Source organism: Cervus canadensis, chromosome 31 (assembly GCF_019320065.1).
Source record: "Cervus canadensis isolate Bull #8, Minnesota chromosome 31, ASM1932006v1, whole genome shotgun sequence".
Classification (NCBI taxonomy): domain Eukaryota; kingdom Metazoa; phylum Chordata; class Mammalia; order Artiodactyla; family Cervidae; genus Cervus; species Cervus canadensis.
In genome coordinates this window covers 40,078,372-40,201,182 of record NC_057416.1, presented here as the reverse complement: position 1 = coordinate 40,201,182, position 122,811 = coordinate 40,078,372, and the positions used below count along the sequence as shown (strand labels likewise).

At 43.8% G+C, this 122,811-nt stretch overlaps 2 long non-coding RNA genes across 2 annotated transcripts; both read left to right on the top strand.

The window, feature by feature from the left end:
• The first annotated feature begins 1,758 nt into the window (after positions 1-1,758).
• On the top strand, positions 1,759-87,316 carry LOC122432591. Its single transcript, XR_006266887.1, has 3 exons — positions 1,759-1,812; positions 81,888-86,885; positions 86,936-87,316. It is a non-coding gene; the product is annotated as an uncharacterized LOC122432591 (long non-coding RNA).
• LOC122432590 lies at positions 21,493-26,257 on the top strand. The gene is made up of 3 exons (XR_006266886.1): positions 21,493-24,615; positions 26,076-26,134; positions 26,215-26,257. It is a non-coding gene; the product is annotated as an uncharacterized LOC122432590 (long non-coding RNA).
• Positions 87,317-122,811: the final 35,495 nt, after the last annotated feature.

Genomic DNA, 122,811 nt, shown 5'->3' with positions numbered 1-122,811 from the left:
CCTGTTCCATCTGTGATTTTCTTACAGAGTTGTTTCTCTTGTGGGATTTGTGACTGTTTTTCTCCCTTGAGTGGGGTATCTTTATTATACCCTATATGCTCTGTGCCCTCTGGAGCGTCTCAACCTGTTTGATTCACAGCATGTACTTTGTCTTCCAAATAGAGTGGAATTCCTCCGCCAGTGGTGACCACCCCTGTCTCTGTCCTTGATCCCTTTCTGCCCTCTGTGTGTGTGCCCCGCTGTCACCTGGGGCGCTGACGGGGTGGAGGGGGAGTGTGTGCTCTCAGCTCACTGCCTTTAACGTGGACGTGACGCATTGTGCCTCACAGTGCCTGTTTTATTTACACTTTTGTGTGGAATCCACAAAGGGTGTTCTCTATCAGATATTTGAGACTTCTCTTGTTTAGTTATGTGCCATATGTACTTTAAATGCACATGAACACACTATAGAATCTAAGAAGTCTCAGTGGGACAGCTGAATTAATAGGTTTTTTATTTTTGGCTTTAGATTTGTTAGTCTTGGTCTGTGTATTGATGTGAGAATTGGACGGTAAAGAAAGGTGGATGGTAAAGAAGGATGAGCGCCGAAGAGTTGATGCTTTTTGAACTGTGGTGCTGGTGAATACTCTGGAGAGTCCCTTGGACTGCAAGGAGGTCAAATCAGTCAATCATAAAGGAAATCAATCCTGAATATTAATTGGAAGGACTGATGCTGAAGCTCCAATACTTTGGCCACCTGATGCGAAGAGCCCGCTTATTGGAAAAGACCCTGATGCTGGGAAAGATTGAAGGCGGGAGGAGAAGGGGACGACAGAGGATGAGATGGTTGGATGGCATCACTGACTCGATGGACATGAGTTTGACCAAGCTCCGGGAGATAGAGGACAGGGAAGCCTGGTATGCTGCTGTCTGTGGGGTCGAAAAGAGTCAGACAGGACTTGACCAGTGAACAACAAACACCCATTTCATAACGTCTTCCCCACCTTGAGTCACACGACTTAGAGAAGTGATAGTTGTATCTGTATCAGACATTTCATTCGGGGAAGGATACTGAAGTGGGTTTCCGTTTCCTTTACGGGATTTTCCTAGCCCAGAATGAAATCCACGTCTCCTGCATTGGCAGGTGGCTTCTTTACCACTGAGCCACCAGGGAAGCCCATATAGGGGGTTAGGTGAAGTAAAACATAAAAGATGAAAATAACACATGAGGGTAAAAACAGGTTTTTAAAATAAAAATTCTTTTTTCCCCCTTTGCAGAAGGCATATGTGTGCTTAGCGTTAGCAGTGGTTTGAGTTTCCCTGGTGGCTCAGCTGGTATAGAATCCGCCTGCAATGCAGGAGACCCTGGTTCCATTCCTTGGTTGGAAAGATCCCCTGGAGGAGGGAGTGGCCCCCCACTCCAGTATTCTTGCCTGGAGAATCCCATGGACAGAGGAACCTGGGGGCTACAGTCTCTGGGGTTGCAGAGTTACCTGAGTGACTAAGCGCAGCACAGCAGTGGCTTAAAGTTTTGATTTAAGTCGTGCTGTTGGTGAGAGATAGAGGCACAGATAGCTGCCGGTCTCCTCTTTGTAGATGCACTATGGAAACTGTGGCAGAAATTGCTACTTTGTTGGTACTGTGTATGATGATTTATACAGTGATAGTATTTCAAATTAAAAGTGCACAAATAGGAAAGATTAGTGTAAAAGTGTAAAATTTAATGGAATATTAAAAGAGTAAAGACATTTTAATGTAACTTTCTTTGTCTTTATTTTCAAGAATTCAGAAGGAACTTGCAGAAATTACATTGGACCCACCCCCCAACTGTAGGTAAGTACTTAATGGATTTTTATTTGTATCTTTTGCAGAAGGTGTAATCGAACTATTGCTCTGATGTCTCAACTATTGTTGTTGGGGCCTGATTAATTAGTGAAAACATGGTTCTGTTTTGGACTTAAGTGACTGTGAAGACAGTGGTTGTGGTGGTCTCCATGCAGAAATGGAATCTTCATGAATCTGTTTGTAATGGTAGATGGAGTTGCCAAAAAAAGAGTAATGCAATAACAGTAAGATAATGGAATTATAGGGTAACACATACAATGATCTTTTAGTGGAAGAGGTGTTGGAGTTTTAAATGATTTCTTTCATGATAGAGTAATACTGTGGCTAAAATATTTGCTGTTTGATAATTTATTTAGTTGTTATCTTGCTGAAAATTGATTTTTAGAAGTGCTGGAACATTAAACAGTGTTTCTTCATGGTTTACATTATTTCTTATAGTCCTAGGTTGTGGTGATTGGAGGCGGTGAGGTTAAGTTTGAAACACTCTCTCCATTATGACCACATACCCTCAATCTTCTGGTCGGAGTTTACTGATGGGAAGTTAAAGTGCTTGCTTGGAGTTGATTAATGATATACGTAGAGTAGAAGGAGGGAAGTTAGCTTCTGCTGTATCTTGGATCTGGTACAGTAGTCGGAAGATGGCTGTTTGACTCCTTGGAGATGTGTGTGTTTTGATGTCAGTTCAGTGTTGGAACCAAGCCACTGTGGAGTTTTGTAGTTTAAATGGCAGCGCTGTGCGTCAGAGGCGAGAGGACGGCTTCAGTATTGAGTACATTGTTGGTGTGACTTCTGATTCAGCTGAGCTTATTTTAATATGAAAGCAAAGATAACAGCTCTGGGTATTAATGGAAGTGAAAAACTTGTAGGTGGCTAAATGGCTAATTGACAGCCATTTTTGTGTAGGAAAGATTCTAATAAGACTTAATGTTTGTAGTGAATTTATTGTAGTTCTTTACACAGGAGTCACATATATAAACTTGTAGTAATAATGTTCAAAGAATGTTTCACTCAGCTAGAACAAATACTTCTCGGTTAGGAGAAGCTGTTGGGTAGTCAGGCGTTTTTGCCACACTTAGGCTGTGTTGCCTTAGAGCTGTTTCAGATGTCACATCTTTGTGTAAGCTTTGGTGGCCAATTCGTGTAAATGGATTGATTTGTGGAAAAACTTCAGTTTGAATTAAACTCTCTTGTTTCGTAGGGTAGTATTTGTTTTAATGTTTGAATCTTTTTTTTTTTTAAATAAACTGTGTTTACCACATATATTATTCCTGTTACCTTTCTTTACAAACAACTGAAATGGTACAATATGTGAACTTAGTTTATATACTTTGAAAACTTTGTTTAAACTTTGAAAACAGATTATTGGCAAAATAAACTAATTGCTTTGTTTTAATGAGCTTGTTTAGGGCTCATTTTTGATGAATGTAATCCCTGTATAATATGTGATGATTAGAGTTTGCAGTTTTGCTATCAGATATATTATTTCCTGGTACATTGCTCTAATTTAGTTTTGACTTATTACAGATAATAAATTAACTTAGATTAAACCAATATATTATAAATGTACATGGAAACTGAAAATTCTGAGGAAGAAAATTACATAATGTTTATTCCTTAAACTAAAATGGTTAAATCATAGTTCTGTTTAATGTAAAAAAGAAATGTTTTAACTATGGAAATTTGGGGTTTACTTTTTCATTGAGCCTTAGTTAAAGTGTACTGGTTGTGCAAGCAAAATATTTCTAATAGTTTTTTCATTTAAAAAATGTAGATGTCACATATAATTAGCTCCTCAGTTTCAAGAAAGAAACCTACTCAGTTGTATTTTTTCCCCCCAGTTTTATTGAGATACTGACATATAACATTGCAGAAAGATAGCCTCTTCGGTGGATTTGCTGGCATATGAAACTTCCAGTGTAATCCTTTTAACCATGTGAAGATTGGATAGCTCACATTGCTTCAGAACAAGGCCTACGGGTGCAGCTTCTTTGATCCCTAGATAGCTGATGGACTGATCAGGCAGGGACGAAGGTCGTGCCCACCTTCATGCTCCCCTGTTGCAGAGGGTCCTCTGTGCTGCGCTGGTGGAAGTGGGGGTTCCTGCCGCCCCCTGCGGGCCCTGCCCCTCACGTCGACACCCCCTGCGGGCTCTGCCCCTCACGTCGACGGCCATGTGGGCCCTGCCCCTCACGTCGATGCTCACCATGAGCCCTGCCCCTCCCGTCGACAGCCATGCGCTTGCTAAGGGGTTTACCGTAGTCCTTGGATTTTCTGTGGGTGTGTCGGGTTAGAGATGGGACCTCGGAACTTGAGTGCATCTCTTTTGCGATGCCCGCTAAGCAACTCTTGGGTTCATATTACAGGAACCAGCATGTGTTTGTCTTCTACTGTAGTATTGTTGAAGATCTCCCCTGCCCCCTCCAGGTTTTCAACAGACTTAAATCTTTTAAGAGTATGCGCAAAATATTTTGATGATCAGTTAAATTATTTCTTTGTATAGGTAATATCTGCCTATACAGTTTCTGGGTATCTTTTCACTTTTTTGGGTCATTGTTGTCTTTGAGGTAAAAGTGCAGTAATCTTTTTTTCTTTTTAGGCTGGATTAAGTTAATTCTTTTATAACATTAGAATTAATATTTAAAACCAAAACTTTATGATTTATCTAAGAAGAAAGTTTCTATTCACAGAATGGTAGGGTCTGTGGGATCATAGGCATAGGAAAGTGCACATGATCTGGGTGGAATTCAGTTATATACGTCGAGTATTCTCTGTGGATAGTAGAGGTGCTTTGCTGAGTCCCGGTGTGCGGTGAGAACGTAACTGGCCCGTGGCGTTTGAAGGGCTCTCTCCGAGGCCTCTGCAGGGGCCCGCGTGTCGGTCCCGCTCTGAGCTGGAGGTGCCGCTAGTGGCCGCAGCTGCTCACTGCCTCAGTGACCGGCACGCCAGCTTAGCTTCTAGACGACTATGCTGCGGCTTTGGGGACTCCGCAGAGCCGTCACAAATGCAGACTCAAAATCTGTAAATGTGCTGGTGTGCTCATTTCTATTTTCTCGATGTCAGTGGGAAACTGGCAGCTAGCTGGAAAAATTTCTGAATTAAGATACAAGTTTCTGTCATCCTGAGGATAACCTGTGTCTCTGTATTGCACAGAAGCTAGATTCAAATTCTGTTATGGTCTGATGCTGCCCAAATTTATATTAGCTTTATAAGCATGGAAATGACAGAGATCCTTGCTACTTTTTAAAAGTAGAGACTGTGGTAAAATGATTCGCTTGGATTTTGATTTTTGATTTACTATTTGAGCAAATGAAAGGAGAAAATACTTAAGAGGATGTAGTTCAGTTATATTAGCAGTTTTTACTTTTATTGCTATGTTTCAATTATCTACTCGTTGAACATAGACTCTGCTTTATTTTTTAATTGTAACAGCTTTATTGAGATGTAATTTGAAGTGTAAATTTCAGTGACTTTTAGTGTATTCACTGCTTTATATCTGTCACAATCAATTTTGCATTCAGATCACCCCAAAAGATACACCATACCTTTTAGCAATCCTTTCCCATTTCCTCCCAATTTCAGCACCATCCAGCCCTGGGCAACCATCGGTCTACTTTTGTCTCTATAGATTTGCCTTCAGGACATTTTGTACAAATGGAATCATACAATATGTAGTCTTTTGTGACTGGCTTCTTTCATGAAGCATAATGTTTGCAAGATTCATCCATGTTGTAGCATTCATCAGTACTTTATTTTTGTCTCTGAATAATATTCCATTGTGTGGCTATAGTACATCCTATTTATCTGTTCATCAGTTGATGGAAGTTTGGGTTGTTTCCACTTTGTGGTTATTGTGAATAATGCTGCCATGAACATTTGTGTACAAGGTTTTGTGTGGACATTTGTTTTCATTTCTCTTGGGTATAGATAGACCTAGGAGTAGAATTGCTGGGTCAAACACTAACTCTGTTTAACCTTTTGGGGAACTGCCGGACTGTATTCCAGAGTGGCTGCACCATTTTACCTTCCTGACATCAGTGTATCAGAGTTCCAGTTTCTCCACTGCCTTAGCAACTGTTATTGTCTGTTTTTTAATGATGGCCCTCCTTGTTGGTGTGAAGTACTGTGTCACTGTGGTCTGGATATTTCTTACCCTGTTGTATAACAATCTTGATGACTATCTTTTCATATGCTTATTGGACATTTTTCTATCTTGTTTAGAGAAATGTCTATTCAAATTCTTTGACAATTTTTAAGTTGTTTTGTCTTTTTTGTTGTTGAGTTGTAAGTACTATTTATTTATTTTGACTACAAGTCCCATATCAGATATATGGTTTGCAAATATTTTCTTTCATTCTGTGGATAGTGTTTTCACTTTCTTGATAGTTCCTTTTAAAGCATAAAAGTTTTAAATTTTGATGAAGTCCAGTTTATCTATTTTTTTTTGTTACTTTACACACTTGCTGTTATTTCTGCAAAACCATTGCCTATTCCAAGATTAAGAAGATTTTTGCCTACATTTTTCTAATAAGACTTTTTTAGTTTTAGCTTTTATATTTTGTTGTCTGATCCATTTAGTATATGGTGTGAGCTACAGGTCCAACTTCATGCTTTTCTTGTAGATACCCAGTTATCTCAGCACCACTGCTACAAAGACCCTTTTCCCCAGTGAATTATCTTCATATCCTGTTGAAAAATCAATAGATCATAAAAGTGAAGGTTTATTTCCGAACTCTCAGTATTATTCCATTGATCTATGTCTGTTGTTAGGCCAGTACCACAGTCTTGATTTTTGTTGTTGAGTCACTAAGTCGTGTGTGACTCATTGCAACCCCATAGACTATAGCCGGCCAGGCTCCTCTGTCCATGGGATTTCCCAGGCAGGGATACTGGAGTGGGCTGCCATTTCCATGCCCAGGGGGTCTTCCCAACCCAGAGATGGAACTCGTGTCTCCTGCATTGGCAGGAGATGCTTTACCACTGAGCTCCCTGGAGCTCTGTGGTAAGTTTTGAGTCAGAAACTTTGGTGTGTAAGTCCTGTAACTGATTCACTTTTCACTGTTCTAACTCATTAGTTAAGGCATCATTGGAATGGATGAGACTGGGACTGGGCGTACGCCTTACCACTGTTTCCTCCTCCTGTTGTTGAGAGCCACTGACCAGAGGAGGGTCTGTTTGCCAGACCCTAGTAACTGAGACAGTGTGTGGGGAAAAAGTGTGTGAGTTAATGCTTTCCAAACTGTATCATAGAACAGGAAGGCATTGAGATAGAAACTAGGGATTGTGTCTGTATAGGTGTGATTTCTACAGAGAGCCAACAATGTAAAAATCTGTTGTCGTTAATTATTTTCCTTTTATTGGTCATTATAATATTTCTGCAGCATTTTGTAGCTTTTAAGGGATTTTTATGTATGATGCAGTTTAGTCTTTTTCTGTGAGGCTCCTGGAATTAAGTAACTTGCTCAGGATTGCATGACTAGAAATGGTTGATTTGCATTTAAACCCAGGTTTTCTGATCATTCATCCTTTATTTTTCCAAATGTGTGAGTAGATAGAGAAATACGTTAAACATTACATTTGTGGCTAGGTACATGTGGTTTAGTTAAGGAGAAAAAAAAAGAAAAAATCAACATGCAAGGCAATCCAATATATTGTAGGTACTATGCTTGATTTAAATTTCTGAATTCCATGAAACAATAGTTAGTTGGAACACTCTGAAAAGTAATTATTTGAGTAGTGTGATTTCTGTGACACTTTTCTGTCGTGTGTGTGTTTGTATGGGTGTATATGTTCGTGTTATGTTGTTACTGGCACTGAGCCAGGTAAAGGATATTTTTTACATTTGGCAGTTTGCAGTTCTGTGTCTGCACTTTTAATGCCAAATTGATTTTCCCTGTTCCTCAGCCTGATTCTCCGTCATGTTCCCCTACACCTCAGTATTCACTGAAGGCTTCCTGTGTTAGATCTGTGGTAGGAAAAGTGTAGGTTGCAAGAAGGTAATCAGATGTAGTTCCTAATCCTGTAGATACGGTTAAAACCAACTGAGAGAGAAAACATAAAATGCTTTAGGACCAAGACCAGGGAAATGATGGTGCTGTTGGCAGAGACTGCCGGTATCTGTAGACTGCGGGTCTTAAAAGGGATCTGCTTCCCTCTTTACCCTGTGACCCTAAAGCCGATGGACTTGTGTATTCTTCAGCGTTAGTAATTAGCTGCATTTTTTTTCATTTATTTTTATTAGTTGGAGGCTAATTACAATATTGTTGTGGTTTTTGCCATACATTGACATGAATCAGCCATGGATTTACATGTGTTCCCCATCCTGATAATTAGCTGCATTTTGTAGAAACCTGACCTCTGGTTCTGTTTTATTTTCTTACTCTTTTTCTCCACCTTGTGTCTTCTCAACATTTTGTGCTTTTATACTGTGTAAGTTTTTTTCAAAGCCACCTCAGTCTTTGGAGCAAGGCAGATTATTAGTAAATAAACACTGGATAACTGAAAGGTGATGTGAACACCTTTTTGTTAGCAGAATGCTGGAGTGCCTCTTCTGAGGAGTCAGTCGTGTCCAACTCTTTGTGACCCCGTGGGCTGTAGGCCGCCAAGCTCCTCTGTCCGTGGGATTCTCCAGGCAGGAATACTGGAGTGGGTTACCATGCCCTCTTCCAGGGGATCTTCCCAACCCAGGGATCGAACCCAGGTCTCCCACATAGCAGGCGGATTCTTTACCATCTGAGCCACCAGGGAAGTCCAGGGAAGCAGAATGCTGGAGTGCCTCTTATGAGGAGTCATTAACATAGACAAAATTTAAGTATATGTTGAGGCCCTGTGATGCTCAGTTTTTCATATCCATGTCTCCTTTCTTCAGTAGAGATAATAGAAGCATATTTTTCATTCACTCGTTTGAGTTCTGGACTCCATGGCTGCAGTGTTGCGTGGTTTTGCATAGACTCTCCGAGGAAAGAAGTCTTTGCTGACATCTGGGTTGCTGGAAGTGCAACCCTGGAGCGTGTGCGGGGGCCTGGGCCGGGGGCCGAGGAGGCGTGGACGGCGCTGCAGCCCTGGGGAGCATGGTCGGCCCGGACCTTCCCCTGGCAGAGCTGTGTCGGGAGCCTCACGCCTGTTTGTATTCTTGCTTCTGTACCTTCTTTGACATTCGTGGTGTGCGCTTTCATTACCACGGACGGTGCACGTGTGCTTCTCTTTTTGCTTCACCTCAAAGCTGACTTTTCACCGGACACAGCCAACACCGCCGCGAGGGGCCCTTGCTGCAGACATCGTGGTCCAGGCGCAGTCGTTTGCTGCCAGCACCTTTACTTTAAAACTGAGCTTGGGAAGACGTCACTGTCTCAGTAAAACCCCGGAGAGATTCCTTCCTTCCTTACTCCAAGATGTTGTTTCTTAGCATCTGCCTTTAACCATAGATTTTTAAAGTATTTATTTCATAATAAGAGAAAATGTTGAGTGATAGAGTTTTGTGCCCATTATTTGTGACTTCTGATTTTCTTTTTATTTTTTTCTAATCTTTGCTGCTTTAAGAACAGTATAAGAATGTCTGAAAAAAACATGCATTAATTGATCACAAAGGGATTATACTTTATAACAGCAATAGAACATTTTATCACTTATTTTAGTTTGCCTGGTTTTATAACTAGTTATTCAGATTTATTACTTAAGTACTTTTGATAGAAAGTGTCATGTTACTGTCTAGCAGGTAATATTTTAGTTCACATAGCTGTTCTGTCTTTAAGATGTCCTGAAAGCTATTCTTTAGTGTGCCCAAAGCATTTTCTTTACAGTGATTATTACTGTTCATTGGCTTCAATATCTTTTATCAACTAAGCATTATTGCAAATAGCAAGTCAAGCAATATTTATTAGCATTTTTTATTTTAAGAGCAGTGTAAGTTTTGATTTTTTAAATTTAATGTTACCACCGTTAGCTTTCTGACTATGCTTTTTGTAAATGTTCATTTAGAACTGTTTACTTAGAATGTCTGTGTATTTAAGTTAGGGACTTAATAGGATCCTTTAAAGGTATAACGAATTCCATACTTGGGTGAAGTGAAGTGAAGTGAAAGTCGCTCAGTTGTATCCACCTCTTTGCGACCCCATGGACCATACAGTCCATGGAGTTCTCCAGGCCAGAATACTGGAGTGGGTAGCCTTTCCCTTCTCCAGGGGACCTTCCCAACCCAGGGATCAAACTGGGGTCTTCCTGCATTCCTGGCAGATTCTTTACCAACTGAGCCGTCAGGGAAGCCCTTATTTGGGTAGAAGCAGCATATTATTCTGGTGGCTCAGCCGTTAGAGCATCTGCCTGTAATGCAGGAGACGCAGGAAACATGGGTTTGATCCCTGGGTCAGGAAGAGCCCCGGAGGAGGAAATGGCAAACTCATTCCAGTATTTTCACCTGGAGAATACCACGGACAGCGAGCTTGCCAGCCTACAGTCCGTGAGGTCACAAAGAGTCAGACACGACTGAAGCAACCGAGCCCACATGTGCACCGACTCCCTTCTCCCTCTCTGCACGTGAAGAGGAGGCCTGGTAGTGATTCCGAACCTTCCGGGGGAGAAGTGGGCCCTGGTGCCCGGGCCAAGTCCCTGGCTTGCTTCCATCCTCGAGGGGTCCAGCCCCCTGCCTCCCTCAGCCCGCTGCTCTCAGGTCTCCCGATGGTATAACTCCTTAATCTGACCTGCCCAGTTGGGTGAGAGTTCTTTCTTTAATCTCTGTACTTCAGATCTTGGCACTCATCTGACGTTTGGTGGACCGCTCGGGCACGGATGCACTTGCTGTCCTGGGAAGCTGGCATCTCTGGATGCTGCCAGTGTTTGCGGCGGTGTGCCGAGGTCTGTCATTCAGCAGTGTTGTCCCATTTAATCTTCGTGACCCTCCAGGAGGGAGGCGCTGGTTGTGGATGGTGTTATAGGTGGGAAGACAGGCTCAGACAGGTGAGCCCGCTTGTTCAAGGCTGCAGAGCCGACGGCGCAGAACTGGGATTTCAGGCTTTGGAGCTTCTGCTGCGCTGCCTGCCTTTTGCGGAGTGGACACAGGAGAGCGGTCTAGAATGGCGCTTACCCGCAGGACTTCCTGGTAGGACGGAAGTGGTCTGCATCTGGCATCCAGCGCAGTAGCTGCTTAGCACTCGAAAGATAGCTAATCTGAGTAAATTAATTTATAATTTGACTAAAATTTAATTTAAAATTAAGGTGACCATATGTGACTAGGAGCTACTGTGTCCCATAGTACAGACTTAGAAAAATGAACATTTCTCAAGCTTAAATTTATGCTTTAATGTCAGGTGAGACTAAGCTAGCAGGTCATTTTGAGTTTTTAAAGGGTACTTACAGTATGCATTTGTCTTCCCCCACTCTTCCTACCAACCACCATTATTTTCTAAGAGCCAGCGACTGCTAACGTATTTTTTAGAGCATCACACAAAATGCCCTTAATTATGTAAAAGACCCATATAAATGTTAATATTATATAGTATGGTTAAAAGTGTTTTATTTCTTTTTAACAAAGTGAAAGTGACATTGAAAGCATTGTTTTTATGGACTCAGGATTTTGAGACAGGAAAGCGTGTGGTCTGGCCTCCCTCCAACCAGAGAGAAGCCCGCGCTGGGACAGGGACACGCAGTTTCATGACAAAGCCCAGGCCAGCATTCAGTGCTGAGAGTCGATGTGTCGCTGATTTCATCGACAGAATGGGTGTGTTTTATACACTTAGAAAATGTAGATACCGTTAATATAAACAAGGAAGGTTGGAAGTCTTCTCTGCGACCAGAAAGGACATTGGAAAGGAACTGGAGTTACCTTGTCTGGGGGAGTGAGGGGGCACCGTGGCTGTGTTTAACTGTTTTCAGAGCCAGAAAACGGAAGAGAGAGTCACCTTACTCCATGGGATGTCAGGGTGTAGAACTAGCACTGCCGTATTAAATTAGAAGGAAACCATTGCCTTCTTGATACAAAGTCTTCATCTTCGTCCAGAGCTGTCCAGAGAAATAATGGACAACTCGGGAGGTAGGTAGTGTGTGCCCCTTCTCTGGAGGAATTAAAAATGACTCTGTTTGCTTCTTTCAGAGGAGTGTTCAGGTCTCAGCTGCACGGTCGTGCTGGTGGACGTGTTTCCCGGCCGCTGGACTCGGCTTCGTCTTCTCCTCTGTGGGTTGCGAGTCAGTTTCTCTCTCTCTCCTTTGCCTTCTTGGAGCCTGTGGTTCATAATTTGTATAGTTTATTGGCCTAGCTGTTTTATTTAAAACAGATAGTTTATTTGTTGTAAGTTCTATATATGAATTAGTAAATGAGGCTTTTATTTGTCTATTTATAACTTTCAAATTTATAAGAAAAGGATGATACATGAAGAATATTTGTGTAGCAGACCTATTCCATTAATTACATGAATTAAATGGGAAATTAATAATTTCCTGTGTCATCTAAGGTGAAAATACAGCATTTAAGAACCGTGGAGTATGGATTATAGATAGTATTTGCAATAATGTATAAAATGTTTTAAGTAATAAATTCAGGGTAGCCTCCCCAAATATGCAAATATGGGTGTGGTGACTGTCTAAACAAGTGGTAGCTGTCTAATTGATTCTTTCTCCTTTTTCAAATTACATACAAGCCAGATGTGTCTAACTTTAAAGCAAGGAGAAATCGTTGAACAGTTCTTCCCGGTTTTGAGCTTGCCAGAGGTGTGTGTGGGTGGACTGGTCACTGACAGAGAAGTAAAGCTGTGTGTGGTTTCTGACGTCATCACTCTCCATTCTCAGACTCTTCTGTCACTCCCCTGTCTGCCATAGTTTTAGGAAGTAGGGGTTTGCCTGGAGACATGACCAAATTTCGTGTAGCTTTGTAATCAGTCAACTGGGGACTCCTGACAGTGGATTTTGGAGATGGTAAACTTAGGTTGAGCAGATTTTTACTCTTCTGTGTGGAAGGTAGTCAGAGATGGATGTTCAGTTGGACACATAGATGTAAATGCACCCAGTGACCTTCCGTTCCTCCGTGGTCAGACCCCATGAGCTGGGAGGTCCAGCTGGGGAGTTTTGACTAGTCTACAAAGCAGAGATTGAATCTGAGTCAGCATGCTTGCCTAGGTAGGAGAGCAGGCAGGCTCACATGGATGTTTGTGTGCTTGCAACATTCACTTCATAGGTGGGCGTAGTTAAGGACTGGCATATTGCTGCCCTGTGGTCTGCTGGAGGCTTGGGAAAGAGGGGGTCTCCTCACACCCTGATCCCTGCAGCTTCAGATAAGTGCTTATTGACATGCACATTGCCGTGTTGTTAAAGAGTAAGAGTTTGTCACAGGGATAAGAATAACCTTCATGTTTGATAAAGCACCCGGCCAGAGATTAACAGGCAAGCCTTTGAATAGGCCCAGAATGGTATCGGTGCCTAGAAACAGCAAAATAAAATTATGTTCTTGAATAAGAGTGTGTAAGGTGCTGTTGTATTCCAAAAATAGCTGTTATTAGGTTAAGTGAGTAATAGAATAAGCTGAGTAGGGTGTATTTTGAAATTAACAGTCGTTTGAGTGCCAAGTTGCTCAGTTGTCTCCAACTCTTTGCCGCCCGGTAGACTGCAGCCCGCCAGGCTCCTCTGTCCACGGGATTCTCCAGGCAAGCATCCTGGAGAGGGTTGCCATGCCTCCTCCAGGAATAGTCGTTTAACGCCAAACAGATGTTTTCTAAGAGCCCGTTGTGTGGTCAGCACCGTGCTGGGGCTGCAGTTCGTCCCAACAAGACGCAGGGGTGTGCAGCCCGTGCGGCGCTCGCGCGTTGCTGCGAAGGCAGCCAGGGACGTCGCTGCAGAAATCCAGGCCTGCTCGGGGAGGGGGCAGTGGGCAGATGAGCAGCGCGCGGGGCGGGATTCAGTGTGGGGCCTGCCTGTCCTCTGGGCTCGGAAGGCCTTTCTGAGGAGGTGACGTCTAAACCCAGGATGGGAGGGGACGCGGTGTGAGTTCCCGAGGTGAGCAGGCCCCTGGCCGCGGTGGTGTCGCAGAGGTGCCGCTCTGCCTTTGGGGGAGCGGGCGGGGGTCCCCGGGCGCTGAGGAGCCTGCCTGGGATGGGGGGGCCCAAGGTGCGAGTGCAAAGTGAGGCTGGCGAGTTGAGCCGGGTTGGTTCTCATGAGGCTCTGGGCTGGAGGCCGGCTGCTCGTCGCCGGGGAGGCAGGACGGCGTTCTGGACGGGCTGGACTGGGCCGCTTCTTGCAGGAGAAGTGGCGGACTTGGGGGGTGATGGCAGAGGCGGGGATGTGGGAGGCATCGGTTTGGGATTGAGTCTGTTGGGGAGAGGGAGGCGCCTGTTCCTGGGAGGACGGTGGAGGGAGTGGGCTCGGAGGCTTCTTCTGGCCTTGCTAACTGGGAGCGGCTTAGCACTTCCAGGTGGAGACAGGCGGCCAGACATGAGGTGGAGTCCGCGGAGAGCTGGAAATACCAGTTCAAAGTTGTCATCGTAAAGATATTTAAATCCACGGAAGTGGAGGCCTCTGTGTATGGCAAGGGTGTGGGGAAAGAAGGGGACCCAAGGCCAGGCCGTCTGGAACCACGGGTGTGGAGTCGGGAGCTGGCCCGCAGGGAGCCGGGTGCAGGGGGAGGTGTGTGAGGCTGGGGCAGGGGGGGCTCAGTTCCTGGTGGTCCTGGGGGCTTCCCAGTGGTCAGGATGCCACGTCCATTGCCAGGGGCACGGCTTTGGTCCTGGGTCCTGGAACTAGGATCCTACAGGTGACTCAGCCATAAGGAAAAAATTAAATTGATGATGAATGAAAATTTTAAGTGAATGAAAAGTGGAGTAACACTGGGCTTCCCTGATGGCTCAGAGGTAAAGAACCCTCCTGCCAGTGCGGGAGACACAGGAGACGCGGGTTCGACCGCTGGGTCGACAGGATCCCCTGCAGAAGAAAATGGTAACCCACTCCAGTATTTTTGCCTGGAAAATTCCATGGACAGAGGAGCCTGGTGGGCTGCAGTCCATGGGATCACAGAAGAGTCTGACAGGACTTAGTGACTAAATAGCAACAATGAAGATTGTAATTACTTTTCCCACCAGGAAAGTAATAAGGGAATAAAGACTATCAAGTTGCATTGAGATTTCCAGAGGAATTCTTTTATAATTTTCCAAGATGATTCGCATCACCTTTTCACGCAGACTCCATAATTGGGCTCAAGAAGGCATGCCTTTTCCCTTTGGGGGTGCAAGGTCCTGCCCATCTGAACGCTGGCCGGTCAGGCTCAGGGACCATTTAATTAGGAAGCCATTGCTGGCGGCCTGTGAGTTTGCATGTGGCTGGCTCCCATGCTCTGGGAGCGCAGAGGGAGCGTGGTCAGCACGCCCTGGCCCTCGCTTCCGTCGCCGAGAAAGAGCCGTCAGGGCTGCTGTCCGAGGGGATCGGCACGGGCGGCTCCTGGAGCGCGGGTGGCGGAGCCGGCCTCACGACCCTCCCTGTGGGTGTGCGCTGGCCTGGCCGGTGGCCGCCGCTGCCTGCGCCCGGGTGAGCAGGACAGCCGTTCCCGCCCCGGCGCCCGGGCGTGGCCTTTTTCCACGTCTTCTCCCTGGACCTCGGGGCCTCGCTCAGATGTCCCTTCGTTCCCTGCCTCTCCGCCCTCCGCACGCCCGCAGCACGCGCTGCGTGGGTCAGAGAGGCAGTGCTGCGCAGCCCTTTCTGCGGCTGGGACTGCCTGGGTTTATAGTCATCCTCTCGGTCCAGTTACGTGGCTTCCCTCCGTTCCCTTACCTGTAAAACGCCATGAGTCTGGGAGGATTGTGTGAGTTGTGTGTGTAAAGGACTCAAGAGTAGGACCCGGCTCATAGGGCTGAGTTGTTAGCTGTTGTGCAGTTATCATTATTTATAAGGGTTTTATGCATTTACTGTCCTCATTTGTTTTGAGGATGGTGAAGACATATGACATGTAATTCACTATCTTCTCAATATGATATACTGCGTGTAAGAGACACTCAATATTTTTTGCAGTAGTAAATTATTAAGGCAGAGAACTGAATGTTTTGTTTTTGTCTAAAATACTAGGCATACACATGGATGTCTTATGTGTGACCCTGAATGCTTGGTGGTCAGTATCTCTTCTGTACAGTGCAGTTAATAAACAGAATTGTAATGCATTTGTTAAATATGTATATATACACACAATTTTTATAATATGAACCTAAGCTTGGTTTTAAGCACTCATACAGGTTCCTGTGAGGAGAGGGGAAATCTTTTTTTAAGATAAAAATTTTTCAGTGTTTTCCAGTTTGTTTTTTCTCATGATAAGCTCAGCAGCCGTGTCTGTATGACTAAATTCAGTGTACATGGGCAGCTTGGCATTTTAATCACCTCATCTCCAAGGGCTCAGTGCACTGGGGATGTGGAATTCTTAACTTTCAGAGATTAGAATCTTAATTGTTGAAATAAGACTGACTCACTTGAAATAGAGAAAAATATCAAATGGTATACAAAGGAAGTGTGATGTTAATAAAATAGTAAGATAATTCATCTAGCAGTCTTGTTTGTTATTCACCAGAAGCCTTTTGAGCATCTCTTTCTCACTGGATTCAGAACCTCTGAATTTTAGCCCAAGATATGCCACTGAGAAGTTGAACAAGTTCTTATCTTTACTTGGTCTACTTACGCACAGGATGATAAAAAAAAAAGATCAAATATGATGATGTGTATGAGCGCTCTTAGAACACTGAAGCATTGTGCAAATATGAAGAGTTGTATAATGTTAAATTGTCAGAGGCAGACCATATGTATGGTGACAGTTAAAAGAAATACCAATGACTGTTGGGATAGTCAGGGTGAACCTTAGGGGTGGGTCTGATTGTCCCCAGAAAGCATCAGGGGAGAGACTGTTTTTAAAAGCCAGTACCCAGGTGGGAGGGGACATGGGTAATGGCTGATTCATGTTGATATTTGGTAGAAACCAACATAATACTGTAAAGCAATTATCTGTCAATTACAAATAAATAAATTTTAAAAAGCCAGCACCTGGGATTGGTGAAGTAGTTGGGAAGAGCACGTTGGGAAATTGTCCAGCTGTGTTTCATTGAACATGGAGTGAACTGCCTGACTGAATTCGTTGAGCAACTGGAATAACCTTTCACATTATCAATCTTCTAAAGTGGATTTTGCATTTTCCTCCTCTCCAAAACAGGATATAACGAGTTTAATATTTTCTTACTCGTTTAGGGCCTTCCTCTGCCGTGCAGGGATTGGTGAAGAGCTGGAGTTAGTGAGGTGTGTCTGGCTTCTACCTCATGCCTTCAGAGGATCTCTGGATACTATCTTTTACTAAATTGACATATGCACCCTTTTGGAGAGTGTAATCCAGTAGTTTAGTGTATTCATGGAGTTGGGCAGCCTCAGCCCTTAGACTACTCCCAGAGTGTTTCCATCACCCACAAGAAACCCGAGTCCCGAGAACCGACATTCCCAATCCTCCTGCCGCCAGGCCTGGCAACCACTGACTGACTTTGTCTGTGGCTTCTCTGCCTCGGACATTTCACCCACATGGGAGCCTACAAGGTGTGGCCTTTTGTGTCTGGCTTCTTTCACTGAAAACATTCAGATTTAGAATAAAAAAATGCTAGTCAAATTGATTGAGTGGAGTTGGAAGGAAATTTAAGAGAGCCCGTGAGAGGAGGAAGGTGAACCAGGAGGAAAAAGGACGAGACCAGAGGAAGTCCAGATTCTCTGAAGTGTCTGTGAGCTTGGCACTGGGCTGAGTTACTGGGCGGTAAAGCAGAGGCGGTTCTGAAAGGTGTGCTGACACTTCCTCCCTGGTTGGTGATAATTGGATTTTGAAGAAAGAAGTAATATCCTCTTAATGTGTAGAAGTGCTAAATGAACCCTTTGGAAAGGAGTTGGAAAATAGATTATGACTACAGTCACCCTTTGATTAGTATGATTTCAGCTTTTATTCCTCTTTTTTTTTTTATTTATTTTTATTAGTTGGAGGCTAATTACTTTACAATATTGTAGTGGTTTTTGTCATACATTGACATGAATCAGCCATGGTTTTACATGTATTCCCCATCCCGATCCCCGCTCCCACCTCCCTCTCTACCCGCTCCCTCTGGGTCTTCCCAGTGCACCAGGTCCGAGCACTTGTCCCATGCATCCAACCTGGGCTGGTAATCTGTTTCATCCTAGATAATATACATGTTTCGATGCTGTTCTCTCGAAAAATCCCACCCTCGTCTTATTCCTCTTCTAAAGTATAATTCCTGCTTCTTCCCAGTTACCATTTCTTGAGGTATATAGGGTTCTTGCCCCATGATGCCAGCCTTATCCTTGGTTTATATGTGTGTGTGTGTGTGTGTGTGTGTGTGTGTATAAATTAATGGTAGAGCAACCAGTTAAATTTTTCAAATATTGACTGGGAGAGTAGACATCTCAGTAATTTCCCTTTATACTTTATTGCTTAATATTTAAGGTTAGGATAATTGGCTAAACATCCATATTTTATTAATTGGTGAAAGTCGCTCAGTTGTGTCCAACTCTGCTACCCCATAGACTGTAACCCACCAGGCTCCTCTGTCCATGGAATTCTCCAGGCCAGAAGACTGGAGTGGGTAGCTGTTCCTTTCTCCAGGGGATCTTCCCAACTCAGGGGTCAGACCCGGATCTTCTGCACTGCAGGTAGATTCTTTACCAGCTGAGCCAGCAGGGAAGCCCAAGAATATGGAGTGCCCACTCCAGCCTATCCTGTCTCCAGGGAATCTTCCTGACCCAGGAATTGAACCGGGGTCCCCTGCATTGCAAGCAGATTCTTTACTGGCTGAGCCACCAGGGAAGCCCTTATTAATGGATAATTCCCATTTTTCATTTACTTCATTGACAGTCTTACCCCTCCCCATGTCAGTTAACTTAGTGATTCTTACAGGGTTTGACTGTTTGTCTTGTTTTAAAGTTGTGCAAATGCATTAGCCTTTATAACCAAAAAAAATCTTGTTAGGTAAATGGCTAACTTGGGTAATGCTTGAATATGGCAGTGTGTGTAGCTGCATAGCAATATTCTTATTTGACATCAGTACTCAGTTCTGATTGTGCCATGTTATCCTTAATAAACAGGCACGATCCAGTTACTTTGTTGAGGGAGGAAACCTGTCATTAAATAGTTTTGTTTCTTTGCTGCACAATAGCACTGTTTACGACGCCGTTAGAAATCTGCAAGGCTCACTGTGTCTGCAGTGAAAGATACGGACAAAGCCCGACAGGGTCTTTGGGCATTTCCACCTCTAAGCATTATACATCTGCTCCAGGGCCAAATTAAGCCTTCTGTATTGTTGAGCTGTGATTATTAAAGCTGACTGGATAGCCTTAGTATTTTCTCCGTTTGCCCACATTCACTTTTCATGTAACCTTTATTGATGGAGCATTACTTGGATATATTAAATGAAGATCAGTAATAGTGAAAATTTATTATATTGATTAGTCAAGTTGATGTTAACAGTTAAGATTTAATCTTGTTTAATTTTTGTTTGGCTGCCTCTAAAATAAGCTCTATCACTTCAATTTTAACCTCTGTGTCTAGCTGCCTGTTCAGCGTTCCATTTGAATATTTCTTAGATACCTCAAAAGAGGAACAGGTCCAAAACTGAACCCCTCTTTTCCAGTCCAAGTCCAGTTCACCCACAGTCTTCGTCTCAGTTAACAGCAGCTCACCATTCCAGTTAGCAGAAAACCCTAGAGTCATCCTAGATTTCTCTTCTCTCTCTGTCTACATTCGTCCTGTCCACACATTCTTTTAGCCCTGCCTTCAGAATGAACATACCTAGAGTCTAACCACTGCTCCCTTCCTCGTCGTCCGAGCCATCTCCGTCTCTTGCTTGAATCAATTGCCATGATTTCCCACCAGCTCTCCCCACTTCTCTCCTCCCACGCAGTCTGTTCTTGGTACGAGAGAGCAATCCTTTTAAGGTGGAAGTCAGACGCTCTCCTGCTGGGACTCCCATCACAGGGGCCTGTGAAATGGTGGGTGGTCAGGGCCCGCTCCTCTCCCTGACCTCACCGACTCTCGCCTCCTGTGGTCCTTTTGCAGGGGCTCTTTCCTGTCCTTCAGACGGGCCAGGCGTGCGCCCCCGGGGTCTCTGCGAGCCTCTGTCCTTGGCCTGGATGGCTCTTCTTTCAAAAGCTGCCTGACTGGCCCCCTGATCTTCGTTCTTTCTCAGCTGCCGCACGGAGCTGCTCTGACCACGGCCTCAGCTCGCCCAGCCTCCTTCACTCTGTCCGACACTGGCGTCTGTGGTGTGACTGTGATCCCTGCTCTCCCATCAGCGTGTTCGCGTCCTGAAGGCCCTGATGGTTTACGTGTTCAGGAAAGTGTATGTTGTTGGCAGCAGGACATTACTGGTACCCTAGGAGCCGCCCCTGTTTCCCCTTCCGTCACTCTGCTCCCCAAGTCTGATGGCCTTTAACATTGTTTTTAGTTCATTGGAGGTCGTCTCCCACGAATAAAGGTCAGCTGCCGATGAGAGGTTCCTGCGCAGAGCCTTGCCCCTCAGTGAGGCCGGAGTGACACTTGCTCCACCTTGCCTTTTCCGGTGTCTCCTGAGCAGTCCACAGAGCTGAGACGCCCTTTGCAGCACCAAGATTATGTTTAGAGTTTATGGAAGTGCGTTTGCAGTCCTCTTTGCTTATGAATGTAAATGTCATAGGGACAGCAGCCTTCGCCACTTTGCTAGATCTCTGTGATTTAGATGAAGATAATTTTGTTCTGTTGACAGTGTGGAGCACTTTGCAGGTGAACATCAAGGTTAATTGTCATATTGAAAAGTGAAGCAGTACATTCTACATCTTTCTGTTGAGAAAAATGGAATTGTTACCATTAAAGTGATTTTAGGTTAATAAGTTGGTTAATAAAAGCAATTAAAACCTGATTTTCTTACAACTTGCCATAAGTGCTTTGCTTGAAAATAGTTATCACTGAATGGATCTATAAAAATGATCAAATGACTGGTGAAATAAAAAAAAGAGAACTGCAAGGAAAACCTTTAATGGACAGTATTTTGATTTGGGCATTTGGTGAACAAAATTATTCTTCATGTGCTGCACAAGATCCAGTAATATGAACAAACAATTTAATATTATCATTTGTTGAGCACTTATTATGTATTGGTTCTCATGCCTTATTTTTTATGCTTCCAACAGTTTTATAACGGCAGATACTACAATTTCACTTTTCTAAATATGTTTTATTCAATTTCCAAGCCTCAGTTTTCTTATCAGACCTCAAATACTGGGCTCCTTACCCTACATCCTGTTTCCCCTCCCCCAGCTTCTACTTTTTATTTTGTATTTCCTCTGAATTTCCTCTAAAGAGCAGCATATACTCATTTTGAAGTTAATGGCTTTTTTTAAGGAAATAGTTTATTTAATGTTAATTTTAACATCCTTCTCTGGCTCAGCAAAAACATTATTCTGCTGTTCAGGCATAATTATTTTGGCAAGTTTATGGCATCTTTTCAAGCCTTGGTTAGGCTAATTGAACGTCTGAATACCTTTATGGTATTAAAATTTTTTCTGGTTCTCTATAACTGGGTTTCTTTTTCTTGGCCCTTAAGGCTTTCTTGGAGCTTCCCAGGTGACACTAGCAGCAAAAGAACCCACCTGCCAGTGCAGGAGACGTAAGAGAGTCGAGTTTGATCCCTGTGTCGGGAAGATCCCCTGCAGGAGGAGATGGCCCCCCCAGTCCAGGATCCTTGCCTGGAGAACCCCGTGGACAGAGGAGCCTGGCGGGCCGCGGTCCTGGGGTCACAGAGAGCCGGGCTGAAGCGACTCAGCGCAGCACAGCACGGCTTTCTTCCCGATAGTTCTCTTCAGAATACTTAAGTGTGATAAGATGCAGCAGATTTCCTTCCACCTAATGCCAGTTTAGAGAGTATTTGCGTTTTTATGAAAACTGTGTTGCTCCGGACTTTTCTTTAGACCCGTTTGTTCGTTTTCACTTGCTGGTTTAGACGCCGCTGTGTGTCTGGCGCAGCCCTGACTGCGTTTCCCTGCTCCGGCCAGGCTTTTTCTTTCAACTCGTGCAGTTTTCAATCTCGTTATTCTTGTGTTTATTAAGGGCGATTTCATAGAAAACATATACTCTCAGTTTTATATGGAAAACAAAGTATATTGTTACAGGGAAAAATGTTAAATATGCCTAAGTTTGATTTTTGATTATTTGGAGACATACTTAGGAGAAACTTAAGATGAGTATGCCTTATGCAGAAACTTTAACTAAGAAAGACTAAATGATCTTTAGTAATGGATTCTCACCATATGTTGACAGGTTCATATTTGCATATTTGTATAATCTATCCTGATTTCAGATACTCCTCCTTATTTTCTCTTTATTAAAGACATTTATAAATGAAAATACTCTTTGGGCCTACTTATTATGGTCTAGTAATGTGCTTAGCCAATATTTAAGGCACTGTGGGGATACTCACAAAGGAGGTTAAGATAGTGAAAGATACTGAGATCACAGTTCTATTTACATGAGAATCGAGGGTCCTAAATGAAAAAAAAAAAACCTACTGAGTATTTGCTGTCTGGTAAAAGAGGATATATAACTGGTAGTGATAAATAGTTTATACATTGTTCTGTTTTTAGCTTTGTGGAAATTTTATTTTCTCATATACGTTTTCCCTTTTAACAAGTCACATGACTGTGTAGTCTACTTTCTCAGAATTAGTGTTCATTAGCCTCCTTAATGAAGATTTTTACAGTCAGAGTGGAAGAGGGCCAACTTTTTATTGTTAGTGCACAGCATAATTAACCATACAAGGTTTGTTTATTATAGCCGAGAACTAGAACAATGCTTCAAAGAGGAAAACACACAGAAGATTAGTGAAGAACAGCAGCGTGTGAGGCTGGCCAATTGTAATAATACCTTTAGTGGGTAGTTGGTAAATTTGTAAGCACATGCTTACATTTTCCAGATAATAGGAACTAAAATGTCTGATTTTAATTGCCATTTCTGTTACACTGTTGCAAGGAAATAATGGAAATTTTGCTTGGAGAAATGATTGTATTGGAGAAGTGTTATGTATAGTTTGATTCTGAAAGCCTGAGCTCTTTACAAATGGGCAATGTTACAAAAGTAATGAAATTCGCTCTAAGGCACAGTTTTTTTTTGGGGGGAGCGGTTTCTGATTTTATTGAATTAGACCTAAAGAAAAATGATATATTCCAATAACTAAATAATAATAAATTTGCAATAGATAGTGTGCAGAGAATTTAGGGTTTTGTTCAGCCTACGTTTTCTGGGGAAGTCCTGATTTCAGATACTCCGCCTTATTTTCTCTTTATTAAATACATTTATAAATGAAAATACCCTTTGGGCCTACTTATTATGGTCTAGTAAATGTGCTTAGCCAATATCCCGACAAGGCACTGTGGGGATATATAGAAAGAAAGTTAAGATAGTGAAAGATACTGAGATCACAGTTCTATTTACAGGAGAATGGAGGGTCCTAAATGAAAAAAATAACAAAAAACCCTACAGAGTATTTACTGTCTGGTAACAGAGGAAATATAACTGGTAATGATAAATAGGTTGTACACTGTCCTAAAACAGGTACACGGGAAACCCTGAGTTCTCACATGTGAGTACGCAGAATACCGTGTTCTCCCTCATATAATGCGCATGTCCTCTGTCTCGGGGGTGTCTGCACCCTGTCGTGCTGTTGTGGAGACTGAGTTCCGGAGAGCTTACGTTGTGGAAGCGCACACGAAGCCAGAATTCAGATCCTAACTTTAAATCCCATTTTCTTTCCACTAAACCGGAATAAATGGCTAGATACCCTCAAGGGACAGAATTTCTTCAAACTTGAGTCGGTCGGCACGGTGTTGGATGTCATCAGTGAAATGCTCAGACTGAACTCATCAAAGAAGGAATCGGCTAGGCCTTACCTGGCTCCGGACAGTACCAATCCAGGTGAGGAAGGGACTCTTGATATTCATAATAATAGCATGAGGGATTAAAGTCGTCAGAGTAAGCAAGTAGTTCTGTTCAGAAATAACATATTGCATTAGAAAGGCACTTTATAGTTTTAAAGGACACTTCCATATCTGTTACTTGAGCACCTTAAATAAGCCTTTCATTAGATCTGCCAAATGATTGGTTTTGTTCCCTCTTGAACCTTTCTCAGGTAAAGAAGAACCATGCCTCTTTAAGTCCAGAAATTGTCTTTGCGAATTAACATACATGGATCTTGTTGGGCAGTTATGGATAAATGGATGGCTGAATGAATAAACAAAAGGACAGGACTCAAAAGGAGTAACAAGATGCTTCCAGTTGTTGAAAATAGACAATAAAATATATTTTGAGCATAGACTACCTGGTTATATAATCAGTTAAAAATGAGGCACTTCATGAAATCTTCTGAAACCATAGTGGCATACATCTTCCCCAAGAATTACATGAGAGGGCATGACAGCGTGCCTGGATCATTGCCTGGCGCTTAGGAGCATTCAGTCACTGCTGTTAAGTGAGGAGGTGACCACAGTGGAGACTTTCTAGTCTTACTCCTTTTTCCATTTTTCAAAAAGCCGCTTCCCAAAGAATACAAAAAAAAAAAAAGAATCTTTTAATTGCCGAAATATTATAAAACTAGACTAGTTTTACATGTTATTGTTCTGGTGCTGTGTTATCTTGTTCTTTATTGTCTGATGTTTAAATCAGAAAATAACCTGGTTATGTATTACTTATATCTATGAGTCTATCATCTTTTAGGCAGAGATGTTTGGGCCTGAAGAGGAAGAATTCTTCCAGGGTGTTGGAAAGGCATCTTCACGACAGTGAGTTGAACATAGAGGTTCCTTTGCAAAGGCACTTCCCGTCTCAGCTCTCTCCCAGAAATTAGCTTATAAAACAATTCTGCTGACATTTACTCCTTCTCCCTCCTCTCCCTGCTTTAGGAAGAGAAACAATAACTTGTGAAAAGTCACTAGTAAATTCAGTTTGGTTTTCCATTGTGCCCAAATAGCGACCCTAAAACTGTATGTTGTAAATGTCTCAGTGTTGGATTTAAAAGAATAGTATTGCTGTGCAAAATGTTTGATTAATGTAAAGCTTCAGAAGAGCCCATTGTGTGTGCCAGGCAAGTGTATTTTGTCTCCGGTTCCCAGTTCTTACAGATTTTGTTCTTATTTCTCTCTATTGCAGAAGCATAGATCATGTTGCCGTTGTGTGTGTGTGTGTGGTTAAATACATTTTCTTCCATTAGCAGAGCGATCATTGATTGACCTGATATGGCCTGGCCTCACACATTTCTGTAGATGATTCCATTAGGTGACGGCCTTAATGACAGGCATCTGATTCCATTTTTAGACATGGGAATACTCACCAGGCAATGTGGTCCAAATTGCCACACATCCTCACTGGCGTTCCTCTCACTTTTATAGAAAGGAAAGGAATTTCTGTGGAATTTCCTTGAGACTTCAGCTTAATTTTATACTATAATCCCTGACTGAAGGAAGGGTTAAGGGGGCCAGGTGAAATTTGACATTGTTCCTCAGAATCTGAATTCTGTCAGCTAAGTGGAATATTGAAAGTTTAGAACATTCAGCACAAAAACATCTGACCAGTTTGTATATGGAAATCTAAAAAAAAAAAAAAAGTGCCACATTAATGGCTAAGTTAGAAACGTTGAAGTTGTATGGCATCCGAACTATTGATGCTTTTAGAATTTTTAGTGCAAACATTGTCTCACATCACTGTGTCTTATTTAACTTTTGTAAATTCAAGTGTTCATCCTTAATCTCCCTTGAAGAAAAGAGAGCGTGCTTGGGGGAAGTGTTTAAGGAGACGAGGTGAGCGTGTGGGGCCTCTGCTGCCTCCTCGTCAGCGCACGTGTGTCCCTCGGTGAGAGACGAGAGACGCTCTTTCCTTCATCCGTTCGCAGCAGGACGAGCCGTGAGCCCAGCAGCACTCGAGGAACACGGGCTCTGCCGGCCCAATGGGAGGACGTCACTTTACCGGCTGGTGTAAGGAGGTGGTGGTTGTTTAGTTGCTCAGTTCTGTCTGACTCTCTGCGACCCCATGAACTGTATAGCCCACCAGGCTCCTCTGTCCATGGGATTTTCCAGGCAAGAATACTGGAGTGGGTTGCCATTTCTTTCTGGTTTAAGGAGGTACTCAGAGGTAATTTTTTGACTGTGCAATTTTTTCCTTTTATGATGACTTTAGAATCTAATTCTGGAGTAAGGTGTGATTTTGCTGTAATTTTATGTGCATTAAAGATTAACTCTACCAACAGAGCTGAAGCCAAATGGAGGCATTTGAGAACAAATGGTTTTGAAAAATCCTGGACATTCGGTGAGATACTCATAGAGAAATAAGTCTTTAATAAATCTGTTTTCATTAAAGACTGCTTAGTATATTTTTCCTGATGCTAGGAAAGATTGAAGACAGGAGGAGAAGGGGACGACAGAGGATGAGATGGTTGGATGGCATCATCAACTCAAGGGACCTGAGTTTGAGCAAGCTCCAGGAGTTGGTGATGGACAGGGAAGCCTGGCATGCTGCAGTTCCTGGGGTTGCAAAAAGTTGGACATGACTGAGCGACTGAACTGAACTGAGTAGGTTTTCCAACTCCTTAAAACTTTGACCAGAGAGAAAAAGTGGGAAGCAAGAGATTGATTCAGGATAGATATAGATAAATTAGCTACAATTAGGGATTGTAGTGACCTTAACAGTAAATGTCTACGTTAAGTAAAAATCAGACCATTTTAATTAAATCTGGCTTAAGTTAAAACGGCTTCTATAGTAACCTAAAGTTTTAAATATATGTATTCTTTTTTTAATGTAAAGTATTAATTTGTTTTCAGTTTCTAATTATTTTTTCACCAACATAACATTTCTAAACCATTTCAGACTTATGGTTCACATTTATACTTACATCTACAGCCTGTCATGTTAAATAAGTTGTAAATATATATATATTCTTGAAGGATTATTTAATAGCTGATAAGACACAAATGTCAGACCCTGCCAACACTGTCTTAATCTTCACAGTTCTGAGTGGGTCAAGAGACCCTGTTCAGGAGCTTGTATGTATTAACTTATTTCTCAGCAGCTCTGTTGAGAGTGAAGATAGTTGTTATTACAAGCTTGTAGATGAGAACCTGCAGTGTAATCACAGGTAGAAAGTCACACAGCTGTTAGGTACGTGATCGAGGGTCCCAGATTCAGACTGGCTCCATTTCCTGCACTCTTAACACGTCTTCTGTGCTGACTCTTGATTGTTATTTTTGTGTCATTTGTAAAGGTCTCAAATGCCCACTTCAGTGTGGACAGTGCCTACTTTAGGGGTCTAGACTAGGCCTTATTGCTGTTGTTCAGTCCCTCAGCCGTGTCTGACTCTTTGTGACCCCATGAGCTGCAGCACGCCAGGCCTCCCTGTCCTTCACCATCTCCTGGAGCTTGCTCAAACTCAGGACCATTGAGTCAGAGATGCCATCCAACCATCTCATCCTCTGTCGTCCCCATTCTCCTCTCGCCTTCAGTCTTTCCCAGCATCAGGGTCTTTTCCAATGAGTCAGCTCTTCACATCAGGTGGCCAAAGTATTGGGGTTTCAGCTTCAGCATCAGTCCTTCCAATGAACACCCAGGACTGATCTCCTTTAGGATGGACTGGTTGGATCTCCTTACAGTCCAAGGGACTCTCAAGAGTCTTCCCAACACCACAGTTCAAAAGCATCAATTCTAAGGTGCTCAGCTTTCTTCACAGTCCAACTCTCACATCCATACATGACCACTGGAAAAACCATAGCCTTGACTAGACGGACCTTTGTTGGCAAAGTAATGTCTCTGCTTTTTAATATGCTGTCTAGACTAGGTCTAGACTCAGTGAAAATTTTCCCATTTTGTATCAGAGGCTCTAATGAACATGAGGCTGGAGAGTGGTGACATCACCTCATTTCCACCTTATGTCAAACTAGCTTATCAGAACGCTGGCTAGGTCTGTATTGGAGCACCATTCCCTACTATCTTACCAGTCTTTCTAAATGCAGTTGTATGGTAAATATTTCTTCATCTGTGTCTCCCGTGACAGTCTGTTCAGGTGTTCGGCCGTCCTTTTGTAAGAATTCACACAGCAGATTCTTCAAGGATTTGGTTTCAAAGTAAAGTTCTCTTACAGACGGGCACATTTCCTTCTGTCAGCCACTGACAATTATTTAGCCTGTTGTACTTTCTATTGATATTTGCTTTGGCTGCAAGGGAGCTTGGAGTTATAGTTCATTTTAATTACAGTAATTTTATTAACCTAGGCTTTTGATGGGGTAAATTTCTCCTCTGGCTCACTGTCGCTGGAGGTTTTAAGCCGTCCTCTGTGTATCAGCTTCAGGGAGTTCATGAACCCCTTTGAAATGATAGGAAAAATTATTTGTGTGTTCAGCTGGGAACCTGGTGAGTTTCCTTGGCGTTTATCAAAATTTCAGTGACCTCCACCTGCTCCCCAAAGGTGAGGAACCATTGTTCTCTGAACTGGCTATTCATTTTATATTTTAATGGTCTCACAAACTCTCTTGTTATAATCTGCTTATAACTTTTTTGGCAATAGGTTGATTGTAAATCATACCTATACATTCAAATCATTATCCTGTTTCTCAATTTTGTCAGAAAATTCTCTGACAAGTAAGTTAATTTTATCAACCAGTTCTCTGTAATTTTAAAAGACACTCAGTCTTAGGAGCTTAAAGAATAGTTGATGTATTCATGCATATCATGTACCTACTACATTTATTTTCTTTTAAGGGAGCTTTTCCCTCTTAATTTATTGCCTTAAATGTTGTTGTTCAGTAGCCCAGTCATGTCCAACTCTTTGTGACCCCATGGACTGCAGCACACCAGGCCTCCCTGTCCCTTACCATCTTCTGAAGTTTGCCCGAGTTCGTGTCCATTGCATCAGTGATGACATCCAGCCATCTCATCCTCTGACACCCTCTTTTCCTTCTGCCCTCAGTCTTTCCCAGCATCAGGGACTTTTCCAGTGAGTCGGCTCTTCACATCAAATGACCAAAATACTGGAGCTTCAGCTTTAGCATCAGTCTTTCCAACAACTATTCAGGGTTAATTTCCCTTAAGACTGCCTGGTGTGATCTCCTTGCTTCAAGGGACTCTCGGGAGTCTTCTCCAGCCCCACGGTTTGAAGGCATCGGTTCTTTGGCATCCCACCTTCTTTACTGTCCAGCTCTCACCACTGTAGGTGACCACTGGGAAGACCAGAGCCGTAACTGTATGGATCTTTGTCGGCAGAGTTTTTTGCTTTTCAACACACTGTCTAGGTTTGTCATCACTTTCCTGCCAAGAAGCAGTCATCTTGTGATTCCATGGTTGCCGTCACCATCTGCAGTGATTCTGAGCCCAAGAAGAGGAGCTCTGCCACTGCTTCCACCTTTTCCCCCTTTATTTGCCATGAAGTGATGGAGCCGATGCCATGATCTTAGTTTTTTTTAACATTCAGTTTTAAGCCGGCTCTTTCACTCTCCTCCTTCACCCTCATCGAGAGGCTCTTTAGCTCCTCTTCACTTCCTGTCGTTAGAGTGGTGTCACCTGCACTTCTGAGGTGGGTGATGCTTCCCCTGCCTCTCTTGACTCCAGCTTGTCACTCACCCAGCCCGGCATTTCTCATGCTGTGCTCAGCGTACAGGTTAAACAGACAGGGTGGCAGCAGACAGCCCTGCCGCACTCCTTTACCATGCCCTTAAACAGCGAATAGTAAAGTATTTGTAAAACGATGAATTCATTTATATTTTGAATTAACATTTTAAGCAATTACATGTACAGCCAAAATCTATACATGTAAACAATATTCCTTCATCTTCTTCCTTTGTTTTGTGGGTAAACAGAAAAGATTCTAGCCATTCTAATCATTTTTCTGGACTGTTTCTATTTTAGGAGAAACAACTCCCAAAATACATAGGGTAGAGTTACCAGCCATTTTTAGCTAGACCTGTGCATTTATAGGTAAAAGTTATACCCATTGGAGGAAAATAAAGCCTGTGCTGCCAACCTCACTACTCAGATTAATTTCCACAGCTGTCGTCTTAAGTGTTTTTTATAGTTTTTCAAATGCAAATTATACTGACAGGTACTCTACAGAATTGTGCTATAATCCAAGGGGGCACATGTATTATGTTTTTGATTATAGAGGCTTTTTGGTCTAATTGAGTGTTCTTTTGCAACAAAATAAAAATACAGTTACTCAAGTTGGAAAAAGGGAGTAAAGCCATCTGCTTTTCACTAGGCGATGTCTTGGTTGTTTAAATCTATAAGTTGTATGTAAATACATATTTTTCTCTTGAAGAGTTGATGACTGACAAAAAAAAAATACTACTACCAAAGTGTCATTATAATAAAAGCGATTGTGTCTGTGAATTATATAGCAGTGTGAGTTATGGTGTGGGTTATAATAAATGACTCAATAGTTCTTCACTCCCTGGTTATAGAACCCTGTGAGTAACAGAGATCCAAGGTTGAAGACTGAGGAAAATGAATCCCACACTACCATCCAGCTTGCTACTTTGCAGGCTTGGTATGTGGAAAAAGAATTTGTATGACTTAACCACACTTAACCACACACATTAAAATTTGGTGTGCCAACAAAAACAGATTTCCTTAAATGATATGATTTATATTCCCGCAATAGAGAGAGCAGATCTGCGGCATTGTCTTGTCCCTCATTACAAAGTGTATTCTGCTGTTTTATTCATATTGTATTCATATATTCTATATATAGCCTATAAAGACACTGGTAAGGTTATAATAATGGGTAATATTTTCTACATTTTATCTCTTAATGAGGAATATTTGAACATTTATTGACTGTGAATGGCATGTGAATGGTTCTGAAGTAGGTTTGTGGGAGCTGGCAGAGACGACACCTACTTCCTACCCACTGTATAAACGAAAATGAAGCTTAGAGGAAGATGTAGCTCTAACTGAAAACATGTTGGTTGTGCTTCAGCAGCAAGAGAAATGTTCATAACCTTTGATTCAGTAATTTAACATAAGGGACCCTCGCTTATGGAAAATAATTAAAAATAAGGACTGGGATGTGTAATAATGAAATGTGAAAGTAAACAATGTTATGTGACGAGAAATGGCTAAAGTTAATCCTTCGGATGGTTATGTATCCAGTGAAAACAAGTGGGCAAACTATATAACAATATGAAAAGATGCATGTAAGAAGGAGTAGATGATACTATATATCATAAATGATAAGTTTATAAAATGTACATATTTTAAATATTTCAAAGGAAAAGAAGAAAATTTAATTTCTAATAAATTAATTAATCTGGGTTCAAGTAATGAGGTTACAGATGCTCACCTTTCCTCCCTTCTGGCCTCTCTGAAATAGTATTATACTAATTTAAAAAATTAAATGTAGATTTACATTTTTAAGACAGTCTAGTTCTTGTTCTCGAGGAACTGCTAGTCTAGTGGGTTAGAACTACAATAAAAAGAAATAAGTTATTGGCATGAGAGAAACTTAAGTGCTCTGCGAAGACTCTTGAAATTCAGTTTTCTACATACTGGATTCTTGTAAAGTCAGAGGAACCTTAAAAGTTAATATTTCTTAATGAAATAAACTGAATTTTTAAAGGCACTGAAAATGTCTAAGAATCTAAAACTATCAATGAGATGCTGTTTCTTTTATTCACATCTTGATGGTAGAACCATTAATTTGCATCCTGTACTATTGTGCTGGGAATAGTCAGCTAGGTATTTATTTAAATACATTTGTGGCATGCTTATAAACCCTCCTAGGCATGTATCTGGGGGTGAGGATGAATGAAGAATGTGGTCCCAGCTCCATGGGAGCTTTGTATCTGATTAGGCCCTGCTTTCAGTCACACTTTATTAAATGCTTCCACCAGTGTTTACATTAAGAATGACTTGAAACCATGGGAAAGAGGGAATTTTGACTGAGGGATGCAGGGAAGACTTCCCAAAGGTTATATAACAGGCTGTGAGCCTTGGAGGATGATGAAAGGTCACGAAATAAGCAGTATTTTTTTCATGGATCCTTGGAAGGCGGCAGAGGATCCATGAAATAAATAAAAGGAAGGAACATGGAATAAAATGAGTAAAGGCACAGAAATATCCTGGGTTTAAGGGACATCCAGGTTGCCATGTGTTTCTGGAGTTGTAAATAAGTAGGTGCGCGGGGCCAGTGAAAGGAGGGTTGGTGGCCAGTGTTTGAGAAGCTGGCCCCTGCTGGTCTGTGCGGATGCCTTAGTGAACAGACATGAAGGTGGCTCTGTTCTCAGGGAACATGTAGTCCAGTATGGGGAACGAGAATTAACTAAAATCCAGTGTATTGGTTTAAATTCGTTCATCAAGATTTTTGGGGGCTTTATTAAAATTCCTTTCACGAAATCCCGATTCCAGACAGTGTGGTGCTTTTTGTTCTAAAGGAAACCATCAGATGTTGTAGGACTACAGCGGGGGCAGGGGGCTCTGATTCTGTCTGGGAAGGTGGCCGGAATAGTGACCCGGGAGGACTTGCTGTAGGAGGCTGTAAGTGAGCCTGGCTTGAGGGGTGAGTGGCAGTTAGCGGGCAGGTGTGAGCGAGGAGAAGAGCAGTCTGAAAAGGCAGGTGTAGCCTGGTTATTAAAGGGATGCGGGTGGCTCTGTTGGCTTCTTTAAGGCATTTTTGCATGTGCATCATATGTCAGTAAATGAATCACCACGTTTAAAAGAAGTTTGATGATGAGAGGGTTAAGCCAGTGCTGCCTAGGTGGTCTGTGATCTCACATGACTTGGCCAGCTTCGACACATCTAGAACAGTTTGTCGGGAGACAGTAAGGACAATTTGAGCTGTGGCTTTTATTTAATTTTAAAACAGCACAGTTTAAAAGGTAAAAGTTTCCTATTTATTAATGATACGCTATATGAGCAGAAAGCAAGAATTCAGGAATTCAGGGAGGCAGCTAAAGAGAGTTGAGAAATACAGATATAGAAAGAGCTACAGTAGGGAGAAGTGACGTTCCCAAGTAATGGATACGGTCTTGGTGGGAAGTGGTGGGTAGGTCTAGGAGCTCTCCTTTCTCTGTCTCACAGAACATGAGCTTCTGAATCCTTTGCTTTTTTTTTTTTTTTTATCACAAATAGGGTCTTTGTTATCATTTTCAGCAGATTTAGCTTCTTTTAATCTAAACTGTTTTCAGTGTTGAGTAAATTTCCCAGTGGCTGCGGTTGAGATACTAAAGTACAGTGGCTTTTGAGAGAGTACTGGTCACTAAACTTACTTTCCCAGGCCAGGCTTTGAAGTTAATTCAGGAAAAGTCAGAGACACTGCCCATCCTTATCCTGTGAGGCAGCCGTGGAGGTCCTTCTGTTTGTCTGCTCTTAGGAACAAAACTGGCATGGGGATCATGCCACCTGACTTTTCCTTTGTTCTTATACATTTCAGATTACAGAGTTCCGTTCGCATACGTGTACTTGCAGTGTGTATGGTACGTGAAGTGAAAGGCGCTCAGTCGTGTCCGACTCTTTGCCACCCCGTGGACGGTACAGTCCACGGAACTCTCCAGGCCAGAACACTGGGGTGGGGAGCCTTTCCCTTCTCCAGGGGATCTTCCCAACCCAGGGGTCGAACCCACGTCTCTGCATTGCAGGAGGATTTTTTACCAGCTGAGCCACAAGGGAAGCCCAAGTATGGTAAATACTTTGCTAAAATGAATAGGATTGCATTTATAATCATTTCTAATTAATATAATAGTTGTTTATTTTAGCTATTTAAATATCTCATGTTGAATGCTTGGAGACTTATATTACTGTTTTTATTAGTCTTTTATTTTAAAAGATGTTCCATAACTGGATGTATGTGCCTCTGTGCATTTTTATTAGTAATATACACTAAAATAACTTCTTGGACAAGAAACAAGTTAGTTTAAACTATATTCCTGAAGGATATGTTATTTTATCCAAGAGCATTTTAGTTCTTAGTTACAAACTCCGAAAAGTGAGGAAAGTATGATTTATTGAGGTTAACGTCAATTTCTTTTAAAGCAGTTAATAAACTCCTTTTGGAGTTAGTGGTGTATGTAAATTCTTCATAATAATGTTATTACTAAATTAGGTCAGTGCCTGGCTGCCTGTTTTGATCTGAGTTCTTTCTGCTTTTTAATGCAGTGCATTAGATATTGCTTTGATATTTAGTTGTTTACTTAGAATCTTTATATACTTGTTCTAAGGCTCGTACATGTAAACGCACACACACACACACTCTCAGACTCTGACACCACCCCAGAATCACTTTCTCCTTATTATGGTCCACGTCCACTTTATTCCTCCAGAGGTTGCTAGCATGGCATCTGGTCTAGCCTGAGTAATATGCAGTTTGTTTCAGTTCTGCTAACGCATCTGCATGTTTTGATAGAACATCAGGCACTTAGAAAAGAGTAAAAATCTATCTGTCTGCCAGCTGTGACTCAAGCAGAAAGTGGCAGCAAGTTATTTCTCCGTTTCCCCCGGGTGTTTGGGCGATGGTTGTTTGGATGGGCCTTTCCTTCAGGTGGACGCGGCCGTGGGAGAGCTGTTGGTGAGTCTGAGCCACAGTGCCTCTGTGGGTCTCCATCTTCCAGGAGAGGCCGGGCCAGAGCTCTCCTGGCCCCAGTGTCATCTCAGGGGGGCGGACGCGGTGACGGTCCTGCACCCGGCTCCGGCCAAGGCCCGTCTCGGTGACCGTGCCCACCAGCTCTTCTCTGTCGGCGCCGGCTGCCCTGCACCCTGCCCCGGCGGTGAGCGGCCCGAGCCCAGCGCCGGTGCGCCCGCTCCTGTCTGAGGGCCCGGCTCCTGAGGGCGGTTCTGGATGGCACAGCGCTGCTGCTTTGCTGCACGCCTTGCCCTGCTAAAGGGAAGGAAAGTTTCATGTGTTAGGACTCTTCTGGCTTCTTACTTTTTCTTTTTAGCTTCAAGGTACATTGGGAACCAAAAAATACTCAGTGTCTAGTACTAAACAGGTCACTGTCACTTTCATCTCTCTGTTTTTAATTTGGAGAAAGTATCAGTATTTTGTAGGAAATGTGCAGTATACAGACTGGCATTCACCTCATCTTTCTTCATCCTCCAGGACTGTAAGATTAACAATCGTAAAGAAATCTACCCCTGATATAACTCCTGATGTTCTGGGTTTTTGCTTTTCTTTATTCAGATCTGCTTCTCTCACGTGTTCAGCCACTGCCATGAAAAACAAATCCCTTCCTAGGAGAAATGAGTGTTAGAAATGGATTTAAAAAGAAAAGGTTAATGAGAAGAGCTGACAGTACATATATAGCCGTGTGACTGCTCTGTAAATTATGCGTTAATTACGCTGATAAAGGAGGCCGAGCCGGCACCGGGCCGCATGGGGTGTCAGCAGGACGGGTCGGCAACTGCGCGTGAGAGATTAGAGCGGGTAATCGAACGCCCTGGAGACAAGGCGGGGCGACGTGTGGGTGGGGGGCAGGGGCCGCATCGGGGAGCAGAGACCCTGACTGCGGGCCGGAAGCGGGAGATGTCACCAAGGGTAGACTGGAGCACGGGAGGGGATGAGTCGTGGCCCTGGAAATGATCTTGCTGAGAGAGGGGTGAGTAGTGATAGTAAAAAGGAGAAAAACAGCTTAAGCTGATTCATGGTCTATCGAAAAAAGTCACCTATTAACGTACTGCTTTTGAATGGCCACTTTAAAAGAGCTTTGCCTTTCTACAGTATTTTTTTTATTAATAATGACAGTAAAGCTACGAAAACCCAGATCCTTATGTTGATTTTAACAATCACATTTCTTTTGGTGGTGGTCTTCTAAACATGGCTCTAACTTCCAGTAAGAATAAGGTATTTACCATGATATTTTGACTTAAACGCAGTAAAAGACTTATCCTTAAATACGGAGAATCTTTGGCAACTTTAAGGTACCATTTTAATACAAGTGAAGTCTGGGGTGGTGTTTGGTACCTGCAAATTATTTTTTGAATGCGCCTTATTTTTAGAGCCGTTTTAGCGGCGATCTCCGTGTACTCCCACACTGGCAGACCGCGGCTGGGGGTCCCGTTGTCACAGCTGAGACACGCGTCCTCTCCGAGCCCGGGGTCCACTGCGGGGGGCTCGCTCAGGTCCTGGGGCGGAGGCGCGTGTCTCCGGAATGGTTTGTTCGGAGTGCGTTTCCCTGAGGCCGGCGTCGGGGAGGCGGAGGCGGCCGGACGGCCACACGCGCCCTCTCTCCCGGCGGGCGTGCCCCGCCGCCCCCTCTGCAGAGTCCGGCCAGGACGGCCGCCGCGCTCCCCGGGGCTGTGTGTGCGGGCACCTGCCACGCAGCCTCGTGTGAGACTAGGTGTACAGTTCTATCATGGAATGGTCAGTTAGAAAGACACGTTTATTTTAAACAAAGTAGCTTGGTTGAGTCTAAGGCCAGAGGTGAATGGCCTTAGTGGTGGAGGGGGCTCGTGACACGGCTGCCCTGCGGCCGCCAGCGCTGGGCGTCGTGCGCTCCGCCGCCCGGAGGCTCTGGGCCGGGGCCGGGGCGCCCTGGAGGCCGGGAAGGGCTGCGGGGCCAGCGTGTCTTCACGGCCTCGCAGGACTTCTGACATCTGTGTTTTGGTTTTTAATGAATGGATTTATTTTAATTGGAAGACGATCCCCGGAGAGTATTGTGGAGGCCTCTGACTTACATGCGCGTGACCCCTCCCTCCTGAACCCCTCCCCACCCGGCCCTGCAGCTTGTCAGGGGGCACCTGCCCTGCGGTCCTTGCGGGTACATCACGCTCCCATGGCTGTTACTGCAGCTATGGCAATACGCATGTTCCAGCGCTCTCCTCTCCAGTCGTCCCGCCGTCTCATCCAGCCGTGTCCTAGAGACTGTTCTTACATCTGTGTCTCCTTTGCTGCCCTGTTTGGACATAGGATCGTTGGTACCGCATTTCTAGATCCCATATATGTGTGTTACTATGCGATATTTGTCTTTCTCTTTCTGATTTACTTCACTCTGTATAATAGGCGCTGGGTTCATCCGCCTCATTAAAACTGACTCAGATGCGTTCCTTTTTATAGCTGAGTAATAGTCCATTGTGTATGTGTACCGCGACTTCCTTATCCATTCATCTGCTGAAGGACATCAGGGTTGCTTCCATGTCCTAGCTACTGTTCGTAAACTATTTGATGATGGCCATTCTGCCCAGTGTGAGATGATACCTCATTGTAGTTTTGATTTGCATTTGACATCTGTTTTTAAAATGAGTGTTGCAGTGGGCAGAAAGTCATGAAAAGGCACTTTAGATTATGGGAAATATGTAGAACATGAATGTTATCAACCAGTACCTCTGTGGGGTTTTATGAGTGATGGCTGGCCCACTGAACGGCTGTCTCCTCTCTCCTGAAAACACAAGGCTCTAGATCACTAGATCACTGTCTGTGGGATCTGTGTGTGTGTGTGTGTGTGTGTGTGTTGGGGGGGTGGCTTGCACACATGCATGTGCACACACTACTTGTTGATATTTGTAAGTATGTGTGTGTATTCACTTATGATCCCAAGATCTGCTAATTTTTGTAAAGTAATATTTAAGTTATTTTGGAGGCATGGTTTTCTAAGATATTAGTTTTTTTCCCTTTTCTCTAAATAGTTAGTGAAAATGTTGCATTGTTACTGTATTTCTTCTCACAAAAGAACAGTATTATTTAAAAAAAATCACTCAAATGCTGAAATGTTTTTTTAGAGTAGAATTTGATGACCAAAGCTTATTGCATGTGTATGGTTGCATGTAGAAAAATTACCTTACATCATAGCTACCCTGTGGAAATTGCTTGTTGAATGATTTAGCATATTTGAAGAGATTCATGGTGATCCAGTTCCTTATAGGGAAGATTTCTGTGAAAGATTTCAGGATAAAGTTATGTAGAGAACTTTCCCAATTCAGAAATAAAATTCACTGATTTTGTTTACCTTTTTCTGCTTTATAGTATCAACAAGAGTTACAGGTAGAAAATATATGGAACTAGGTGGATAGATTGCAAAATCCATCTTACATTCATTAAAGATAATACTTGCTTTGAATTCTCTTTGCTTTCAAAAGTATTCCCTAGACTTCTTTTTGTAGAAACAAGTTGTCAAACGGAGAAGAGAACTAGGGCCCAGAGGACACAGAGATTGAAGGAGAATTTAAATTTCTTTATGAAAAGCAATTCACTGTTGCACAAAAGTAAAAAAAAATTTTTTTTAATTAAAATGTTATTCTTTCCTTGATATCATTTAGAATAGAATTTGTGTCCTTGAAAACATCTGAGTTATGAAAGTGGTTTCTGCTCTGCTACTCCTGTTTTGTTGGGAGCCCTTGTTTTGTTTAATGAATCATTATACATATGGTAAGCTCAATGGGTATGTTATAAAATTTGAAGACACTATTATTAATCCACATATTATGTATGTTTATAATGCTCTTTTTTAAGAATTAGAAAACAAAACAAAAAAAAAGAATTAGAAAACAAAAAAAATTTAGAAAACAGTTGTAAATTGTAAGCCTGTACCAAATTGTTGTCTGTGGCAACAATTTCATAGTGTAGTTTTAATTTAAAAAACAATATCCCCAACTCGGTGGTTTGCCTTAACTTCTACATAGATAGAAGTCTTTTCTAATATCATACTTTAAAAGGGACTTTCAATGATAATTTCTAAAGTTTTTAAAGGATTCTACAACACCCTTACATTGCTTACTAGTAACCAAATACTGAGTTCCAGTAAATTGTAGCAATTTATCACATATGAAATAGGATCTTTTTTTTAAAAAGTCAGTTCTTATACATGATGATGAAAGAACTCATTTTCACATCTTTAGAAAACCACCAGGATAGTCATACTGTTTAAACCTTAGCGTAGTCTCAAGTTTCAGTTTATAAAGTCTTTAGTCTCAGAAAGACATAAAACTCTTAAGAGTTGTGCTAGTTTGTTTTCTAAGTGTGCAGAGGACAAGAACTTCCTTCTGATGAGTAAAAGCAGGTGTGACGTAGGTGTTGTGAAACAGAGATCTACCTCCTGGATTAGTGTCTCCCCTTCCGTGATGAGGATGGGAGCAGAAACAGTTGGCTTGCAGGGGAGAGGACACGTGTGGCTGGGATGCAGCGGTCTGTTGGCGCCTCACATCCTGAGCCATTGGGACAGCTGGGGTGTTCCGACAGCTAATTGAGTTAGGTGAGCAAACCATGGTTTTCCATCTTTCCATCTTTTACTCATTTTCCTCAGGCATTAGTTCATAAAGTCTAATGTTTGTGAGAGCCAGACAGAAAGATACCATTTACACAAAGATCTTTAATGTGTTTAAGTTCAGCTTCTTAAGTAAATGAGTTAACATGTGGAATAGAATTTCTGAGGAGCATCTGCCAGTTACCATGTGGTATTGGCTTTGGGATAATTGATATTTGGCTGCTCTGACAGTAATAGGCTACCAGATCAGCTGCTTCTTGAGTCTCTCTTTGGAACATGCTAATAGGGTCATCTCAACAGAGTGGAGGATGCTTATCTTTTAAAGCGTTTATAGTTGGGTGGGATCTTTTGTTTAAGAGCTGTAATGATATGTGAGTCAACTTAAAAGGAGCACTCAAAGACCTGACTTTATACTAATATTTATACTAATATTACAAATTTTGGTCTAGAGATTTAGGACTCAGGGTAAGCTTTTTAAAACATATACATATTTTATAAAATACATCATTATATCTAAACAATACCAAGGTAGTGTTGTATTTAATCCTTTTTTATTAAAGTTTTGGTGAAACAGCATAGATCCGTAATAACTTAGAACAGATAGGCTTAAACCTCCCACCTCCCTGTTTTATCTGTTTCTTCTTCAGTAACAAGCCTTGAGATTGGGCAAGCCAGACTGCAGTTTATTTGTGCGTCTGTACTCCTGTCTCCGCACAGAGGGTTTGCGGTGAGTGATGATAGCCACAGCACCAGCAGCGACAGCATAGTTAGCATTTGTCGGGTGCTCCCTGTGAGCTAGGTGCGTGTTTCTTATACCAGCCCTAGGAGGTGGGGACTGCTCTTACCTGTGTTGTGCACTTGAGAAAGTGATGCTTACAGGAATTGAGTAACTTGCCGACATTTAACATTCTGGGAGATGGAGGTAGAATGCTAGCCTCAGAAGTCTAACCTTTGCTCCCAACCTCTACAGAATCAGTAGGGGTAGAGGAAGAAGACGGAAACATTGAATGTTCATGTCCTCAAGTCCCACAGTTCTTGGGACTCAACCATGAATTTGACTCTAAATTTCCTATAGCAAAAGAAAAAAAAAGTGGGAAGGGTGAATGGGGTTTGGGAGAATACCATTTAAAATCTTTTTCTTAGGACTTAATCCTCAAATAGAGCCCCCTTGTGGGTGCCTCCAAAGGAGACTCACTGGGATCAGATGCTGGAAATGATTTCTTCATAACACTGCCTATAGTATATGGGTGATGGGTTTAATAGGATTGTTTTTTTAATCCCACAACAAACCATAAGGCCAGAATGCCCAAGCATGATCTGGGCAGTGAGATGCCAGAGAGCTCAGCTGGTAGAGAATCTGCCTGCAGTGCAGGAGACCCCGGTTCAATTCCTGGGTCAGGAAGATCCCCTGGCGAAGGGATAGACTACCCACTCCAGTATTCTTGGGCTTCCCTTGTGGCTCAGGTGGTAAAGAATCGGCCTGCAATGGGGGAGACCGGGCTTTGATCCATGGGTTGGGAAGATCCCCAGGAGAAGGGAAAGGCTACCCACTCGAGTATTCTGGCCTGGAGAATTCCATGGACTGTATAGTCCATAGGGTCACAAAGAGTCAGACATGACTGAGCATGCATGGAGTGGCTTGATCCATTTGTAAAATCTAGCCTACTCCCTCAGAATGGAAGCAGATACTTGCAAACAAAGCAACAGATAAGGGATTAATCTCCAGAATATACAAACAACTCATGCAGCTCAGTATCAAAGAAACAAACAACCCAATCAAAAATTGGTGAAAGATCGAAATAGACATTTCTCCAAAGAAGACATGCGTATGGCCAAAAAAACATGGAAAGATGTTCAACATCATTAATTATTGTGTACATGCGTGCTCAGTTATGTCCAACTCTTTGAGACCCCATGGATTGTACCTGCCAGGTTCCTCTGTCCATAGAATTTTCCAGGCAAGAATACTGGAGTGGGTTGCCATTTCCTACTCTGGGGAATCTTCCCAACCCAGGGATTGAACCTGCGTTTCCTGCATTGGCAGATGGATTCTTTACCACTGTGCCAGCTGGGAAGCCCTAATTATTAGAGAAATACAAATCAAAGTACAGTGAGGTATTACCAGTTAGAATGACCATCATCAAAAACTCTACAAACGATAAATGCTAGAGAGGGTATGGAGAAAAGAGAACCTTCCTTCACTGTTGGTGGGAATGTAAATTGGTATAGACACTATTGTGAACAGTATGGAGATTCCTTGAAAAGCTAAAATAGAGCTATTACGTGATCCCACTCCTGAGCATATAGCCTGAAAAAACTATAATTTGAAAGGATGTATGCTAGCCACATTATTTACAGTAGCTGGGGCATGGAAGCAACCTAAATATTTATTGGCTGAGGAAGGGACCAAGAAGAAGTGGTATGCATATACAGTGGAGTGTTACTCAGCCGTAGAAAGGATGGAATAATGCCATTCGCAGTGACGTGGATGGATCTGCAGATTGTGATACAGAGTGAAGTACGTCAGACAGAGAGAAATACCATATAACGTTGCTTATACGTGGAGCCTAGAGAATTGGTACAAGTGAACTTACCTGCAAAGCAGAAATAGTCACAGACGTAGGGAACAAACTTCTGGTTCCCGTGGGGAGGAGGGGGTGGGCTGAATCGGGAGGTTGGAATTGACGCACAGACACTGCTGATTCGCTGTGTGAAGTAGGCAAGTGATGAGGACCCGCCACGCAGCCAGGGAACCCTGCCCGGTGCTCTGGGATGACCCGGGTGGGAAGGAGGTCTACAGCAGAGGGGACGTGTGTGTGTGTGTGTTACTGACTCACTCTGCTGGGCAAGAGAAAGTAACACAGCGTTGTAAGGCGCCTGGAGTTCAGGAAGTTTTTTTTTTTTTTTAAATCCGGAATACTGAGAGGAATGACACAGATGGCTGCACATTTGCCACTTAGTCCGGGTCTTTGTGTCTACTTCAGAAGCACCAAAGTATACTTTGTGTATACTTCAAATGAGCAGATCCTGGCTGACATCTCTGTTTTGAAAATTGAGAAGGGTAAACAAGAAACGGTGACAGTTGTTCATTTTATTAAGCTCACAATTGAGTGGGTAATTATCCCAGGCAGGGGGACTGTCATGGAAGCCAAGAAGTTGAATTTCCAGTAAGAAAGCGTTTTTTCAGGCCTGTGGAGCGTGCAGAGAAGCGCCAGGTCAGAGAGGACTTTAGTGTCCACTGCGTGGCCACAGGCCCCGGGTGCCTCAGCAGGGGCGGCGTCGGGGGAGCAGTCACCCTCGGTGCTCTGGGCTGGGGGCAGCGCAGGGCGGAACCGGAGCGCCTTGTGTAGCCTGCGCCCGGGGGCGCACGCTGTCCTGGGAAGAAGAGGCCTGGTTGAAGGACTTTTGTATAAGGAACTGAGGAGGCCTCAGGCCGTTTGCAAGCCTAGGGGAGGAAACCAGTGAGGAGGGAGAGGGAAGGTGAAATGCAGAGCCCGACGGGGGTTGCACCCGGGCATCTGGGGCGCGGGTGACCCGCTTAGAGATGCTGGGGCTCAGGTCACGGCCGCAGACGGTGGCCAACCGATCAGCCGTCAGAGAGGTGCGGGGCTCTCCCCCACCACTGCCTGCCCTCCGCTGTCAGGCAGCGCCGCGCACATGCGGATGAGGTCTAGGACAGAGGGGTGAAGTCTGGGGGCCAGTCACGAGTGGTGACCCGCCTGGAAAGGTGACTGGGCTAGCAGCGGCGCTCCCCTGACCCTGGAGATGGAGCTGTCTGGGAGTGGGAGTTAGGCGAGCCAGCGGGGAAGGCGGAATAGGCTGGAGGCGACGCAGAAGCGGGCACCCTGGTGAAAACCCGAGTGCTTCCTTCCGCTCTCCTCCCGGCGGCTGACTCTGCTGTTGCCCTGGGCGGCTCCGGGTGTCCCGGTGCTTCCTCACCCAAGGAGACGCGTGTGCAGGGCCGGGAGCCTCCCGAGGAAGCTGCTTGCTCCGCCGGTCTTACAGGGCACTGGTGTCGGATGGCCATGCCCGGGAAGCCCACCTAAGGTTGGCAGGGAGAGTTAAAAGTAAAAGACCAAAGGCCTTAGGGCTTAGGGGCCTTGTGTTTTGAAGTAGTCTTTAGTCATTGTAAACAAAAACAGAATAGAAAAATCTCTCAGGATATTATCGTGGGATACTATTTTACATTGTGAGCATTTATATTTTATTTTTGTTGGTCTTTATTTCTAATCGTGACTGTGATTCCGGGATTATTTCATTATATAAACATCGATAAAGAAAAAGTTAATCATGGTATTAATATTGTTACAGAATAATTTTTTGTATTGACCTAAGGAAGAAATAAAGAAGTTTTGTTCTTTTAAAATTCTTTTCAAAACAAAGCAAAATAAGGCTAAGCTACTTTAAGCGGTTGCAGTGTCCTGGGAAAACAAAAGCTTTGGTGCACATGCTTTTGATAGTAGACACTGTGACCATATTGTGTGCGCTTTCCTAATAATGTCTGATGTTATCAAATTGATTAACTCAACATGGGGCCTCATCAGATTTAACTGTGGTTGGCAGCTGTACACTAGAAGAATAGTAATACAGAAGGGGAATGAAATTAGCTTTTTAATCAGCTGCGTTAAATACAGAACTAAAAAATGTATCAAATGTGTTTATTATTTCACAGCAACGTGTGCAACTATTGTATTGTGTGCAACAGTAGCCTTCCCAATATCCTTCCCAATAAAATCCTGACTGGTATTTTCAAAGATCGGCTACTGCCAAAAGCTGGACGTGCTAATTAGATTTTCATCTGATAATTGATAGTGTGGGTTTCAAGCATTTATGATTCCCTGTGGGCTTCAAAAGTCAACATTTGTATCCATAGATTATATTTACTGTGTAAACCTCAGACTAGTCAACTCATCTAAGAACTAGAACCTGAACCACTGATGACTCCTCCTCGGAGCAACATAAATATTTCTCTGAGAAATTAGTCATTGCGAAAATAATTATTTTCCTTTTTGCTTTTAAAAGTATAATCATGAAAAGTTAATAAATGATACCTAAGAAGGAGCCCTAAATTAAGGGGTTATGATTAATTCTGATTCTGCTCGTAACTGTAGCTTGAGCCGCGGAGTGCTGTAGACAGTGACTGCCTGCTTTGCGCAGGTCATTCAGGGCTCTACCGTTTTGACAAGAACAGCAAAGATACCAGCTTCCTTGAAAACACTGTTTTGATGTCCTGAGAATCTCTCTTGAGGGTAACAGTCATTAGTTAAGCTTTAAGGACTAATTTTCAACTGTTGAGAAATAAGCGTGACAAAACTAGCCTGAATCTCTAGATTGTGTAGCATGAAGTGTGTGCAGAGAATTTCCTCTTCCGCTAGGTGTGACACCCAGCTTTTAGTCTGTGTTCTAAAGCTGTTGAGCTAGTGAAACTGTGAGTATTCAGATATTCCCCAGTCAAATGTTATCATCTGGAATTAAGATAACAAAATAGCTGATAAGTGACTGAAAAGATATGCAGATTATGTGGGACAATTTTCACCTCTGGGTTAGAGATCAGTTTTCCAAAAAAAAAAATACATTAAAGTGTTCTTAGATGCGTTGTATGTTAACACATAATCATGTTAAATGCATGTATGAGAAATAGTGTATATTAATATTTCTCATGTCGCTTCAGATTTCTAACTTAATTAGTACAGTGTCATGACTAGTTTTAATTCAGAGAGTTAAATATATTTAATTTAGGGGAAAAAAGCAATATTTGTCATTTAAAGAAGATACAGTATCCCCAGTAGGTCCCCACTGTGAGAGAATGTAAATTTTACAGGTTTGATAAGTCCCTGAATATGTTCGGTTAGATAGATAACTTACTCAAATGTAATCTTAACTGTAATCTTGCAGGTGAGAGAGAGAGTATAAATATTTCAGGTTCAAGAGGGATTATTTTGAGGAGTTTTAATTGCCAGTGAGCAGGAGTTTATTGTGATCCATACAGTCAAAGGCTTTGGAATAGTCAATAAAGCAGAAATAGATGTTTTTCTGGAACTCTCTTGATTTTTTGATGATCCAGCAGATGTTGGCAGTTTGGTTCCTCTGCCTTTTCTAAAACCAGCTTGAACATCTGGAAGTTCACGGTTCGTGTATTGCCGAAGCCTGGCTTGGAGAATTTTGAGCATTGCTTCACTAGCGTGTGAGATGAGTGCAGTTGTGCAGTAGTTTGAGCATTCTTTGGGATTGCCTTTCTTTGGGATTGGAGTGGAAAATTCTGAAAGAGATGGGAATATCAGACCACCTGACCTGCCTCTTGAGAAATCTATATGCAGGTCAGGAAGCACCAGTTAGAACTGGACATGGAACAACAGACTGGCTCCAAATAGGAAAAGGAGTACGTCAAGGCTGTATATTGTCACCTTGCTTATTTAACTTATATGCAGAATACATCATGAGAAACACAGCTGGAAGAAGCACAAGCTGGAATTTAGATTGCCAGGAAAAATATCAATAACCTCAGATATGCAGATGACACCACCCTTATGGCAGAAAGTGAAGAGGAACTAAAGAGCCCCTTGATGAAAGTGAAAGAGGAGGTGAAAAAGTTGGCTTAAAGCTCAACATTCAGAAAACTAAGATCATGGCATCTGGTCCCATCACTTTCATGGGAAATAGATGGGGAAGCAGTGGAAACAGCGGCAGACTTATTTTTTTGGGCTCCAGAATCACTGCAGATGGTGATTGCAGCCATGAAATTAAAAGACGCTGACTCCTTGGAAGGAAAGTTATGAGCAACCTAGATAGCATATTAAAAAGCAGAGACAGTACTTTGCCAACAAAGGTCCGTCTAGTCAAGGCTGTGGTTTTTCCAGTGGTCATGGATGGATTTGAGAGTTGGACGGTGAAGAAAGCTGAGCACCTAAGAATTGATGCTTTTGAACTCTGGTGTTGGAAAAGACTCTTGAGAGTCCCTTGGACTGCAAGGAGATCCAACCAGTCCATCCTAAAGGACATATATTAAAATATGTACGTCCTGGGTGTTCATTGGAAGGACTGATGCTGAAGCTGAAACTCCAGTACTTTGCCACCTGATGTGAAGAGTTGACTCATTGGAAAAGACCCTGATGCTGGGAGGGATTGGGGGCAGGAGGAGAAGGGGACGACAGAGGATGAGATGGTTGGATGGCATCACCGACTCGATGGACATGAGTTTGAGTAAACTCCTGGAGTTGGTGATGGACAGGGAGGCCTGGTGTGCTGCGATTCATGGGGTCGCAAAGAGTCGGACACGACTGAGCGACTGAACTGAAGTGAAGCAGGAGTTTATAGTAAACATGTGTTTAACTGTCACTGTAGCTTTATTTTAATGTATGTCTAGGAACACAGAAGCACTTGTCGAATTGTATGTATGTTTCCCAGGTGTAACTTCCAAAAGATACTGAGCGGTTGTTTAGCTGCACTAAATTATAAATAGTAATGAGATGATCAATAGTAATTTAGGAAATCTGAAACTAATTTAGAATAAAAGGAATTGATTTGTGGTAGAATTCAGCAATAAATTTTGCATAAATATACCATTAAAACCATAATTGCCAAAATCCTGGCAGTATAGAACCAGACATAGCAATATTGGAGATGATTTATGACCCACTGATAGTTTAAGCAGATACTCACATGTTCATTTTGTGACTTTTTTGGATCATGGAGTGATAAATCATTCATTAGACTAAATTGTTACTTTTTAATGTTATTAGAATTTACATACAGTTTGCCAAGATCTTGGGTAAGTTTTTAAAGGTTGGAGGTTGGATAGAAACAAATTCATCATTTAGTTTATTCTCTATTAAAAGCATGGTTTTAAAACAACTGCCATTTTTAAAAAAATGTATTATTCTTTACAGGTGATAAAGTGATACATTCTGTTAAGTCGTTGAAGTGTGATTTCAGGAAATGCTTACCCTCTCTCCTCAGGACCTCTGTCACCACTTGCTCACCGATGCTTAAAAGCAGTTAGTAGTCAGCAGTGCGTTTCGTTCACCTATTAGGAAGCCATAAATGCAGATGAATCTGGGAGAGAAAACATGTTTGAATTATTGCTGTATTAAGACTGAAATCACTAATACCAACTTCCTTTTCTGAGGCGGCTTTGCTGGAGATCGCAGTGGGACAGGACGGAACAGAGCGGGATAGGGTGGGATAGGATGGCGCTCGCAGCCGAGGGAGGCCAAGGGACCAAAGATGCAGGACTCGCCGCAGCCTGTGTAACCTCGCCGGGGCAGCGCCTGTGATGGGGCCCGTTTGTAAAGCGGTTCGGGGGGTGTTTCCGTTCTTTTCAAGCTCTCCTGTGCAGCCGCCTCTGGTGGTCAGCGCTGCAGCTCCGCGGGGAGTCTCCTCCCGGCGAGAGTCTGCTGGTTTCCTCTGGGAGGCCGGCGCCGCGCACACCCCGGAGCCCGCTGTCCGCGCAGGAGCGGCCGGCGCGGGCCGGGACCGCGGGCGCCGCCTCAGCGCGGAGCTCTGCGCGGCGTGCAGGGACCGGGCGCGGGCGCGCGGCGCCTGTGAGTGTGGTGTTGGCGTGTCCTCGGGACGCCTCCCGGCCCCACGGCAGCCCTGATGACCTGGCCGGCGTGTTCGCTCGGAAGCGCAGCCTTCTCTCGGCGGCGCCTGGCGTCCTTGTCCTCACGCACACTGCTTGGCATGGCACCCTCCGCTTGGGCTCAGTAAATATTTGTTGAATAAAGGAGATGCCCCTTCTCTGTGTCTGCTTCTTGTTTTCCTTTTCTGTTTTGACTGATTCTGTTACCTTCTCTCATTTTACGTTCAGAATTCCCATAGAGAGTCTGATGGGTCAGTTACCAGCTAGTGACCAGATTCCCACGCCGGCCGTCTCCTCAGCCTTGGGCTTCTCATCCATTCACGCTTTGCTGGCTTGCTTTTGACCAGGGTGTGGAGTCCTGTTCTGATGACTGTGGCTTGCGTGAATGGCTGGCCTGATCCAGAGTTTAAGCCATCAATCCCTCGTGGGTAGGCAAGGATTACTGTGGTTGGCCACTAGTAGAGTGTGAATGGGGAAATGTATTTTATCTTCTAAACATGCTATTTATTTACACAGTAACGAGAAACATTAGTTTTTATGGGGGATATATTATATGGAGAGCATGTATTATGATGGTTGAATGTAAAACTTCTAATGAAAAAGTTGTTTTTTTGTCTAGAGGAAGAACTTCTGAACATTTTTATTTTAGGTATATTTGTTTATATCCACTTACAGCTACTTATATCCGTATTATATTGTAGGTATACCTGTATATCCACACTTAGGTAAATCTACTTAAAACCATCATGTCTTCCTAATGTTAAAAATTACAATTGTGGTCCATCATTTATAGAACTAAACACTTTATGAAAATAGCATCTGTTTTTCTTAAATTTTCTATAATTTATTTTTAATCTTAAGAATAACCAGAAAATCTTGTGAGTAGAAAACTGTTCTTTCAACTATACTTCAAAAAATAAATTTAAGGAAAGCTGTTTCTGAAAATTCCATTAACAGTAATATAAACCTATTAAATCCCTTAGAAATCTATGAAATACAGAGTAGTTTGAATTATTTTTACTGGAGAAGTAGATATGAGTCAGACTTTCAGAAGTAGGTTTACTGTTTACTAATGAAGTACTCCACTTACTGAGTACTTCCTTTATTTTAGATGTAGTTTTAGTTTGGTCTTCAAAATGATCCTGGAAGCTTAGGGGAATTACCTAATTTTGCAGATAAAGCTCAGGATGTGGTCGCTTGTCCTCAGAGCTTTGTGACCAGCAAGGAAGAAACAGCAGAGACTCAAACCCATCTCCATCTTATTCCAGAGCACAGCCCTCTCTTCTGTGCTGTGTGAAGTGTCTCCTGTCCTGTACAGATTACTCCACTACTGTGAATGAAATTTTTTAAAAAATATATCCCTGTAGGAGCCTCTGAAAAATTACTTATTACATTGCCCCTTACAATACTTCATCCAGGGTCTTTCGTCATCCCAATATAGCTGGCCATGGATGAATGTTCATTGTAATGAATTAAGTATGACCATTACTCACAGGCTTACCTTCTAATGTAATTATGTATCAGCTTCTATCCTATTGTGAGCAATTTTCTTTGCTTTTCTCCCACCACACTTTGATATAAGCAAAAGCACACACATATAAAATTCTCATGTTGATAGCAGATAAATTATAGGGCTTTTTATAGGAGATAATACCCCACAGAGTTTGAAATCACTTTATCTAAGTTGTAAATAAAATTCGCTTTGTATACTTAGCAGTAATTCTGTATTTGATCATCCCAAGCCTTGTATTCTGCAGTGTGAAATTTAGAGTTTTATTCCTCCTTCAGGATAAAAATTCTATTTTTATACACCAACAAATATGATTTAAAAACTAGAGTGAAGTTAAAAAGTAGAGTCAGTGTATTGTCAAAGTAGTGAATATGAAAATAACTAGGTTCAGCTTTTATTTTTGTATTCCATAATCATTTATAGAAGCCTCAATTTAAAAAAAATGCAACAGTGAATTAATTTGATAATGAGCTAGGTTAGTTGTAGGGGTGAGAATTAGAGCTGTGAGATAGTGACGTCAGTGTATTAGAACAGGCAGAACTTGGATAGGGCTAAACTTCATGCTTTCTCAGATTACATGGTAGCCACATGATTCCAGGGGGGGGTCTAAACTGTCACGATAGTTTTAAAAAAGGCTGTTTTTTTGGTCATTAAAACTCTTATATCGAGGGAAGTCAGTAAATGCCACCCTCCTCTGTCCACTCTTGAGAATGCAGACTAATAGGTGATGGGTCCACAGTGCCCCCGAGGCAACCAGTACAAGTTTTTTTTTTTTTTCTTTTTCTTTCTAGAAAGTTGAAACTGTTTTTGTAGATAAAGCTCAGGCTTTGAAAAGGGTCACTTGCTCTCAAAATTTGTAACTAGCAAGGGGGGAGAACTGAGATGTGAACCCAACTTCATCTTCTGCCAGAATGCCTGCTCTTTCCCCTGAATTGTCTGACAACTCTTACAGATCTGCAAGATTTCACGGCCTTAGACCAGTGGTTCTCCAGGTGTGGTCTCCAGACTGGCAGCATCAGTGTCCCCTGGGGCCTTGTTAGGAGGGCAGGTCATCAGGCCCCACTCATAGCCCCTGAAACAGAAACTCTGGGGTGTGGCCAGCACCCTGTTTCAGCAGGCCCTCCTGATATTTCCTAAGCAGGCCAGAAGTTCAAGAATCAGGGCCCAAGGTATCTTTGCAATTTGAACCCATAAGAACACAGATGAGAGGGGCTGGTACAGGGTGGGGCTGTTTGTCCTTGGAGCGGTGTTAGGAATAAACATGTTCTGTGACTGGTTGATTGTAATTCAGGTACAGTCTGAATTAATAATACTGTATTTCAGCTCCAATTCCCAGTAAGGAAAATTTCGAAAAAGCAATCCAAATAGTAAGTTTGATCAAAATTTGGTTTACCTGGTTTGCTATTTTTTAAAAGTAGCCATCAGTCATAATGTTTCTATTTTAGACGTAACTGTATTGAGAGAATTAGAATTTGTGTAAGAACTACATAATATTTATGTATTATGAAGCATGAATATAAAAACATTTTTTACATTAAAGAGAAGTTACAATATTTAATTTTAATAAAATACATGTGATTTAAAAATTATCTTGTATTGGCTTTACATGTACTAATAAAATATTTGGACATTTAATCAAGAAATTTTGCTAAAATAGTGCAAGGTGATTTTATAATTTCCCAGTGAGTGCTTCAGTAAAGGATCTTTGAACTGACTGGATATTTGATGATATGAAGACATTATTATTTGTGTTTGTATGTGTAAGAGAGGAGATGATACTTTGGGTATGTTCAATAGGGGGCATGTTTGTTTTTTTAAAGTTAAGGTGTAATTTCACCTCTAAATATTTCAGTATGTATCTGGGATTTGCTTTAAAATAATTGGAACGGGGGTAATGAGAATTAATTCGTGGGGGTAGGACGGAAACATGGTCCGTCGTGAACTGATAATTGTTGAAGCTGAAGAAGGGGGGTTAATGGTCTGAATGTTTGTGTGTGTCCCCCCACCCGCCTGCCAGTTCCCGTGTTGAAATCCTAACACCTGACATGAAGAGTCAGGAGGTGGGGCTTTGGAAGGGGCTTCAGTCGTGAGGGTGGAGGGGTCACGAACGGGGTTAGTGATCATAAAAGTCCAACAGGGTCACGCACGGCGTTGGCGATCATAAAAGTCCGCCAGGGCGCCCTCGGCCCTTCCACCCCGCAGGGTGCAGCCGCTGCCCCGTGACTCCGGGTCTCACCAGAATGCCGCCACCCCGGTGCCTTGCTCTTGGACTTCCCAGCGTCCAGAACTGCGACGAGTCAGCTTCTGTTGTTGGGAAGCCACCCAGTCTTCCTGAAGGGACTGAGGGTATATAATAAGAGTATATACTCTGTGTCTCCTGCATTGGCAGGCAGGCCACTCGGCAAGCCTGAAAGTCTGCTGGTGACCGCCTGTGATGTGAAACTGGGAAGGAAAAACCCAACATCGACACTAGCTCAGCAGCCTTCCCGCACAGGGAGAGTTTGTTGCTTTGATTGACTTTCTTAGAACACAGATGCTATTATAATGTTAATAGAAACTTTTTTCTGAGCAAAAAGCAGTTTTACACATTGCCACTTTCAGGTATAATTTTTCAAATGTGATGTGTGAATAGAAATTAGCCAAAGCAAATCAGGATGAAAAACTAATAAAACTGTCACTTTAAAATACCATATGATGCTGCCATAAGTGATAACACATAGGGTCCATTTCCACACCCGGTGTTTAAACAGCTTTTTGATTATGTTTACATTTCTCCCTTTATATATTTAAATATACACATTAGCTGAAGATTGTGTTATTTTCAGTGCTTCCTATTTAGTTTTATTAGTATTTCTTTCTATTTCTAATAGAAACACTTCCTATTAGTATTTCTTACTATTTAGTTAAACTTACATTATTGCAGTTAAGACTTCCAGGAGATCAAACTAATCCATTCTACAGGAAATCAACCCTGAATGTTCATTGGAAGGACTGATGCTGAAGCTGAAGGTCCAGTACTTTGGCCACCTGATGTGAAGAACTGTCTGGTTGGAAAAGACCCTGATGCTGGGAAAGATTGAAGGGAGGAGGAGAAGGGGACGACAGAGGATGAGATGGTTGGGTAGTATCAGCGTCTCAATGGACATGAGTTTGAGCAAGCTCCGGGAGATAGTGAAGGACAGGGAAGCCTGGCGTTCTGTTCATGGGGTTGCAAAGAGTCAAACACGACTTAACTGAACAGCAACAGTTATGAAACTGTAAAGAAATGGCCGCTGCCAATGACATTACAATTAAAGCCTTTTATTATCAAATTGTAATAAATTGTTTTAGTTAAAATTTCTACTTCAGGAACATAATAGTTCTCTAAAGGTGATTTTTCTTAATGCGATACAAAATTTTTCCTTAAAATATGATTATACTTTTTGCATAAACATGATTGATAGACTTTAATTTCTCTTGTGTGTGCATTCAAAATTGACTAAAGAGAATTCAGTTGAAATATTTCTAAAGGAAAATTTGAGTTCACAAAAGGGTGAATATAAAAGAAATTTCAAGTCAATTAAATTACTCACAAAAGGAGGGTTTTAGAAAACATGCATAAGAATTATTTGTCACAGCAAAATTCAAATACGTGTTTCCTCCGCTGAGCAGATTGGGACCTACCAGGTAGTAGCTGATGTGTGTCGTTAGGTCAGGGCAGTAAGTGAGAGAGTATTTAATTTAGATTGTGGGCCTGTTCTTGACTCTGTTCAGGACACGTGGGGTCCATGGTCTGGAGCACTGTTTCTCACACTGAATGTGGGTGAGAATCATCTGGAGAGTTTGTTAAAAATGCAGATTTTGTTTCCAGTAGGTCTGAATGGGACTAAGACAGTGCATTCCTGGTGATTTCAGGGCAGGTCTGAAGACCACTCTACAGGAAAGGACAGGATGATCATCATTGTGATTTAGTATTGGAATCTCTGTGAAATATGGGCTTTAAAATAATTTTCTCAGGCTTGCAGAATACTTTTGGCTTACAATTGCTGCTTGCCTCTGCAGGATTTTTGCTGATTGGGTACCAATGCCCCTTGAGGTGGATACACTCCACCTCAAGGGGCATAGTTGAGAAGCTGGGAGGCCTTTGTGAGTTAGGGAAGGATGCCTGGAGCTCCGGACGGCAGCCTGGAACCCGAGCCCTCCCTCTCTCCCTGGACTGACTGATGCGCTTTGTGTGGGACACAGATTTGCAGGTTACTGGTGATTCTGCCTTGTTTGACCTCTGAGTACAACGTTACAGAACAGTATGCAACAACATACAAAAATGATCATTACATTCTATGATAATATGTACAATCACATACCAGTGATAATAAAGTCAACTGCTCAGAAGGTATACTAAGCAAAGCAAGAAGTCTTATCTTTTCATGTGTTGTAATAGTAGGATTTTCCTTTACCATTTTGATATACTTGCTTTAAAAGTTAGTATTGTGGTATGCACCGCAGATAAACTAAAATGGGGCATACATAGGCGTATATAAGCAACATACTGTTGACCATGTTCACTTAAACAACAGCTGCTCAAATGTATGGTATCAGGCAAAATGAGAAAAATAAGGTAATGTAGTGAGGTTTTAATACTTAGAAGTTTATTTATGGGACTGTTCATTATTTGTTACTGTTTCTGATGTTGGAGTTGGCATCTTTGTGAAACAGTGTTGGAAATATATTAGAAGTGTATTTCTGTGTGTGTGCTTGTGGGCAGGCGTACATACCCATGCTACTCAGTTCCTGGGCTTTTTTTGTTTTTGGAAAGGGAGAAACAACTTCTCTTCCTGGCCTTTAAGAAAGAGGAGGAGTACCGAGGCTGAGACTGGTAGAACTTGGAATGAGATAAAAGGATAGCATTCTTTCACTTCCCTCAGCTCGCAGAGGCCCTCTCGCCTGTCCCTAAGAGTCCCAAGCCCTGCCGGCTGTCTGCGGCAGGCGGTCATGAAGAGGCCCCTGTCCTGGGAGCAGCCTGGCGGCCAAGCCCCTGCTCTGCTCTCGCTGCCTGGTGCCCTTACACAGCCTCGACGAGCCTCTGCAGCCTGTGTGTACCTCTCCTGAGTCATGTTTAAAGTCGGGGTGATAGCTCACCCCTGGTGCGGTGCTTGCGTGAGCAGTAAACATCCGGCCCTGTGCAGTCACGTAATAAGCACTCAGCCACTTTATCGTCCGCATCTATTCGGTCATTCAGTTGTGTGGGAAGGAGCAGAACAGATTAAATACAACAGGATTAAATAAAAATTCACATTCCTACCCCAGTTCTGCTTTAGTCCCTCTATGTTTGATCTGCTTTCCAGGTAATTCTTTCATTTAAGACGTTACCCTGTGTTACATTGAACACAGTATTCTAAAGATCCTCTCGCAGTGAGCTTCATCTCGAACCTGACTTAGCCACTCAGGTTGATTCTGGGTACTCACACATGGAAGGGCAGAGATATAAAATTGTTCATTTGGTCTAACATTGTATCTCTAGTGCCTAACATAGCACCTCAGTGGGGGTCAGACCGCAGCGTTCTGTGAGATAACATAGTCTTTTTAAAAAGATGGAGAGCGAACATTTGTTCTAGGTCTGTTAGAGAGATCTTAATGGTGAATTCACAAAAATATGAGAAATGAATCATTTGTGGGTATTCTTCCCACAGCTTGTTTAAAAAAAAAAGTCAAATGAGCTGTATTTAAATCAGAATCTTATTCTCTGGTATAAAATTCTTTAATTCCACTTTAGAAGTCATACAATAATGATTCTTTTGAATAAGAAACAGTTTTTAGGCAGTGAGGATGCTCATAAGCATTATCTATAAAGTAGACTCACGGGCTTTTTACCTTGAATAATTTACTAGGTCACTGAATAAAAATGCTAAGAAACTAATAGTTCCACAATAATTGTGCCATGATCTTAATTCTGAGTGAGGTGTTTTCACCTGCATATTAGTAGAAGAAAAAATTTAAATGTCCTTGGTAAAACATTATTCACAGCATAAAGACAGGTATAAAGCAGGTCTTACTGAGTCATAATGAATAAATCAGTGTCTGGTGAAACTAGGAAAAATGCTAGTATTTAGTATATGCTTTTTACTGATGTAATCTGTACGTGTGGTCAGCTGATTTTAAAATAGTAGACTATTTGACATAGGTTTATTGATGAGAAACTTTGATTTTTCAATTGGGATGATGTTGTCTTCTGTCTTCCTTGATTATAATCTTAATTACTCTACCAGATAGATAATCAAGAAATGACTTATCTGATTTCCTTTGCTCTTTATCATCTGTCTGTTCAGTTCATAATATAGGGGTTTTGTTGTATCTTTTTATTTCATCATTATTTCTTCTAAAGATATTCTACTCAAGTATGTTATAGCTTAACTATAGCAAGGCAGGTAATTATTGTCTCAGTCTAAAGACGCTTGCTCCTTGGAAGAAAAGCTATGACCAACCCAGACAGCATATTAAAAAGCAGAGACATCACTCTGCCAACAAAGGTCTGTCTAGTCAAAGCGATGGTTTTTCTAGTAGTCATGTACGGATATGAGAGTTGGACTGTAAAGAAAGCTGAGCGCTGAAGAATTGATGCTTTTGAACTGTGGTGTTGGAGAAGACTTCTGAGAGTCCCTTGGACTGCAAGGAGATCCAACCAGTCAATCCTAAAGGAAATCAGTCCTGAATATTCATTGGAAGGACTGATGCTGAAGCTCCAATACGTTGGCCACCTGATGGGAAGAACTGACTCAGAGGATGGCATCACCGACTCGATGGACTTGGGTTTGAGCAAGCTCCGGAAGTTGGTGATGGACAGGGAGGCCTGGTGTCCCTGGGGTCGCAGAGAGTCAGACGGGACTGAGCGACTGAACTGAATGGACTGACAAAGTTTCTCTGTAAAGTCAGTTACTCTACTGAATACAGAAACTTCTTGTTTCCTTCTGCCTGAGACTGAGTCTAAAACCACTTCTCACAACTTCCTGTTCTTACTCTTTTCTATTCAAATGTATATGAATATCTGCATTAAATAATCATTGTATAAACTTTTACATGCAGTATCCATCTCTCTTTTGTTGTTAGTGTCATTTCCCCTCTCTCTGGTCCTTTTAACATTCATTCACCGTGGGATGACTTCTGCAGAGCAGCCGAGCCCCTTCTCACAGGCTCCGCACCGTCCTCCTTTTGCTAAATTCTAGTGTCTGCTTTGGCTCGGTGAGGTCATCTCCTCCCCTGATTTCTGCAGTGCTGTTCTTATCTCTGAAACATCTTTCTTGGTCCCTTTGCTGGTTTCCTTTCATGCCCCAAAGTCTTTTTCTGAGCTGAGATTCTAATCCTCCACTTCTGTCTCTTTGAAGGTTGCAGATTCCCTCAAAGAGGTCTCTGTTAGTGATGTGAAGGAGTGAATGGTCCGCGTTAGGGACAAGTGATGAGAAAGCAGATCCCTGCCAATGGGAACACTGCTGTTGGCTTCCTTTCATGTGGGAAAAAAAGGAGTTTGCTGTAATCAGATCTTCTAATTAAGGAAAGTGTCAGGACTCTAGACTTGTGTATGAAATATTCCAGATTTTGAATGTTGGCAGTTAGTTGAAGTTCGGGAATACCCCAGGGAGAGGGAGTTGACGTGATATGCTGGTTGGAAGCGCTTCCATGTTGTGCTAGTGGCAAAAAAAAAAAACCCTGCCTGCAATGCAGGAGATGTAAAGAGACGTGTGTTCGATCCCTGGGTCAGGAAGATACCCTGGAGGAGGAAATGGCAACCCACTCCAGTATTCTGGCCTGGAGAATCCCATGGACAGAGGAGCCTGGTGGGCTGCAGTCCATGGGGTCGCCAAGAGTGGGACATGACTGAAGCGACCTAGCACGCACACGCACGCTGGCTGGAAAGGGTGTTTGTAGCTGGTACTCGGCGCAGCCCTTGGGGACGAAGTCTGCGTTATAATACGCACCACCGTGCCGCTGTGAGCAGTCGTCTCAGAGACTGCCTTCAAGCTGCATTTCACAGCGAGTGCACACCTTATAATTTACCTCATGGATATTGTTTGGGGGTGACAGAGAAGCTTGCTGGCGATGGGAAATAAATGTCCCCTGCCACAACTGTTTCTTTCTACTTCTACTATTTCTTCTACGGCCCATTGTACTTCTTTTTTCAAAAAATCCAGTGGTTCTGATTACATAGGAACCTACTAAATAGGTTTCTCTTTCAGATTCTCAGAGACTCTATAATCTTATCCTTACCTTACCAAACTATATTTCCCACTAGGATAGAGGGAAAGAAATATGTCACTCTTCTGCCACAACTATTTCTTTCCTCTCTTTGTTTTTTTTTAACCACAGTCCAAGCAAACATGACTATGGACCTCCGACCTGTGACCCCTGCTCTGAATCTTGGAGAGCTCATATATTCTCACAGCTTCAAACATTTCTAAATAGAAGGGGGAGAACTTAAACTTGGGTTCCTTTTCAAGTTTTAGCTGGTGACCTGGGCGTCGCAGTTCTTCGTCCATCTGTTGGCTGAACTTTGAAAAGGAGGCAGGCACTTGTCTGTCCCAGAATGGTGGAGCCACTCAGCTCAAGGGCCTTTCTGCGCCGAAAACGTCTGACTCCTCTTCTCAGTCTTTCCTGTCTGGCCTCTCTCACACTCGGTCTCATGTGAACTTTCTTTGGGACTTTTGGGCCATTTTGATACTTCAGTGTTTCTGTTCTTAACCAGTTTAAAATTATCATGTCTCGAATTGATCTCGCTTTTCTTCCCAGTCTAGTTCTTTTTATTTCCTTGACCTAATCCTTTTCCTGATAATTCGGACATCTGAGAAGTTGCTGATTCATGTCCATCCGTACAGCAGGCCTCTGGCCCAGGAATGCCTGAGACCCTGCAGCCAGCATTTGCTCTATGGCTTATCTCCATGACTCAGCTCCTCATGTCCACTACATGCTCTCCAGCCGTTCCCGGACTGTCAACAAAACTCTGCCCATTCTACTTATTTTTTCAAAAAATCCAGAGGGTCTGATTAGGTAGGAACCTACCAAATATGTTTCTCTTTCAGATTCTCAGAGACTCTATAATCTTACCCTTATCCTTATAATCTTATCCTTACCCTTATCCTTATCTACGTAGAAATAGAAAGAAACAGTTGTGGCAGGGGACATTTATTCCCCCTTTCCAGCAACCTTCTCTGTCACCCCCAAACCATATCCATGTAGTAAATTACAAGGTATGCACTTGCTGTGAAATGCAGCTTGAAGGCAGTCTCTAAGACCATTGCTCACAGGAGTACAGTGGTGCATATTATAACGTAGACTACATACCCAAGGGCTGCGCCGAGTACCAGCTACAAACACCCTTTCCAACCAGCGTGCATGTGCGTGCTAAGGATAAGGATCCTTATCCTTGCCAAACTATATTTCCCACTAGGATGGTTACTTCTCCACCTTGTTGTTCAGTTGCTAAGTTGTGTCTAACTCAACACAGTACCAAGGACCGCAGCGCACCAGGCTTCCTTGTCCTTCATTATCTCCCTGAACTTGGTCAAACTCATGTCCTTCAGGTCGGTGATGCCATCCAACCATCTCATCCTCTGTCTTCCCCTTCTCCCGCCTTCAGTCTTTCCCAGCATCAGGGTCTTTTCCAATGGGTCAGCTCTTTGCATGAGGTGGCCAAAGTATTGGAGCTTCAGCATCAGCATTAGTCCTTCCAGTGAACACCCAGGACTGATCTCCTTTAGGATGGACTGGTTGGATCTCCTTGCAGTCCAAGGGACTCTAGAGTCTTTTCTAGCACCACAGTTTGAAAGCATCAATTATTGGGTACTCAGCCTTCTTTTTGGTCCAACTCTCACATCCGTACATGACTACTGGAAAAACCATAGCTTTGAGTAGATGGACCTTTGTTGGCAAAGTGATGTCTCTGCTTTTTAATATGCTGTCTAGGTTGGTATAGCTTTCCTTCCAAGGAGCAAGAGTCTTTTAATTTTATGGCTGCAGTCACCATCTGCAGTGATTTTGGAGCCCAAGAAAATAAAGTCTGTCACTGTTTCCATTGTTTCCCCATCTATTCGCCATGAAGTGATGGGACTGGATGCCATGATCTTTGTTTTTTGAATGTTGAGCTTTAAGCCATTTCACTCTCCTCTTAAACTTTCATCAAGAGGCTCTTTAGTTCCTCTTAGCTTTCTTCTATTAGGGTGATATCATCTGCATATCTGAGGTCATTGATATTTCTCCCAGCATTGTTGACTCCAGCTTGTGATTAAACCAGCCCTACATTCTGCTTGCATATGGGCTTCCCAGGTGACACTAGTGGCAAAGACCCCGTTTGCCAGTGGAGGAGATTTAAAAGACCTTGGTTTGATCCCTGGGAGGGCAGATCTCCTGGAGAAGGCCATGGCATCCCACTCCAGTATTCTTGCCTGGAGGATTCTACAGACAGAGGAGCCTGGCGGGCTGCAGTCCTTAGGATCATGAAAGAGTCAGACACAACACAAGTGACTTAGCACACACGCATGCACTCTGCACATAAGTTAAATAAGCAGGGTGACAATATACAGCCTTGACATACTCCTTTCTCTGTTTTCAGTCAATCCATTTTTCCATATCTGGTTCTAACTCTTGTTTCTTGACCTGCGTATAGTTTTCTGAGGAGTCAGGTAAGGTGGTCTGGTATTCCCATCTCTAAGATAATCTTCCACAGTTTGTTGTGATCTACAGTCAAAGGCTTTAGTGTAGTCAATGAAGCAGAAGTAGGTGTTTTTCCAGAATTCCTTTTCTTTCTCTACAGTCCAACAGATGTTGGCAACTTGATCTCTGGCTCCTCTGCCTTTTCTAAGTCTAGCTTGTACATCTCGAAGATCTCGGTTCATGTAGTGTTAAAGCTGAGCTTGAAAGATTTTAAGCATGACCTTGCTAGCATGTGAAATGAGTGCAGTTCTACAGTAGTTTGAACATTCTTTGACTGTATCCTTCTTTGAGATTGCAATGAAAATTGACCTTTTCCAGTCTCGTGACCATTGCTGAGTTTTCCAAATTTGCTGGCATATTGAGTGCAGCACTTTCACAGCATCATCTTCTAGGATTTGAAATAGCTCAGCTGGAATTCCATCACCTCCACTAGCTTTGTTTGTAGCGATGCTTCCTAAGTCCCACTTGACTTCACACCCCAGAGTGTCTGACTCTAGGTGAGTAACCACACCATTGTGGTTATCTGGGTCATGAAGGCCTTTTTTGTATAGTTCCTCCTTTGTGTATATTTTTGCCAACTCTTCTTAATTTCTTCTGTTTCTGTTAGATCCTTGCCATTTCTGCCCTTCATTGTGCCCTTCTTTGGATGACATGGCCCCTTGATATCTCCCTTTTGGGGCGGGGCTGTATTACTGGCTGTGTCTCCTGTCCATGTCATTTTCTTTTCTTCTTCTAGCAACCCCCTCCCCTGCCCCAGTCTTAATAGCCCAATTTCATGCTTTCCAGAAGTTTTCTCTGGGGAAGATTTTTTTTCCTTTTATGTTGGTTTTAGAACCAACACATTAAACACACACACAGAGACACGTTTTTAAACTCTTAACTTTTATTTGTATTGCCATCAGATAAAGAAGGAAGTGCAATTTATTTTTTATTATTAAGTACAAATTTCCATATTTAATTCAGCTTCAGAAGTCATGCAGTGTGTTTCTTTCCAACTGAGAAACATTGCCCTTAGGTGATGAGGAAGGTTTGAAGTGTAATCTGTATGGTAGATCCATCATCTGCATAAATGTGGGGTGATGCCTTTCCAGTGACTAATGTAGCATTTTAAATCTACGGAATTACTATTCTTCTCAGACTCCAGAGACTTGGAATAAAACAGAAGTAAGTTAGTGAGCCAGGGTCACAGCAGCTTATTCCAAGGGCTAGAAGCAGAACTGAGGAACCTCGTCTGCCAAAGCCTGTGGAGGGACAGTGACCCCTCTTAGCCCTTGAGATCCCCGTGGCGCTCCTCAGAGACATTTTAACCCTGCTGTTCTTGCCACATTCCGGCCAGTGCAGTGCTTATGCATGTGGTCTTGCCTGATCGCCCGCTGTTGAGTATCATCTTCTGAGCTGGTCTGGCCAGGGCACTGGGGGTGTTGGCACCTCTGCTCTGAAAGGGTCTCCTTGTCTATTCCTTGACTGTGGGGCAATATTGTTTCTACTGCTCAACAGTTAATACTGTCCTCCATGGAAGAATTGACATTTTATATTCACTGTAGGGTATATTTGACTTCACTGTTTATTTAAGAACAAAACTGACCTTGGACATGTCAAAGATGTAAACATGATGACATTGTAGTAAAAGGGTTAAATATCTTCAAATAAAGATAATTGGGATCAACCTTAGAAACATAGAGACCTTTAAAATTTTTGACACTCAAAACCCACTGTTTTATGCCACATTATAAATCAGCAGTTTTAAAGTTTATTTTCGTCTCAGGACGTTACAGTCATAAAAATTTTTGTATTATATTTGTCGTTATTTGCTGAATTACTAATTTAAACACATTTAAAATACACTTCATTTTTTAAAAGAGTGATAGTAAACTCATTCTATGTTAACATAGATTTTATGAGAAATATGTTAATTTAAACATATTCTAAAAAAAAAAATCCCTTGAAGAACAGCGTTATTTCACATCTTTGCAAATCTCTTTAATGTCTGACTTACTAGACCACAGCTGAATTCTGGTTTTGTAGTCTGTTGTTAGATGTTGTTTCATTTGAAGTATAAGAAGGGAATCCTCACACACATATAGTTGGAAAAGGAAGAATGCTTTAACAGATTGTTCAGATAATTGTGGATATTCTTCTTTGGTCATATACCAAAAGTTGAAAAATAGTGATTTTTATACATTAATTGCAGTGAAGAATCTAAAACCACGTTAGTGAACTTTTCATATATGTTACATTAAAATCCACTGATTGTCTTATACTTTGCATGCATGCATTTATTCCCTTACTCACTGGGTGTGTGTTTTTGTGCACACACGTTTAATTTCTGCTATTTTCTTGTATTTTCAACAACCCTTTTACCCATGCGTGATTTTGTGACATGAATTTTGGTCATTTGGGCATTACTGAGACTCTTGTGTTGTGCAGACTTTCCAAATGTTTATAGATTTCATTATGTAATATCAACAACTATCCGTTTTCTAATATCACCACTGACCACATCACCACTGACCATAGCAGGAGAATTGTTTAAGTATTGGCAGCAGATGTGGTTTCCAAAATTCTGATTTTTTGCTGGGAAGGTCAAATTTTATTATTGGCAACCAATACTTTAAGTTGATTTGACAGGCTTATTCAGTTATTGTTTCAGATAACCCTAACCCTGCTATATATCCAAGTCTGGATTAACATGATTTATCAGTCAGTCATTCTTTCAAGGAAGAATGGTGTTCCATGGAAACAGTAGCTAATCCAGGTTGCAGCCTACCAGATACGCAAGTGCTTTGCTTCAGCACAGCCGTCATGTTTAGGTGTGCAGTAGAAAGGCTTCACGCGTGCTCAAGGGCCAATGTTTAACAGTTCTGATGGTTTTTATTGCTTTAACAAGCACAAATGGAGCCGATTTGTTTTTCTTTTTTACCTGCAGGTAGTACAGTTTGGTGCCACTGTTTAGATTTTGAGATAAGACACCGACAGTTCACCTGCTGTTGTGTTTGCATCCTCATTATTGACGTCAATGCAGCGAAAAAAGGCAAATGCAGTCTTAGTATTATTATGAGCTAGTTTTGACTTCATTAGCCCTCTGATAGTGTCTCTGAGATATTCAGAAGTCTGTGGACCACACTTTGAGAACTGCATTTATATCTCTTGTAGGAGACAGTATTTAATGTTTTCTTTTCTTTTGACATATAAAACATAACCGTTCTTTTATCTGGCTCATTTCATTTATTTCGCTATTCTCTAAGAACATTACTGTGAAAACCTTTTTCATTTTCTAACCCTAGGCCTTTGTTACTAGTTTGTTCAAAGGATAATACTATCATGTGAATGATTATGCTTGGAGGAGCCTTCAGAAATTAATGGTAGATGAAAAACATAAGAGACTGAAAACGGCGTTTAGAAGAACTTATACTGAAAACCCGCCTCGCCACTGAAGGCGTTAAAGTTCTAAGTATTTTTTCATCTTATTGAAATAATAACAATTGAGGACCAGCTGCGTCGTGTGCTCAAACCTAGTCCCAGAGCTGTCTGTCTGTCTGTTGTCCTCACAAGTCGTTTGAGCTTCCTATGCTTCCACTCCCTTACCAGCTGTAATTCTGGGATGTATGTCGGAGAACCACAGTGGACTTCCACGGAAGGAAGCCCAGTCCTTTCCTTAAACCCCCGACAATGTAAGAGTTTTTCCTTAAACCCCTTTCCACACCCCCACCCCTGGCCCAGGACATGTACTCATGTATTTTCAGAAATGAATGGTGTCTGTCTGAATGTTAAACATCTATCAAAGAAGGTAAAAATGTTCTGGTTCAGATTATAGATATCAATAAGATTCCAATCAAAACACATCAAAGAGGTGAATAAATCATCTGGTTACAGTCCTTCCTTTTTTGCTGCCAGTGTCCCTGTTGCTCAGTGTCTCTGATTTCTGATTTATGGCCAGATGGGTACGTCCTCTCTCCACTCGGCTGCTCCTGGCTGACTTTCTCACAGCACTGCCATTCCATCTGGAATGACAAGCGACGAGCCAGTGGATACGGCAGAGCAGGGCCGCCAGCCGACCGTGGCCCCCGAGTTCCGAGCCCCGCTCAGCGCTGCGTGCGCTCCGTGGGAGTGCACTATTGTGGAACTGCTTTTCCATGAATCCAGATACTCCATAGATACACGTTATTACATTTTAAATATTAGATTTTAGACATTCTTTAATCTAGATTCTATTATTAAACATTAATTCATCAAGAAAATTAAGCAAGTCTTAATTGTTTGACTTAACTAAGGAAAACTGACAAGTTTTCAGTGCGTTTCTGGGAATTCTTTTTTTAATAAAGACGTGATACGCTTTGAAATGCCAGAAAAGCAGCAGAGAAGCTGACCTTTAGGGAGCACGCTAATTTGGAGATATTTGGGGTAGAAGTGGTGCTCATATTTGATTAAATTTGTCCTGTAAGACATGTAACGTTCTGTCCCCTCTTTCCATTTTGTGAATTAAAAAAGTAGCATCCTTAGAGTTCTATGTTGTGAGTATCTTTTCTGAGTATATTAATAGTTTTCCTCTGTATATATAGTCTTTCTTCAGGTTGCTCCATCTTCTTTTAATGTCCACTAGTTCTGGTCCCTCGTCTGTGTTATGGACCAGGCTTCTGGAATCTGCTAAATCATTGTTAGCTAGTATGTGCTTCCCAGCTTCCCAAATGTAATGCTTTCACCTCTTTTCCCCTAACCTCCAGACTGATGTATTTATACGGTTTTACAGGTTTTTCTCTGTCATTTTAATAAGGCTTTGTAAGGGAACAAATATATTGATGTGTTTGTTCTCTTTCCATCTTTAGTTTGATGGAAATTTGTTTATTTAAATAAAGGAATTTATGCTGTTTTCATTTCAAACCAGAAGTTGAGTTCAGCAAGCAAGTACTAAACCATCACAGTTGTTTAAAAAATAGTTATAACAATCATATTTTTATACTTTACAGGTTCTATAAAATCATCTTATGGCTTCTGTAATGTTGCTTATGGATTATCATGGGTTGTTTTTGTTAAAAGGTTACAGGATTTTTTTTTAAGATTAAAAAAAAGATTACAGGATGTTTTCATTGTTAGAATTATTTTTAAAACCACATTTTTATTTACAAAGTGAATTAGAGCATTCTCAGTGAATTAAATAGAAATGGATATCTTAATACTCTATACCTTAAGCCATAAATCACAATTAGGAAAAGATTTGTAGAAGCACAGAAGTCGCTTGGTTTTGAATATGTTTAATTTTGCGTATGTGTACACTTCTCCTGACCTACTAATCAAATGACTCCTTCTAGGAAGGTGAGTTTCAAGAATAAAACTCACTTGAGATTTTTTACCGATTCCCCCAAGTACTGGTAGCCTTGGGATGAATAGTGGCATGTCCATGGGTGTTGGAATCAGAGCTTGGTGTAGATCCTAACTCCAGTACCTGTTAGCTGTATCTACTTGGCAAAGCAGAACACGGTGATGACACCTTGCCTTTAGATTGCCGTCAGACTGTGTGTGTGTTTAGTCGCTCAGTCGTGTCCAACTCTGCGTGCCCATGGACTGTGTAGCCCACCGGGCCCCTCTGTCCGTGGGGCTCTCCTGGCAGGAACACTGGGTGGTCGGTCCCCTCTGCGGCCATCAGTAGTAAGTGAGGTGAGACGCGCACAGGGCCTGGAGTAAGCCGGGCGCGCCCATGCTTGTGTCTTTGCCTCGTGAGCCTGCGGTCCAGCTCTCCTCTCTCAGGACGGCAGATCCCGGCTCGCCCGTCACTTTCTCCTTGTGCACGGTCTGTTCATACTGGCATGATCATCCCCAGGGGGGAGACTCCATCCCATGCTATGTTGTATTCAGTTAAATTAACAGTAAGATCGGAAGATGATTTTATATAAGGGGATATTGTTTTTACACTAATAAATGTTAAGGTAATGGCAATAGTTTTGCTATCATTGACAGTCATTATAAAAATTTTACCATGCCTTGTATTAAAAAAAAAAAAAGTTGGGTCTTTTTCATTTGAAGACAGAATTGTTCCTGTTAGACACATGACATCTGTTAGTCTCTCAAAATGTACTGTGATTTGGATAGATGACAGAAATAGTCACAAAAGGGAACACATAGCTTAGGTGCCAGGTGTAATTTCAGATACCTCCTAATTCATTCTGTGGCAGCTGTGTCTTCAGCATGAAGTGCTGGAGCTGTGATGATGAAGAAATGTGTGTTATTTATTGCTGCGTAACAAACTACTGCAAACGCTTATTATCTCATGGTTTGTGTGAGTCAGGACTTGGGCGCAGTAGATCGGCCAGGTTTGGCGTGCAGCTCGCTCATGGGCTTGCTGACTGACCGTCACCCGGAGGTGTGACCGGGGCTCGAGGACCTACTTTCAGGGTGGCTCAGTCATGCCTGCCGAGGTGGTGCTGGCTGCTGGCAAGACGCCTCATTTTTCCGCACGCGGGTGCCTCCACAGGTTCCCTGAGTTGTCCCCAGGGCACAGTGCTCGAATTCCCCCGGACGGGCTTTCAGGAGGGAGGTGTGGGCAGGGAGAGAGGGAAGGGGCCGTCTGAGCAGCTGCCTCCCCGGTCACGTCCTTTTCCTGCAGCCAGCCGCTGAGCCTGGTCCGCCTGCAGCAGGAGGGCCGTCATTAGACTCTAGCTTTGAAGTCATGCACGTGTATCAAAATCACCACAGTGAAGTATCTTTCTCTTCAGATGCTCAGTGTCATGTGACCTGAGACTGTAGTCGCATCTGTAACCGTCATTTAGGGTTACCTATCTCTCAGTCATAGTCCCTGCTGTCAATACCGAAATGAAACAGGAACAGTGCTGTCAAGGGTGAATGTACCGAGGCATGGCCTCTTTTGAAAACTGTTAATTTAGCATTTGTGACTTGGGTGTCCTACCTTTTTCTCAGATTTGAAAGGTCTATAATCTGACCCACTGAACACATCCTCAGACCAGCTCTCTTCGCTTCCTGTTGCTGTTGAGGGTTTTTCTCCCGTCCCCTTGATCTGCGGCTGAGCCGCCTCGTGAGCAGGCCCCTCGAACGACTCACACCCACCGTCTGGGTCTGCTTTCTCGTGTTCTGATCTCGTCCTGTCACTACCCTGTGACTAAGGACAGACTCTGAGTGCCCAGATATTGTAGGGCTCTGAGGTCTGCTCCCAGCTTCTCCAGTTTTTTTCTTTTTTCTAAACCTACTTCATTACTCCTTTCTGCCAAATTGAAGAGATTCTAGCACAGAAAGATGGTAGTCAACATTCCCAGTATGATTCGCATGTTGTTTTATGGGATAAAAGTCAAGTTCTGTAGCTAAAGAATTCTCTGAGACCTAAATGTCCAGAGGGAGAGGATACTGCCACGCTGACTCCTTTGTGGAGAGGCTGATGGAGGGAGAGTCGGGAGGGGAGAGGAGGGAGACAGGACCCTTTAGGTGATGGAGACAGGATGTCACTGACAGAAGGGGCCTGGGAGCACCACCACAGTGAGGGGAGGAGAGGAGGGAGACAGGACCCTTCAGGTGATGGAGACGGGCCTCACTCACGGGGGCTGCGGGAGCACCACCACAGTGAGGGGGGAAGAGGGGAGAGACAGGACCCTTCAGGTGATGGAGAGGGGCCTCACTCACGGGGGCTGTGGGAGCACTGATGGGGGGCTGCGGGAGCACCACCGCCTTGTGGGGAGCCGACCGGTGATGTCCCTGCTCCCTCGCCTGGGTGGCACACTCTCAGGAGGAGAGCATGGGGCCGTCCCCTGGGCGCGGACAGGACGGGGGATGTGGGGACCACCAGTGACCAGAGAGGGCAGGCCGTCCACGCTGCTTCTTCAGGCCTAGTCAGATGGCTCACATCTTCTGGACTTCAGTGTGTTAATTGGGGAAGTCTGGGAAAATAAATGGATTGGACTCAGTTATTTCCAGTGCTAACATATGCCTTCAGAAAGGAACTTACATGTAATTGAAACAATTAAATTTCTCTATTTTCTTAAACAAGTTTCCCCTGTTTATTTTTTTTAATTCCATAAAAACAACTTCAGAGACGTGTTTAGAACACTTACTAATATTTCCCTTTGGTTGATTCTCTATGATGTCCCCTTATTAAATGGAAGCCAATATGAAATCAGATTATGCTATTAAAACTGAAGTTGCAGTTCAGTTAACATATATTTTAAAACCTGTATTTATTTATTTTTATTAAAAAAAGAAAAAAACAACTGGAGAAAGGGCATGGTTACCCACTCCAGTATTCTTGCCTGGAGAATCCCATGGTCAGAAAAGCCTGGCAGGCTACAGTCCTGGGGTCACAAAGAGTCAGACATGACTTAGCAACTAAGCATGCATACTGTTTTATAAAAAATACATTTTCATCAGGTTATAACTTGAAAATGTTTATTAAAGAAACACTTTCCAAACTAACAGGCAAGAAAGAGTTAGAATGGCCAATATATCTGTGTTAACAATCTGCTTATACATTGTCTGGGTAAATTGATATTTCCTTCTGTAGTTTTGAGTACTATTTTAAGATTGCATTCCATTGTCCCAGTTGTTAAAAAGTATCTTCATGACAGAAAAGAACATAGTTAATTCTGAGAAGTCAGTGAACATTAAATGGAGAGAAATTGATAAGTCTGTTACTTTGTAGAGAATAAAAGATCTTCAAACCATGATTTATTATTTTGTAACTATAAACCAAATGGATATTATGATTAATCTAAATTGACTGTGTTAACCAAAATTGATCGAGGCCTGGTTTTATGATCTTCTTAATCTTCCAGAATAAACAGGAAGGCGTTGGGTGTGTTGGTTTTTGTTCTTCCCCAGCCTTAGCCCTGATGACCTCGCTGCCCAGCCAGAGCTTGAGCTCTTGATGGGAAGACTTAGAGGTGAGCACGGCCTCCTTACATGCTGTGCTCCTGACCCTCCTAGAGGTGTGTGCTGACCTCGGCAACGCGCTGGGATTCCTTCCGTCACAGCTGACACCTGCAGAGTGCTGACCGCAGGACAGAGGCCTGCTGGGCTCTTTTCAATGTTCTAACACAGTGGGTTCTCAGAACAGCCCTGTGACCAGAGGCGGCCCTTCCCTTCTTTGCAGAGTGTCCTCCGGTGCCGAGACAGCTGGGTCGGGACCTCGCTGAGGTCCCAGGCCTGGCCCGCAGACGCGGCTTGCTCGGTGGTGGGCGCAGACAAGGCAGCGTCCCCGGGTTTTACTGGACTGCCGCGTGCCTGGCGCGGGAATCCCGGTGCTGAGACCTGCGGCGGTTCCGCCCCGTCTGACCCGCTCCGGCCCTGCACCTCCCGAGGAACCGTTCGCTCTGCCGGCGCGCGGCTTCCCTCTCCTCTGAGCGCGGTCCGTGTCTCCCCGGGGGCTGTGTTTAGAGACAGCCCCACACGGCTCTCACGCCTTTTAAGGTGCAACTTCTCTCTGCCTGTTGGCAAGTTGCAGGCTGTGACAGCTACGGTTTGGTTACAGTTCATCGAGCTGCTCACCGGTTGAGAGTGTGGAGCTGAGCGGTCGTGCAGTCACGGAGCGGAGCCGCGGAGGGAGGGACCCGCTCTCAGCCCCGCTTCCCCGTCGCCCCGGCCGAGGCATCCGCTCACCCGCCTTGGCGCTGGGGATCGGTCTGCTCCGGACGTTTCCTACAACGGGGCCGTGCGTGCTTTTCGCGACTGACGGCTTTCGTCTAACAGCGTCCTCGAGGCTCACTGATCAAGGAGGTTGCACATTTGCCCTGCGTTCAGCCAGAGACGGGCAGCCTGACTGTCCTCCTCGAGTCAGGAGACGCGGCCCTGGTCGTGTGTGCGGGGCTCAGGGCCCGCAGGAACCGCTGTGGTTGGGGGGCTCTCTTCCTGCCCTGGGTCCGGCGGTGCTGTCATCGTCGCACTCAGCGGGGAGCGTCTGCGTTCCCGGCTGCTTTAGCTTCTAGGGCTGCTGTAACCAGTCACCACAGACGGGGTGCCTGAGCAGGCCGGGTGCTGTCTCACAGTTCTGAAGTCCAGGACCAAGGTGTCCGGGGGCCAGTCCGCCTGAAGCCACAGACAGGGGCGCTTCCCGGCCTCTCGGAGCGGGGAGCGCGGGCGGCGCCCTCGGCGTGCGTCGGCGTGCACACGCCGGTCCCGCGTCTGCCATCACCACTGTGCGTGTGCGTCCCCCTTCTCTCTGCTTAGGACACCAGGCATAGCGGGATAGGGTCCACGCTAATGACCTTCTCTTTACCTTGGTTACATCTGCAAAGACCCTGTTTCCAGATGAGGCCTTATCGCAGATGGTTAGGACCTCAGCCCTTTGGAGGAAGAGGCCATTCTTTCTGTCCCAGGGCTGGTCACTCTCTGTGGTCAGCATGCTCGCAGGCAGAGAGGGCTGCGCGTCCTGCCTCTGGCTCTGTGGCCAGCATCAGGGCACTGCCCATCTCTGCCGCTGGCCTGGACGCCCTCCTGGGCTCATGGGGAGGGCCTGCCCTTCACCAGCTTCCCACTCGCGGCTTCCCTGTAGGGCAGGGGGTGTGTGTGCTGGTGTGTGAAGGGGGTAGGCACTGACCCTGCCGTCCAGCATGAATCCCCCGCAGCCCAGATCTAGTCGTGGGAAGCAGGCGTGGCAGGACAGGGGCTGCCTGGTGCCACCCGCTCCTCGTGGGTCTTCTGTGGCCCAGAACCCAGGCCGTGGGAGCTGCCGTTTTCGCGATGGTCGCCTCCACCGGGCGGGGCTCTGCCACGCCAGGGACCTGCGTGGTGCGCCTGCTGGAACAGGTCTTCACAGCACTGGGTTGGGGAGGGCGGGGGGGCGGGCTTGCTGGAAAGCGGGGGCCTTCCTCTGTTAGTGCCGAGCATTCGTGGATTTTATTAAATGCATTGCAGTTTGTGGCAAGCCTTTTGATTGATCTCCAGGGACTCTGAATCCTTGTCTTTGCTAATTTTTGCCATATTAATAAATAGTGTGGAGGGAAATGGCGAAGGTTCTCCCAGCTCTTCACACAGCCATTCTAGAAAATCGTGCCCCTTAACTACTTTTAAGGCAGCATCTTTGAGGGTGGGGTAGTGAGACAGACACAGGGTTGGATGGCAGGTCGCGGCTCAGGGGGCTTAGGCCGTGGGGGAATCATTTCCGTTAGTGCTGGTGCCATTTTTCAACAAAATCAACCTTTGAAAACTTTTACAATCCTTTGTTAAAAGGATTCAAATCATTTCTTGATTTAATAGCCTCCTTTTTCTACCTACAGAGAAAACATTTAGAAATAAATGGTTAGAAAGAATCCTCAATATAGTTTGATTTCAGCAAGTAAAGTTTTGCCTGGATTGTTTGATGGGCTAATTATATAGGTTAAGTCTTCATTTCATTGAAAACTGGAATTTTTCATAATGAACTTGTAGCACCTCTCTTTCGTAGTTAGTTATTTGATGTAAATGTCGCTATCTGGGCTGCAATTTTTTTTTTTTTTTTTTTTTGGTCTTATTCAGTTAGTTGAAAGGACCAGCAAGATATCCGGAAAGCTTTTTAAAAACTCTGAATGTATTTGTTGGGTTGGCATTCTTGTAGTGATTCGTTCTAACTAAGCTGAGCCCTGGTGACTCTGGTAAAGAATCTGCCTGCCAAGCAGGAGACACGAGTTCGATTCCCGGTTTGGACAGATCCCCTGGAGAAGGAAATGGCAAGCCCCTCCAGTATTCTTACCTGGGAAATCCCGGTGAACAGAGGAGCCCGGCAGGCTGCAGTTCACGGGGTCGCAAAGATTCGACATGGCTTAGCTGCTGAACCACAGTAGCCGCAGAGCTGAGCTCTACTCTTGGAGGTTGCTAAAACTGGAAGCTGCTGTCAGTCTCGGTTCTTCCTCCCAGACCGAAGTGCTGGGAGGTCCCTCCGACACGCCGTCAGTGGTGAGGGCTAATCACAGGGTGCTTTGTGGTGTTTCCATAGAGCTTCATAGGCTTTGTGCCTTTCTGTACATTTCTAGGACTCCAGCTGCCTCTCTGCATGTGTTCGTTTATTACTACTCATTCTTCTCATTAGAATTTCAGGTGTTTGAAACTTAGGTTTTGTTTAGCCCCACTCCATCATTTTGATGAAGTAATTGAAATACTTAGAGATTACTAAAGTATCTAAGCCTTAGAATTTAAGATTGCGTATTTAACTATAAGGGCTAGAAGAAAATGGTAACACTTTGCAAAGCCATGAAGCAGTGTGTGGCTCTCCTTTTTCAGGAAGCTTAGTAGCCACTTATGGACGTGAGAGCTGGACTCTAAAGAAAGCTGAGCGCCAAAGAATTGATGCTTTTAAACGGTGGTGTTGGAGAAGACTCTTGAGAGTCCCTTGGACTGCAAGGAGATCAAACCAGTCCATCCTAAAGGAAATCAGTCCTGAATATTCATTGGAAGGACTGATGCTGAGGCTGAAGCTCCAATACTTTGGCCACCTGATGCGAAGAACTGACTCACTGGAAAAGACCCTGATGCTGGGAAAGATTGAAGGCAGGAGGACAAGGGGACAACAGAGGATGAGATGGTTGGATGGCATCACCAAGTCAATGCACATGAGTTTGAGTAAGCCGGGAGCTGGTGATAGACAGGGAGGCCTGGTGTGGTACAGTCCATGGGGTCACAAAGAGTCAGACACGACTGAGTGACTGAACTGAACTGAACTGAACTGAAGAGCAACCATGTTGTCTTCCTTAGAACAGAATAGAATAGAATAGAATATGTAATACTCATTATTTTGTCAAGCATTAATTTGATTCTTAGGCTTAACTAAGCCAGAGTCCTGATTTTTTTTTCCTAGTGGAAAACATTTCCTTGTCTTTCTCAACATTGTTGTTTCAGTAGGTCATAAATAGCTGTCAACAGTTAATATAAATGCAAAATCTTATCTATGTACCTCATTTAAAATATTTTGGGATTTTCAAATCAGAATTAACTCAAGATTTACTAGGTCTTAACAAATTACAATTTGCTGTGTTTATTGCTGTATATTGATAAAGAAACTTTCTATGTATTTTTATATTTGATCCTTATAGCCACTTGATGAAGGTAGTCTGGACTACCTTTATTATTTCCATTTTATACATGGAGAAACTGAGTTTTGAAGTTTAACTTGCCTCAATTTTATGACCTTAATAATTGACGCCGTGTCACTGATCACTCATGGTGGCATTATCTTATTTCTTCCAATGACTGCAAAAGTCTTACTGATTTTTATTTCAGTGAATTTAAGAGGAATAATCTGTGCTATTTGGCTTGACCGCAGAGCTCACCCAGGAGCGGGGGTTGGACGTTAAACTCCCCTGAGGGTCGGGATTCCTTCCGCCCCTTTCAGCAGACTCCGCCCTTCTCGCGGGGTAGCTCAGCCGCCCCTTCTCTGCGCGGCCTGTTCCGAGGGGGCGAAGGCGCGCGCTCCTCCGCGCGCTCTAGTGCCGTGTGTCTGCCGCGGTCGATGGTGGTGCTTGTGACACCGTGACTGAGCCCCCCTGAAGGCAGAGCTTGTGATGAACTCCTGCGCTTCTCCGGGGCCTCACGTGAACCACAGTGTGAGCTCAGTCAGTGTTTTCACATGGGCGGGACTTCGCCTGCCGGTGCCGGGGACTCGGGCCCCATCCCTGGCCCGGAGAGACCCCACACGCCCTGGGACTACTAAGCCCGTGCTCCACAAAAGAGAAGCCACCTCGATGAAGAGCCCTCCTGTCGCAACCAGAGAGTGGGCCCTGCTTGCCGCAACTAGAGAGAGCCTGCGTGTGACAACGAAGACCCAGCGTGGCAAAAATAAATAAATTTGTAAAGTGAATGGATGAGCGAATGTGTGCCCGGAAGCCGTGCGAGCCCAGCGCGGCCTCTGTGACTGGGCTCACCTGCAGTGTTCGGTGTTTGCTCTCTGCGTGGTGCTTCCTTGGGTTTTAAGGCATCAGAACTCGGAAGTCCTTCGTTTTTGCTGGTTCCGTTTATTCCTGCTCTGCTTCGTGCCCAGGGTTAATTGGGGCGTGACTCACACAGTTTCATTGTAATGTTGCCTTAGTTGAACCTGTGATTTTACTAAAAACAATAAGTATTGTTCAGGACATTTAATTTCTTACACATGAAGTTTTGTTGTTTGAAGTCTGTCATATTTGTCTAAATATGTTAAAAAGAAGTATCTTAGCTAAAGCCTGACTACCACACAAGTAAGTTCAAGAAAGAGCAGAGTTCCGTGTGAAACATGCAGAGAATTCAAGGTGGATACATCCAGAAAGGTCTGGTTTGGGTCTGATGAACCCCTTCGTGTTTTCTGTGCTTCCCGCCTCTGCCTTCTGGCCGCAAACCAGTCCTCCTGTTCATAAGCTGCAGTACCGGACCATGGAAGGGGAGGCAGGGTCCCGTCCTTCGGTCTTGTTACTTACTAGCAGATTCTCTCAATTTTACGTGTGAAAAAGAATGAAAGTAATTAGGTTATTTGTGCCTCATCCCTATTATTTCTGCCTCCCATTATCATAGGTAACAATGACTTACCTGTAACTGACTAAAATTTCAAGAAAGAGAAGTAGTGAAGAAATGCTTCCTCAAGATTTTTTTTCACACTCTTCTCTTGGGAAAAGAATTAAAAAGAAAAGAGACTGAAGTGGATTCTGATGGTTTTCTTTATCTATGGTGTTTTGTTAAATTGTGTTTTCTATAATGAATAGTAGAATTGGCTCAGTTTTGAATTACAGGAAGTGGCACATATGATAAAGACTGTGGTTTTATGTCTGTTCAACATTTCAAGGTGGAACTGAAATGAAACTGTAAATATTTTAACAACACCAATTGCTTCTGCCACTAACCAGGACTAGTCCTAATGAAAGCTAGATCTGCTGATACAAAGTTAATGTGAAGCAGGGTCCTTATTTAATAACAGGCAGACTTCAGCAATTTTGAGTCTGCTGGGTACACATTCATTTTGTTCCCTAAGAATACAAATATTAAAATCTGTAAATATTTACATTTAATAATAAAATGTGTTTTATGTTTAGTAAATAAGCATGAAACAGTAATATACTGAAAAGCAAATGAAAACATTCAATTTGTATAATCTTTCCACAGTTTTCATACCAGTCTGATACTGGCTGAAGGAAGGAGATCAGTTCTTCAGATTATTAAACTGCCTGGAATATACCATGCTTTGTAGAAGCACCTTCTTGAATAGTGGTAGCTATTAAGATTTTACTGTTAGAATTTGAACACAGTTAGATTCTTTAGTAGTCTGTAGAGAACATTAAAATATATTTTATAGGATAGCCTAAGTAGTTTCCATTTTCATTCTTTTCTTGGATTTTTAAATCCAAAGCAGTAGATTTACAAATTTAGCCTTCGTCCAAAGGAGTCAGAGTGTTCCACTTACTTGAGCTTTCCTGAGCAGCTGTGAAGGTCCTCTTAAGTTTATTTGTTCATTTTCCAGCGTGAAACTCGAATGCTTAGTCCATGCAAGATCATGTACTACTGTGGGAACTAATGCATTTCTGCCTCCTCCGTATCATTGCGCGAAAGTCTGACAGAGGAAGGAAGGGGATGGGGGCGACCAGGGAACCGAGTGTCCTGTTTTCCGCCTCCCCTACCGTCCCGGAGTAATTATTAATCGTACCTGCCTCTCAATTGCAGATGTCCTGGTTTGAATGACAAGTTATATGGTCAAACTCTGAATAACTGTATAAACATCAGGCTGAGTTCAAGCCCACTTCAAATAAAGCATTATGAAAATTTAGGGGGAGTTGGAGTTGACTTCAGTGAGGGTTGGGAAAGACCAAGTGTCTTAAATTGGACACTTTGTTACTGATAAGCATCAGGTGGCAAAGGGTGGCCATCTGGTTCTTGGAAACTCCCCAGGTAAATAAAAGTTTACAGAATTTCCTCTCTCCTTTTCACTTCTTCCATGTTTTATAAACTGCAGCCTAAAAGAAGAGAGGGGCGCCAAGTCCAGCATTGTTTCTGTTCTCATCTTTGATTAAAACTGTCTTTTTAAGCAGCTGCTGGGATTTCTATGTTTTTAAGTCAGATAAAAGAGAAACATTTGAGCTGTTTCCATCCCTTGATTTTTCTAAATCACTTAATCTTACTAAAAATACTGATTATGAAGTAAGAGAAAGGTTATAATTAATGTCAGATAGCTTGGAGAAAGTTTGAAGTTGTGTAGTTTTGCATTCAGGAATGTTCCGGCAGGCTTTAATGATATAAAATTTAATCTGCAATACGGAGTAATCTGCTGCCCCTCTTTTCCTCCCATCACTGTTAACATCATTTCACTGACAAGAAACTTATTAACCTTATAATCGAGAAATGCTTGTGTAAGCCAGTACAGATGAGACTGTTATTCTGGAATTGCTGTATCTGTTCTTTAAGACAGTGAAGGTATATGACTTCACCTTGTCTTTTCTTCCTGTTGGCACGGCAGTCACACATGCTTAGTAAAGCACTGATTGTCTCTCCTTGGCCACATGCACCAGAAAAACATGCTGGGTACTTGGGCAAGCCACGTGCTCTGGAATCGTCAGGCAGGCATCATGCTATGGACGGTGCTGCAGGTGGAGTCAGTCCTGCTGGAATGAAAAACAGATGATCGCCCAAAATAGCAGGCTGTGCTCTGGTGAAGTAAGCCAGAACTCTCGCTTTATTTCATCTCATCAACCCTGGGGTGGCTGGACAAAATTTTACAAATGAGTGAAATCGTACACAGGTCTGGAAAAAGAAGGATAGGGTTCAGATAACACTTCTGTGTGCAGGTTAGGAGTTAGTGTGGTCCAGGAGCTTATGAAGAGGACATTTTCCAGGCTTTGATGTCATGAAATGTCATTTCATATTTGTTTCATCTTAGTTGTGGGATGATAGGAATATGCTGATTTCTTATTTAACAGTGATTATTGTGTATAAGAATTAACTCATCTTGCTATTTATTATTGTAAGCATTGAACAGTGGTCATAGTATAAATATTGAGGATATCAAGTATTTTTTTTTTGTGACCTAATGTGAAAAGTAATGCCTCATTTCAGAATAATTTGGTACAGTGAAAAAGAAAAAAAGGCATGAAGCATGAAACATGCTAGTAATCTTGACAGGCAGGTTTCCTGATCTGAGGAACAGAAGATCAGATTACAGAATCCGTGCAAGTACCTTCCCCGACTCTGCGAGTCTTTAAGTCTGTACAGTAGACTCCCGCTTGTTATGACTGGAATCTCCTGGTCTCCGTGGTCTTTCTGCACATGTGCTGTTTAAACCAAGATGTTCATTCTTGGTCCTTCCCTCTTGCCCAGGATCTTGTTTGCTATATTAGATGTTGGTTTCTCTTGAGAATGTAACAAAAGGATAATTTTTGACATATACTTTAGAGTTTAATGGTATGAAAATTAAGGTAGGAATATATAGATGGAGGTGGTGAAGGAAATGGCAGCCCACTCCAGCATTCTTGTCTGGGAAATCTCATGGACAGAGGAGTCTGCCCAGGCTACAGTCCATGGGGTCGTGAGAGTCTTGGCGTCTAAACCACCACATACAGACGTAAGAATTCTTTCCTACTAGATAATAGAGCATTCTGGTTATAGCTGGAAGTCAAATTCAAGTAGACAAATATTTATGAAGCTTCTAAATATGGACATGGTTCCCCTCTGAAAATGGGCATCAAAAATTTTGCTTTGGATGAACAATGGATACATTTTTACCAGGTGTTTTGGGAGATGAAATTGCATGTATATTTTCTCTGTGTGTTTGCCTTGAATTTGACAGTTAAAGGCAAATGCAGTGTTTATATTTTTGCCAAAGTACAAGGCAAAATAGAAGGCTGAAAATTGTTATGTTGGCGGGCAAGAGGGCAGATTCTCTGCCAAATGGCTCTAAATGAGTTGATACAAGGAATTCAAATATTAGGTTTTGATGAAAGATTGTTGAATTTACTCAATGTTGCTGTTTCCTTTGGTATGCAAGCTAATTAGACGACAACAACTAATTGGACCAGTGGCTTAGACAGCTTGCCTCTGTTGGCATAGATGCCAGAGGGCGGTACAGTTGGTGTTACTGCTGGCCAGGAAGACATCCATCAAGGCTTCGCTGTTAATGTCTTCAGACCTCTCCTGGCCCACTCTCGGAGAACCTTGCCTTAAATGACCATTGGTAACAAGGGGTGTTCCAGGAGATCTCTGCTGCTCTCACTATCTGTAATACTGGTGTTATTTATACTCACCTGTCTTAATGTATTTCAGCAATTGCAAGTTCTCCCACTCCAGAAAAACAGAGACATCCCCTATTTGGGAAAAATAAACATGATTACAGAGCATCGTGCTTTGCGTTGAGTGGTAACTTGCCACAGAACAGATGATCATAGTCTTAACTCTGCATGGAAACACCCAGAAATCCTGTTAAAGGTTTGGACTCCCAGGCACGACCCCGTCCACTCTAACGCAGCAGGTCTGGGAGGAAGCCGTGGAAGCCAGCCTGTCCCAGCTTACCCGGACTGGAGCCTGCTTCCTTACGTAGTTGGAAGTCAGAAAGGACTGTCAAACCGAAGTACTTATAAACAGTTTAAAACAAATTTGGTCTGTGAATAAGTACTTTAGAGTCAAACTTAATACTCCTCTGTCACAGTGATTTAGCCATGTTTGTTTATATAGTTACTTCTAAGATCAAACCAAATTAGTGTCCTGGCTACAGAAAACATATTTGAGGTTTACACCTTTTGTCTAAAGAACTTATTTATTATTCCTCAAGAAGAATGCATAAGATTTACTGTTAACTGAAAAAGGTTAGGACCATGTTGTTATACCGCTTAATTATTTTTAGTTATCCTTTTGCAATGCTGTAACACTTAGGTACTTTATTCATATAACTGATAGGTTGGTTGGCCACTGTGTAATAAAGGTGTGATTTTCAAAGCAGAACATGTTATCTTAAGGAAATGTTTGGCAGGTATGTTTAGACAGTTCAGTGATTTCTTTGATATCATTCACAAGCTTAAATATCTTAATGATTTTTTTACAAAATCAATGCAATTAAAAAATTCTTTCAAAACCTGTTTAATGATGCTTGTTTAAAGGAAAGGGTTATCTTCTAGTTTCTTTTCAAACCTCAGACGATAGTGACAGGACTTAATAATGGGGATTACTTTGTGCCAGTTGCTCTCTTAAACTCTCATTTAATCCTTAACATTGACTCATTATGAAAAAAGTTCATGGTCCCTTAAGTATGTACCTTTCCTTTTCGTTATATTGGTTTTTTAAATTAAACTTTTTAGGTCCAGGTAACTGTAGATTCAAACAACAGCCATAAGACAAGATACACGGATTCCTTGGACTCTTTCCAGGTCTTTCTATCCCTTTAACAGGGTCTTTCACAGAACAAGTTTTAACTTTTGATGAGGAGTAGCTTATCAAGTTGTACTTTAGTGGATGATGCTTTTGGTGTCAAGTCTGAGAATTCTTTGCCTAGTTTTAGGTCACCAAGATTTGGGGGTGTGGGCCCTGTGAGTTAGATTTTAAACTTCATATCTTACTTGGGCATGATCATTTATCACGGCCAGTGAACAAATGCTGATCCATCGTTGTTGAGTCAGGTCCGTGTTTTGTTTGTGTTTTCTTAGTTTTGGGTCCCAGGACCTCATCTGCATGTCCTGTCACATCCTTCCATCCTGTGTCCTCAGGCTCCTCTGCTCAGCGACGGCTCTCAGACTTCCTTCGGACGGCCTTGACAGCTTGCAGGCATGCTCTTCAGACACTGTGCTGACTGTCTCTGAGCTGGGCTTGTCTGAGGCTGCTGTCAGATTAGCTTGGGGTTTGGGGTCTGGGCGGGAAGAGCGCAGGGCTCAGGTGCGTTTCCCGTCGTGTCGTGCCCAGGGCGCGTGCCCGCCGTGGCATCGCTGCTGCTGTTCCGTATGATCACGGGCTCAGGCCATGCCTGCCAGTGGTCCCCTTCCACCCACCCTGTAGCCGCCGGAGGTCTGTGCAGCCCACCCGTCCCACTCACACGTTTTGCTCTGGTATATTTTCATTTTCATTTAGTTCTGTGTGCTTTATTCTCCTTGAGACGTCCAGTTTGGCACATGGGTTACTTTATACGAAATGTTGTTATCTAAAGTTTTGGGGATTTTCCTGTTGTGTGTTGTTGATTTCTAGTTTAAGTCCATTATAGTGAAAATATACTCTGATTGCAGTTCTTTTAAACTTTTTGAAATTTGTTTTATGACCCAGGATGTGGCCTGTCTTGGGGACTTGGGCGCATGTAATCTGCTCTTGTTGTGTGGAGTGTTCTGCGTATGTTAATTATATGCTGATGGTTGATGATTTGTTCTGTTTTTCTATACCCATCTTGATTTTCTTTTATTTTTAGATAAGCCAGGTTTAGTTTTTAAATGTTTTCATGAAGTTTTTTTTAATTCTCTCAACTAAGGTCGGGGTGCCTGTGTGGATACCCAACCACACAGACATTGGAAACTGGAATACTGGCACGAAACACAGTAGAGAGCGCCTCATCCACCGAGTCAGCCGTTCGGTCACGAAACAAATGTTTGTGACTCCCTCACATGTGCCAGGGATCGTCTAGGTGCTGGAGACATCAGTTCAGTTCAGTTCAGTCGCTCAGTCGTGTCCAGCTCTTTGCAACCCCATGGACTGCAGCACGCCAGGCCTCCCTGTCCATCACCAACTCCTGGAGTTTACTCAAACTCATGTCCATTGAGTCGGTGATACCATCCAGCCATCTCATCCTCTGCCATCCCCTTCTCCTCCTGCCTTCAGTCTTTCCCGGCATCAGTGTCTTTTCCAATGAGTCAACTCTTCACATCAGGTGGCCAAAGTATTGGAGTTTCAGCTTCAGCATCAGTCCTTCCAATGAATATTCAGGACTGATTTCCTTTAGGATGGACTGGTTGGATCTCCTTCAGTCCAAGGGACTCTCAGGAGTCTTCTCCAACACCACAGTTCAAAAGCATCAATTCTTCGGCGCTCAACTTTCTTTATAGTCCGACTCTCACATCCATACGTGACTACTTGAAAAACCATAGCTTTGACTAGATGGACCTTTGTTGGCAGAGTGATTCTCTGCTTTTCAATATGCTGTCTAGGTTGGTAATGGACAAAACAGAAGGAAAACAAAACAAAACGTGACTGGCCTGGGGTTTGCATTCTAGTGGAGGAAGAAGCAAGTGAAACAAATGAATAATACTGGATTCAGAAGGGAATGAATGCTCTGGAGTAAAGTCAAGCTGGGAGGGGCAGACCTGGGTGCCAGTGAAGGGTGACGGGGTTGGTGGGGTGTGGTTTTGTTCTGACAGGGTGGTGGGAGAAGAGCTCTCTGATAAGCTGACATCTCAGCAGAGACTTTAAGATGCTAAGAGATCAGGCTGTGTTGGTTTAGTTTCTCCGGGAGAGACGGTCTCAGGCAGGCGGTATGCTGGCATGCTGGAAGAGGCGGCCATGTGGGCGCAGTGGGGGGCGGGGGGAGCAGGTCAGAGCGGAGCAGGGGGCACCCTGAACCCCGAGGGCGTCATGAAGCCGTGAGCGTTGTGAGGTGGGAAGTCACTGGGGAGTTCTCAGCAGGGTGGTAACATGGTTTAGCTTTCATTTCAGGAGAAACGTTGGGTCGTTTGTGTATATTTACTTGATCTGTTGCATAAAAGAGAGTCAAGAAGTGGGAATTCAATGAATGGATTAATTTTTTTTTATAAAAAAAGAGGAAGGCAGGCTAGATAATTTCAAAGTGTTTTTTTACTTCCCAAACCCCTTTACTTCTTTACCGTTCATAAATGTAAAGCCATCGATTTTTCGTTTAAGAAGTGCGAGGGGTACTGTGCAGTAATCCTAAATGTGACCCTAGTAGTGACTTCAGGGAAAAGCCCTCAGTTCCTCTTGGGCCGTTTGACGCACTGCTGTAAAGGTCTGCGGGGCTCACTGGAGGCGCAGGTGGCATCACATAAGGAATAGCAAGGACTGGACCCTGGGCCACGACGGCGCTCTGTCCCGGCCCGTCTTCAGGGGACGGCCAGGCGCTTCATACCCACTTGAGCTGAGTGCTGGAACAGGGTAGTCACAGCAGGAACAGACACGGTCGTCAGGGCTGGTGAAGCAGAGGGGACGCAAGCCGCTGATGACAGACTAACGTGACACTGTTTTCAAACTGCCAGGGCCTTGTCACAGTTCTTTTTCTGACAGGTCGTTTCATTTAAGTTTCAGTGAAATAAGGACAAGGAAAGACAAGCATGAGAAAATCGTGTCTTGTGGATAAAGAAGGAAATCATGATCACAGTGACTAAAGGCTACAGGAAATGTGCAAAGGTCGTTTTTCACGGATACCATGAAAAGTGGATTTTGCAGAGATTGAACGCAGAGGGTTTATATGAGGTATGATCAAAATCCAGTCCAGTTCGCCTTTTGAAAGAATTAAATAAATACCAAGAATGGAAGAGTGCATACCTTGGGCCTTATGTGGGGTGATCTCAGCCTCTGTTAGAGTTTCTGAACTGTACCCTGCAGGGTCATCTGTGAACACAAGCTCATCAGAGCTTAATGAATTCTGCGTGTACATCTATTCAGAGTTAAACACCCTTCTAGGGACAGCTGCATATGCATATCTTACACTTTGTTTCAATTTGAATCCTGCCTCTACTGCTAGACCAAAAAGTCCTTGTAGATGCTAGCATGGAACAGATGACCTTCTCATAACCCCCACACAGCAGGGACCCCCTGGGTGCTTAGGTAAGCTGTAACTGATCAGAAAGTCAGACAGCAGGGCCATTAATAATAAGAATTATATTTTCTGATCCAAATGTCAAAATAATGGGATCTGACAGCACGTCAGAATCTTTGAAAATTGAGTGACCAGAGAATTCAGGGTATAAGCCCTTTGTATCTACAGAAGAAAATACTTTTTCTCAGGTTTGAAATCCTGTGTCCTAATTTGGGGGCTTCCCAGGAGGCACAGGGGTAAAAAATCCGCATGCCAGTGCAAGAGACAGAAGAGGTGCAAGTTTGATCCTGTGTTGGGAAGGTCTCGTGGAGAAGGAAATGGCAGCCCTCTCCACGATTCCTGCCTTGAGAATCCCGTGGACAGAGGAGCCTAGCAGGCTGCAGTCCATGGGGCTCCAAGAGTAGGACACGGCTGCTCACACTTGCACACACGTCCTGATTCACGTGTAAAATACTGACCAGTGCGCACTGATAAGTGTATTTCGAGAAGGTATATCTCTATCGAAACTGTATGACAGTGGCTCTTTTAAATGTGAAAACTCACGTATGCCTGTCTCATATTAAATATTTTATGATACATTTAAATAAGTCTGAAAATAAGTGCAGTGGCCGAACAGATCTGGTCTAATAATACCAATTAGACAAATACATTTTATTATTTACCTAAAAAATAGACTCATGCTTTCAAAGAATCAGTCTTTGAGTAATCATTTTTATTTCTGTCTGTCTTCCCTATAGTTATGATTAAAGACAGTGTCCAGTAGTTTCAGAGTGGGGAGTAGCCCGAACATTCAGCCCTGACCCAGAGAGATAAATGTGTTAGTAATTCTGTGTGATTTCAGTGAACTAACTTTGTGCCAACAAGTGGGGAAAAAAATCAGTTTAAAAAGTCATATTCCATCACACAAAGTAACTTCCTTCCTAGTTTCTCCAATTCTGACAGTAATCCTAATAGAAACGAAATGATGGTACTGATGATGATGCCCCTTTGGGGCCGGGTTAAGCGGTTACTCGGAGCACCTTCTCTCCGGCAGAACACTGCCCTCACGTGCACGCTGGGATCATGTGCCCTAGTGTCCCCATCTGCAGGGAGCCCTCTGACAGTGGAAGGCCGTGCGGGTGATTTCTCTGGGTTACGGTGGCCACTTCGTCTCCACCACACATTCTAGCATCTCGTCATGCGAGACTGGTGATGTCCTCTGACTGGTCTTCTGAATGTAATTCTGTTTGCCCCTGAAAATATAATAAGCTGGGTCGATGCCTTCTTCTCTTTCCCATGCCTGCATTCATAGATCCCAGTGCTGGAAATGTATACACTTAAATAGACTCCCCCATTTTGCTTTTAAAGTGAATTAGGAGTCTTATTACTTTCATTTACAAAAAAAATTACCAAATGATTATCCTCCTTGTTCTTGACCTCCATGCTTTATCAGTAAGTCCCCCTAAAAAGGCCTCATTCAGAGACACAGTGTTGAGGCTGTTCTTGAAGCAGCAGGAGAATCTCTTTTAATGCACTGTTACATTTTAATGTAATAAAATTCCTGATAGGGTTCAACTATGTGTTTTCAGTATAATTGTAACAGATTTATGTGACTTTTAAAGTAGTGAGCTCTCCTGTAGCTCTATAATTTTGAAAATCATGCTGACCAGAATAACACTTCTTTAAATCTAATCAGAACTGCCAAGATACTTTAAAAAATCATTCTTGTTTACAACCAGGAAAGGTCTGGAGGAGGGGGTCATTTAATTCAGTTCACAAATATGGATACGGAAAGGTTAAATGGCACATAATAGACTCTCGGTACGTGTTTGAGCTTGTTCACCAAAGTGAAAGTGCTAGGTAAATTGACAGAGTCAGGAGTAGAGCTGGATCATCCTGACCCTTCGTTTAAAAGCGCCCTCAGTGAAGGAAGGCTTACATCAGGCCATGAGGTGGACGCCCGCACAGCAAGTCAAGGAAGAGAGGGGCTCTCCTGCCCACTTTGGCACAGAAGACAACCATCTTTTCCTTTAAGATTGTTCTGCTCCCCACTGAAGCCATGTCTTCTACTGCAGAATTTAACTGTTTTGTGACTTCAGTAATAATCATGAAAATACATACTAAACCTCGTTAATATAAAGTCTAAACTATTTGGAAAAGTTGGTTTAAATTATCTGCTGTTTATTAAAGAATTTAAGCTCTCTCTATATATATGTAATTATGACTGATTCGTGTTGATATACGGCAGAAACTACTGTAAAGCAATTTTTCTCCAATTATAAAAAAAAGAATTTAATCTCTGAAGAAACAAATTTTGTTTTTCTTAAAGCAGCAATCTTAGTTTGTGATTTTTAACCCAAATCCCATGAGTGATTAATGAAAGGGCTGCTACAGCATCCTTTAAAGGACTGTTCTCATCTCTTAGAAAGTTACTGATGGGCACCACTCAGAAACTGAACAAATCAATTCACAACAGTGTTAATTGACCTAAAAGTGGGAATCACTTAAAGACAGAGGCTCAAATACTCAGGGCAAGCAGCTACAGCAGATAGATGTCCATGCCCTGGGTTTTCTTCTTTGCTGATAGCTTGTGCTAGAAAATAATGCATTCTGTCTCAACAAGGTACAGATAAGATGTAATGAAATTAAAATTGGCTAATTTTGCTTTAGGTAAGGACACTTTCACAAAAGTATTGCAGATTTCATTAAATAGAAGGCAAGACTTTTTCATTCAGTTATTTGTAGTGAAATGAGTGAGTGGGTCAGTCTTGTCCGCCCCTTTGCGACCCCGTGGACTGTACAGGTCATGGGATTCTCCAGGCCAGGATACTGGAGTGGGTAGCCGTTCCCTTCCCCATTGGTTGGTTGTGATGCTGTCCCTAATGGACAAGTCTGGCTTAGTAGTTACCAGAATCAAGCCGCACTTCTCAGCCGCTCCAACTACCATGGTGGTGTCTTAGCTGGCTTGTCGTGTATAGATTGAAGTTATATATTGATTGACCCAATTTCTTTCTTTTTAGTAGTTTGTGGTGTTTGTGCCAGTTTCCTGTAAGCAGGTCTTAATTAGCAATGATTTGTAAGTCCCTGTTCCTGTCAAGACAGGCAGAAACCAGTCTTGGCATATAAAGTTGGCAGGCTGGCCAATAAAAAAAGGCCTATAATGTTGGGAATAATTTTTTAAAGAAACTTTTATGAGGTCAGATCTTTATATTTTGATGTGTAGTAACAACATATGCTGATGAAAGTTTGTGGATTAAATCACAAACCAGTTAAATTCTGTTTGTTTGGAGGGTACAGATATCACCGCAAATAACAGATCAGTAAATGTATCTCAGGAATCAAAAATATGAGAGAATGGAGTGCTGAATGGAAAAGCTGTTAGACATTAAAGAATGATACAGTTTTCTGAAATAGTGTTAGTATTTGCCCTGAAGTTGATCAAAACAAAACTTAACCCTGCCTGTGAAAGTGAGGTTTGGCTCTGCTAAAGATCGTGTGTGATTTCTTAAGCAGTCTCCTCCGTGTCCGCAGTGAGATGCCCGTCGCGTTAAGTGGCAGGGCAGGATTCCAGAGCCGGCCCTGGAGTCCAGCCAGCTCACCGTCCTTGAAGCTCTCTGGAATGCCGTGTAGCTCGACTGGAGATGGATGGCAGAAGGCCGTCCAAACAGCCGCTGCACGGGGATCTCAGCTCGGGGATCACCGCCCAGGCTGACAGAAGTGCTCTGAGGGCACGCCGAGCCCTGGCATCAGAGGATGAAGCGGCTCAGGGCGGCCAGGGAGAGGTCGTCTCTGGGAGTGCCGTAATCAGAAATGAAGGGACTTCTTTATACCAAAGCCTCTGATGACAGCGTGAACCTAAAGTGACTGCTTGCAAACAGGGACAGAATACATGAGAATAGTTGCAGTTCAACTCAAAGGACGATTTAATACAGGCATCATGAAAAGGATTAATTAAATACTTCCTTTAAAGCAGTTCAGAAGCCATTAAAATTATCTTTCATTATCAAGGTAGCAGCAACCTTAACTAGTTATCTAAGACAGAATTTTAAATTGTGTTGGTTTGGATGAAAAATAATAACAAATGCCCAAATGTAGTTTTCTAGTGTAGAAATGTCCCTCCCTCCTGTAGCATAAGACATCATTCTGAACATGTTCTGTGCTTTTATTCATAGTCTTCTGTGACATGAAACCAAAATCTTTTTCATTAGAAATATTGTATTTTATTGATAGGGACATGGGCTGCTTGCCTGTTCATGTGCCTTTGAGTAAATCATTTTGGTATAATAATATAGAATAATCTAGTTTAAAAGTTCTGTAGCGTGAGAATGTAACATCACACTTGAAGAAATAAGAAAAAGCCATATAAGGATCCAGAGGAAAGTATATTTTCAGATATAGCCAGCCCCCTAACTTAAAGCAAGTTACATCCCCAAATTTCTTCAAAATACGTAACAGAAACTTAGAATGCACTTTTCCAAAGGATAATAAAAAGCAGATAGGTTCAGAAACTTAGAATGCACTTTTCCAAAGGATAATAAAAAGCAGATAGGTTCACAGACTGGCTCACAGGTGCCAGTTTACCACATAAAGTACCTAAACTACACATTTAGACTTAAAGGCTAGGATAACCACTGTGGCAGTGTGCATGTGCGCTCAGGCGCGCCCAGCTCTTTTCCAGCCCAGGCACTGCAGCCCATCCGGCCCCTCTGTCCATGGGGTATCCCAGGCAGAATAATGGAGTGGCTGCCATTTCCTCTCCAGGAGGTCCTGCCGGTCCAGGGGTCAAACCCACGTATCCAGTTGCTGCTCTTCGGTCACTCTGTTGTGTCCGACTCTTTGCAACCCCATGGACTGCAGCACGCCAGGCTTCTGTGTCCTTCACTGTCTCCCAGAGCTTGCTCAAACTCATGTCCATCCAGTCAGTGATGCCATCCAACCAACCATCTCATCCTCTGTCCCCGCTTCTCCCCCACCCTCAGTCTTTCCCAGCATCAGGGTCTTTTCCAGTGAATCAGCCTTTCACATCAGGTGGCCAAAGTATTGGAGTTTCAGCTTCAGCGTCAGTCCTTCCAATGAATATTCAGGGTTGATTTCTTCCCTGCCCACCAGAGCAAAAACCCAGTTTTACCCACAGCCAGTGCCTCCCTTCAGGAAGCTTGCATGAGCTTCTTAGCCTCATCCATCAGAGGGTAGACAGAATAAAAACCACAGTCACAGAAAACTAACCAAAACGATCACATGGATCACAGCCTTGTGTAACCTGATGAAACTAAGAGCCATGCCATGTAGGGTCACCCACGATGGCTGGGTCATGGTGGAGAGTTCTGATAAAATGTGGCCCACTGGAGAAGGGAATGGCAAACCACTTCAGCATTCTTGCCTTGAGAGCCCCATGAACAGTATGAAAAGGCATGTCTCCAGAGTCTCCTGCATTGGCAGGCGATTCTTTACCGCTGAGCCACCTGGGACACTCCAGCCACTGTGAATACATACCATTAATTAAGCAAAATGGAAAAAATTGAAGAAATAGGCGATAAAATAGTCAAATGTTAAATGATCCCTTTGCAGAAACACTGTTTAAAAGAAGGTGATTCTAAAACAGTAGCTTGTAAAAACGAACAGAGGGTACAGATAATTTCTGTAACTAAAATCACAGGATAATGTGATCTAGCGGTGAGGAAAAGGTTAGTTCCCATTAGAGCAGATACAGAGTTGTTTGCAAATTTTGGACTCTGTTTTGAAATTTGTATTGGAGTAGGGCAGGTGTTTTAAAAGTTATGATTAAGGGGAAATTAGAAGCCTCTGCTTATCTCTTAAAAGCCAGTTGACCTCTTTCTCATTGTATATATTGATGCTCGTTGGTGATTTCAGCTACTTCTAATGTTTAATCATCATCTATTTGCAGGACTTCCAAATCTATACTCCTAATCTGCAGCTTTTCTCGTATATTTGCTAGTGTGTGTGTTCAACTATCTACTGAATATTTCCACACGGATGTTCCCCTGACACTTTAAATTCCCTGTGTCCAAACCCCAAAATGTTACTGTACGTAAGACTCCTCAGCTTCTCTTTTCTGCCTTCAGGTAAAGTATATACACTCTTTAACTTGAATTGCAATCCCTGTATGATTTATACATGTCTGTCAGGTAAAGTATATACACTCTTTAACTTGAATTGCAATCCCTGTATGATTTACACATGTCTGTCCCAGTTACCTCTTACCTCCTGGCACAATGAAGGGCTGACCTTCTAGCAATTTAGTGGAGGAAAAAAAAAAAAGCACATGCCACTTCTTCTCTTGTTTGGTCCTTCACACATGCTTTTACAAGTATAAAGAAGCTGTAGAAAAACACAGTAAACTTATAACAGCTGTTTGTTTTGAAGCGTATAATTTCCTAAATGCTACTCAAGCCATGGATTTTAATTACCTGCGTTCAAGGAAACCCATGTTGACCTGAAACACACCACCTGCCAGATATTTCCTCAGCAGAGAATTGCAGCTCACAGTCCACAAGCATAGTGAGCCACAAGCCACCTGCACAGTCCCTGACCAGTGAAATAAAATGCTCTTATAGAGGGAAAGACAGTTGGGAGGGCTGTAATAAACATAGTCAATGGCTTTTGCTGGCTGGAAAGAGTCCTTGCCTGGAAAGAAGAGCAGCTTTCTCCTTCCTGCCGGGCTCTGCCGTCTTCATAGGCTGTGATTTACTATGCTCACAGTAAAGTCAGGCACTTAGCTTTTTGAAGGATGAGTACTTGTAACATAATTTAAATTATGTTATTGTGTTAGATTTTGTAAGCTGTAGACAATAAAGTTGTTAATCTTGGAGAATTATAAGTATAAAATCTCTCATGACATAGCCACTGTTTTAAAAACATGGGTTATTGTACCTCCTACACTGTTTGTGGGGATGTAAACTGATGCAGCCACTATGGAAAACAGTTTGGAGGTCCCCCCAAAACTAAAAGCAGAGTTGCCTTGTGATCTGACAATACTCCTAATTCAAAACGATTCATGCACCCATCTCCACCGTTTACAACAGCCAGGACGTGGAGGCAACCTAAATGTCCGCTGACAGAGGAATGGATAAAGATGTGGGGTGTGTGTACATACACATAACATGTGTGTGCATATACGCGCGCGCGCACACGCGCACACACACACACACAGTGAAACACTACTCAGCCATAAAAAAGAATGAAATCATGGTCTTTGCAGCAACTTGTGTGGACCTGGAGATGGTCATGGTGAGTGAAGTCAGGCAGACAGAGAAAGGCACGGAACATGATAGCGTGGATATGTGGAATCTGAAGTGACGCAGACGAAGCTGTCTGCACAGAGACAGACCCACAGGTGTAGCGAGCAGCCTTCGTTGCCAGAGGGCCGTGGGGGTGGGGGACGGAGGGGCAGGTCTGGGTGAGCAGTTGCAGACATTACACGGAGGAAGAACGGACCGTGAGGCCCTGCTGGGTTACGCCCAGGGTGGTAGTGAGGAGGAGGGCCGTGGAGACCTCATGGCCATGGGGGGCCCTGTGGCCAGCAGCTGCCCGCCCCCTGCGGCTCAGCCTGCGTCTTCCCTCCGCCTCCAGGTCACAGTGGCCTGAGACGCTGGGAGACTGCTGTCTAATAGTGTTAACATAACCAACAAGGTACCCAAGAAAGCGCCCTTATTTCCATCTAAAAGTCAGTCACTTACCCGAAACAGGACTTGATGAATCGAGCTCCCCAAAAGAATAAATTAGCTATGAACTGAATTCTCATTGGAAGAAAAAAGTACCAGCGGGCGTTTCTAAGTGGTACTTGTAAGGTGCTGTGTTTTACAAGCAATCTGTCCCTCCCTGAACTGATCCTCTGTAGTTCAGAAGGGCAAGAGTTGCCCTGCTCCCAGCCTTTCAGCCGGCAGATCCTGGCAGGACAGTCCCGAGGAGCCGTGCAGAGCTTGGAGAGAGTAACTAGGAGACACAGACGCACAGACACTCACCCACATCCACCTCCTCCTCCACCACCACCGTCACCACCTTAGAGACTAAAAAAATAAAGAGATAAACTCAATCCTGTGCTTGCAAAAGCCCCCGTAACCTGTTTTCTCTGAGACACCGTGCATAAACTAATGGCTTATGATCATTTGCCATTTTCTGTTCGTGGACAGTAGAGTTTATAGATTTACTGAGAGATTGGATAGTTTTTCTCATTTTGCCAGTGGGCTATGTTTCTGTACATTTCTTTCCATGTTTGCCTAGAAGGAAACCATATCTGATTGTCTGATGCGAACCCAGTGCTACTCTGCATTATAACCTAACCTTTAATCTATAAAAATAAAAATAACACTGCTAATACAATCTTCAGACTGTTTTAAATGTGGGAAAATAAAAGAGATCAACAGGGCGATTATCTAAGTCTTCCTTAGGAAAGAAGGATGGAATAAAGTGCGCTTGCAGTGAAGGGGGCGGGGAGCACAGAAGGCGGCAGAGCAGCAGAAAGCCTGTGCGGGCCTTCAGACGGGTCACAGGACCGGCTTACTGAGAACGGAGATGCAGTTGAGTTCAAGCAGGTCCCAGCTTCTACACTAGTTATGTATCACATTGTGCGCTATCCAGCTAAGCGTTTAGAGCCTGGAATTCACTTATCCAATTTAATTATTTTGTGTACTGTTCTTAAAGTCCCATGATTAAAAAAAAAAAAGTAAGCCGCAAAGTACCTGAAATACGGAATATTGTTAGCAATCCAATTCTGAATCGAGGGAAAGAGTACTCACAGGTGTGGTTAAAACAAAGCAAACAGCCGAATCTCCACTGTCCGAATCTCCAATGTGCGCCGAGGACCCCCTAGATCCCCGTCCCTGACGGCGGGCATCTGAGCAGGTCAGCACGAGTGTGCACACGCGCCTGGAGGCCGAGGCCCGGCTGCTGCTCAGGAGGACTTCCGGGTGCTCAGGAGGACTTCCGGGTGTTCAGGAGGACTTCCGGGCGGGAAGGCGCCCGAGGAGGGGCGAGGGGCGGGGGGCGAGGGGCGGGGGGCGAGGGGCGGGGGGCGGGGGTCCCGCCCTCAGCAGGATCCCGGCTCCGGGTCTCCCTCTGAGGTTCCGGGCGGACACGGGCGGCGGGCGCTGTGCCCGCAGCCGGCACACAGGGCGGAAGCGGGGTTCAGGAGCCCCAGTGGGCCCTGAAGGGAGGCCCGCGGCCCCCTGCCTGCAGCCACCACGGTGACTCGGCCAGCAGAGCCTGCTCACAGAAATCTTAACAAGAGGACGTTGTGGTGGGGTTTTTCATTCCCAGTGGAGAAGTTTCATAGTGTTATGGGCTCTTTTTCATGGTACGCACATTCTCTTGGTGTTTCTCCCTTTGCATCTAGGTAGAGTCGCAGCTTTAGCCCTGCTCTGGTCTGGCCGTCCGCTCGCTCGCAGGCCCCGCCGCACAGGCTCACTCGGAGCTTGTCTGGCAGACTAGTCCCTTCTGCCCCGGGCTCTGCACGTTCTCTGCACGTGCCTGGGCCCAGCTCGCCCTCACCCCTTCCAGACTTTCAGCTGAGATGCCACCTCCTCAGCAGGTGTGTTTAACCGTCTGCCGGCTGCCTCGCCCGTTAGCTGAGTCCCTCAGGAGGGTGGGGACCCTGCCCTTGGGGTTCCTCTCTGTGCCCAGAGTTTAGCAGTGTGCCTCAGATAGTGAGAACCCCGCGAGGACACAGCCCTGGAGGAGCCAGCGGGAACCTCTGTGGAGCATTTCTTCAGGTGTGACGAGCTGCTTTATAGCTGACATTTTAAAGTCACCAATGCTTTACTAACTCCCCAGACAGACACCCGGTCTCATGACAAAACAGTATCAAAGTACTTTTGAAAGGAGCCTCTCTCCCGAAGATACAAGTACTTGTATTGCAGCACTGTTGCTGAAGAAGCCCTTCTGCATGTGAGAAGCACGTAGACCACAACACAGAGCTTGCACAGATGTTAGCAAACCACTGCTGCTGAAGGTGCAGTAACGGAGTCAGAGATTTGTCAAACAAGATCAGCGTTAATACTCTTCTTCTGTTAAGTGAATTTTAGGTCCGTCAGACAAATAATATTCTAAGTTAAAATATCAGTTATCCTCTTTTGTTTATTAGTTCAGTTTCCAGAGCTTCAGCCAAGTTGTGTAACTTCTGTACTTTTTCTTCTATGCCTATGCTAATTCTCTTGCAGCCTTTTTAAAATCAACACACCTTTTAAATTTAAGTAAATACGTTTATGACACATTAGTAAAAAAAATTTGAGATCTACCTGCAAGCATTTTGCTGCCGACAGCTGACACAGTCTGAAAAACATGAGCTTGACCTAGTGGTCACTGCAGAGAAGGGGTTTGGTTACGTAGCACACGTGCTGTTGAGGTTGCACAGGACGAATACCTCATACTCAGCTCTCTGTCCACATGTGTATTGTAGGAGTAATCAGTACCGCAGCGGAATTTTTCAGGTGCAGCACACACAGCTTTGAAACGTTAAAAATAATTTAAAAGCATTTTCAGTGAAATGTCTGTATACAGTAGTGAAAGTAAAATGTGTATGATTTTAAAGTAAACTGTGGTATTCTTTTACTCTTCATTTGTGGTTAGCTTTGAGTATATTCTGCTTACTGGCTGAGTTTCCTTTTTAGACAGGTGTATAAACATGTCTTTGAGCTCACTTTGTGTTCTTATTTTAAGAAACTAGTGTGGTTTCCTGTTCTGCTTTTAAATACCTTTCAGCTGTAGCCATAAATCTCACATTATAGCAGATTAAGAAAATATCATGGGAGGAATAGCTAACTTTAAGATAGCAGAAATAGAGGCTGGATGTTGGTAATGACTGTGTGTGTCCTCACTAGTGTGAATGTAGTTATATGTCTGGTTGTTTCTAGGGATAAAAATGAGATTAATTACAGGTCTTCATTTGCTGCAGGCATACATATAAGAGATGTGTAAAAGTTGTTGTAAACTTGATATTTCGAATAGTACTAAGATATAAAAAATAACTTGTATTAAGCTAGTGGCTAAGTGGGTGAAAAATCTACCTGCAATGCAGAAGACGCGGGTTTGATCCCTGGGTCAGGAAGTTCCCTGAGAAGGAAATGGCAACCCACTCAGGTATTCCTGCCTGGAAAATCCCATGAACAGAGGAGCCTCTCAGGCTACTGTCTATGGGTTCGCAGAGAGTCAGACATGACTTAGCTACTAAACAACTAAGCACTTTATCTGTTATTTCATTTAATTGTCTCAAAACCCGAAGGGAGATAAGGAACTGAGACTTAAAAAGTGTGAAGTAACTTGCTAGAGGTCGCCTAGCTAGGGAGGTGCGCAGGTGAAATTTCACACACAACTGTTGGATCCCAGAACCTGAGCTCCATACACTTTCCATTTCAGATTCTAAAGACCGTCTTTCACCAGGTCCTCCCAGTATTCTGTGCAGTATCGTAGAAAAGGATCCAGTAGATAAACAGGCCATGGACTGATCTAGTAGATGTGAAAGTCATCCTCCTGGTTTCTTTCACATTCAGGCTTTTGCACATCTTCAAACTCTGGTCTCCTAAAGGTGGAAATAATATTGATCTCACTGTGAAAATAATCAGGCAGCAGTACCGTAAACTGTCATTAATGATTACCTAGAATTATTATAGCAAGCAACATCACAGGGTAGCATTCTTTAGATGCAGACGGAAGCGTGCATACACGGCTGCTCTTGCTTCGGTGCTCTTGCCGAAGGAAGCGATTTCATCATTCTGGGTGTGTGGGTCCCCAGGCCTCACCGATGGAGGACAGGGCAGATCCCATCACGGTCAGGGGTTGGGTTTCCCGGTAGGCTTGTCAACTGTCCACCCTCAGAGACAGAAGGTGGGCTCAACGCCAGCCGGCTGCATGGGATGTTTGGGTAAATCTAGTGATAGGAGAAAAGTAAGGCTAACACCCAGGTCTAGAAGAGGTGCTTGAGACTGAAGCTAGTAAGAATACACGTAAAACGTCTAAATTACATACAGGAAAGGTCTGCCCAAGCAGCACATCTGGCTTGTGATTTGAAAGACAAGTATCTCCATACACAGTGTTAGGTAGTGGCCCACCTGAAATTTATTCAGTGGAAGAAATCTACAAATGTGTGTGTTATAGCAGATGACATGCACCATGCATATATTTATGAATAATTTATATACATTCCTTTATATACTTTAATTAAAATACTTTTGGATTATGTGTTCCTTATTGTATCATGTTTTACTAAACAGTATATTACTGAATATTGTTTTATAAAACCCAAATATACTCTATAGGCTGTTTATGGAATCTTTAGTAAGAGTACTTTGACTATATACAAGTTTTGCCTTTTGCACTAACTTTAGAATCAACCTACAAGTTAGCTTTGACTGTAGAGTACAGAAATAAGGAGACTGATATTGTAGTCACAACCATAGTAAGAAGGGGCATTTCATGGATCTGAGCATGTTACAGTTTAAAAAAATTTGCAGTGTGTTTGCAAATATCCAAGAGCAAAGATGTCCTAATTATAGATAGCTGATCATGGTTCTTCATATAGAAACATGCAGAGAAAAGGGAAAGATACTTAATATTAGCTAATAATGGCATGAGGGACATTCACTAAAAACCCATCTGAAGTGTAATTTGACTGCCTAGTAGAGTCTGTAGCAGAAAGGAGGAGGCCTCCTCTCTGCCTATGTAAGCACTGCGTATTTCTCATGCAATTATTGTTGTCTGACTTGTGTCTGTTGCTGTCCACACCCTCTTACCAGGTTATGAACACATTAAAGATGAAGTGTTTTTCACCCTTGTAGTCACTGTAGTGCCTGAACTGAGGGTACCAGCATCTCAAAACCATCAGGTGAATTTTTCTGTTTCTTGGATGAGGTAGCATTCTTATGGCAAATTAAGAAGTGATTTACTAGTTTGTAAATCAACCTCTTGTGATTTTGGAAAGCACAGATTAGTTTCTCAGAGTTGATTTCCTTGGTGAAGTGATAAAATCAGACTTCAGTGGCATGTACATGTGTCAGACCGGGACAGAGGGCAGCGCGCGAACGCTTTCCTGGTGTGAAAGGCCTGTTTGTCTCTCCGGTGTGTATCCCTGGGACTTCATGCTCAGCCAGCCTCTTCCTGCGCCGCGTGCTCTGATGTCGCGTCACATCTTGTGATGTCCAAATGGGAATCAGAGTGTAGATTTCTTTTTATTCTGTTGATTTTTGTCTTTTATTATTATAGAAAAACATAACTCTCCACTTCTTGAATGGATTTTAATGTATATAAATATAGTAAAGGAAGACTTTGTATAGTCTAGAGATTTAAACAATTAGATGACAAATGAACAAAAGTAGTAATTCTATTAGCAATCCTAAGGGCAAGAGGCAGCAGTTTCTGTCTTCAAAGTCCCAGCAAATCTGATCTGTATACTGTGAGTGCAGTTCGCAGGATGGTTTTATAAGTTGCAAGACAGTGGGTTTTACTCTGAAGCTACATCCTGAAAGGATAAAAATGAACTTAGAGTCAACATTAACAGGTGATAATTAAATTATGGGTTATGTATGCTTAATGTCATAGACTAAGGCAAGATGGGACACCTGGAGGCCTTTAACTTTAATAATTGGAGTCAGTGTCTGAAGTAGGATTTTATAGGGGCTTCCCAGGTGGCACTAGTGGTAAAGAACCCACTTGCCAATGCAGGAGACATAAGACGCACGGGTTCAATCCCTGGGTCGAGAAGATCCCCTGGAGGAGGGCATGACAACCTGCTCCAGTATTCTTGCCTGGAGATCACATGGACAGGGGAGCCTGGCGGGCTGCCGTCCACGGGGTCGCAAAGACTCAGACACGACTGAAGCGCCTTAGAACGTATGCACCATAGCACGTTAACAATGGTTGGTTAGTAGTAACTCAGAAAGCAAACTCTTTTCTTACTAAAGCATGTTTTACTGAATCAGATTCATACCTATACATTTAAATGTACAGAATAATTTATAGGCGGTAATCTGTCTTTTTAAAAAGATAAATAAAAAGAATAGAAAACATTTGTCAGATTTTAAACTCAGTAAGTTTGAAAGACCCATGATTGATTACCTTCGTAGTCTAAAGAACTGGGTACAAGAAAAATTAAACCATTTAATTTTATTATTAAAGATGAAAAATTCCCAGTTGAAATGTTTATTCTATTACAAAGATTTTATGCCATGTAAGTTTGACCTAATGTTTGAAGTATTAGATGGTTATTCCACATTAATTATATAGCAGTGCTATAGGCTTCATGTAGGAATTGTATCACAGTAATGACAGTCCTCTTTCCAAAAACAGGATGTAGCTTCAGAGTAAAACCCATTGTCTTGCAACTTAAAAAACCATCCTGCAAACTGCACTCACAGTATACAGATCAGATTTGCTGGGACTTTCAAGCCAGAAACTGCTGCCTCTTGCCCATACGGATTGCTAATAAAACTACTACTTTTGTTCATTTGTCAGTCTAATTGTTTAAATCTCTAGATTATATAAAGAGATTTTCTTCCTTTACTATATTTATATACATTAAAATCCATTCAAGAAGTGGAGAGTTATGGTTTTTTGTTTTGTTTTATAGAACATTTAGTGAATATTTGCATTTACAGTGCTTTGAAACATAACAGTTATCACATTAACTTTGAAATACTTAATGTTATTTACTCGTATTTTGGGCTTTTGTTAAATAATCTCATCCTCTCCTAAGAGGTTCATACTGTTTTGACTAGAGTGAGCATTTATTTATCAGCCAAACTTTTGGGGAGTGAGAGGGAACACTTTTATTCAAAATAAGTCTGCCAGGACAACGTGTAAACCAGGGTGTATGTCACGCAGTGTAATAGTAGACCTTACAATATTATAGTACAATCCCTGCACTACTGTCCACCTTGATCATCAAAGCAATGCATCTGTGGCGAAAGGCTTTCAGAATCCCTGTTTGGGAAAACTGGACCACACTGCTGTGAGGTCTGGGTCTTCCTCGTCTCCGGGTCTCTCCAGGACTTGCTTTTGTTGTCGTTTTCACTAGGACGCAGCCAGCATCTGTGCCCAGCACGTGAGGATGAAACGGGTGGAACCTCGGGCCGCAGACCGGGAGAGCCGTGTGCTGGAGTTGTGTAGCCGTGGTGGGAATGAAGGGGCTTGGGGACCAAACAGGGAGGCCAGGCTCTCCTTCCTGGTTAAACTCCGAGGGGGCGTCTGTTACGGGATGGCCAGAATTTGCAACACCGGTTTGGTGTTTTACTCAGTACCCACCGAGAGAAAGACAGTGACCATTCATAAGATATGACTGATAAGGGACTCATCTCCAACACATACAAACAGCTCATACAACTCAATATCAGAAAGACAAACCACCCGATTAAAAAATGGGCAATAGAACTCAACAGACATCCTTCCGAAGGAGAAGTGCAGATGGTCAGCAGCACAGCACCCTTAATCGTGTGGGAAATGTGAGTCAGAAGCACAGTGAGATACCACTGCACAGCCGCCAGGACGACTGTTATCAAAAAGAACACAAATGTTGATAAGATTGTGTCGAAAAAGAAATTCTTGTGCACTGTTGATGGGATATAAATTGGTGCAGCCACTGTGAGAAACGGGATTACACATTTCTCAGAACACTAAAAATAGAAGTGCCACGTCAGTGCCGAGTTGCTTCAGCAGCTCTGACTCTCTGTGACCCCGTGGATATAGCCGCCAGGCTTCTCTGTCATGGGATTCTCCAGCAAGGATCCTGGAATGGGTTGCCATTCCCTCCTCCAGGGGATCTTCCCGACCCAAAGATCAAACTTGGGTCTCCTACGCCTCCTGCGTTGGCAGGCAAGTTCTGTACTCCTGGCGCCCCCAGGGAAGCCCAAGGACCAAGTGACTCCACTGGGCACTTGGTACCCTGGACCCAGTAACTCCACTCCTGGGTATATATCCCCAAAATACAAAAGCGCTTAATTTAAAAAGACACATGCATTCCTGGTGTTCATAGCAGCACTATCTACAGTAACCAAGATATGGAAGGAAACTGTGTCCACCAATAGATGAATGGATAAGAATGTGGTACATGTGTACAATGGAATATTACTCATCCATAAGAAAAGAATGTCATTTGCAGCAACAAGGATGAACTTGACGGGCCTTGTGTTAAGTGAAATCAGTCAGAAAGACACACGCTATATGATATCAGTTACATGTGAAATCTAGAAATACCACAAACCAGTCAATACAACAAAAGAAGCAGACTCAGCAGATAGTGGTTACCCACGGGGAGAATGGTGTGGGGAGGGGCAGTATAGGGCTGGGACGAAGAGGGACCAACTTTCAGGTCTCAAATAAGCTGTGAGCCTGCACACAATACAGGGAATAAATAAGTAAGCTGTGAGCCTGCACACCACACAGGGGACATAACCAGTATGTTGTTCTTGTTGTTCAGTGGCTCAGTCACATCCAACTCTTTGCGACCCCATGGACTGCAGCACAGCAGGCCTCCCATCTCCCTGGCCTACCCCGTCTCCCAGAGCTTGCTCAAACTCATGTCCATTGAGTCAGTGATGCCATCCAACCAACTCATCCTCTGTCGTTCCCTTCTCTCACCTTCAGTCTTTCCCAGCATCAGGGTCTTTTCCCATGAGTCTTCTTCGCATCAGGTGGCCAAAGTATTGGAGCTTCAGCTTCAGCATCAGTCCTTCCAATGAATATTCACACTTGATTTTCTTCAGGATGGACTGGTTTGATACTTTTGCAGTCCAAGGGACTCTCAAGAGTCTTCTCCAACACCGCAGTTCAAAAGCATCAATTCTTTGGTGCTCAGCTTTCTTAAAAATCCAACTCTCATATCCATACATGACTATTGGAAAAGCCATAGCTTTGACTAGACAGACATTTGTTGGCAAAGTAATGTCTCTGCTTTTTAATATGCTGTCTAGGTTGGTCATAACTTTTCTTCCAAGGAGCAAGTGTCTTTTAATTTCATGGCTGCAGTCACCATCTGCAGTGATTTTGGAGTCCAGAAAAATAAAGTCTGCCATTGTTTCCACTGTTTACCCATCTATTTCCCATGAAGTGATGGGACCAGATGCCATGATCTTAATTTTCTGAATGTTGAGTTTTAACCCAACTTTTTCACTCTCCTCTTTCACTTTCATCAGGAGGCTCTTTAGTTCTTCTTAACTTTCTGCCATAAGGGTGGTGTCATCTGCAGATTTGAGGTTATTGATATTTCTCCGGCAATCTTGATTCCAGCTTGTGCTTCTTCCAGCCCAACGTTTCTATTGATGTACTCTGCATATAAGTTAAATAAGCAGGGTGACAATATGCAGCCTTGATGTACCTTTTCTCTATTTGGAACCAGTCTGTTGTTCCATGTCCAGTTCTAACTGTTGCTTCCTGACCTGCATACAGGTTTCTCAAGAGGCAGGTCAGGTGGTCTGCTGTTCCCATCTCTTTCAGAATTTTCCAGAGTTTGTTGTCCACACAGCCAAAGGCTTTGGCATAGTCAAGAAAGCAGAAATAGATGTTTTCCTGGAACTCTCTTGCTTTTTTGATGATCCAGTGGATGTTGGCAATTTGATCTCTGCTTCTTCTGCCTTCTCTAAAGCCAACTTGAACATCTGGAAGTTCACAGTTTACATATTGCTGAAGTCTGGCTTGGAGAATTTTGAGCATTACTTTACTAGCGTGTGAGATGAGTGCAATTGTGTGGTAGTTTGAGCATTCTTTGGGATTGCCTTTCTGAGGGATTGGAATGAAAACTGACCCTTTCCAGTCCTGTGGCCACTGCTGAGTTTTCCAAATTTGCTGGCATATTGAGTGCAGCACTTTCACAGCATCATCTTTCAGGATTTGAAACAGCTCAACTGGAATTCCATCACCTCCACTAGCTTTGTTCCTAGTGATGCTTCCTAAGGCCCACTTGACTTCGCACTCCAGGATGTCTGGCTCTTGGTGAGTGATCACAGCATTGTGATTATCTGGGTCATGAAGATCTTTTTGGTACAGTTCTTCTGTGTATTCTTGCCACATCTTCTTAATATCTTCTGCTTCTGTTAGGTCCATACCATTTCTGTCCTTTATTGTGCTCATCTTTGCTTGAAATGTTTCCTTGGTGACTCTGATTTTCTTGAAGTGATCTCTAGTCTTTCCCATTCTGTTGTTTTCCTCTGTTTCTTAGGAGGGCTTTCCTATCTCTCCTGGCTGTTCTTTGACACTCTGCATTCAGATGGGTATTTCTTTCCTTTTCTCCTTTGCTTTTCACTTCTGTTCTTTTCACAGCTATTTGTAAGGCCTCCTCAGACAGCCATTTTGCTTTTCTGCGTTTCTTTTTCTTGGGGATGGTTTTGATCACTGCCTCCTGTACAGTGTTATGAACCTCCATCCATAGTTCTTCACGCACTCTTTCAGATCTAATCCCTTGAATCTATTTGTCACTTCCACTGTATAATAGTAAGGGATTTGATTTAGGTCATACCTGAATGGTAGTGGTTTCCCCCACTTTCTTCAGTTTAAGTCTGAATTTTGCAATAAGGGAAAAAAAAGATAAAAAAACAAACCCAGTATTTTATAATAATTATCAGTGGAGTAAAACCTTTAAAAATTGTGAATCATTATTGTACACTTGTAACTCATGTACAATAACTACACTTCAATAACAAGTAGATAAAGTAAAAAACAGAAGAAAAAAAAAGACCATTAGAGTGGTGATTCTTTAAGTTCTCCAGGATTCTGGAGGCGGGAGAACGGGACATGTCTAGCATCCCTCTTCAGTTTGCGCAGTTTTCCTGCTACTGGAGATGATGTTTTGAACAGGGACAGCTCAACATTTACACGAATAAGGGGCCACAGAAGGGGGGCAGGTCAGGCAAGAGGGGAAGGCCTGGGGAGAACATAGTGGGGATGGCCTCGGCCAGAATAGCTGTGAGAACTTGACATGGGCGAGAGAGGGAGTGCTTCTGGGGAGCAGCCAGTGGGCGCAGCCAGCTGCAGGCGGGCAGTGACGGAAGCCCCTCTGCGTGGACACACGGCCTGTCTAATCCGCACACGTTTTAAACAGGTCTGTCATCTTCTCAGAAAAATAGCAGCATGAGTAGACTTGCTCTGTTTTTCCCTCGTTCCAGTGATTTTCACAGCAATGCCTCTGTCCTCCCAGGAAAAAAAGAAAGGTTATCACATTATCTTTAAATGTGCTTTTGTTGTGTGCTTATCTGCACTGTGGACGTTCAGTGTACAGACCCCATGGTGCATGCTCCATTTTTAAAATGGGGAAACCGTGTAAGAAAGTTAAATGAGGAAAGACGGAATAGCATCAAAACAGAGTGCAAATAGCAAGGTTAAATTGAGTGCCGTTAACCCCCTGCTGACACCAACTAATAGTGTAGAAGCAGCAGCAGGAATCTGAGACACAGGTTACTGTTGGAAAATTTCAGCTCGTGACAGTTATAAATGAAATATATTGGCCAGTTTTTCTTCCTAGGGTGTCCCTTTAAAGAACATTTAAAAGGTAACATCAAAGATGCTACTTGGTATATATGCAGTAGAAATAACAAAAGCTAAAATAATATATTAGTTTGAAGTTAGAATTCAGGTGAGTTTTCTGCATGCCTATAAAAAAGTAAGGTATAATTTATGTACCACAAAATATATAAACGTGAAGTTTTGTTTATCCATCATATAACTCAGTGACTTTTCAGATAGGAACAAACCCATGTAAACAGCGATCAAAGTTCTGAACCTTATCTCCACCCCAGAAAGTTCCGTCATGCCTCTCAAAAGCATGTCAATAATTATTCAGAGGTTTGGTTCTCTAGTTATTCTCAATTTACCTCCAGATCTATATAAACGACCGTGATCAGTTTCAAAATTATAGGCTTGTAGCATGTAGCCTTCTCCTCTCCCCAGTGTGTTTCCAGAACAGTTCTCTTCCACTTTTGGCCTTATTCTCTCATATTCAGCTAAATGGAGAACAGCTCTTATTTTACGGATAAGTAGATAATTAAATAACAATGACCTAGTCACCTTGGTCGAAAACTTGCTCTTTGAGAGTATATATATTTGAGAAAATCTGAGAACCAATCAATGACATTGAATGAAAAGTATAAAATATTCATAACACTGTACATAGGGTATGCATATTTAACAACTTAAAACCCATCCCTTAAAAATACGTTCATAGCTGGTTGTAGATTTTATTTCACAGGAAAAGTTCTAGTCACTCACCTCTAATTTATTAATCACTAGTCCGTCGTCTTAAAACTTCTCAAGTCTCATACTCGGCGTCGTTGATTCTTCTTTTCTGTTCTCACTTCTTCCTGTCCCTTTTTCTGAGGAAGTCACACTCCGGAAGTCTCGTTTGCCTGTTCATCCTCCTCCTGGTGTCTTCTGCTGGAGGTCTTCTCTGCTTGCCTCCATCTCTTTTTCTTCCTGTTTTCAGAACTCCACACCGTCTTTTCTGTTTTCCGGTGAGTCCAGTGGTGCCCCGGCCACCCCGGCTGGAGCGTGGACTCCCTCACTGCGCGCCCAGGTCCCTGAACTAAACGCTGCTCACAGCGCCGCGGCTCCCGCCGCTGCACGGCGCACGCCTCTCCAGTCCCCGTTCGCACCGTTCCCAGGGAGGGACCGCGAACACTCACTGAGACGGCGTTTAGCTGTCACGAACTTGATTCTGTCCTGTTTCTCTCAGAGTACTTTTAATAGGAAGGCTGTATATGAAATGCCAGGGCGCTCTTCTCCTGGATGCCCGTCACTGTGTGACGGTGGCTTCCTTTTACATTCAGTCGGTGTTTCTTTAGTTATCTCAGTGACGGCTGCTGCCCGCAGTCAGCGCATCGGCAGGTTTGTGTCGCCGTGAGCTGCTGGGAGGCGGGACAGCCGCCCCTGCCGCCAGGGTGACTCACGGGGCGTGCGTGGCAAAGGCCTGGACTGCGGTGCGGGACGGGGCACACTTAGGACGGAGTCAGGAAGGGAGGTCTGGTGGAGCAGTGACTGAGGACCGGGAGAAGACAGAAAGCTCTACAAGGGTGTAGACAGGGTAAGAGGAAAAGGTTAAAGATGCGGCATCGCTAGGTTCACGGAAACAAAGCGAAGCCAAACAAAGAGAACCCTTGCTTTTGAAAACTAAATATAGACTGGCCCTGTGATCCCGCTGTCCCTGGGCGTACATCCAGACAGAGCTCGAATTCAAAAGGATTCATGGTCCCCTATGTTCACAGCAGCACCGTTTACAATCGCCAAGACATGGAGACAGCCTCCATGTCCACTGACAGAGGAATGGGTAAAGAAGGTGTGGGTGTGTGTGTAATCGAATACTACTCAGCCCTCAAAAAGAATGAAATCCTGCCGTTTGCAGCACCATGGATGAAGCTAGAGATTATCATCCTAAATGAAGTAAGTCAGAAAGAGAAAACAAATACAATACGATATCATTTATATGTGGAACCTGAAATATGACATAAATGAACCTATTCATGAAGCAGAAACAGAATCCTGGGCCTAGAGAACATACTGGTGCTTGCCAAGGGGGCTGGCGGTGGAGGAAGGAAAGATTGAGACTTTGGAATAAAATGCAAACTAGTGTATATAGAATGCATGAAAATAAACAAGGTCATGCTTTATAGCAAGGGGAACTATATTCAATATCCTGTGATAAGCCATTGGTGGTGGTTGTTGAGTCAGCAAGTCAAGTCCGACTCTTTGCGACCCCATGGACTGTAACCTGCAAGACCCCTCTGTCCCTAGGATTTTCCAGGCAAGAGTGCTGCTTGGGATTGACGTTTCTTTCTCCAGGAGCTCTTCCTGACCCAGGAGTCAAACCGGCATCTCCTGCATTGCAGGCAGATTTCTTTACCACTGAGTCCCCAGGGAAGCCTGTGATAAGCCATGATGGAAACTAATGTATGTGCGTGTGTGTGTGTGTGTGTGTGTGTATAGATAGATAACTAAGTCACTTTGCTGCACAGCAGAAGTTAGCACAACATTGTAAGTCAACTGTACTTCATTTAAAAAAAAATTCAGAAAGTATCCTTCTTTTGGTTAAAAAAAGGGGAGAACAAAACATGGAATAGAGCAGAAGTGTGTTCTGGCGACTGAGTTGATAGAGCTTTTGAGAAATTTTCACAGCTGTAAAATAGTAATTAACAATGGAAAGAGCTTACATTTTACACTTCCTACATCAGGCTATTAGTGTCTGAAATGGCAGCAGATATAAAATATCTAAGAGATTTGAGAGGGTTTTTTCCCTCATTAAACTTTGTTTTAATGGGTCTCAAAATTCTGACAGGTTTTTGGTCAGGTTGTTTTCATTAGAAAGTACTGATTTAAAAAAGTAATAAAACTGCCCCATATGTGAACAAATGACCCACGAAACACTCTGCGTTCCTTCTGAAGCCTTAGCGATGCACTGTAGTCATTGACTACTCCTTCACTACGAAACTTAAATGGCCAGTCGGGAGAAACAGCTCTGAGACCATTCTTCTATCGCTGATTAAGACTGGGGGCCAGCATTAGGGGTGATATTCACTTGGCCTTCCAAGCTTTGGGGGCAGACTTGGTGACCTTGACCGCTCCCGCTACCTTCTTGTCCACTGCCGTGATGACACCCGCAGCAGCTGTTTGTCACATGTCACAAACAGCAGAATGGCCCAGAGGAAGATGTTTAGAGAAGCTGTCAGCACACACTGGCTTGCCGGGAACCGTCTCAACCAGAGCAGCATCACCAGATTTCCAGCTTCTTCCCCGAATGGCAGTCACGCTTCTCTCTGAGCTCAGCAAACTTACAAGCAGCGTGAGCTGCGTGACGGTCCAGCACAGATGCCTGGCCATGGCTGATCGTCCCTGGGTGGCCAAGGATAACTCCCTGAGCCGTGAAGCCAGCTGCTTCCTTCGGTGGCTCCCTTTGCTGTTAACAGCCATGTTGCCTTTGCTGTGATGAACATCTTCGACAGCCAAGTTCTTGGCATTGAAGCCCTCATTGTCCGCAGAAAAGAGCTTCACTCCAAGCTTCACAGTGCATTTTAACAGACTTTATTTCACTTACAAGGTTGATGGCAGCACCATGCTGGATTTGAAAGCACAGATCTCCATGGGGACAGTGCCAGCCTGGCCACTAGTTTTGTGGTCGTTCCAGAGGGGCAGGCGCAAGGGCTTGTCAGTGGGATGTGTTGGTGGTGGGATGCAGGCCAGAACTTCAAGCAGTGTGGCCCCTCCAGCGTTCCTGTCTTCACTGGTGAGTTTCCATCTCCGGAACCACGGCTCATCCTTGACTCCAGCTTGTTGTCACCATTCCAACCAGAAGTGACACGCATGCTGTATCAGAGTTGAAGCCAATTTTCTTAATGTGGGTGCTAACTTCCTTTTGATTTCCTTGTTTTTCTTCTGGCTGCAGGGTGGCTGCTGGAATCCATTTTGGTGACACTGACAGTGAGTGTTCTATACCCAGTGTGTGAGTGTGAAGGGCGTGCTCATGGAGTCTGCCCGTTCTCCCGCTTCGCATCCTGCAGTGCCAGCGCCAGCAGTGAGAGCAGCTCAGTCAGCCTGCGGTGTGCCTGCCGTCCTGCCTGTGAGGGTCTCTGTCTGGGGGCACCGGTGACGGGCACATAGTCCTCGCTGGCCTTGAACTGTCACAGGGAGATACCACTGGTGATTGCATTCAGCTCTCGGTGTGTCTGAAGCCGAGATGGACTTGAAGGAGCCCTTTGCCGTCCCCAGCAGCCTGTCTCTTCTCAGTGGCTCTCTTGTCGATCCCATCACATTTATAGATCCGATGGCCCGTAGCGGGAGATTTGCTCAAATCTGTGTGTCCAGGGATTCCCTGGTGGCTGAGACGATAAAGAGGCCACCTGCAATGCGGGAGACCTGTGTTCACTTCCCGGGTGGGGAAGATCCTCGGGAGGAGGACATGGCAACCCACTCCAGTATTCTTGCCTGGAGAATCCCATGGACGGAGGAGCCTGGCGGGCTGCAGTCCGTGGGGTCACAGAGTCAGACACGACTGAGCAACTTCACTTTCACTTTCAAGTGTGTCCAGTGAAGATGTTAATAGTTTTTTCTTTCCCGTTTTGGCTTAGGTTTAGTAGTGGTTTTTTATGACACCTGTTGTGGCGCTAAACCTGTTGCAAAAAAGTGAGAGGACATTTCACTTTTTCTTTTTGAGAGAATTTTTTAAGGTGATATAAAACAAATCTAAAATTGATGTGAAATTCTCAGTGTAGATGCTTGGTTTAGGGATTAGACCTAGATAAATATGACCGCAGCTGCAGTTACACTAACTAGGCTCGAATGGGGAAAGATCAGTCCTCATGCTTTGTAAAAAGATCCCTGGATGCAGTGAAGTGAAATGTCTCCCTTCTGTACCTTACTTCCCAGGTAGGCAACTCGAGGGACCTTGATGCCTGCCTCTAACCCAGGACAGAACTTTGTTCAGAGCAGAAAACCAGGCATGGTGGCTGGCTGACTTCAGTGCAGCAGCTGTCGTATTTCTAAGGACCTATCCCCACAGTGTGCGTAATGCCTCAGCAGGCTGGGGATTCACACAGAGGGGAAACAACCACAGAACTCGTCTCGGGGATGTATTATACCAAAAATGTGATGGTGTGTATGCGAACCAGTAACTTGCAAGATTCTGACGGCTTTGAGGACTATAATGCCATTGTTTCTGTTAGGAGAGAATGTAAGGGACCAGTGCAACGACACGTTGTGGCTGTCTGTACAAAGTACATCCTCATTTGGTCATTCATGCTAGAGGACAACAGTTTTTTAAAAAATACAACCAACCAAGGCAATAAAGCAATAACTTCTTAAGTTTTACTCATCATTTTTCTAGGAAGGCCATTATTCCTGGGACAATACAGTTCTCTGTACATGGCCTACCAGGCTAATATTAGACTCCTTCCTCATACACTGTTTGATGTTGAAGAGATTATTTTTTTAACAATAAAAACAGAATCTTTGACCAAAGGCCATGATCAAAGCTGCTGTTTGAATGAGAAATAAAATATTCAAACAACTGAAAATTCATTGTATAAAATCCCAGATTCTGCTGTTATAAAAGACTATAAAATATCTGTATCTCCTCCTTCAGCTCATGACTATATCAAAGCCAAATCCTGGTATTGTAGAGTAGTGGGTTATAGAAAAATATACATTGTAAAACAAATGCAGTTCAATGGCAATCACAGGTTCCACTAAATAGACACTTTGAAAATAATAATAAGCTATTAGTAGTATTAGATTTACTTCATGAGGTCAGGTAGTCTTTTCTTTTTGAAACGTGAATGTGAAGTCACTCAGTTGTGTCCTACTCTTTGTGACCCCACGGACTGTAGCCCGCCAGGCTCCTCCGTCCATGGGATTCTCCAGGCACGAGTACTGGAGTGGGTTGCCATTGCCTTCTCCGGGGGATCTTGCCGACCCGGGAATCGAACCCGGGTCTCCTGCGCTGCAGGCAGATGCTTTACCATCTGAGCCATGAGGTTTGTATTAGGAATCTAATTTCGTCAACTCCATAGCTTTCCTTCTATTTCGACTCATGAGTCTGCTGAGATGAGTATGTATTTGTGGAATCTCTCTCAGTAACAAACATTGAGAGAGTGCTTGAGCAGGAAACATTTTTACTAGACTCTGAATAGCCAACGTACAGAAAAATATAGAAATGTATTTTTACAGCATGGCCTGATCAAGTTTTTATGAATTTCATTTTATATGCACCAAGACCATATTTAAACTCTGAAGTGAATGCTTCTTTATACCAAGGGAAGACACTGTCGTGCAGAGCACATGCTTGAGAGCTAGAATTGCTTGTCTTTAAGACCCTCACCGCCTCCCTGCAGTTTCTCCATTTCCTCCTCTGAGAAGTCAGGATGACTGACACTGCCCTTGGGGAGGACTGCGTCAGGCACCGTCTCGTGGAGCACGTGCATACAGCAGGAGCTTCAGTAACAGCAGCCATCACCACCACTCATCTTCTTTCAGCATCTAGGTGGGTCCTGTGTTAGGGGTATAATTTTTATAGTGTTCTATATATAGTAATAAAGATAATTAAAACAGATTAAATGAAATGTTCTATCAAGTGTTAAGAAATACACTATACTGGTTCCTACAGTTAACCCCCCCCCCAAAAAAAATACTGCATAGGCAAACAAAAGCAATCACAGAATGAAGTGACCACTTACAAAATTCAGTTCAGTTCAGTCGCTCAGTCGTGTCCAACTCTTTGCGACCCCATGAACTGCAAAAACCCTGTCCATCACCAGCTCCTGGAGCTTACTCAGACTCATGTTCATTGAGTCGGTGATGCCATCCAACCATCTCATCCTCTGTCGTCCCCTTCTCCTCCTGCCTTCAATCCTTCCCAGCATCAGGGTCTTTTCCAGTGAGTCAATTCTTCGCATCAGGTGGCCAAAGTATCGGAGTTTCAGCTTCAGCATCAGTCCTTCCAATGAATATTCAAGACTGATTTCCTTTAAGATTGACTGATTTGGTCTCCTTGCAGTCCATGGGACTCTCAAGAAACACCACAGTTCAAAAAAAAAAAAAAAGAAAAAACTGCTTAGGTGAACAAGCCATCACAAAATGAAGTGACCACTTACAAAATTAGTCCTAACACAAACATTATTTCTGTTTAATACCAATGCCTGTCTGTATAGACAATCATCCTATCAAAGACTTTAGTTTTTCAACAAATACACGGCAAGTTTAATTTGACTATAAAGTGAAACTGGAAGTTTTTAAGAAGATTTCGTGAAATGAATTAAAGCTATGAAGAACTGCTGAGATCATGTTCCAAGCCACCAGGAAGCAGGAAAGCCAACGACAACAGAATAGTTCTGCAGAGCGACCTGACTGTCAGAGGATTGAGAGAAGCCCTTAAAAAAATGGTGAAGCATTTTAATATTTCCTGTAAAAAATCGTGTGTTTATCATACTGTAAAAACCAAATATGCAGTAAAAACCCTAATAATGTGTTATCAGACATATAAAAAATCATGACAATAAAACAATCAGTTTTCACTCTTCTGCTGAACACTGTTTCAGTTTGGTAGAGGTTTTCTTAACTGAGTTAAAATCAACTTATTTTTCTATTCTTTTTTAGTTTATACTTTTTCACAACTTACTCTGTTTTATCCTAGTTTTCAGTGATTTCACTTTAAGGAGCCTTTTCATGGAATTATCAGAAAATAAGTACCTACTCTATATGAAATAAAAGTTTGTATAAGAACTATTAAAAATTTTAGATTACATAAAGTGATACAGATGGTTCTCTGTATTACCTTTGCTTCACACTCAAATGGGTGATTTTATGTAAAGTGATTTTATGTAAAATAGGTGATTTTATGGTCGTAGTTATATAAAGAATATCCAGCAATATCTTCAACTTATAAAAAGGAATTTCTTCTGAGGAGTTTGTATTACTTCCTACAAAATTTATAAATCAGTCCATCTTCAGCCTGAAATAGCTTTTATTTTTTTCTCGGGTGAAGAACAGGCTAGAATGCCGTAAGAATGACCATGGTAAATCCCAAGCTAGTGATCTTCCCAGATATAGTCACACCTCCTTCATCTGAGCTCACTGGAGTTGAAGTATTAACTGGAACGCCCGCTGTGATGGCCGTGAGAGGTCTCCCCACTTCCTCAGGACGATTTCATTATTCTTGCTTCTGTGCTCCTCAGTAGTACCTAGAGCACAACCAGTCAGATCCTCAGTGGTGCCTGAGTTCTTTGCCTGTGTGTGTCTTTGAACGACTCCATAGCGGACTCTGGGAGGACAAAGACCACAGTTGACTCCTCTTTGTCTCCACAGCATCCAGGCCAGGTCTGGCATGGTAGAGACGCGATTCATCTTTGTCCAGAAAGGAAGAAGGTGGGAGGGAGGAGGAAACACTCAGACTGTCCTTTTTTAACAATTTCTTTTTAACAGAAATCTTTCTAGTTTACAGCACTCTTTCCTTTTTCTTACCGTACAAAGTGAGTTAAATGTGCTTATTAACCTTTTTTGGATGGCTGAGAGCCATAGTTTGGAATACTGAATTACACTTTGTGCTATATAATAAGGATGCTTTTCAGTACTATTTGGATCCCTAGGTTGATCTTTCCAGGAATTCATTGCTGTGGGGCCTTTCCAGTGGGGGATGCCTCTTGTAATTTGCAAGAGGAGCTGACGATTGACAAGGAGAACCTGTTACAGGAGCCGGTAAACCAGCAGCCTTCATACTCAAGGCCGTGGACCCAGGTGGCAGGGCTGGCTCCATGGCCACTCACACTATCGTCTGTGCTTCTAAGGATTCGGGGATTTGTTCCCATGTTCAGAATTTAAGAGAGTTCATATCTAGTTCCATTATCTCTGTTTTATAAAATTTCGCCTTCTAAACACATTAGAATTCTGAATTTTCAAAGTACCCTCAGGATGCTAGTATAATATTTTTAAGTAATTAAAATGCTTAATTTTATAAAAACAAAAACATCTTACTGCTCAACTAAGTGTTCTGCCCATAGTCCGAGTCCCCGGTCGGGAAAGAAGACTCCTCGAAACAATGCAACTTGCAATAGGGGAATTTATTACTGACTCGAGCCAGGGCCTCCCGCCCTCACCAGGTGTGTGAGGACGAAAGGCCCCGAGCCCCAGTTCTCTCAGGTATTTATTAGGTCAAAATAAGCAGCAGGTAGTTGGCTCAATCAGATTGGTTACACAGTGGGTAGTTGGCGCAAGCTGATAGGTTACACAGTTGCAAGGTAATTTTTGTTGGCCCAACGTGGGGCTTTCAGCTTTCCCCTGATAGGTTTCCTTTTCTCTGGCTAGGCATATGTTGATTGGATGGCTCTAGGAGGCCTGATTATTATGTTACCCTGGGAAACCAGGCCTACTCCTAATCTAGGCTGCCTGCCATGGTGTTAGCCGTGACAGCCTCACAGGGACAGGCCTTGAGCTTCAGCAGCACCGTGGCTGTTTTGCGATGGGTTTCCTGTGGTTCGGGCACAGAGCACGGGCATCTGGCCATCCGTTACTTTGCCAGCAGAGTTGCTGTGACTGGGTTTGGATTGGTTGGTGCCCCCAGAGTTTTTCTAGACAAAGGGTGAAAGAGTGTTACTTTGTCAGAGTTTTTTTTAGGGTCCGATTCATTTTTTCAACCTGTCCTGAGCTCTGGGGGTTATATTCACAATGTAACTTCCATTTTGTCCCCAGAGCTTGGGCCAGCCCTTGTACAATCTGGCTCACAAAGGCAGGTCTGTTATCTGAGCCCATAGTCACTGGCAGCCCATACCTAGGCACTATCTCCTCTAAGATCTTTTTAGCAACCATTGTTGCTGTCTCTCCCTTAGTGGGGAAGGCTTTTACCCACCCCGAGAAGGTGTCTACCAGAACCAACAGGTAGCGATACCCGTACTTGCCTGGTCTTACCTCAGTGAAATCTATCTCCCAGTGTTGCCCTGGCTCTTCCCCTCGGTACCTCATTCCAGTGTGCTGCCTTTTCCCTGTCCTCATCAGCTGGCACGCTTTGCAAGCCTGGATTATTTCTCGTACAGTTGCATTTTGTCGAGAGGACCTCAGGCAGGCTGTCTGGAGAAGAGTCAAGGTCTTTTTTTTTCCCAAGTGTGTAGTTGTGTGCAGGTGTTCACATAGGTGACGACCCAGGATGGCAGGCAATATCAGGTTGTTGTTTTGATCTCAGTACCATCTATCTTTGTTATTCTTCTGGAGGGTGGTATCCTCGTTGATCCAAATGAGGTCAGGGAGGGAATAGTCGGGGACTGGAGGCAGAGTCCCCATACCAGGAGGTGGAAGTCCCATGGCTAATATGGGGGCGGCGTAGTCCCGGCTGGCCGCTTTTAGTAGGGCCCATCTGAGTGTCTGGAAAGCCTGTTTCATTGGCTCAGTCCAAGTCCAGTTTGGGGTCTCTTTACTTCCCTCATATAAGGGCCGGGCCTTCTCAGCAAACCCCATGATCCATAGTCTACAATATCCAACAGTCTCTAAAAACTCTCTCACCTGGCGGGGGGTCTTGGGCTCTGGTACCTGCAATATTGTTTCCTTCATGGCCTGAGTTAGCCACCTTTGCCCCTGCCTGATCTTATACCCCAAATAGGTGACCTCTTGCCGGGATATTTGCGCCTTCTTTGCACTAGCACGATGTCCCAAGGTGCCTAGAGTCTGTAAGAGGTCACCGGTGGCACGGCTGCATGCCTCCTCTGTGGTTCCAGCCGACATAAGATCATCTACATATTGCAGCAGGATGACCTCTGGGTGGCGAGTCCGATATTCATAGAGGTCTTTACTCAAAGCCTCGTTAAACAAGGTAGGGGAGTTTTTGAACCCTTGTGGGAGACGGGTCCAAGTTAGTTGTACTACCGGTTGGCCTTCCCCCTCAGTCCACTCAAAGGCAAATATTTCCTGGCTCTGGGCCGCCAGGGGTAGGCTAAAAAAAAGCATCTTTCAAGTCCAACACAGTGTACCAAGTGTACTCAGGCAGCAGACTGCTCGGGAGGGTGTACGGGTTGGGGACAGTAGGATGTATGTCACTCACCCGCTTGTTGACTTCTCACAGGTCCTGGACAGGTCTGTAATCCGTACTCCCTGGCTTCTTCACCGGTAGTAAGGGGGTGTTCCAAGGGGATTGGCACCGCTTGAGAATTCCGGCATCCATGAGCCGTCGAATGTGGGGAGTGATCCCCCGCCGAGCCTCCTGGCTCATAGGATATTGCTTCACCCTCACAGGAGTTGCCTCGGCTTTTAATTCGATGACGTCCGGATGTCTCTGTTTAGCCAGTCCCATTCCTGCTGTTTCTGCCCATGCCAACGGATATTTGTGGACCCACGGTTGTACATCTGGTGCTATAACCTCTGAGGGCTTAGGCACAAAAAGTCTGTATTCATCTCTTAAAGCTAGAGACAAGACATGTATCGGCTGTCCAAGTCCATCCGTGACTGACATTCCCCCAGGGTCAAAATGGATCTGAGCATTAACTTTAGTCAACAAGTACCGTCCAAGTAGAGGGGCTGGGCATTCTGGTATCACCAAAAACGAATGGGACACCTGATGGGTCCCCAAATTTACTTTCTGTTCTGTGGTCCAACAATATTTTTTTTGTCCCCATGGCTCCCTGCACCAAGCTGGTTTTCTTAGACATTGGTCCCAGTTTTTTATTTAAAACAGAGTGTTGGGCACCAGTGTCCACCATGAAGCCAACGGGTTTCCCCTCTACATGTATGGTTACCCAGGACTCGGGGAGGGGTGTCGAGTCTTGACTCCCCTAGTCATTGTCTTCCCCTGCATATAGAACTCGAGTTCCAGGGGAAATTTTCTCTCTGGGTTGTTCTTTTCTTCGGGTCCCTCTTAGGGCACTCATTTTTCCAGTGCCCCCGTTCTTTGCAGTAAGCGCACTGATCTTTCTTTAGGGCCTGCCTTTTTGGTCTCTCTGTTTCTCCCGTCTGGGGGTCTCGAGGCTCCCTCAATTCTATTCCGGCCTTCATCCCCACAAAAAGAATCTTGGTTAGCTCTCTCTGGTTCTTCCAGTTTTCTTTTGCCCTATGTTCCCTATCTTCTTTCCTGATCTTCTCAGCTAGTTCCCTTTCCTCCCGACAAAGTCGTTCCTCCCTTTCTTCTGGGGTCTCCCTATTATTAAATACCTTTTTAGCTGCTTTCAGTAAGTCTTGTATTGTCTGCTCTCCTAACCCCTCTATCTTTTGTAATTTCTTCTTAATATCTGGGGCTGCCTGATTCACAAACACTAGTACAACTGCAGCGCGTGATTCTTTAGCCTGGGGGTCCATGGGTGTATATTGTCTAAAGGCTTCCATTAGCCTCTCTAGGAAGGCTGACGGGCTCTCAGTGGGCTCTTGCCTTACTAAATTTACCTTTGCCAAATTTGTTGGCTTCTTAGCTGCGGCCCGCAGGCCAGCCATTAGAGTCTGGCGGTACACTCGGAGACGCTCCCTACCTTCCACTCGCTCAAAATCCCAGTTAGGCTGCAACAGAGGAAACCCCTTGTCCACGAGATGAGGCTGGGCGGTTGGTCTCCCGTCGACCCCCGGGACCCGTTTCCGCGCCTCTGCCAGGATTCGCTCCCGTTTTTCCGTGTTGAAGAGCACCTGCAACAACTGCTGGCAATCATCCCAGGTGGGGTCATGAGTAAACAAAATGGGAAAAGGGCCAGTATTGCTAGGTTCGCTCTCCGTCCGGGTTAGCTGGTCCTACCCGGACGGGGAGTGCCTGTACAGTAGATGAAGGTTCCCCATGATCCTGCTCACCCCTATTTCCTCTATTCTTTCTCCGGGGTCAGGATTCCCTTGTCCCTTCTGATTCATTGGGGGGGCTCTTCCCCCCGGGGGAACCTGCAACGGAGGGGCATATGGCGGGGGCCTAATTTCTGTCTCCAAGTCAATCAGGTTCCGGTCCGAGGATTCCTGCAAGACCGGTTTCGGGCCCTTATTCTTCTTGGCTTCCTCTGGGGCAGTGGGAGTTTTCATAACCAGGGCCTGTACATTAGGAGAATCAGGGAGTTTGTGAACAAAAGGTTTTAACCATTCGGGCGGATCTTTTACTAGATCTTGCCAGACCATAACATATGGGACTTGGCTCGGGTGGCCCCAGGGATCAGGAGCCATAACTTTTTTTTTTTCACTGCCCGAATAATAGAAGGTTGAAAAGTTTCTTCTGAAGGCCATCCAACCTGGAAGGCGGGCCACTCTGCAGAGCAAAAGGTTATTAATTTACTCTTTGTAACCAGTAGCGACAGATCATACGCTCTAGCCCTGACATCCGAGAAATGATCAGTCATGAGAGAGTGAGGTAGATTTTCTTTGCCCCATAGCGAGAGTCAGAAGAAAGTCACCGAGAATTACCACCAATAAATCCTATCAAGAGTGGTGGCGGCCAGGAGGTTGGGCTTGTGGTATGCTTTGTGGAACTATTTGAGTGCCTTAGTCGTTGCACGGAAGTTTTCTTGCTGGGGGTGGGCACCCTAAGGGTTTCTAGCCCGTTCCGTGACCCCCTTATCCTTTCACGGGAGTCTTCCAGTGGCAGGCGCCCTATCGGCTCTTAAGTGCCTGTCCCGTGCCCACACAGACGGGTTTTTATTTGGCCAGATTCTCGGTTTAGAATACGAGAAAAAAGAAAGGAGTTTCACCCTCTCGGGCTCCCGTTACTGGGGCTGACTTGTTGGGAGGCCTTCAGAATCCGCCAGGAAGTAGCCCTGGCCGGGACTCGTCAGTTGCCCCGACAACTGTCTGCCTGTTCACTGAAACTCCCAGAAACAGAAATGAGGCTCCAAGGCTTTATAGGAAGAAGTAAACAACAACACACCAGAGAACAATGAGACAGGAGACAATGCCGGCAGTTACACAGAAAAACACACAGACAGACATACATCGGCCGACGACACAGATCCTCTGGAACAAGGGTCACCTTACCGTATGGTGTCCACTGTTCCCCAGATTCGGGTTTAGGAGAGGTGGTCTCCTTCCCACAGAGCTGGCTGCCTCCCAGCACGCTCGCTGGCCGCAGCCTCACGCCAGCCGGAACGGCCAGTCCGTTCCCTCATGGAAAGCTTTCCCTAACGCCAGATACCTTCCCACTTCACAGCAGGGCCCCGGATTTACTCTGGTCTTTTTTTGCGCCAGACACCTTCCCGCTTCACAGCGGGGCCTCGGCTTTACTCTGGTCTTTTTCTGCGCCAGACACCTTCCCGCTTCACAGCGGGGCCTCGGCTTTACTCTGGTCTTTTTCTGCGCCAGACACCTTCCCGCTTCACAGCAGGGCCTCGGCTTTACTCTGGTCTTTTTCTGCACCAGACACCTTCCCGCTTCACAGCAGGGCCTCGGCTTTATTCTGGTCTTTTTCTGCACCAGACACCTTCCCGCTTCATAGCAGGGCCTCGGCTTTATTCTGGTCTTTTTCTAAACCTGCTTGAGCACTGGTGCTATTCCCTATCTTTTTTTTCCCCTTTGTTCCAAAGAGCATTCTTCCCCGGTCAAGGGATCCCGGACGAGCCCCCAAATGTTCTGCCCATAGTCCGAGTCCCCGGTCGGGAAAGAAGACTCCTCGAAACAATGCAACTTGCAATAGGGGAATTTATTACTGACTCGAGCCAGGGCCTCCTGCCCTCACCAGGTGTGTGAGGACGAAAGGCCCCGAGCCCCAGTTCTCTCAGGTATTTATTAGGTCAAAATAAGCAGCAGGTAGTTGGCTCAATCAGATTGGTTACACAGTGGGTAGTTGGCGCAAGCTGATAGGTTACACAGTTGCAAGGTAATTTTTGTTGGCCCAACGTGGGGCTTTCAGCTTTCCCCTGATAGGTTTCCTTTTCTCTGGCTAGGCATATGTTGATTGGATGGCTCTAGGAGGCCTGATTATTATGTTACCCTGGGAAACCAGGCCTACTCCTAATCTAGGCTGCCTGCCATGGCGTTAGCCATGACAGCCTCACACTAAGAATTCCACAAAGATAAAAATGTGTCATTTTGCAATGTCCAGAGAAAGACAAAAACGAAAAATTCTGTGTCTTCAGTCTTGGTTTTTAACAGCTACAAGTGTTTATTTGTAGATCAGGGTCCATTTCAAATATGCCGCCATCAGAGCAGTTTCCAGAGTCCGCATGTCTCAGTTATAGACGTTAAGAGAAGTTGTTCAGAAATTGCCCTTCAAGTGATTCCAGCGGGAGGAACGGCTGGATGACTTTGTTTCCGTAGAGGCGGGACTTGGACAGAAAGCCTCCGTAGTTGGTTTGTCCCTGACTCCGGCCTGAGGGGCGGAGGCGGTCCCTCCGGGCGCGGCCAGGTCCACGCCTGCCTGTGTCTGCGCCCCGACCCGAGCAGGGCTGCACGCGAGCCTGCAGGGCCAGCGCGCCGCCGCTCCCCGGAGCAGCACCACGATCCTGTAAGGGCGCAGGAAACGTGAGCAGAGACACGGACGTCATCACTGTCCACAGTCTGAGACGCAGCAGAGCAGGAGCAGGTCTGGCTCCTTCACCCCAGTCATTCCGTCCATGGCGCCGGCGGGGGCACACACACACACACACACACACACACACACGCGTGCACGCACACACACACACAGACACCCCAGCGCGTGAACAGCAGAGCGTAAGGAGAAAGCACACACGAGGGGCACGCCTGCTTCTGAGGTGCGTGTCCCTGCCCAGGTTACTGACTGTGTCTGAGTCAAGGTTCGCGGAGTTCCGGCAGGATTAGCTGAGATGCCCTGTACAGTCAACAGGTTACCGACACAGGCGAGCACTCGGGCCAGGATGGTTTGTGACACATTCATTTAAAGCTCAGAGTGTGTTTTCCTGCTTTCCTTAGAGACAAATATTTAGGTGTTTAAAGACCTCTTTTCAGTTCCCTTGTGATATTCTGACAGGTACTTTGAAATAAAAGGGATAGATACGAGCAGAACAAAAGCAATAGTTATAAGCAAGACGTGATTGTCTTTAACCATATAATTTAATAAATTACTTTGTAATTTATAGTTATAGAACAAGTCTATCAATTTGGTTCTGACACACTCAAATTCTTAAAAGAAATCCTAAAATGCAGGTGTCAACTATTCAGTTTTTACAAAGGTACTTATTGATATCTTTGAACTATTCAAAACTCATTTCAACATTTCATTTAAAGATGTTTGTTATATAGAATATTTTATTGCAAGAAATAGATGTTTCTACACTAATTTTATTGGCAGAGCTTAATGCATTTTATGAACCATTGTAGACAAATTTTTTTTTAAAACTTTATTTGGCTGTGATATTTTGATTCAACAAGGAGAATAACTACACTGTTGTATACTGTATGGGCATTTTAACAGACCTTTCTACAAAATGCAATTAGTAGCTCATTGAGAACTCTGACAAAACAACAAAAGCCTCCGTGGAGTATATAGATATTCTTCCAAGTGGTTCTGCCATCAGTTTTCTCCTTCTTAAAGTAGATTTCCTTTGTCTTTGAAATGTAGCAGTTTCAGACGAGGAATTTCTATCTAAAAACAGGTGACACATGTTTAGGAATCACTGAGCATCAGGCAGTGCCTAGAGTCAGATCTGGAGAAGGAAATGGCAACCCACTCCGGTATTCTTGCCTAGAGAATCCTGTGGACAGAGGAGCCTGGTGGGCTGCCGTCTATGGGGTCGCACAGAGTTGGACACGACTGAAGCATCTTAGCAGCAGCAGCAGCAGAGTCAGATCACTCCCAGGGAGTGATTATTATCCCAAAGGATAATAATCCTTTGGTTCCTCCAGTTCTTTTTAGTTATCTCTCCATTAAGTATATTTATTTTCTGAAAATCATCTGTAGTGGTTGAGAGCTCTCATGTAGAATTAATGGCTTTAATGGAAAGGCTATGCTCCCAGGGTCCTGAAATCCTGTGTGGAATGAAACTCCACATATACAATTAAAACAGATTAAAAAAGAATCCTAAAGCTGCCTGTTATAATGGCCACTGTTGGAAATTGAAAAGGAATCAGATACTTAAATATTTTCAGTGCATATGCTTACAGTCGTGTGTGTGTATGCACATAAACACACTTCTCCAGGCACTGGCATTTTCAAGACTCGGTAGATGAAAGCTGGCCCTTGAGAAGAAGGAATAAAGTAAGTGATCAGACAGCAGGTAAGGAAAAAAGCACTTAGGGTGACAAACACCATTACCACTTCTTGCTTCTCAGACGTCAGTATCCACACACCCACTCTCCATTGCCCAAGCAAGGCGTGCTGCTGACTGAGTATTTCTCTGTTCTTGTTCCCTGTCCCTTCTGGTCCGTGGAAGCATTATACTGCCCCACTCCTTGCAGTTGAGCAAGACCAAAAGACAGTTCTGGGCCAGTTGAAAGTGTTTAATGGCCAATTTGAGACTGTCCACTCTCTCCATTTCTGCCGCTGGCAGGAGGCTCTGAGCAGCCTGGGTGACTGAGCTGCTGACATGGAGTCAGGGCCCAGGAGAATGACTCCGGCGCACCGTCGCTGTGAGGAGTGAGGAGTAAACCATCGCTGTTTAAACACTAAAGTTTGGAAATCGTTACACAGCATAACTTAGCCTGTCCTGATTGATGACGGAGATTTAATGTTTGTTTTTCTTCTGAGGGCTAGTTCCCAGAGCTGCTTGGAGTTTGTGTGAGGTTTACTGAAAGGGGAGAATCGTGTCCGGCACACCTTTCAGAGTAAGGTGTCCTGATGCTGAGCAGAGGAAATCTTCAGGGGGAGTATTCCAAACAGAGATGAGGAGGTGAAGTCAAGGAGTACACTTGGGGTTTAGGAAGAGATGCAGTCATCAACAAAAGGGAATTCTGAAAAAGAGTGTTCAGAGAACGTATGAAAGTGAAGAATTTGTCTGCACTGTCAGTCTGGCGAGGATGAAGCCTTAGTCCTAACCTTACTTCTTTTGCTTACCTAACAGCAGTGAACTGCAGGCTGAATCCATGCAATCCTTGGGATTCAGTTTTTGAATGAGCAAGAATTATTTGTCCACTTCACAACCAGTATTTCTTCATTATCAGTGATTGTTGTTCTGTAGGTGCCTGTCTGGCTCAAACCCTTTGATCACCTGACTACACTGGATATGTTCTGTCCTGTTTCCTGACCGTCCTCCTAGGTTCTGACTCACTTTTCCCCTGGTTCCAAGGACAGTCCAGAGATTGTCTGAAAAAACTTTAAGAGATGGCAGAGTATCTAATGATAAAATTCAGAAAATCTTAGATCATTCACATGAGAGCTAAAATTTTAAAAATACAGTTGTAGAGGGTATGTACATATTGCACATATACTGCTTTACACGGTCAGTGAGTGATAGCATGGTATTTTTTAATCCTTTAAGAATAGTGCGGGGCTTCCCAGGTGGCTCAGTGTGTGAAGAATCCACCTGCAATGCAGGAAATGAAGGCAGACGTGGGTTCGATTCCCGGAAAGGGGGCATGGTAACCCACTCCAGTATTCTCGCCTGGAGAATCCCATGGGCAGAGGAGCCTGGTGGGCCACAGTCCATGGGGTCACATAGAGTCGGACACGAGTGAAACAACTGAGCACACACGCACGCACGCAAGGATGGTGCTGTAGAGAAAGGAGTCATATTAATGATTCGGTGCAGGTCTTATAGGTCAGGGATTTTAGTTTCTGTGGGGGTCATGACAGTACTATTATAGTTTGACCTTTTCTAGTGTAAGCGTTACACATTGGCCAGTACCAATCTAGGGTGTGCAAGAAAAGCAGCTTTTTTCCCTAAAGTGATCTTTTTCTAGTTCTTAGCTGCTCTTCCAAATCATGGTATAAAATACTCAACCTTGCCTTTGGAAAAGGTATCTCAGTGTTTTCTCACTTGAAATACTTTGTCTTGACTGATTAATCAGTCCATCAAAATTTCTGCTCCTCTCAGGGGTCCTCCTCCCTCCTAATCAAGAGGGCGTTTAAGGACGGGAATAACGGCTCCTCCTGCTAAGCGTGGCTCCTCCTGCTGAGCGTCCGGTGAGAGCACTGACGGGATCACGGCTCCTCCTGCTGTGCTTCCGGTGAGAGCGCTGACGGGATCACGGCTCTTTCTGCTGTGCTTCCGGTGAGAGCGCTGACCGGGTCCTGGCTCCTCCTGCTGTGCTTCCGGTGAGAGCACTGACGGGATCACGGCTCCTCCTGCTGTGCTTCCGGTGAGAGCACTGACGGGATCACGGCTCCTCCTGCTGTGCTTCCGGTGAGAGCGCTGACGGGCTGGGCTCTGGGCTTCAGGCCGGTCCTCACCACCTCCGCCCAGGCTGTGGGCAGCCGTGCAGGAGGGACGGAGGGGTGCGGTTCTGGCCACGCACAGGCAGTCTGCACTGCTGCCTTCCCCTGGCTCTGGACACCAAGTCAGCTTTAGTCCTGTGGTCCCCTCAGCACTTCAGACTTCTTACCGGAACCTGGAAACTCCCGGCTGCTTTCTCTGCGCTCCCTGGGAATGTGTGGAACCCTGTAAAACCTGCCATCTGTCCACCAGCTGGGGAAACCTTCCTGGGACTTCAGTCCTCTGTCCGTTACCACTGTGTCACGGTGAACACAACACACTGTCCCCAGCAGGGCTTTCTGAAAGGCTTGCAGTTTTCGCAGGCTCTTCCCTTAGAGACGAAGGCATCAGCCTGCAAGTTCTGGGATTAGCCTCTAGCTTTCCTGAGAATCCTGCCTCTTAGTGTGGAAGCCAGGGAGGATGGAGGGAACTTGGTCCCTCCTCAGGACCACCGCAACCCTAGGCTCATCCACTCAGAATCCCTGTATATCCACCAACAGTACTAGACATTCTAGAAAAGAATGGTATTTTCTCTGCAAGATATTTGTAATTTTACTGTATGATTATAATATAGTTAATCCTCCAAATGCGTTTTTCTTATGTAAATAAGAAATTTGGAAGTTCTTTAAAAACCTTTTTACCACATGAAAGTCTGGCTTACAAGCTTTGGACTTAAAAATATCTATGTTCAAACTCAAAGTTAAGCTTCCCTGTTGTAGGCGGCAATCCTGAGCAGTAAGTTTCAGCCTCATGGGTGAATTAAAGGTAGTCCTGATGGCAGGAGTCAGGGGTGGAGTAAAGAGAGGGGAGTGGTGTGACCGAAAAAAGAAAGGGTACTGGGTAACATTTAGGATGCAGCTGTATTATCCTCAGTACTAACTGGCCATCAGAGGATGGCATCACTTCACGGGAGTGGGGCCGCTGATTGCAGTCCCTTAGTACCTATGGTACCTACTGTGGGCTCATGTGTAACTTCGTTTTCTCCTTCAGAAAGCAGGTTGAGCCAGAAGTTTTCAGGAGTGAAACAAGTTTTCTAGAATATAATAAGTAAATAATTGTGTTTTCTCCAAAACTGTCCATAAGCTAGGTGGCACTAGTAGTAAAGAACCCACCTGCCAGTGTTGGAGATGTAAGAGACTCTGGGTTGGACCCCTGGGTCGGGAAGATCCCCTGGAGGAAGACATGTCATCCCACTCCAGTATTCTTGCCTGGAGAATTCCATGGACAGAGGAGCCTGGTGGGCTACCGTCCATAGGGTCACAGAGAGTTGGATACGACATGAAACAACTTAGCACACATGCACATCCATGACCCAGTGATAAGCAAAAAGTGAAATAAACTTGCAGAAAACAGGGATAAATTTTGTACTTGTCTAGTGTTGAGAATAAAATTTTATTGATGCTAAAAAATAAAACCATAAAACACTATACACAGTTTAGCGGTATTATTTATGCAAGAGAACATTTTATTAATATGAAATACAGTATAGGCTTTAGTGAAACAGTGAATGCCTTTATGAGTGTATACACTTTTGTAGCTAAAACTTCACTCGCAGTGAAAATAGTATCTTGTCTCTGCCAGTGGGCTGCTTGCAGATCGTTAATAGTAGCTAAATACATTTCACTGAAAGTTATGCCTTGAAGAGTTGAGAAAATGTCACTTTCAACCTTCGTGTAATGATAGTATCTGAAAGCAAAATCTGGACTCAGTAGATTAATTA